Below are 126,873 nucleotides of genomic sequence, written 5' to 3' on the forward strand. Positions count from 1 at the left end.
CTGTAGCAAAGGAACCCAGCGAGGTAGGAAGGCCTCTCTCACCATGGAAACGAGCCAGAGAGCATGCGGAGGCTCTGAGCTTCACTTAATTTGCTGTGAGTACTTTTTCCAAGCTATTCAAAGGGGGTTTCACTCTGCCAGCCTACCCGGCTGTCTGTCCCTAGCTGAATGCCGGCAGGCTCAGACCAGGCGATGCTTCTCCATGGCGAGCAGGGCTACCCAGGGTGAACCAGCCAGCTGGATGGAGCTGAATGGCTTCTGGTGGAGAGCAGCAGGGAGGACAAGTTCACTGTAAATATTGCAGTCTGTTTATGAGGCTGGGAGGTAATCACACTGGAGAGGAGCTACTGTTATTTTTATATTTATTAGCAGCAGAGCCAAGCTGTTTCTGCCTTTCCCCCCTTCCTGTTTCAGCCCATTCTCAGGACACCCTTAGTCCCCTCAGGAGGTAGCCCTGGCCAGAGCTGGCACTTGCAGGCATACTCCTGCCACCGAGACAGCCGAGCCCATCTCTGCTCTGGAACTGAGCAGAGACTGGAGCCCCACTGCCCTCTCACATGGGCTGGGATGCAGGGGTCTCTCCAGCTCCCTGCAGGGCTATGGTGTAGCTGTGCTCCCATGGTTGAATCCTCACCTCCTTCTTGTATGAGCAGCCCAGGAATGAGGACATTGCCATGGCTTGGTAGCCTGGTGGGAGAGTGGTGGTGGCACTGCAAGGCCACGTCCAGGTGCTTCAGTGGTGCTTCAGCTTGCTGCCCTGGCTGTGTTGGGGTTTTTTGCTCCCTAAGTAAAACCTCCCACACCCAGTGAGGCTGTGAAGGGAGTAAGAGAAAAAAAAAACACCTTATTTCTGGCTATGATGGCAGGTCTTTTTTCCACAGCTCTTGCATTCTCCCCTGCAAGACCCAGGATAGAAAGATGGGGGCCGCATGAATGAGTCTAGAGTGTCTGGGACATAGGCAGGAGACTGCAAGAAGCTATGCAGATGGACCTCATCATGCACAAGATGTGTCTTCATCCTCGTCCTCGTGGTTGGGGGAAGGAGAGCACCCTGTGCTTTAGGGTGAGACAGGACCTCTAAAGTCACAGTGCAGAACCCCAGTGCACTGCTTGCCCCTCTTCACCTCAGTGTGCCCTCCTTAATATGGGGTCACGCTGTGGGGCAGCCCCCCACAAGACACAGCTGGCTGGGGGAGCAGTGGTCCCGGCCGAGGCGGCTGGTGGCCAGAGGAGGAGTGGGTCGGGACGCTGGCGGGGTAGCCCAGGTTTCCCCGGGGGACTCAGGGCTGCCATTTGCTGAGGCCGGGGGTGGAGGAGGGAGATGGACTCGACAGCTGTGCCAGGGCCGGGGAAACTTTCCACACCGAGTAGATACCGGACTAAATATAACCCGCCTTTGGGCTGGCACTTGGCCAGGACTCTCGGGGCGGCACTCTGCACCTACCTCCCAGGAGGATGCTGGCTGCCATCCGGCACCCGCCGAACAGCCCAGGCCGTCAGCGGGAGCCCGGAACTACTCTGCGACGGGACCGGAGCGCAGCGGCGGCAGTGGCCTGCGAGTGCCCTCCAGCGGCAGCGGGGACGCGGCAGGTCCCCCCCGGCCCTGTGCCGAGGGAGCGCTGGCCCTGTCACAGGACCCCGAGGGACGCAGGTCCCAGGCAAGCGCGGGAGGGGTTTGAGGGCGCGGAGTGCTTGGGGTAGGGGGCTCATGTTATAAGGGTTATACAAGATTGAGAGTATGGGCAGCCCCGTCCTCAGGTGTTTCTGTTTAATCGCCATCAGCAGCTCCGCGGACGAAGGGTTATAAAGCCGGGCTTAGTAGACATGTCTCCTTTTAGACCGCACGCTGCCCTGGGGCCTACGGCCGCCCCGGAACTCTCGGGCGCAATACGCGTTTCCCACGGGCCACACGGCCGCTCGTACCGAGGCGTGAGGGGGACCGGTGAGGCGGGCGGACCTGGGCGGGCGGCGGGCCGCCATGGCGTCGCCCCCGCTGGCGGCGGCGGCGGTCGGGAGCGGCGTTGAGGCGAGCTCGGGATCTGAGGAGACAGGGACGGCGCCGCCCGACCGCGACTTGGCTGCGCTTTTCGAGCAGGCGGCCGAGCGGCTGCCGGCGCTGCTGCCCACTGCCAGCAAGGAGCAGCTGCTCTACCTGTACGCCCGCTTCAAACAGGTGAGGCGGGAGCGGGGCGGCCCAACCCACCGCCTGAGCTCGGGCACCCCGCGGGTAGTGCCTGGCGGCGAGCGGGGCGTGGGGCCTGGGAGAAGGAGCAGGCCGGGGACCGGCCCGGTGCCGGGTACCCGAGGGCCTGGGGCTCTCCCGGGGCCACCGGCCAAGGGCCTGCGTGGCTGCTGAGCAAAATGTGGCGATGGCAAGTGGAAAAAAGTTGTGTTGGGGGTGTGGGAACCAGGAGTACGGGGAGTTTCCCGTCCAGCACCGAGTTTGGTGCCGCTGGGTTTGCCTGTGGTGAAGGCAGGTGAAGTCTGGTGGGACAGGGCTCCGCTAAATTCATCACGCTAGTTCTTCTTCAGCTCTTCCCCTTGCTTGGTGTGGTCAGTCCTAACGCTGCATTGCTTGCTGTGGAGACGTCGGCTTGGCTCCACTGGACTGCGTGGTAGACTGAAGTTGGGTGTTGGTGTGGAGGATTGGCCTTTATTTTTGGCTGTGATAGGTCACCGGTGGGTTGATGGCTTGCCTGAGTGTCCACTGAGTCTTTATGGAGTAGCTGTCTCGCCTGTGTTTGCTAGGCTCTCTTTGTGTGTTGGGTGATGAAGCGACTGACACAGGTTAGAGAATGATGATCATATGGTTTATAGTGCATGGCTCGCGCTGGTGCTCACCTCCCCTCTAGAGTCGTTGGGGATCTGCTGTAATGACCCAGGTCTGAGCATTAAATCTTTAGGGTTATGATGCGACCTCATGAAGGAAGTGCCTGTGCAGATCTGTCTGTGGAGAGCTTTAGAGTGGCCTGGGAAACTAAACTGCTTGGCTCTAGTTCTAGTGTTCCTTTTCCCAGTCAATCCCTACTAATTGAGCAAGCTGTAGGATGCCTCCTGTGGGAATACAGTGTAACCTTTTTCTGCTCCTGTGGGAGAAGTTAAGTAAAACAAACAAAAAAGCACCAAATAAGTTACAAAGGACGTTTGTAATCACTTAACCTGGAGGAATTGTTATTTGCGGAAGACTGAAGAGTAGAAGTAAAAATAAAACTCGTGTTGCAAGAGATGCTGCCTTGACTTAAAAACTGAATCCCACCTATTTGGATTAATAGTCAGTTTGATGTGTGTATTTTCCCTGTGATTCTTCTCCCATACGGAATACATTTGCCCTACTACTGCCACTTATAAGTGCTTTAATTTTTTAATGCAATATTTAGTTACCCTCCAAGCTGGTGGCTTCTAGGCTGCAGTTTGTGGACCATAAATTATATGAAAAGCAGACTGGTTGTGAGGTTTTCTTTTCAGATCTTTTTAGAGCTTGAACGTATCTTCAGGTTTCTCTTTCCCTTTTAAGAAAAAGGAGAGCAGAAAAAAAATATTGCAAGAACTTTTAAGAATAACAAGACCATGCCTAGGATGAGATCAAAAGAAAGTGTTTTTTCATTTCTGTAATTTTTGTCCACATTCTCAGAAGATTTGTTACAGATAACCTCTTATTTTTCACTCTGTTGCTAATGCTTAGTAACTGTCCTGGGTGGAAATGGGAAAGCATTGCTTGCACATCTGCTCTGTTATTCTCAACAGACTCTAGAGGGTTTCCTGGTGTTAGCAATGTGAGACCAATAATGTGTTTAATGTTTAAAATTACTTAAATTGGAGGCTATTTCACAACAGTTTTGATACAAGTCAGAAAAAAGCTGATTGCCTTCAGCTGAGAACAGTGCGCTTCTGTCCTGCTCTGTCTCTCTTGTCCCTGGTCAAGCAGGATGCAACAGCAAGTGCCTTTGTGCTCCCTGATTTCAGGCTGTGCTTGGCTGCTGGTTTTCCATGCCTTTGGCTGCCCAGTGCGATCCAAAAAGATGACATCCCTGTTACAGAGTACCTAGAAGAATAGTGCTGGCAGTGGAGATGGGAGAAGTTTGCTAGCACAGCTACTACAGGATTACACTCTGCTAACTTTGAGTTTTGCAGCATTTTGTGCTTTAAATCAAAATGAGGGTGTTAATGCAAGTTTCCTCTATTTAATTATAGCAGCTCATATCAGTATGCATAATGGGCTGCTAATATATTACTTGGGTGGACAGTAGTATTGCTAGTGCACAAAAGGTGCTGACTCAGATCTGTCCACTGTCCTTGATTTGGCACCCTTGTCTTTCCTCCATTTAGTGCTTTATGTCACTAAGGGCTTTGATTTAAGATACAGCACCATCATAAAAGAGGTGACAGTAACAGCTGAGCTCTCTGTTAAAATACTGTATGTTATTTATTTCAAACTGTTTGTGTATATAGGCATTTTCCTGGAATTTTATTACCTTTTATTGGAGGCCATTTCAGGATTTTATTACTTTTCTCTCTGATTTTGTTTATGTGTCAGAGACTTGAAAATAAGGGAATTGCTTAGTTGTCATCTCCAGTGAGGTTTTTAGAAGATGTTGCTGAGTTTACGACTCTGCCCCAAAACAGGAAGAGCAGACTAGTCGGTAGAGCTCTGGATGACGGCTGATTTTCTTTCTCTCCCCCTACTTTCTCTATGGCTTTGAGCAAATCACTTGTCTGTGCCTCGAGTCTGTAGTGGTGAAGTGAAGATAGCACTTGCTTGGTGTGTTGAGGACTCAAATAAACTAAGGTTCAGGAACTGTAGTCATTCAGACAGGGGAGGGAATCCAGAACTTGCAGGAAATTATCAGACTGACAAAACTGCCCTGCTGGGATGAGGATGTACTAGTGCCTATGTAAATGCTGAGAGGTGCGGGCAGGCTGGAAACTCAGTGCTGCTGACAAAGTGGGACTTACACTGTCTGAGCGTAGTGTCTCAAGAATGTAATCCCATTTTTGCATGATATCTGCCCTGAACATGGGAGTTTCTTCCTGCAGCTTCCTCTTGCTTGGAACAGTGATGGAGTTGACTCAGTTGTTATGTCTCTGGGACATAAAGCCCCTTGGTCATCAGGGCTGGGACCCCTTGCCTTCTGTGGTTGGTGTTTGCTTGTTCTTCCTTATGCCCCACTTTTAATCAGTTGAGTACAGGGCTTTCCCACAGGTTGGGGCAGGTTAAAGGGGCAGAGCTTTGGGCAGGAACAGTCAGGACTTCCTGTCTTGCCAAAGAAATTGAGCTTACTTGGGCTGTGTACGGTTAGAGAGCTTAGCCCTGCTGTTCATGGCTGCGAGTTCACCTTTTAAGATATATAATCAGGTAAGAATATTTGGCTGGTACTCTGTGCTGTATAAATGTATTAGTTGAAAAATTAGCAAAGAGCCATTTTCCCAGCACCACCAGGGGTGGGGGAGATCAGTTTTGGAGTAATATATAAGGATTTGTGTAAGGAGTCTCGAGGTTTCTCACAGTCTGGATCAGCAGCTGAAGTTGTATGGTATGCAGTGCTAATGCACCTCTGAGCATGTGTCTATCCAAGCACTCTTCTGAATGTTGTGACCTTCAGATGAAGGTTTTGTCTGAGGTTTCTAAATTTCCATTTTGGTCACAAATGGAGATGTCTGCAGACGTTTCCCATTTGGACCTGCCTGGGTCATCTTTGTACAATTCATGAGTATAATGTGACTCTGAATGCAGAAGCAATACTAGGAAAATATTTAATGTGTTCTGGCTGTCATCTTTTTTTAATGCATCTGATGAACTGTAAATGAGGAGAGTTAAGCATCAAGTAACCAGTCAGGCCCCTGGAGACCATCAGTAATTATTTGTGGACACTGAATGAGGAACTGTTGACTTGAAATACTAATATGGGCTCTTGTCTTTCTGCTGCTTATGCAGAAAAACAGATTATGTGGCCCTCCAGGGAAGTAACAGAAGGACAGAGTCCTTCACAGAATTTCACTACCAGTATTTGTCAGCATTGGCATATTTAGCTAAAACTTCCCTTTCTCAGCTGTTGGACTCAGGTCCCCTCTAATGCTAGATTACTGGTTGGTTTCTGATGCATTATGGAGTCTTGCAGCAAAAAGGAGGGAAGCCAAAACCTTTATTTTCTTCCTTCCAACAAAACCACTGCAAGCCTTTTTATTATATCTTAAAATAGCAAACAGGGCACAAGTGCATATTTTTCCCCGCTTGGTGGATGAAGTTTAACTACTGTTGCTTGATTTGTATTACTATCAATGTTACTAACAGTCTTCTCCGGTGCTAGAACAGCCTTTGAATGCCAAATCTAAAGAGAAGAAACTGCTGTCATATTTTGATGATGGCAGGTGAAAATTAGTATTAAACCAGATTTAATTTTTTTTATCCAAGTTGGCCAATTTTTTGCGGGTTGGATATTGAACTAAAAAACTGCCAAGCAGGCATTTTCCACACAGGTAATGAATTTGTATTTTATTTCTAGGCTTGTTTTGCTTTTTAAAACAAGTGGTCCAATCCTCCTCTGAGCATGGGAGAAAACATTTATGCTACATGAATTGTGACTGATTTATAGGACTTTACTGTTACTAGCTCTTTCTCCTATTTCTCCATGAAATGCGATATGTTGTATTAAAGGCCAGCTAAGCTGGTCTAATTGGAATGAATTGCTCACTGGGAGACAGTCAGATGTACAGAAAATTAATTTCAGTTACAGTCACTCATATCCTCTAACATCTTAAATGAAAACATAGTGTGACTAATAAATATCTCTCAGCATAGGCATGCTCTCTTTAAAGCCTGATTAATGATTCTACCCTCAGCATAAAATCCCCGCCTTGTTAAGGTGAAGAATTGTTAGTTGATTTAAGCACTTCACCTGCCTAAACACTTGAGCGTATTTCGTAAAACATTTGATGAATGCAGTTTATTTTTGCTTGGTTAACAAAATGTTCAACCAGCAGCCTTTGCCCATTTTCAGAACATTTCTGTGTTCCCCTCAGTGTCTGTTTGAATACTAGCCCATCTATCTCGGGCTTTCTTTGCACTGGGCTGTGCCCTGTGTTATGGGGACTGGCTATGGTTACTGCTTCCTAGGGGCTGTTGTACTTGGAGTTGTGGTTCTGCTCTGGCATCTACAGTCTGTCATCTGTCACCCCTGTGGGATATATAGCACTTTAATTTAAAGCCAAACAAACAAAAAATACCAAAAAAACCCAACCAAACACCCACAGCAAAACAAAATAATAAAAAAATCCCAAACAAACCATGTTTTGTGTAAATTGATTTCCTATCATAATGGTATTTTAATTTCAGTTAGATTCATTTTACACCTGTGCACAAGGGGTTTTATTTTTTGTGAGAAAGGGACTCTGATAACAACCAGATCTGGTGGGTCCTGACCCGTCTATTCCCTGGCTCTTCCAGGCAGGGACAGAGGCATGTTCGCTTTTACATTCTCCTGAGCAGACTTCAAAAAAATATCTGTTGCCCAAATCTCAGCCTGCTAATTGCTCTGTTATGGAGGCAATTGTCAGTGCTGGCCTCATTGCAGGAACATGGTTGTGCCTTTGGAGCCCTGGGCAGGTGTAGCTTCTGTCAGTCTCCTTTGTGGGCAAACTTACAGAGGAGATATGGCAGCTAGAGGAAGGGCTTTGTATTTGTTCTGTCAATACATTAGCCTATAGAAAATCGCCTGAATCTCACTGGTACTGAGTCCATTTTACATTGGATGTAAGATTATTCCAGTACCACTCCCACCCCCTCATACATCTGCCTGCCAGTTCTGGCTTGTCCCTTTGCTTCCTTGCTTTTATTTATTTCTCCCCCCCCCCATCTTAATTTCTGTCTTCTGACAGACTGATTCATCTCAGGCACTTGAGCCTTGACTTGTCTCTCATGAAGTGCTTCCTATGCAGCCAGGTGCCTCAGAGCAAATTCAGAAGCTGCTTGGCTTTCCTGTGCTCTGAGATTGTCTCCTTGCCTTCCAGAGGACATTGAAAATAATTAAGCAAAGACTGTTTACTTGAGCTTTGTGCAGAAGTGGATGAATTTCAGCCTTAATGAAGAATCATCTCTGTAGAAACTCTAATCAATAGAATTTTTCTTTATATTGGTGGAGGATGAAACATTTGGCTGGGTAATAAACATAACATTAAGTGAGAAATCACTTGCTGGTTATCCCTGTTGAGTAATGCATGCAAAATAAATGAACTTCGTAACAAAATTGCTTTCCTTGCATCACACAAAGAAAACACAGGAATGCAGAGGTGCTAATAACGGAGAGCTGAAACGAGGGTAAGATGGGGTTGAGTTGTGTCAGTTCTTTCCCTCAAAAACCTTTCCGCTGAATTTACCCTGGAACATCAGAACTCAGTCTTCCCTTATGCAAGTCTCCTTCCCTTTGCTTTGTTCTAATAGAAGGAACTTACTTTTTTTTTTTAGGTGAAATTTGGAACCTGTAACACTCCCAAGCCAAGCTTCTTTGATTTTGAGGGAAAGCAGAAATGGTAAGAGGAAATAATTGTAATTCCTAGCAATTTCTGGCTCTACTTTTTGTTGTGTCCTGTTTTGTCTGTTGACAGACTATGGACCTAGAGGATGTCAACTCAGAGCCTGTTTAATAGGGAAATGTTTGCTGCTGTGCCTGATGCAGATGTGAAATCCAGACTCCTGAGTTCACCTTGCTCATCCAGAATTAACCTGCTTACGACAAAAAATTTATGAAAATAGCTACAGCTTTACAAACAGCTTTACTTTGTGAACACAACCTATGCTCCAGCCTGGACCAGGGTCTCTTGAAAGTTCCTTTCACAATGGTGTGCTGTAACAGAAAGTGGCCATTCATGGCTTCAGAGAAAAGCTGGCCCTTTCAAACTGAATGAAAGATGGCTTTGCACACTCTGAAAGTATTTAGATGAGTCTGTTCACTGTGTTCCACTGGTATAAAAACACATTGTGTTGTCTCCAAGTGGCTTGCTGATGTTTTGCTCTCTGTCTTAGGGAGGCTTGGAAAGCCCTGGGAGATACCAGCCCTCATCAAGCTATGCAGGAGTATGTTGCTACGGTGAAAAAACTGGACCCCAGTTGGAATCCACAGGTAGGAAACACAAATACTGTTCTGAGAATAAACCAGTATTTGTCTTTGTAAAGCTGACAATGGTCCAGCTTCACAAAGATTTTAATTGCTGCATGGCAAGCTTCATTTTGAGCAGATTAAAGTCTAAATTAATTTTTTAAAACTCTTCTTTTGTTATGACCAAAACATGAAGGACCATATAATTCAGTCACAATTATCTTCATTACAGCAAGCGCATGCACAGGGTTGATTTTGCTATAGTGATCTAATTAATTTTGCTTTTACTGGTTCATGCTGTATTTAGCATGTAAAGGTACTTTTTGTCCTTTTCTCATCTTTCTCTTTTCAACTATTTAAATGTTGATCAATAGCAAGTAATCTCCATAAAAGTGACATGAACTGAATGATCAATTCTAAAAATGTTTCCTTGTTGTTTCAGTGCAGCAAATTACCAAATCTGATTATGATTAGGTACTTCAACATAACAAGTGTATTTGTAAGTCCTATATGGGTGTTATAGGGGGACTCTACTGTCATGTTAATTAATCTTTCATCTACCAGGTTTGTTACTTGATTGAATATTTAAAGATATCCCCCTGTTTATAGACGGAATTTTATACAATTGTTAAAGAGGATTGCTCTTTAGAGAAAGTATTACCTTTGATTGGAGATAGTGGAGGTATTTTACTAATAGCAAAATGCTGAAGGCATGGTAATTTCTTTTCATGGTAGGAAATTGATTCTTTTTTGGTCCTGTGCTTTGAAAGCAAAATCTTGTGTGAGCACAAGCCAATGAATCAAGAATTTGATTCTCAGTTGTCTTCTGATGCTTTTCCATAGACTTTAGAGTAATTGTTTTTTCTTCACTAGTTCTTGTTTCATGGTGTTAATGCTGGTTTTGCAGCAAAGAAATACTGTAACTTAGAGGCAACCCTTTTTTCTCCCCTTGGAGAAAATAGTTTTATATGCTGTACAGGGCAGTTAGCAAAGCTGGCTGTATGCTGTGTAAATTCTTGTCCAATCTAAAATTCTCATACAGAAATAATTTAAAAAGAATCCAAGAAAGTGTCTAGCAGTGTAAAGGGAAACACACAAGCATTCATTAAACAGTGGAAAAAAACCCCAAACAACCCACCACCAAGACACCAACACTTTCCGCAATGTTTATAGGAAGAGCTGCTGTTCATAGAAAGACTTCTCATGCATGGCAACAAGCTTAGCTTTAGGTACTCCCTTCACTTTCTTGCCTCAGAGAATACTGCCACAGGTGTGACCTTCAGGTTACAAAGTTGTCAGCTAAGAAAGGGAGATAACCTGTTAGGTTAAAAAAAAAAAAAAAAAGCCATATAACAAACAGAATGCTTTGCCATGCTGCTCCTCCCCTCTTCCCTGAAAGTGAGGTAATGAATCCATGTGAGCATGTTTCTTCCCATTGTTGTCCTTGCATAAGCTTGTCCCTAGGACTCGGCAGAAACTAGACCATGCTGGGTAGTGTTGTTGCACCAGTGTGTTCGCTCATTCCTGTGTTGCTCCATCCTCTCTTTTTGCATAGTTGGTGCAAGAAGTGTGGGCTTGCAGGAGAGCAATGCTGGAGCTTGAACCGAAGTTTCTGTGAAGATGGCAGGGCTGAGTTTGAGTGGTTTAAAGAAATATGATTTTTTTAATTTCTTTTTTCAGATGCTTTGTTACAGTGTTTCAATAGATGTGCTTCTTGCACATGTAGCTATCCATGCATTTCCTGGCTTTTTGAAGCCAGTTATTTTTTTTCCTCTGTGTGGTCTCAGTGCACAGAGCTATAACGCTGGGGGAAATCTGTAGAGTGTTACCTGATTTGCTGTCTCTGCACCGCTGCACAAGTGCCATGTTTCTTGTCCTCTTCTTTCTGTGCCTTGTCTGTGACTGAGCTAGAAACCTTTAAAGAGATCTCAGTGCCTGCCGTTGAAAGAATGTGTTCAGGTGCAGAAAGACCTAGCAGATAAAGTTACATTAGCAGAGAAATAATTTAGAAATTAGCATTAAAATGTGTATTTAAGTCACCTGTGTTTGCTACTGCATAGTCCTTTTAAATCCACTTTGATATGACCAAAATGTTATCAGAAGTCCTCTCTACTCCACCACACCCCACGCACCCCATCCACTTTCTGGAGCCACGAGAGGGAGCTCTGTTCTTTAAAATGATGGAGATGCATGTGTCAGGAGATGGAGATAAAATAGCTATTTTAGTATTCAAATTTCAAATTAGATTTATAGAAAAGATCTGTGGGTACATTATAAGGTGCTTCATCAATGTCATTGTTTCACCTTTACATACTCATCTGCTGGGTTCCTTTGAGTTTTCTTATGTTCAGTAGATCATGAATGAAATACTCCTAGTATTTGGTTAAAAACAATATGAAGTGTTTGGTACAAATTTGATAAGTTCAGCTTTCAGAGCATTATGAATCTTAAATAGTAATTACAGTATAAGAGTGTTGAATTCCTCATTGTACAGCTGCGTGAATTTTGCTATTGTAAAGTTTTCTCAATATTATCTACATATTTTCTCTTCAACAGTTCATCTCATCCCTTAAAGTTGTTAATGTGTTCTCTTAAATCCTCCTCATTCTCCTGTTTCATATATTTGAAAAAGGTTTGTAATGTCTTGATCCTTTAGTACTAAATATGCAAAAATTAAAACTTGGAAACACCTTGTGTTTTTCATAGATTCATTTCTTTCCCAGCAAGTATGCTGCTGTTCCACAGCTTTCAGGCTGTCAGTATTTTTCTTAATAAATAGAATGGAGCTAAATGCAGTATTTCTTATGCAGTCCAAATAGATCTACTTCCTCATTCCTTTTTCTTGATTCTTCATTGATTCATTCTTTCATATTGACCTTGCAGTTTCTGTAGTAGTACATTTTCAGCATGAGACTGTGACTGCTATAATTTAGTAATCTTTGCTTGTTTTGGATGAAAAAAAAACAAAGTAAAACCATTCTGATGCAGGAGGAGCACCCTGAATTTGTGTTCAGAGGCAATGGAGCACCAGTAGCAGTCAAAATCTGACCTACTGCTTCCTGCTCCTGTATGGAGTCTAGAGTACCTACACTTTCTTAAGAGACAACTGAATGTGTAGAGGCCAAAGGCACAGGTGTTTGATGCTCTGTGAAGCTGGTATACCTCGTTTGACAGTAGAGGCATGTATGTTGGCTTATCTCCATGGCTATTTCCAGTCTGTTTTAATTCTCTACCCTTGCTGCTAGCAGGTTCTCTGATAGTCATGCCTAATCTTTTCTTTCAGGGCTTTGTCTAAAACCTGGAAAGAAATTATCATACCACTTTTTTTTTTTTTTTTTTTAAATGTCGTTTGCTAGGAAATATTTAAAATAGCAGATAACCTAAGGGATATTGAGGTGAGGTCCATTGTCTTTACAATCATGAAACTACAGGAATCTTCTTGCTGTACTTATTTTGAACCCAGCAATCTAGAACTGATAATCACATTTGCCTTTGTGAATGCTTTGTACTTAGGTCTTCCTGTGTTGGCTTGGCCTTACTGGGTTTTATGTCATAGGTTGTTTTGTTCCTTTTCTGGAGTACAGGTGTTAGTAGGAGATCAGGACTATACTTTCCCAAGCTTGTCTCCAGTCTCCTCTTGATGCAGTCTTCCTTTGTCATTTTCTACCTTTTAGCACATTCTTTTGTTTCTTTTTCTTTCTTGTGAGTCATTCCTTTGAGTCTGAAGTTCCAGGCAATGGAAAGGTAATTGCTTGGACCAGCTCAGCTATATTTGCATATTTCAGAGACATCACCTGTCCTTCAAGTCTGTTCACTCTTCCTGCAGAACAGAGAATAATTTATGAAGCAATTCTTTTGCTTTCTTTATCCTTAAACAAAAATTTTTTATGCCATCAACACCTCCCACTGCTTTGAGTCCTTTGGACAGGTATCTGTGTCCTGGCTGCTTCATTTCTTGTATGTTCACCTGTTCTCTTTCTGCTTTACTGGCAGCAAATGACATGTTGCTTTCAGTGGCTTTTGCTGGTGTGTGTGTAAGTTTGGCAATGCTAACTACCTGCTCTCCCTACCAGCCACCTGCAGCTTACTGCCTATGTGTGCTTATTCTTCTGACCCTTTCTCTCACACTGTTCCTCTGTAGTACCACTGTTGTGGTGCTATGCTGCAGTCTCAGCAGTGGGTTCAGTGATCTAGGGAGGTTCACCTTCACAGGCTGGCTGTCTTGCATCTTTGTTCTCTAACTTTGTTCTCATGTACATGACTCTCTCTGTGGGCACTTCTAGTCCTTGCAGTTTTTGAGACAGTCTTGGTGGCTGTATTTCCATTTCCCCACAAAGCCTAAAATTCTAATCTGTGTCACGTATTCAATATCACAAATCCCCATTGGCTTTAAGCATTCAGTTTGGCCTGGGAGTTTGTATCTGCAGGGACTGACCACCCAGAGGCAGGACAGCACTTTTTTTGCTCAGCAGCATTGAACATGTCTCTAATTGGGTTCATGTTGCAAGCAGTGTGGCTGGAGGTGGGTACACGACACTGCACTGAGGGGGTTAGGAGCTGTTATTGATTGTTTCTCGTAACGAGGCGGTTATATGGCACAGCTTAAACAATAAAAATAAAGAATAAAAAAGCATCCAGATTTGCTCATCAGTTTTAGACTTCCATTTGCTGATTGCAGTTTTGGCATCTCTTGATTCTAAGTATTTCCTTTTCCTATTTCTTATATGCCACACTTACCAGTTCCAGCCTCAACAGCTTGTCATGCTACTAACTTCAATGCCACCCTTCCCCAGACACTTAGAGACCTTCTTTGTATTTGCTTTGACTGCTGAAACTTGCAGAAGGATGTAATGATTTTCTATTCCTATACTTAAAAAAAAAAAAAAGTTGCCATTTTAACTTGTTTGACTCAACTTCACCAGTAATGCACTTAGTAAGATTTCTGCTGTGTAATGAGAAAAGTTGCATGTTAGGAATCTGAAGAGCATAGACCAGTCTCTAAGGAAAAGCAGGAAGAGAGCTTGAGTTCAAAGAAAATAGACATTCATCAGACATCTTTTTAAGCTATTAAAGGTTTGACATTCCAGTGCTGATGTTTCCAGGGAAAAAGCTGCCAGGCTTTTTTTTTTTTTTTTTTTTTGTGGTATGATTTGGAGTGGTTTTTGTTTTATTTTGGTTTGGTTTGTGTGTTTGGAGTTTTTCTTCTTTTTTTTTTTTTTTTTTTTTTTTTGTTGTTGTTGGGTTTGGTTTTTTGTTTTGTTCCTTTGTACTCTGGACCAATATTCAATGGGAGTAAAATACCTCTATTGCTGTGTTGGTGTGGGAGCATAAAGTTGTGCTGTTTGCGGTAGTGGGAGAGGACACCTGGGGAAGAGACAGTCAGTCTCCTGAAAAAGAAAACAAATTTCAGAGTGAATAAAGTAGCAAATGCTCTATTGCTGCAGGCTCAGAGCAGTCTAGTAAGCTGGAAAACCTGCAAGAATAAAGCAAATTGATTTGTCCGGTGGTCAGTGGGTGTTTTTGCAGGAAGAACTGCAGGGGGCAATATTTGATAAGGTGGGTGTCTAGTTACCCTGTGCAAAGGACTGGGCTCCATTCCCCCTTCTTTCTGTTGAAACAGCCTTTTTCTATCACCTTTTAAATGTGACAAGCAAGTTGAAACTAAAACGTGGAAAAGGGAATTTTCAATTTGAGGATACAATGAAAACCAGGAGAAACACAGACTTGCAGAGGATCTGAGTTTGAATGTGTGCTTTTTGTAGATTGCACCAGGTGTTACTGAAATATTCTTAACAATTGATTTAAATTGATAAGCCTCTTGTATTGAAGTAGGATCTCAAAGCCAACTTAAAATTTCTGTAGTAACTCTAATACAAACTGTGTATCCAGTTAAAACAGGCATTCAGAAAGCCAAACCTAAATTTTTTTTAACTTTGGACTTATTGCTTAAACCTGGCCTGTTCATATCTGTAGCAAGAAGCTGTGCTCTACAGTTTACAGGTTTTATGTTTAGTCAACTTCTAAGAATTACATTAGGGAATGGTTAAATCATGCTCCAGTTTAAAGCTAAAATCTCCGAAATTTTTTTGGTTAGTACTGCAGGTCCATGTTATTTCTTCTAGAAGTTAAGAAATGCATTAGAAATAACGGTGGTCTGTAAACAAAATGAGTGCACTCATTTTGTTTTCCTGTTTTGTCTATCCATCAAACAGATGTCTCCCTTGACAATCTGTCCAAACAGCCACTGTTTGTGGTTGGGAAAGAGCAGCAGAGTGGTGTGGGCAGGATTACAAGGGGGATGGGAAGAGCAGGACAGTAAAGGACCCATTTAGGTCTCTGCCTGTCATGAGCAGCAGTGTATTCGCATACCTGCTGTGCAATTAGTTTGGGTAAATATCTCAATTTATGGCTTGCTATACTGGGAAGTCAAAAACTTTGAAAATAATGACTTTATTTCTTTTCTAGTATAAAAGCAATTTAATTGCGTCATGTAAAGTGGGGACTAATAGAATTACTGCTTTGCCCAGTAAAGCTTGCCTTCCTGTGCTGTGCTAATGCAGCATGCTGGGATGAGGAGCCTCCTGTGTTCTTGTGAGCAACACAGCAGTGCTGCCAGGGTCTTTGCTCTTCACTGCTCCCCTTTCTTTCTGGGTTTGTATAGATCCTTGTGTGTCACTTTGCCATAATGAATTTTGTGTTTGACTTTGTTTATTTTTACCTAAAGGTTAATAATTGTACTTAAAAGTTGTGACAAAATGCAGAAAACAAACTACACTATTTTATATATATATTTATATATATATATATAAAGTTCCTATTTCAAAGGATGACCACATTGGAAAAAAACAAATCACTGAGAATTCATCCTCTAATCAGGCTCCCCTTTAAAACAAACCAGACAGCAAGCCTGTTTTTTTGGTAGTGGTTTTTTGTTTCTTTAGTTTTTATCCTTTTAACAGAAAAGGAAGCACTAGAAATTAAGAAAAAAACCCAAAAACTTATCTATCTCAGGCTTCTAGCTCTGGGACATGTAAAACTGCAATGTCCTCTGGGTTTAGGCAAGCTGCAGAGTAGGGGTTTTGGTGAACCTCGTTTGGAATATGTCCTGATAGTTTGGAATATGTTCTAAGAGGGCTAGATCTTAACACACAGATGGATTCTTCTGCCCTGCTACCTTTTCCCAGTGTGAGGGACAGTCTCTAGCATACAAATAGAGTTAGTCGTAGGTGCAGCCTTCCTGTGGGAGGGAGTAATCTGTGCCATGCATGGCTAACAAAAGCTCACAGTTTGTGGGCACCTTATTTATACATGCAAGACTACAGGCAGAGTGACCCACCTTGTTTTAGCCAAGCTGTGAAAATGGTGGTTTATTGGCTGCACAAGTTAGGCCATGAATGTTTTGCTTTTGGAGCATGCTTTCAGAACCAATTTCTCTTACTAGCAAGCGGATGTTTTCTTGTTCCTGTTGTGTAAGACAGTAAAATATCACACTGCGAACATGAACTAAATTTCCCTGTACTTCTGCAATAAAGGCAGATGATGTTGCATCCTTTGCTTCCCTGTACCTTCTCATGAGGAAAGTGTGCTGATGCTTTAAGTACTTGATATAGATCGTACTCATAAACAAAACTGTCCATAGGTTATTTTCTGTCCCTTTCTTTGCACATGTAACTGCTTATCAATTTTATTCCATACAAGATAGCTCAACCTTGGCAAACCAAGTAGGAAGTAGTGTGTTGTCTACCTGCTTTGTTGTGTTGACTGTTAATTCTCTGAGCAGCAAATCAAATTCATTTTCCTACTTATACTTACTGGTTTTTAAAAGCATTACAGGCTCATGGGCAGTGCAAGTCCTTGCAGTACTCTGTGAGGGTAACGCTGACATCCCTTGGCTATTATTTAAGGGAGGAAGCAGATTAGTGAAACAGTACGTGTAACTTCTGTTTATAATGATGACAGTGTATATGGGAGCTGGTGGTTGTTTGCCAAGAACCCACGGCCTGAAGCTGGAGGTGTTAGAGAATGCTTTGTTCAAACAAGTGACTCACATGCCAGGCAATGTGGTGCTGTGTTGGTGGAGTTGTTATCTGTGGTGGTCTGGGATTTTGTCTGTGGACAGGCTTGATAATTTATAGGGCTTTTTCTCTTCTGCAGCTGCATTCGGTTGTAGAGCACAAAACAAAATGCCACATCCAGAGTGAGATTTCCAGTTTTTTGAAACCGTCTTTCTAGCAAGCTGTGCAGAAGTAAAAAAGTTAAAGTGAACAAGTGTCTCATAGTAGAAATACAAACAGCTGGAATATGTGTCAGCCTCCCACCCCTTGGGAGTTTGTTGGATTGGTCTCTTTGATTTTTACATCTCTGAAGAAATTTATGGTCTCAGCTCCTTTTATTTATGGCATTGCAATCCTCGTTCAAGTGATTGATTGAAATACAACAGTGCCAAGCTGTAAGCCTGTATTTTAGAAAGGTTGAAGCTTAGAAAGCAGGCCAGCAGTGCAAACAATTGTGTATTGCAAACTGGACTAGAATCCCGGACAGAGGTTGCCCATGTTCCTCTGTTTCTAAACTTTCTTAAAGTAAAAAATTATCATGATAAGGATTTATACCTCTTCTCTCTTGCTCCTTTTAACCTGCCTGGTCTTGGTAAAACATACTGTATGTTAAATACACAATCTTACTACCTCTCCGGGGATTAATTCTTTTGCTTGTACCAATGTTAGCCTCCATTTTTTCAGGTGGGAACCAGCAGTGCTGATGCACTATGTGTTAGTGTACTGTGAACAGCATAATACATTCTCTCACAGCTACTTGAATATAGTAGTTGTTTTCTAGAATTTCAAACAAAAAATTGAGGGACTTTTTGGTTTTGGCTATCAAAGTAGGGATTTTTGTTGAACATTTAAGCAAAGATGAAATATTCTTTCCTTTTGAATTTTTCAATTAATTAATTTTCATCATCCCACACTGATGCAGAAAAGTATCTTATACTGTCTGGAATGTATTCTGAAAAAAGAATAATTAGAGATATAGCTCTGTTTTGCTGATGCTGCTTGTGCTGCTGCAGCACAGTGAGTGATATGTGTGGCATCCCAGTGTCATGATTCCTTAAGATTAAGACACTGCATGCTAGCCAGATATACCAAAGGCAACTGGGGGAAAAAAAAAAAAAAAAAAAAAAAGTATCAAATTAATGGCATTCAATTATGACAGGAGGTAATAGAATGAGGCAAGATACTTTGCTGTGTAACTTCCTGTGCAGCAGGGACCCAGTTGCTTTTTTTTCTTTCCCACTTAACAGATAAGTAACAGAGTTTGCTGTATGGCTCTAGTGCACAGGTAGCAATTCCACAGGACCTGGCTATTCTGTGATCCTTCAGCTGTGGGATTGGAGGCATGTGGGACAGTTGAACTCTGGGATCTTAAAACTTTATTTGAGCAAGTGCTCTCCTAGCTGCAAAAGCGTATCAGCAAAGGACCATGAGATCCTTTAAGGTAGTTGCTGCTATGGCTGAGTTAACAGAAAATGGATAGGTGCTCATACTTCCAGGGACAGCCCAAGGTCTTGGCTTAACTTGAGGTGGCAATTTATTGCCACCTTGAATTTGTTAGGATGTCAGACCACAAGCTGAAGTGGCTGAGATGTAACCAGGTATTGCCCCTTGCCATTTTGGCCTTGAGGTGGCAGTTTCTGGCAAGGTAAGGAAGGGTTTTTAATGCCATGTGCAGTTTTCAGTTGTTGCAGATTTTAGCAGCAATGCTGCTTCTCCCCAGCAACAGAAATGTGGGTAACGGCAGTATTGAAAAGTTTGTTTTTATGAAGCAATTGTGTGAGGCTGGAAGCAGAAAAGGCCAGTGTTGTGGTGTCGTGGTTTAAGCCCTGTTGGCAAGTCAGCCACACAGTTTCTACTCCCCTCCCCACCCCCACCCCCACCCCCCAAGGGATGGGAAGGAGAATCGAAAGAATGTAACTCCCATGGGTTGAGATAAGAGCAGTCCAGTAACTAAGATATAACACAAACCACTACTGCTACCACCAATAATAATAATGATAAGGGAAATAACAAGAGAAGAGAATACGATACCACCTGCTGAAACAAGCCCGACCAAGCAGAGAGTGCCCTTCCGGGTAACTCCCAGTTACCTTCCAAGCATGACGTGCTGTGGTATGGAATGCCTCTTTAGCTAGTTTGGGTCAGGTGTCCTGTCCCTGCTTCCTCCTGGCTTCCCCTCCTCCCTGGCAGAGTATGAGACTCACAAAGTCCTTGGTCAGACCAACCATCAGTATTATCAGCTCTGTTCCCAGGCCGGAAGTCAAAAACACAGTGCTGCACCAGCTACTAAGAAGGAGAAAAATGACTGCTACTGCAAAACCCAGGACATGTGGCATGCGAAGTGACTCCACCAGCAATTAAAACTTTTGTGTTAGGTTAATTTCTGTACTGGAACTCCACTAGCTAAAACAAATTGGAAAATTGAGCTTTTGGTAGTGCTGAGCACCATTAAAAATTGGTCTGGGGAGGTTGCAGCATGGACTGGCAGAGAAGAGGTGTTGAACCAAAGCAGGATGCTGCCATGGGCTATCGGGAGGTAAGCAGGCAGTGAGACGCAGTTAGGAGTTTGGGGCAGAGGCAGAAAGTGGAGCAGGCTGAGTCAGCCTGATGTAACAGGAAGTTTAGAAGTGGAGGAAAACCAAATAGGAAGTTGCAAGGGGAGGTGAGGAGGACCAGGAGGGTAAGAGGACCTTTCTCTGATCAGTCTTAGCGTCCTGCTGGCAAGGTCACTTCCCAAGCAGTGGAGAGCCTGCCTGACATCCATTACCCCAATATTTTTTTGGGTTGCCCAGAAACCTAGAAAAGCGTGATCGAATGCACCCAAGTCCTGTCACCCTGCATGGCAAGCAAGGTCATCAGTGAGGGTAGGAGGAGCAGGGGGACAGTATTCTCTGCTTGTGATATGAGATGGGTATTCAGAATATGGGCTTTGAATTGCTCTGCAGCTCGTCCTGGAGCTCACAGTAGCCTCTCATCAAACTCTTGCTCCTGTTTTGTCCAGAAACCCACCAGGCTGTGCTAGCAGTTTGACTGCTTTAAATGGAGAAGGGTACAACCTCTTAAATTTTTCAAAGTAATGTAAACTGCTGCAGAACTTTCAGCCTGCTGTGTCAGAGGCTGTTAAAATTAGGAATTTATGTAGAAATTAAGGGTTTATCTTAGTGTGGAGTATATAATGGCTTGATTTTTAGGTGTGGAGTTGTAGACGTGTACTTGATAGTATTCAGACACAGGAAGGGGCCATGTACCCTGCTGCTTCACATGGCTATGTAAAGGCTGGTTTAAAAGAGAGAATGTGTTAATTAAAAGTGGCATATGCTTTTGGTTAGGAGAAATAGCTTTAAATTTTTTGTGTGTAAAACAAGCTATAACATAATTAGGCTGTTTCTGTAGTGAAAATACAGCTTTTCATGTTAGAAAAAGGTTAAGTGGTTATGTTTAGCTTGCTCTTTACACAAAGTATCAAGGAGGTATTGAGGGTAATTACTGGAGATTAAGATTTTGTTTGGATGTTGGTAAGGCATTGGTTAATGTCTTGTAAAGGCAATTTGTTTCTTAGAGTGGAAAATAAGTTGTATTCTTTAAAGTGTGTTGTCTAGTACTTAGACACTTGGGCACTATTGTACCCAATTACTCCTATTGAAAGAAAAGATGGCACTCCTTAAATGTCTCTATAGCATTCTACAGGTATTTTGAGCTGAAGTAAACACCACAAAACACGTTAAGGTTCTGACACACAGCAATGCACGGCACTAAAGGCTGTTCAGCAGACAGCTGTCTCCAGATCCTACTGCATCCTTCTGGCTGAGCCTGCAAAGGGTTACACTGTAACTTCAGAAACCTGTTCCTGCTGGGATGTTCTGTAACCTTCCCTTGCCTCTGTGGGGACAGGGACCCGTGAAGAACTGTTTATTCTGCTGTTTCTGAGTCTGCAGAACTCATGAATTCACTGGCTGCCTTCACAACCTAGATCTGTTGGAGGAAACAAATTTCAGTGGCACTGGTCAAGCAGCCTTTGAGCTTTTCCTTTTGTAAATGGGGAAATTTTGCCTTTGCTGATGCTGTGTTGGCCCAGTGTCAGTCCAGCAAGTAGATGACAATATGTCAACAGGCAGGCTGGGAGTAGGGGCAGACGTCCTTTCTTTATTTCCCAAAAATTAGTGTTGCCTTCAGCTTTCCGGTGTCAGAGCTGGAATGTTTCACCCCAAGCTATGTGGCTGTTTAGTGTTTTCAGTTTGGCTTGGAATACATTTCTTGCTCGTACAAATGTCTTTGTAAATCTATATGAATTAATATCTTGTGATTGACACAAAAATAAACAACACCCCCCCCCAAAGAAAAACCAAACAAAAAACCCAACAAACAAACAAAAACCCAAAAACAACAGCAATTGCAGTACAGGCTGTGTTTGTATCTACAGCTTGGTCCCCTCTGCCTGGGCATTTGTGGATTTTCATACGGAAATGTGACAGAAGTGTTCGATTGCTTCCAGGACTGACAATGCAATGCTCTGTGTTCTCCTCATAAAAACTCTCCATTTCTGTAAGCTGCCTTAAGCTGGAAGAGTGCAAGCAGGCTGCTTGCTTCATCCTTTGGTCTACAGACACTGGGAGTCTGCAAGCTACTGCAGAGTCCACTAAAAGGGCATAAGGAAACAAGAGTCTGCTGGTGGTCTTGTGTTTGCCAACTCTATATCTGTTTTAAATTAAAAACAAAACAAAACAAAAAAAAACAAAAAAAAAAAAAAAACCAACAAAACCCTCTACAAATCAAAAAACTGTTGGAAGCCATTCCATTAGATTCTTTGGATTGAGCACATTATTCCATTCCGTGCATATGTTGATGTATACAGTGAGTCATGAAATCATGGCTACTAGCAAGTATAGAACTTGCTCAAAATTATGTTAAGCATTTTACATTTATTTCCACTCCCCTGACTGTCTTTACTACTAATTTCCAAATGTGATTATGGTGCTGTTATTAATTAACTCGTTGTAGGTTATATGAGTAATCTACAAGCCTTTGTTCTAGATCACACCGCTGTTTAACTATGACGTAAATTATAGTATGTTTGGTTTTATTTTTTTAATGTAATCTCGAAAATGTTTTCCCTTAGATTGATTTTTTTTTTTTTTTTTTTTTAGAGGAAATTCTGTGATGAGATTTAAAAGAATCAGAAACTTTTTTATTATTATTGTTATTATGTAGCCGTTAATGGAGTAGTAACTAAACCGTCCCTGCAATATTTAAACCAAAAAAGCCACAACCCTGCATTATCCCTGGGAGCGTACTGCTGTTTTGGTAGGACATCGTGCTCAATGGTACAGACCCCCAGTCGTCTCTTGAAAAGGCTCCTGGTGCTGAGTCATGTACACGCTCTGGCTGAGCTGCTGCTGGGAGTCCAGGAGGATTGTTGAGAGAGGAATATTAAAATAGTCTGTTTATGATAGCCATTAATATGACTGGTGCAGGGGGTGCAGTGGCCTTTTGTGAAAGGTGGCTTTGCATCACAATGTAATGGGGAGGTTACCCTCAGCCAAGGTGTGTTTTCATCTTGTTTGGATGTAACTGGCCTCTGCTAGTCTGTAGAGAGTACCAATAAATGCTGAGCTCACCCATTTTAGTAGAGAAGGGAGAACTTTATGAATCCCACTCAAGTATTTAATATGGTGCCTAGTTTCATAGATGGCTTTAAAAAATCCCTTTGGTAGCATCACCTCTGAAGGGTTAATACTTACCTTCCCTCCTGCTGCAGGTAGTGTGAAGTTCAGCTGAGCTGTAAGATGCAGGTGGAAAATACCTTTGGAAGAGGACATTGTCCTCATTTCATGCTTCATTAGCTGCCCTGCTGGGGGACTCTCCTGCACTGCTGTGGGGTCAGGAGCCCCCCACAGTGCTAGGACATGTCCTCCCTGTCCAAGAGCTCTGGTCTTTGGACCACCTGCATTTGGGGTGGAGAGCATCCTCCTCCCCTTGGTTCTCCTGGCATTGGCCTTAACTAGCAAAGGAAAAGACAGCAGCAATTATGGCACACACAATTAACGAGCTTCTAATCTCCAGCCTTGTGTGTAATTGCTGCTGTCAAATACAATTAGTGTCTGCCCAAGTTCCCTTCCCAAGGGGATGGCCAGGCCACAGCACAGAGGAAGGGAGGGGAAGGGGGGAGGGCAAGGGTCTGAAATTTTAGGAGAGTTTGTTTTCTTGTTGCCTCCCTAATAATCCTCACTCCTCAAATTGTGTCCAGAAATGTTAATCCAGAGCATTAAGGGGACATGGTAGCCAGCAAAGCAGGCCTTGCAGTCATGTTGGGTTAACTCTGAGGTGTCTTCTGTAAAATTTCTCACCTGCAACTATACCAGCTTAATTATACTTCAATTAGCACACTTCAGGAATTTACCTGTACCTCCATGTGAGCCTGACAGGGTTACAGGACATTGCCTGTCCCATCATGGCAGTAGAGACTGGAGTTTTTATCATCTCCCAGTTGTAGTCTGGGGAGCTGGGACATGGGCCAGGGTTTCTCCTGCTGCTGCCAAGCATTCCTCGGAACATCCAGTGCTTGCAGCTCCTCCAGGCTTGGTGACTTGGGACCCTTGGTTGCACCCCAGAACCTTGAGGACATCCTGCAAGGCTATGGCAGACTTTGGTTGCTTCTCTGGTGGCTGCTGGAGGCTGCCACTTTGCTGTTGAGCAGGGCGTTACACTGTGCTGCTGATGTGTTATATGCATCTTTCTGCACACTGGCATGGGGCAAGGTAACGTGTGTCCCTGGAACAGTGATGGGTTCTACACAGGAAGATCAGAGTGTGCCACGCAGACACCTGCACCTGGATAAATGGGTGAGCTATAGGAAGGTGAATTACACAGAACAAATGCAGATTGGAATCTGCACTATGTATTTGCTGCAGCAGAAACACCTGAGAAGTTTTGATGGTAGTAATTTTGTTGGGAGTGTTTCTTGTCTCCTTCCCATAAAGCTAGATACAGCTGCTACAGTGGCTCAAGTTGCCTCACGCTCAGAGGGAGAGAAAAATAATTCAATAAGTAGTCTCTGAAAACAACCTGAGATAACTTCTTCCATGCACTGTAGTGCCTCAGGTGTGAGATCCTGATGTATAGCTCTCATTTAAGTTGCCTTACTTTTCTGTTTCCAAGATGCCTGATGATGAAGAACTTAAATCTTGACCATTTTAAGGCATTAGCCAGCATAACTTCAAAGATAAGTATTTTGATCACATGAGCCTTTTTACTGATGGCTTTCTCTTTTTCTTAAATATCTACTTATGTGAAGCTACTTTAAGGGTTTTGGATGTGGAGAAAAGCCAGAGTGAGATGTGAGGGAGTTGGGGGGAATGATAGATGTGCTGTGTAACTCAGCCATGTGCCTTGCCAAACTGCTATTGCTGCTGTGTGCTGGGTGTCTAGACACACAGAACTAGCCAAGCAGAGTTTTCATTTTGCTTTGGATAAAACTGGGATATCCTATGTTTAACCCATGCCTAGGATCTAGCTCTTTTGTTAACTCCAAGTGATGTGGGGTATTTTGGGTGGATTTTTTTTTTTTTTTTTAAGGTTTACTGAAACCTGTGTTGCTCCTGCTGTTTTGTGGGATCTTTGTAGAACTTCTGTGTACTTTTCTGTCAGATTCATAACATATATATGTCATGCATATAAAATATGCCCTCCACATAAAATAGCTTACCATTTTACCAATAGCATACCATTCGGTCCAGTTCAGTCCCAGCTAATCACAGATGGTAAGTTCACTTGCATCTCTGTAACGAGTTCTGGCACGTGAGTTTGAAGTGAGTCATCAGAAGGGCCTTTGCAAGTGCCATCTTGTTAAATCTGTTATAGCTTGTTTTGTGTAGATTGGAACAAAGCTTGTGCTTGGACATTAAAAATAATAAATCCCTGTCCTGTCTTCAGGAATACAGCAAGAGGCTGACCCACCAAACCAACCCTGACAGGAAGCTACCACTCTTCCTCTTAGGTGGTAACTTTCACCCTGCTCCCTAAAAGTGCAAGAGGAGAAATGGGTTGTGCTGTGACTATGGGAAACTTTTAAGACCAGAATAGAAGGTGAACTTGAAAGCCTCACAAAGAAAATGTTTGTCTAATTGTTTTTTGTTTCCAGAATGATTAGTATGATAAAGCTATCTTCTCTTTCTCCTTTATTTTTTCAATCATGATTAGGCTTTAATGTTGTTAGAGCTTATAAGTGAGTTTGAGCTACTGTCTTGTTGAAGAGTAGATGGACCTAAAATTTTCAGTGAGGCATTGGACAGGGTTTTTTAATGTGTCTGTCATTATATGTTAACCTCTGAACTGGGACACAACGTCTATTTTATGGCTGACAACAATTTAAAAGTATACATCTTGACATCGTGGATAAAGGAAGAAGGGGGGTGGAGGGGAAAAAAAGAATTAATGATGTTAGCAAATATTAGTCCCTGTATTTCCATTTTGTTCAGAAAGTGGTTGTCAGGCTTTGAGGCTGTTTGGAGCAACATTGTCAGTGACAGCCAGTCAAGATGCAATTGTACCTTGAATCAAGCTGCTCTTTTATTGACAAGTACAGTGCACTGAGGCAGGGATGAGGATACTCTGCTGTCTTTTCCAGGAGGAGTGTAGCTTTTCTCCTGGCATTCCTGGTGACATTTAAGGATAGTTCTGGGCTTAGTGGAGTTCCCTGCACCAGTCGGAGAGCACATTGGGAGTCGGGGGAGTTGAAAATGTCTCTTAATGAGTACATATGCTGCATACTGAAGCATGTATTTGCCCATGATTTATGCTAGCTTTGGTCAACCAGATCCACCTACCAAAGTTAACTGTCAAGACTAATAGTGACTTTGATATCAGCCTTAATTGTACACAAGCAACAAAGAATCAGTGGGCAAGAATTAGGGAAAACCCAGAGAAATTCCAGTGCCTCTTAAGGCCCAGAATTTTTATATGCCACTGTGTGTGCTTTGACACTTGAGTGCAATCCTCCAGAGTTTCTTCCAATGCTGTCACAAATTCCCCTTTATTCCCACAGTTCTTAACTGGCAACCCCCTCATGCTCATGCAGCCCACAGTAATTTTGCCTTTCCTACAGCATGCTCTCACATGGCCCTGACTATGGGTAATACTGCTGTCATCTCTGTTGGATTCAGGCTGCAAGTTATGGGAGCCTGGGATCATGTTATTTCTTGACTGTCATTAGTTACATGTGCATCTGCAGTGCTTTTGGACAGTGCTGCCAGCAGTGAAAGAAATTGAGCTGGCTTAATTGAGAGCCACATAGTTAATTATTAGTGCCTTTTTTTAACGAAGGAGAAAGAAAATTTGCAGTGTCAGTTTTTAATTTCATTGTGGTTTTTCAAGGTAATGTAACTTTAAACTTACTGGTGATTATCAGTGTATATGTAGCATTTGCTTTATCTTTCCAGCTTAAGCCCTTTTCTGCTGTTAGAAATATCAAGAGATTTAAGGAGGAAGGTGCATCTGCACATTACTGATCACTTCAGCCAGTATGAGCGATAAATAAAAACACTGGTTCCTGTTAGTACAATAGCTATGACGTGGTTTGGAAGGAGCAACTGCTGTCTCACCTCTTTCATTACCCAGTTTGGTATGTCGTGCTCAGATATTGCGTGCGAGTCCCTGGCAGGCTGGGTAGTACAGATATTGGAAGTGGGCAGATGAGCTCATGGTATAGGCAAGTTGTCAAGGGTGGCTGGAAAGAAACCAGTTTGTATCTGCGTCGAGGCAGAGTTAACATTTTTGGGAAGAATCATTCCTCATACCCTGAGCAGATTCCCCTTGGGAAGTTCAGTGGTGATGAATGGTGGAATCTTGATGCTGTCTTTCTTGGCTTTGCAGAATAGGGGCACACATTAAATCCTGAGAAGAGAGCTGAGACTTTTCCCGTACATTTTTCATAAACTTGTTCTATATATTGAGGACTGTGATGGAATAAGCTTAGTTCAACATTCATAAGTTGAATATTGAGTTACCTATTTCTGTGTGAAAGAGATAAAAACTACTTGGACAAAGTAACCTGTATATGGATTAAAAGCCACATAAAAGAGAAGTTTATGCCTGAGCATTTTTGGGAAAGCTTTTATCGCTAAGTTTTCCAATGACCATATGTGTCTACTTTTAATCAATATGATTAGTCTTTGGTAGAAATGCATTGGTTGTGCAAAGAAGGTGAACTTAATCCAAGAAAACTTTTTTACAATTTCTGCCTCTAGAAAGATGAAATGTATTTTCTCAAGTGTTGTTTCTGACTTGAGGGGGGAAAAAACAACAATCAAAAATTGTAGTGGGAAGAGATGAAAGAATATAGATTAAAAAATATTGGTTGAATGACCACTGTCCCTCAATACCAAAGAAGATAGACTAGTTGTGAATATAGCTTTGTTTAATAGAAATAACTCTTGCATGTACTAGCAGATGATCTGAAATTAATTTTCTTTACAAGTGGTGTGGCAGTAGCTGGCAGACAGTAAGGTTCTTTGCGCATGTCCTGGGTTCAGCAGTAGCAGTCAGTTTTTCTCCTTCTTAGTAGCTGTTGCAGCACTGTGTTTTTGACTTTCAGCCTGTGAACAGAGCTGATAACACCGATGCTTAGACTGACCAAGGACTTTGTGAGTCTCATGCTCTGCCAGGGAGGAGGAGAAGCTGGGAGGAAGCAGGGACAGGACACCTGACCCAAACTAGCCAAAGAGGTATTCCATACCATAGCACATCATGCCCAGGATGTAGAATGGAGAGTGCCCGGAAGGGCTGGATCACTACGGGGTGGGGGCGAGGTGCCAGTCGGTGAGCGGTTGTATTCTCTTCCTTGTTATTTCCTTTATCATTATTACTATTAGTGGTAGCAGTAGTGATTTGTGTTATACCTTAGTTATTAAACTGTTCTTATCTCAACCCGTGGGAGTTGCATTCTTTTGATTCTCCTCCCCGTCCCTCCAGAAGCGGAGGGAAGAAAGGTGGGGGGGAAGTGGACTTCGTGGTTCTGATTTATGGCCTGGGCTTAAACCACGACAGCGCATCTTGAAAAAATTATTCAGCATTGCACTGTAAACACTGAAGCCATTTCCCATCAGGGAAGAACTTTGTGTCACATTTAACTATGTAATTTGGAGAAAGCCTACTTGCCTAGGCTGGTATTCCTAAACTACTAGGAATAGTTTTGGAAGCCAATTTCCTTTCTGTTTTTTTCTTAAATTAAAAAAAAAGAAAAAAGAGAGAAAAAAAAAAAAAAGTCTGTGATACTTGTAAACCTAAATCTTATAACTTTGGGTTGGTACAGAAGGGAGAACTGAAAGGTGGAACTGGTTGGGCCAGACTGGGCAGAATGTAGAAGTAAATGTATTATGGGAAAACAGTAAATTGATTTAAAACAAAAGTGACCTAAGGAAAGAAGATGAATGTAAACATGGTTCACTTTTTAAAAAAGTTAACATCCTTCTAGGTAGAATTCTGATGAGGCAGCGATGCTTTCTGGTGTAAGCAGCAATGTATTGCAGCTACTGAGACTGCTAGAGGTTAGGGTGGCTTTCCTTTGGCTTCTGATCTTATTCACCCTGGGTGTACCAGTCTCTTATCACAGAAAGCCACAGAACTGTTCCGCTAACAATAGCATGTTGCAGTTAATGGGCTGGCTTTACAAGGAAATACTGCTGTGAACTGCAAACCAGTTTTGACTGCGTACCTGAAGACCAAGATACTAAGTGCTACAGAAGAGGTAGGGTTTCTGGTACTTTGTACCCTTTAATAGGGTCAGACTTTCAGACAGCAGGCCACTTCTTCCTTTGTGGAAGTCTGGCATCAATGTAAAGTCAGCCAATTGAAGATCCCAAGCCGCAGGATGTTTTTTTGAAAAGATAGGGCTGAGGCTCTGTATCGATCAATCATTATTCTAATTGTGCATTTCTATTATGGTAGGAATCATTCAGAATCCTAGAGTTCCTGGGAGTAAATCATTTGGAAATGCTGCCCATTATAAAATTTAATTTTAAATCTATGTTAAATAGATTTATAAAGGCAAGCTTTGCAATCTGGTAACATAACATTATGCTATCTCACAGAGGCTCAGCTTTTGGGTCCTAAGGGGCCACAGCTGGGAGTGCTGCAGAGGCAAAGCTTTGGCTCGTTGTGAGCAGGACAGCAAGGCTGCCAAACCTACCTTTCGGGTGACCCTTCTGGGCCACCTTCAGAGGAACATTGATCTGATTTGCTGAGACATCCATCCACCTGTTCTTGATGGAGTAAGGTTGTGAGGTACTGTCTGCCATAAAGATGAGCCTTCCAGAGGGCTTGTCCTGTCTTTGGGGCAGGAGAAGGGGTGGGAGATGGGGGATGGCACAGGCTGGAGTGGGGTGGGAGGCAGCATGCTGGACCAATCTTTCTTTTTCTTTCAGATGACAGAGAAGAGGGGAAAGGAAAGCAAAACTGCATTTGGAGGCCCAGTTGTCAGCTCATTATATCAAGAAGAAACAATCAGGTGATTATCTGCACTGGATAATACAGTTAAAACCAGTATTTTTCTGTTTTTCTAATTTAATTTTGTTAAGCCCTTTTTTTTTTTTTTTTTTTTTTAATATTGCACAAGTGTGGTGGCAACTACAACAGGATAATAAATGACAGGAAAGAACTTTTCAGGTCCATAACCATTTAAATCAATAAGTGCTTGTATCATTGCCAGGTAGTAACCTTTCCCTAGCACAAGATGTGGAGGAAGGGCAAGGTTTCCCATTTTTCAGTTATATGGCTAAAAAAGGTAATATTGGATGTTTTTAATAGAAAGCTATTTAGACACTATCTTTTTCAAATAGTTATTTCTTTACCAATACATTCATTAAAGATTGTTCAGTGAAGATTTTAATGTTGGACAATGTTTGCCTTCAGGGAGAGTTTGTACCTTATATCAAATTAATTTTTTCTAGCTTCTGCAGCTAGCATAGCAGAAATGCATTTACTGAACTGGAATGGCTGCTATTTAAAAACTGTCAAAGTGCAAGTAGTAAATGACGTTAGCTACTGAATAAGGACAGCTGGTTGTTTTGTTTGGTTGGTTTTTTTGCTGTTCCAGACTACTAATCATGGGTATAATATTAACTCCAATACCTAAATGATTGCCTGGAAAGGATCTTTCAGAATAGTGGTTTTAGTTAAAATGAGCAGTCAAGGAACAGTAAATTTTTGAGCAGTGTTTGCTGTCGTGTTGCAGTCACCCATTTATGTGTATGTAATACCATTTGTTTTATTGAATGTCTCGCATCATTTTAGTACCAGGAAATTAAAAGATAAACACTGATTCCTCTACACACAGCTTCCCAAGCTTGCTAGATCTTTCCCAAAGTGTTAAATCTCTAACACAGCAGTTCTTTGACTTGTTGTCACAAACTAATGAAAAATAAATCTTGAGAAGGTGGCTCCAAACCCTTTGCGAGGAGCTCAGGTAGAAATTGATATGGCTGTTGCGTGTAAGCCAATAGAGTGGCAGTTTTGTGCTCAGCAGTAGCATGGGCACTTAACCTTTGTTACAGTCCACTTTCTAGTGAGGTGAAGCAGTTGGCCTGAGTAGCCTTCTCTGCCTTGCATGGAGAACCAACACATTTTTTAACTTGCCCCTGGACCTTGACCCAGAGGTACTCAGATATGACGCTGGTTTATCGCACTGTGTGGGGAATAGCACTTCTGCTAGCCACAAGCTCCTTTTTCTTCCCTGCTCTGTCAATGTATGTCTCAGCCAACATCCTTGTTGACAGTTTGTGACTTTGTGGTTTAAATCCTGTTTGAGCTCTTCTTTTAGGAGTAGAGCATATCAGTGCTGCCCAGTTTTGGGTGTGAAGTATGATATATGCTTAGTCTTACAGTAGTTTGAGTCTTGGCTATCCCAAGTACTGCCTGTGCCCCTTCTTGGGTGTGAAATACAGCACAATATACTGCAAAGCAGAGTTTGCTCTGATAGGCTTGACTAGTCTAAATTTTGTCAAATTTTTGGTTTTATTTCCATGAGAACATGACTTCTGCAGGTCTTGAAAATAAGTACAGCTTCAAATATTATTTTTTTTTTTTTCAAGCATCCCATGAGAATGTACGTGCTGTATGTTCAGTATAGCATAGTTGCAGCCTTTACAAAATGAGGCTGTAGGCAGATGTAGTCTCTGACACAGATAGAATAGGGTGATTCTGCTAAAAGTGAGTTAAATGAAGTCTCCTGACTGCTGTCAGAATGGAAGCTCATGTGGTCTGTTAGCACAGAGTTCATATAGCACATAGTTCATAGGGTACAGTGCCTTCAGTTGCAAGATAGGAAGTGAGTAAGTGTTGTCATCATTTCACCCACGTGCAGGTTGTACAGATTCAATTTTCTCAGAGTTGCCAATGTACTATGGCTTTTGTCTACTGTTCATTCTCTTACTGGAACAGGAAATATATGTGTGCAACCACATCTTTAATGGTGATAAGTATAATAGTAAAAGCGTAGTCCTAACAGCAAAATTGCCCTGGTACCAAACCTGCAAGCAGATGAGCCAGAGGAAGGTGACTTCAGACATTGTTTGGCATCCAAGGTTATCCTAGAGCAGGAGGTGATTTGGTTTGATAGTAATACTGCTCACCTGAGAAGGGTGACTTTAACTGAGGCTGTCAGTGATTACTTATAAGAGCACAAAGTTAGCATTCAGTAGTACTTCAGTGCATTTGGAAATAGAATGCAGTCTTTGAAAAATGCATTATTTTTTCTAGAGGAAGAAAATGAAAATAGTTAAGAGGAAAGAAAACTTAATAGCCTAAATACATATACTTAAATACATTAATAGTTACAGGTAAGTCCTTGCTGTAAGTTCAGTTTATATTGTGTATGCTACCTTAAAACCTAAGATCTGAGAACTTAGATGGAGGCTATTTTATTGACTCAGTTGTCTGTTGGGCCTACTGAAGCTTTACAACAAGCTTACAAAAACTGAGATACAAGTCAAAGCACACAGGGCTGTTGATAGGATAAATATTTTTTAATTACAGGATCATAATAAGGAAGCCCAGAATAAGAAAAAAACCCCAACCCTGTGTTTTATATATTAAAAATGAAAACTGAAGTCCTCATCAGCCCCCGGGTACTGACAGACTGCTGAAAGCAGTTTCTCAGGCATTATTCTGCCAAATACAGCCTGCTGTATGCCCTTTAAGATTCTGCTGATGCAAAGGCAGGAAAAGGCTGTCTAATTTACAGGGATCCTCAGAACCTCACCTTGCACTGGGAGATAGACAAGATTGCAAGTGTGGGGTTTTGAAGGTTCACTTATTTTATTCTTGCCAGAAGCTTCTGAACAGTTTGTCAAACAATTAACATGCTCTAATCTTCTGCTATGTAACAGAGAGATGAGAGATTTTGTTTTAAATAGTGTAAATCACTAGTTTACCCTCAGCAGTAAATAACCAAGCAAAGCAGCAATGCCATTGCTTTCAAACTGAGTGTCTAAAATTATGTGTAAGTAATGCTTACATTCCTTTTGTGAAATGAAATGCTTTGGGTTTAGAATGCAAATCTGTACATGTTGGACAAAGTGGAGTTAACCATACCCTACTCTGAAGTCAGGTGGATCAGAAGTAGGAGGAGCTGGGATTGTGCCAGGGCTGATTTTGCCTTATCACTAATCTCAAATGTTTCTGGTTTGAGAACAAGATATAAAAATGGTCAGTCTGGCTCACTGAAGTACAGCACTGTGATTCCAAATAAATTCAAGAGCATCCATAGAAACAGGTTATACTGATCTAATTAAATCAATTTAGAAAGAGAACTGGTTAAATCAGTGCAATCTGGGTATTCGGAGATCAATCTTCACATCCAGAGGTCTCTTGAGCTAATGAGGCATAGCAGTTATTTACTTTGGGGTGCTGGTCCCTGGTCATCAATTAGGGGTCATTAATAAACCCTGGCAATAAAGAGCTCAAGTACCCCCAGTGACTAATAGGGAGCAGTTGCAGAATATTAGCATAGTGCTCTGCCTCTGTGTTTCTCTGCAAATCACTTCTCTTACTTCGGGCATTACACAAAAATAATGCATGATGGGACTTGGAGGTTCCCCTGGAAGGGAGAATATAAAAATTATCTGCATTTTCAGGCTGGGTATAGTGGCAGGGTTTTTACTGCTGCATAAAGCTTTGTCTCTTTTCTGGTGTTATACCAGAACAAAAGCAGTAGTAGTTGAGCTGTTTCATGATCACATAGCTATAATTAGTTTCACAAACCTGAGAAATGAGCAGTGAGATGAGGTTGACTGTGTCACCAATATAAATCTAATCTAACACACAAACTGAGGGAGATGCCAAAAATACCATGACATTGGAAATTCAACTTTATTTTGCAGCATTTTTTTTTAAGTGGGGGCAAGGGCAAGGCAGTTTGTGTTTCCAGTGCAGGAAAGCATTGACTTGGCAGATGGAGAATGCAACAAATGTTGCAAAATGTCTGTCCCTTTCCGCTAGAGGAGCCCTCCTGCACCCTGCCATGAGCTGCTCCCAAGTGGCTTCAGCATGCTAGCTTGGGGATTACATCCACTGCTTGGCATGGAGGTCTCCCTAAGCTATGTTTTACGCTTTTGCCATCCCGAAAGATGCTGTAGAAACCCTTGCCTGGTAGAGACTTCCATGCTTTCCTGTAACATTTAAGAATGACCCCAGTTGCAAGTGGGGCTCTGTTTAGGCTCATGGTGCAGAGCAGGCACCCCTCATTTGGGAGCCTGTCTGATGCCGTGTAATCTATCAGAATTGTATTAATCCCACTAACGCAGCCACCATCTGGCCCTGCTGCTGGGCCGGCTCGTGCGAGCCCCTGTGATGGATGGCCTTGGGAATTGATTAGTTGTTGTGCGAGACAAATGAACTGTTTTGGCAGAAAATACCAGAGGTCGCTGTGTGTGGTCAGGCACAAAGGCTGCTGAATTTTAAAGAGCTGCTTCCAGCATCCATTGCAGGGATGCCACTTTGGAGTTGCGATAGCTTTTGAGGCAAGCCCAGCACTCTGGAGCATGTTTTGGGTTTTGTGCTCTCCCTCTAACTCTGCTTTCAGGAACACCGGCACTGGAAATGAGCACAAAGCTGCAGTGGTGCAGGAGCCAGAATCCTTGCTGTGTTGGGAATTACAGGCTCATGCTGGTATTATCTGCGTGTTTGGGTGGCCACGCTGCAGATGTCTGTTGTTCACATAGATGCTGGGCTGGCAATCCCTGTGGAAGAGCTTTCCTGGTTATGCAGCCTGCAGTGTACTCAGCCATGGCACATCTCAAACAAAATGCCTGCAGGTCCAGGCGGCTGGGGTTTGGGTTTTTTCAGGTCAGTGTCATTTAGAAATGAATGCTCTTCTGGTGATGTTAAGTGGGCAAGTCTCTGACTTCAAGATGATTGCCAAGTTTATTGCTTCCCCCCCTTTTTATTGTCCCTGGAGTGGTGACCCTTGGGGCTTTGCTTTGTTGTGCAAAGGGGCAGCTTGGCTGCTCAGGCCTGCCTTCCCTTTGGGAGAGTGCATCCTTCAGTGGTGGCTCCTTTTTAGGGTTTTCACTGCAGCCTCCTTTCCAGTGCTGCCACTAATCTAACAAAGTACATGTGGCGGTGCAGCGACGAGTGGGGAATTGGATGACACGTCTCGCTATGTCCCAGCCACTCTCAGAGGACAGCACGCGAGTGTGCCAGCAAGTGGGCAACACTTCCCCCGAGACAGCCTGCCGGATCAAAATAAACTTGAGTTATGGATTTATTCAGCTTGTAATACCTCAGCTGGCATAAATAATTGAGAAAGCAAAGGTTTGTCTGTGGTGCATACCTCAGGGACCCACTCCTGTCTTCCTCCCTCCCACCACCCTTTCTTATGAAAATGATCCCAGTTGCACTGATAGATAATAACAACACCAAGCAATTAAAAGCTATGGGTGGCTGGAGAGAGGAGAAAAGGTTCAGTTAATGAGCTTTTCCTCTTCCTGTGCCCAGGAGAGCCTCAGAAGTGACGAGGCGATTAAAGCGAAGAGATAATTATAGATTATGTGAAAATGGGTCCCTTGGGGGCCAAGGGCCTTGACAAAAACAGTAAGTGTTGCAAGTGTCTCTCTGCTCCCTGCACGCTGTGTTCCGCTCCACCGCGCTCCCACTTGCTCAGCAGCGCCTTGCCAAGCAGATGGGAGAAGCCACCTGTTAGCAGCACCCGGGGCCACTCCACAGCGGGTCCACTGGGATGTGGCTTGGACCAGCCCCAGGAAAAGGGGAGAGGATGCCCAAAGTAGCACCCGATCACAGCCCTCTGTGCTGGAGGTAACCTGCAAGGGGGGAGAAAGGGCATGGGGCAAACCTGGAGGATGCTGTCTGCGTGAGGGTAAAGTACCTGAACTTCAGTTCTCTTCTGTGCTGTTTTTCCTGGTAGTCTTGGTGGCTGTTTAGAAAGCAAGGAGGTTTACAGCGCTCGAGGTAAGGAAGTGAAGCCTGATTATCCAGCAACAGATCTTTTCTGTGAGATGTTTAAAAACTGTTGGCTCACCAAGTGTTTTTTTAGGCTTAAGCTTTGCAAGCTTGGAAGAAGATGGCTTTGTTTAAATTCTTCCACATACTTTTATTCAGGGACGAAGAAAGTTGCCCTTGTGTTACCTGCAGGCAACAGATATGCTTCAGCTCAATGTTAAATCAGAGCTAGCATTTCTTACTGGGGATGACGGAGAGCAGAAGAAAATAGCTGGGGGGTTGAACATGTGTCAGCAGGGAGGAGAGAAACCCTTCTGACCATCTTCAGGAAATAGATGTAAACATATTCCCTGCCTTTACTGACAGTCAGGTGGTCTTGACACCTTTTAAGGTCAACAAAAAGAGCCAATGCTTGTATATCACACAATCTGACATGGAAACAAAATTGCATCTGAGTCTTACTTTTTAGCTACAAGTTGTAAATAATTGTGCACATCTCCATTAGGTTGGCTTTCATGGTATTTCCCATCTGAAGATAACTTGAATGCCGTATTTTTGCATAAATTGATATTTTCCTGACAATACTAATAGAAATGCTATGGGTTCTTCCCCTACCTACCCCAGCCCCCCAACATTATTTGAGCAATATCTTAGAGCGTCACTTCTGATTTCTGATGTGCCTCTATCTAGTTTTAGGCTGTTTCTACCAGTTTCTGGGCCTTGATGCTGACGATAGCTGGAGTGCAGCTTCACATGACTGGTTTTTTTGCAGGTAAAATGTCTGTGGTCTGACTGCATGGACTTCTCAAACCTGTTCAGGAAAGGGCTTGTTTCTCTTTGTTAATATTTGCAGAAAAGCTGGAGATAATATATGCTATTTTTGTTCTAAAAGGGGCATCAGGTACAGAGGTATGGTTTAAAGCTTAAGAAATAAATGTGCAGTAAACAGATTAAATTTCCCAAAACCTTATTTTCAGGTGGGGAAATTGCTGTTCTGGATTAATTCCTTTCTGGAGACTTCTGAAAGAAAAGTGGTTTTTTGGAAGGGGGATATGTAGAGCATTTGAAGAGATGGTTATTTCAGGAAAGCTAAATGATATCCAGATAGCTGTGTCAAGTCATTTCCCCCTTACAGGCAATTATATCCTTGGGAATGGACTGTAGAAGTCTTATCTAGAGGCTTTGGTAGGAAGATCACCTAGGTTTGGTACAACAGTGTTAATGTGTCCTCTCTCCACTGGTGCAGATCCTGCAGCACACTCTTCATGGAGCACAATCAGTTGCTTTATCACTGCCATGTACCTTCTGGTACCTCTTGTGCTGCTGTGTGAGGTCTGGCAGGGCTGAGCCACCCAGGTGCTGTAGCATGTGGAAATGCCAGTGCCCAGGCTGACTGGGTGGCATCACTGCTAAGGTTGCTAGGCTCACAGCCTGAGCTCATGGTTGTGATGCAGAAAATTATCTGGGAGTAATTGAGGATGATTTTCGACTTCTCTAGCAAGAAGAGACTGGGCTTCACTTTGTTACAGAAGAAAGAATGATCTGTAATGAAGTGTGAGTGTGGCTGTGCAATGGGGAGAAAACTGCTGGAACCAAATTACTGTACAGTGTCATCTGAAAAGTAGCTTCACGCAAAAGGCTGCTTTCAGCAGCCCAAGGGTGTATTTGAGGGGTTTGACTAACAAGGTAGGACTGGAGGAACTTCCCAGCACATCAAATCAGCCCTTGCTAGTAGGGGCAGGCATGTCTCATGACCTCCATCATGAATCTGTCAAGCTCCATCTTGAGCAATATAAGCTTTTTGCCTTTTCTAATCCCACCATGACATTCTTTTTTCCCCTGAATTCAAAGTAATTGCATCTAAAGCATGCAGTGATCTGTTTCCCAGGAGCTTGTGTGTAGTGAGTGGACAAGACCTCCAACAAATGAGTTCATGGGAGACTGGTTAAGAAACTGGAAGACTTCTGTAATATCCCTAGACCTAAACATGAAATCTTGTGGGGCACCTAGCTCTTCCTTTTTTTTCAACTGCCATGAAACACTATCTCCAATCACTCTTACAAAGCTCTTTTGTGATGTTTTGAGAATCTGTGAAATATCTTAACTTCATTAGAGGTTCTGTTTGGTTTGTTTGGACAGAAGTTTTATCATGTCTGAAGCCAGGGTATTGCTTTTACCTCTAGAAGAAGCTATAGAGGTAACTCAAGCACCTGTGACATCACACAACTTGATCTTCCTACCTGCAAGCAGGCCTAAGCAAGTGTGCACTGGCATCCTAGCACAGACATATGCTGGTCACTCTGCATATGCCAGCCTGCTGCTCTGAGCAGAGATCATGGTCAAGCTTTCTCTTAACACTGTCAATTACAAAAAGGAGTGTAATTGGGTTGCTTGTAATTGTGTTACTTGCTGGTAAATAAAATAAAACCCAAGCCTTGTGGTCAGATTCCAAGACAAATACCAAAAATTTAACAATTCTCTTGACTATTACTTACCAAAGAGTACCTGGTAATAGCAGGCACCTGTTTTAAAGCCACCAAAAGAAAGTACTTACCCACTGTTCACCCCTTCACATACAGAAAGCCAAGTTGTAGAGCTTGTCCTTTAGAGAAATCAAGAGTTTGAATGAGTTAAAAAGCAGAATAAAGTGGAAAAAGGACCTCGGAAAGGCTTATCTGGATACAGCCTCTAGCTACAAAAATCCTTAGGTCACTGAGTTTCTCAATCTGGGAGGATCCAACGCTGAGGACAGATTGTTTTGAATGTGTCCTGTTCCTTCTGCCTTTTTTCTCCAAGCTACCATTAGTGGCCACTGTCTGAGATGGATGGCATTGGAAGGGGTCTTTGGTCTGACCCAGAGTGGTTGTTACAAATTTGTATAACAGTTGTCTTCTGTGGGATTGCAGTGATTTACTAGGGTTTGAATGTGGGTTTTGCTGGCTAACTTTATAGACTTCTTGTGCCAGTTCACAGGAGTAAGTTGACTTTTGTCATAGCATAATGCTGTTAAAAACAAACTTTGTTTTCTAGGAAGTGGAATCCTGTCTTAACTTGGGGAAAAAAACCCCATATTATTCTGCATGTGCACTAGTAGGTGTCTGTTTCAGTCCAGTGATTGTATTGAAATGTCATAGAGCATATGATATACGTGTGACATCTGTGTTGTGCAGTAACACAGTGCTTCTTTTGCTTTTGTTTCCTGACTAGGGAAGAGGACAAGAACATTTTTGATTACTGCAGAGAAAACAACATTGACTATGTAACCAAAGCCATTCAATCAAAAAAAGTGGATGTGAATGCTACAGATGAGGAGGTATGGAGAGAAAAAGATAATGACCGTCAATCTTTTAACTGTTTTGTGTGTTAATTCAGTGCCACTCCTTTACAAAATTCTCTGATTCATGTTGTCCAGCTGCTGTAATATCTTGTTAGAACAAATACTTGGTCATTGAGACAGGGTTAATCTGTTTGAAAATAGCTTTCAATTGTGTTTCTAGTAGTGTGGATGTACTAACTGATGCTGTAGCATATCAGAATCTTACTTTCTGTATTATTTTCAGCAATACCAGCAGCCACTTGCAGGATAACATCTGCTGAATATCTCCCTTTTCTCAGCTTGTATATTAAATGTGGTCAAATAGAAGTAGGATGTGAGGCAAATAACTTTTTTGACTGGTGAACTATTCACAGTTGAAGTAGGATTTCTGCCATGCCATCAGCATTTCATTGTTTCCAAGATGGAGGACAAATGAGGGATGCCGGCTTTCCAACTTCACAAAAACAGTGACATTGTCCAGACTTTCTCTGCTTATCAAGCTCAAAACACTGTTTCCCCATAAGGGGGGTAATGCAGGCATTGTCAGAAACCTCAAGAAAATAAGAGTTTAAAATTGTGAATTAGCTTGATCTCTTTCTTGGTGAATGTAGACACCTGGTGTGGACAGTTTATATCCTTCAGAAAATGTAGTGGTACCAGGTTTATCGTCTTGGTTTTGATGCTTGCATACTGCCACCTAGCCCTGCTTGTGATCCATGCTGCTTTTGCCTGCTGCTTTCCAACACATTGTGTTCTGGTGAACAGATGAAGTGCTTACGCATTCATAGACTGAGACGCCACAAATTCAGTTGGGTTCTGCAGTAGCCCTAAGCAGATTTCTGCCCTCTGAGCCATGACAGCCCCGGCTGGGGCTCTGAATGCTGATGGCAGGGCCTTTTATTATTAATCAGGAATTCATGTGAATTAATTTTCAGAGGAGAGGAGAGATGGTGTTTATGATCAGGGTTGGAATTTTGCATCATAAATTCAATGAACTGAAACTGTCATGTGCCACACAGTCGCTGTAAGCGCCATTACTGAACTTCATCCCTCCTTCTGCCGATCACAGGTTGTGGAAGTAAATGTCCAGGGCAGTTCCACAGAACATGACTGAAGCCCTTTCATTAATAAAAGCTCATTTTTGGAGATCACACACTTACAATAACTGTATAATAACATTATGTTAGCACTACTTCATTTCCACTGGCAAGATGCTCGTTTGTGTGTTCAGAAGCTCGTACCTTTCTTTGTATTCAAGCAACAAATGTGCTTGTTCTCAGCTGACATATTTACCCAAAAAAGAAGAGTTGAAAATGGAATGTTTTTGTGTTCTAACAACATAAATGTTTAGAGTCAGATCTGAAGTCAGCCAAGTGATGTCGTCTTTGGGAATTATCCACAAGTCTCTGATACGAGAGAAGACCTACTTCTGAACTAATGGGTATTGACCACTGCAGAGTATGCAATTGCTGCAGCACAGATAAGAGCTGAAAAACCTACCTACCTGTGAATGCCTCATGGGAAGGTTCCTACTGCTGCAAAATTCCCCTGTAGATGAAATTCTCACAGCCTCAGTGATTTTTGGCTTACCCCAGCAAATGCTTGAACAGGGAAGTAAGAAATTTCTTTTTTTTTTTTTTTTTTTTTTTTTTTTAATCCGAACACAGTTTCCATAATCTGAAGGGTAGCTTATTTTCCAGCATCGTGCAGGTTGATTGAAGTTTTAGAACCCGTTTTAGACTAGACATAACCCAGATTGAGCCGTTGGTAGAATGAAGTGTATGCAAGCATAATCTTGTCATTTTTATTAAGTATTTTAGTGTTACTGTATAAATGCATCCTGCTATATCCAAAGATGCCTCTCCTAGCCCTCTGACCATAACTCACGCTGTCAACCCTTTGATTTAAATGCATATAAATTTAAAATGGCAGCAGGGATAGATACATGCAAGAGTTAATTTGTCACGAAACAAAATCTACTGAAGCACCAAACAGTCTGGTGCTAAACTCCAGCGACACTAGGCTCAGCCTTTGCTTGTACAATAAAGACTTGACTGAGGTTGTAAGGTGTTTAGATTTTTATTTCTATGTGATGCATTAGTACCTTACCTAATTGTATCCCCTCATTTGTGCAAACAAGTTAGTGAAAGGAGAAGAGGAATCAAGAATAAAAATGTAAAATGGAGACAAACCAACTTACTTGAAGAAAAAGGATTTCAGAAAGGGCAACAGAAACCTCTGGGGTTTAGATAGATGGCAACTTTAAAGCATAAGTGGTGTTCTCCTCACAAGAAATAAAAGATCTTCATGTGCAGCATTCAAGCCAGCATACCTGCTAATAGTTTGGATATAATAATCTTCAATTTAGAATTAAACAAAGAATCTAATGACCGTAATCATGCACAAGCTTCCATTTACTTTATCTAAATTGCCCAGAGTTCAACAAAATAGCTTTAATTCACTTAGAAGTAGCACAGACTCAAACAACCTGTTTCTCTTGCGTACGTCAGCAGGACTAATGAAATAAGAAACGGACTGTGGCTGTGAAGTCGCCACAGGCACATCCTGGTAGTATGGATTGCTTGCTGCCTTTTTGAGAACGATATTTCTTCAAGTTATAACAAACCAGAAACTGCTCAAAGGCATAGATGAGTTGCTTTTGCTATTTGTGCCAAGGGCTGTGGAAGTTATAGATAGAGAATTTATTTTTAATTGTTGGAGAAATCTGAGTAAGCAAACATGTTACCTATGTACAATATTTAAGCTACTGTCAAAACTTTAATGAAAGGCATCTGAAATGGTGCTTGCTTAGTCCCCAGTCCTTGTGCTTCTGTGATAGCAAATGCCAAATTGGTGCCAGCTTGCCAAGGAAAGGACAAGGGAGAAAAAAATGGATTTGAAGAAGGATCACGTACTTCTGGATTTACAGGCTTTAGAAAGACTTCCCCAAATATTTCAAAGGTGTGAAAGCAATTGACTTCCAAATCAAATCTGAAGTTTACATCTATAATTGCAACAACAGCCCTTCTGTTCACTGTTTTTCCTATTAGGGTGGGATGCAGCCATTCTATATATATTTCTTCTTAATTACGAGTAATAAAACACTTGCCACAAGTTAGAATGGCTCTCATTGCCATACAGCCATTACAGCTGCAAACATCGTGCCTAGAAGTATAGCTTAATATTGTAGTGGATCATTCAGTTTAGCTTTGTTCTCCTCTTTCTCTGAGCTGCCTAATTGATGTGAAAATCATTCCCATCCGTTTCTCTGCTGAGACTCAGTATATCGGAGACAAATCCCTGTCCTCTGCTTTGTTTGTGAACACCCTGTGACTTGGAGCTGAGCAAAATTGATGTGCTGTTGGCTTGAGAAACTGCTGCAGAAGCTGGCCAAGCTGGCAGCAGTTATCCAAGCAAAGCATAGAAGATTTAAGAGGCAGGGTTAGTGCTGTGGGGCTTTTCTTATGGGTTTTTTATTAAACAATTCAAAGACAGGGGGAAATGCATCCTCTCAAGTAACTTCTGCAACAATTGTTGTGTTTGAACAGAGGGAGTACCTTGATGTTGCCTGCATTTAGTCTAGACCTCACTACTGCAGTGATTTTCTATATGAAATTATTCATACTGCTTTGAATCTCACTGCTTAATGAAATGGTCATATGGGAAGTGTTTTGGGAAAGCGCAGTCTGTGGCTTTTAAGATTTCTGCCATGTTATTTAAAAACACAAGCACAAGTTATATGCTGATATAAAGCAGCAGCTGTGCAGACTAAAAAATTTTTCAACGTTCATAGGCAATATCCATGCTATGCAAAGAGTTGTATTGCGTATTCAGTTTAAGTTTATCTTACTGCTAAGGGTAGGATGTGGAAGGAACACATGGGAAACAAGTGGGCTTTGTAGCTGTATAGTTGCTTTAAGTACATTGGCTAGAACTCCGAGCATTTTGATTTGCCTGATACTATGCACGCAGTAGTGAATATTATATACAAGTCTCTTAGTAATGCTTTTGTTATGCAATAAGTAGGTTGAGATTCTTCTGCATGTATTTTTACTTACGCATCAGATGGTGTGCTCTTGTACAGGTCTCCAAAGTCCCTTACACCCTGTGTTTAGAGTATAGCATGTCGCAAGGATGCAGACATTTCTTGGGTGGAACATGTCATCTTTTTAATAGTGCACAATTACAATGCAGAGCCATTTAAGTCACTAATTGAAAAATATTGTATCCATTTAGAATTGCAGAGAAAATATATAGGTAAGCAGTGTGTAATTACCCAAAGTGGAATTGGCCCAAGACTTGAAATCCATACTCCTGCAAATAGCACAAGGAAATTTTTAATGACTATAGGTAATCAGACTTCAGTTTCTTGTCTTGTTCAAAAGGCAACATTTGCAGCAGGACCAGCCTTCAGTGTCATGTGAAGGAACCAGTCACACAGTGCTGCAGTATCCTTGAGCTGGCAGCATTGGCAACACTGTCTCTCACAACCTGTTGGTTTACGTTTATTGGCCCCAGCCAATTTCAGCACCAATAAAATGAGATTCTACTTATCCAGAGACAAATGCAAGCCAACCTATTATAGCCACTAATCTGTAACATGAATTTTGCTATAAAGGATAGAAATGTCTATATTGTGAACTGCACTGTAATTACATGTGTAATTACAGTATTATTCCTCTAGATATACATAGCAAAATAGAAATAATCTGTTGAAGTATTTATTGCTATTGTGCCTATTGCAGATAGTGCTTCTTTCTTTTGAAATAAACCTCTGTGGCACAAGAATGTTGGTATTTGTCATACTGAAATCCTAAGCAGTTACCAGTCAGAGATGAGTGAAGGATGCTTAACATGAATTAAAGATCTTTCCATGTTTACCAAATTGTTTTAAATTTTATTCTTTCCTCCTTTTAGACTTTGATAGTGGTGTTGAGTACAAGAACATTAATCATTAAATGGCCTATGGATGTAATCAGTACTTCCATAGGAAGTCATTGTCAGAATATTCATTCTAACTCAATGTTAATTAATGTAACATTAAAATTATGTGTTACAAAAATTAATTACTTGCTGGGTCAAAAAGCATGCATTTGCTGACTTAAAAACATGTTCTACCTCTGCTGCCCTGCCCAAGAATATCCAGCAGAAGCTGCGTGAGGTTTGGTTGCAGGTGTCTTCTGCCACTCCTGCTGTTTTGGCACCATGGTCGGAAAATTGTCTCATAGTTCTCATTAGTAGATAAATTAGTTCCTTATTTCATTCCCCACTGCTCTGTCATGAGATTTATAACTGGGTGTGGGCTAATTTAACTGATTTCATCTGTGAAGGTCTGTAACTGTTTTCTGTTGCATAATGGAAAACACAGGTCAATCTGACAGTGTCAGAGCTGGGGGATGATATCCTGGTTATCTACAGGGTGATTCCAAGGAATTCCCTGTAAGTGTGCCACACTTGCTGTTCTAGCTCAGAGAGGCACTCATGAACCCAACCACAAAAGCTTGGCTTCACTTCACTACTTCCTTAGCCCATTCTGAGGCCATCTGGGCTTTCAGTTGTGTGTGTCTGCCCTCAGGCAGGTGCTAAGCCTCATTCCTGTGTCCTTTATAGGCGGGAAAATCTGAACTTCCATTGCATGTCCTCCTCTGGTGACAGAGACATGTAGTGAGGCTTCAGTTGTGCAGAGGCTTGTAGAAAGGGGATGGGAAGAAAACTGCAGAGGTTTGGTGTGGGGTTGGAGGCATAGAGGCAGCAGCCCATGTTGCAGAGCTGGGAACAATACAGTCATGGGTGATGCCTGCTCAAATGCCCAGTTTTAATCTTCTGTTGCGGCAGAGGCAGGGTTGTGGGTTGAATGTTTTGGACCTGCCAGAGAAATGAGCTTCTGGGCACTTGGCCTTCAGGTGACTTAGGCAGCATTGAAAATGCTATCTTTACAGTGTCAGTCATTGCTCCCAGAAAAGTCAGAAGTGTCAAAATCCCAAGTCTGTGTAGGAAAACAAGCCATTTTGTCATGGCTCCTGCTTTTCATGCCTTGCTTACTTTTTCCCCTCTGTTTTTTGTTTGTTTATTTGTTTGTTGGGGGGGGGTATGCTGGCTTGTGGGTTTGATGCTAAATTAATAAAAATTAAGCTGTGTGTCACTTTTAACACTTCTATAATTATTCTGTAAGTCCAAATGAGGAGCAATAATATGTTACATACTAATACTAGTGTAGCTTTTTTTAAAAAAGTCTGGTAATTTTGTTGTTGGTACTCAGTACTTAATAGCAAGACTGTGATTCTCTGTGCTTCTTTTGGCTGGCTTTGTTACTTTTCTCTTGGATGTTGTAGGGTCGGGCACTGCTTCACTGGGCATGTGACAGGGGACACAAGGAGCTGGTTTCAGTACTGTTACAACATGCTGCTGACGTTAACAGCCAGGTAAGAAAGGACTAAGAAGTTTAATTTGATCAATGTGTTATGTAGCCACTTGACCAAATGTTTCGCATGAAATGAAATTCTCCTAATACTCCATAGCAAGTTCTCTCAGGGTACTTATCACAAAGAAGAACATCAAAAAAGGTAACCTCAGAAAAATAACAGAATTCGGTTGCACAACGTACGTAGTAATAAGGGCCCTTTTTCCATTCCTGATGAAACTTCTCCTTGGAGTAAAATTGTTTGAACACCTTGGCTGTGGCTTCCAATGTGACTCGTGGTACTGATGGCAAGAGGGATTTCCTGTGCACGAGGCGTTTGATAGGTTCCTACAGAAAGTGCATTTTCCAGTGTGTTTTTTGTAACATTACACTCTCAGCAAAACTTAGTAAACTAATGGAAAGAGAATACCGCTTTGCCTAGCAGAAAAGCGTGCAATAAGTGCCTGGTTTTGGCAGAGCATGCCACGGGAGGAAGTGATGCTTCATGTCACAACGTGGTAGGCATATGACAGCTACAGTAGGATCTCAGTGCTGATTGAGGGCAAAGTCAAACAGCTTATACCATTTCCATGCTCACATACCCACCTCACGCCCTTGGGGATCACTGTTTCTAGCACAATTTGACTTAACGTGAAGCAGCTTTTCAGCCACTACACTTTGCAGTCCATGTGTCTGAGTTTAACTACAAGCAGTTTTATGGTACCTTAATAGACCAGGCTGTGAACTGCCTTGTGCTTTGCAAGTGGTTCATTCCAGCCAGCCAGCTTGAGCCTGCCTATGCTCATGAGTCAATGCTCCTAGTTTTGTCAGCTTGTTGTAGTTAAGGGTTGACCTGTGTAAATGAGATTGTGTTTGGAAATAATTGTCCAACATATTTCTGTTGAATTATGATTGACTGCTCTTTACCAGCATGGCACTTATTGGCTTTGCTCTCCTGCCCAGTTTGGACATAGATACACCTCTGCTGACAAATTTGCTAGCTCTTACCAGTGAGATCTTACACAGCCTTGCTATAAATGCTCCAGGAATCTGTAAGAGGTGAACCTTATGCACAGTTGCAATCTGAAGACTTGTCAGCAGACCTGTAGGGTTCACAGGCTAGAAATAGCTGTGCTGGTATTTAGCACGTATGGAATTGTTGTAAAAAAAAAGAAGTCTTTCTTGCCTTGTATTAGGAAGCATGGCTTCATAGTAGCTAGGGATAGCCATATCTTCATGCTTAGATGTTGGGTGATTTCAGTTCTAATGGATTTTATGAGAGTTTTCCCTTACATTTAAGAGGGGCAGTGGAGCCAGTACAAATGGTGAGCTTTACATGCCTCACTGTCGAGACCAGTTTGTCGCCTTTCACTTGGAGCAAGTGAGCGATGTGTCAGATACATGTGGGAATAGCTTTGCACTGAAATCTGGGTGGAGTCAGGTCAGACACCTGCCAATCCCCTTTCCCCTGCCAGCCTGGGGAATAGTTCTGTTTGGGATGCTGTACCACTGCAGCAGTTTGAAAAGTCACCCCTCTTTGACTCTTGTCTCATTTCTTTGGAGGTGAAGTCTGACTAGTAGCAGAAAAGGCTGAAGGGAAAGTCATTTTGGTTTTCCCTGAGTATTAATTTTCTGTTAAATTCTTATCTTTTTTTTCTTTTTGATCTATTGCACATTTTCTAACCAGATGATTTTTGGCCAGTAACAAAAGGTTAATAATAGCCATAAAAAGAAAATCAATCTTTGATTTTAATTTTTTTTCTCCCACCAAGGTAATAAAGGAGAATTTTTAGAAAGGTCTCTGTTTGCATGTAGGTATGTTCCCAGAGAAAGCGGACGCATTTTTATTCTCATATATAAATTGCAATAACATTTCAAGACTTTGTGACCTAATGTTTATTTCTCTTTTTTATTTTGACCTTTACCCTGTAAGAACTCATCCAAAGCAAGAGCAGAAGGAATTTTAAGAGCAACCAGAAGAAAAAGGGAGAGGGAAAAAGCCTGGCTTCTTAACAGGTCATAAACACCACAGTGCCTGTTATTATACAGTACCAGTGGGTTAAGTGTAAGAGAATCTCTGGTGACTTGAATCAGTGGCACTATTACTTCAGAGCAATGTGCTCTCGGTAGAGGTTCCCTTCTGTCGTGGTTTAAGCCCAAGCTGTAAATCAGAACCACGCAGTCTACTGCCCCCCCCCCACCTTTCTTCCCTCCGCTTCTGGAGGGACGGGGAGGAGAATCAAAAGAATGCAGCTCCCACGGGTTGAGATAAAGACAGTCCAGCAACTAAGGTATAACACAAATCACCACTGCTGCCACCAACAATAACAACGACAAGAGAAATAACAAGGGAAGAGAATACGATACCGCCCGCCGGAAAAGACAGCCCGACCGAAAAGGGGACGTGCCCTTCCCGGGTAGCTCCCAGTTACATCCCCTGGCATGACGTGCTGTGGTATGGAACACCTCCTTGGCTAGTTTGGGTCAGGTGTCCTGTCCCCGCTTCCTCCCGGCCCCTCCTCCTCCCTGGCAGAGCATGAGACTCACAAAGTCCTTGGTCAGCCTAAACATCAGTGTTATCAGCTCTTCCCAGGCCAAAAGTCAAAAACACAGTGCTGCAACAGCTACTAAGAAGGAGAAAAAAAACTGACTGCCACTGCTGAACCCAGGACACCTTCACAGGCTGCATGCAGCATCTCTGCCAGAGCCCAGGGCATACAAGCAGCCTCTGCAATTTCTACCCACTGCTGAGCTCTTCAGGTGTTTTTCTGTCTTGTTCAATTTTGCAGCAGTACCTACATGCAGGCAGTGTGAAAGATAAAGAATGAATTTGGGATTATGCTGGTTATGAGCAGGTAGTGAGGGAGAAAAATGCTATAAACCAGTTTATTTTTTTTAAATTGCCTGTGGTTTTAGTATGCTACTTAAAAGTTAGTCAAACAGCACGACAGATTTATGTTCTCTTCCATTACCTTTTTAATAAATGCTTTTCCATCTTGACTCTCTTGGAATGTGCTAAAGGATTTAGCTGCCCTAAGCAGACTGTGATGGTGGTGCTCTGCTAGGCCACCTGGAGCAAAGCATACCAGTTCATTGTGCCTGTAGATGTGCCTTATTCACTTTTTGCTGCTTTATTTATCTTTGTACTGTCCGTTGTCAAAGTACTAGCAACCTCCGGATCAAGAGGCTCTGCAAGAGTCAACTTACTGCTCTTTGTTGGTAAACGGACAGCTTGGGAGCAGGAGGAGATGTTGCTTGGCTCTCCTCGTTCATATAGCATGCTCGAAACTCCTTTAATTCTGGGAATAACCATGCACTGCAATGTGGACTGCAGTGGTCCAGCAGCTGTGCTTTTTATTTTAAACAGTGGTGCTGCAGTTTCAAAAGAGTAGTTCACTAATGTCACTGAAAAGCTACAGCCATTGAGTTCTCTGGTTGTTCATAATTAACTCTAATAGCACATTTGAAAAGAGGTGGTAAGCGATTGCCATGGGCAAGGGGATACAGAAAAGCAACAGGCTGCTCTACTTTGCTGAAAAGTGGAAAAAAGGAGCATTTGTGTAATTGAATTACCTAAATCTTCAGAGCCAGAGGCCATTTCAAAGTGGGTGGTGATACGGTATTTTGGAGCTCTGCTGGAAGTACCCAGAGCTTGGGGCTCAGTCTGAAAACAGCCTCCTTCCACTGGAATGGTTTGCCTAAAATGTAGGCTTCTAATTGAAAAGGAAGGGGAATATATTCATACCAGTTATGAAGCAGCTCAGCAACATGATTGTAATATCTATTTCTAGCTTTAAAATATATGAAGACGTGGATAAGCTTTACTTACAAAGGATGAGCAACAAAGGAAAACCTTTTTCCCCTACAGGGAGAGATATTCCTTGCAGTGTTTTCTCTGGCCTTGGAAAGGAGGTTTTCTGGGGAGGCACTGGATGCAAGTTGTGCAGGACTGCCATCCCAGCTTTGCGCTCCCCTGCAGCTGTGCCATGGCATCCTCAGTGTTCCCGTGCCAGGAACAGCAAGCTGGCCTGGTTGGAGAATTTATTTGTCTTCATTTGTATCTGGTGGTGAAGTGCCAGTGTGGAGGAGACAGCAGAACTCTGCTCTGCTCCTGGATGTTCAACAAGCTTTCAAGGGGGTTCCTTTAGTGTATTTAAGGGAAGTTTAGGCACAGTGTACTGATTACACACTGTTAGGTGGAAGATTGATCTTGGGGCAGGGTCTGTCTGGTCACCTTCTCCTGCAAGAGCTAGGCAAGTAAGGCAGCTTGAAAAGGAAGATTTTGTCCTCTGGTGCAAAAGTCCCATGTGATTGCTTGTCCTGTGCAGGGAGTATTGCAGGTATACAAATTATTAGTGCTGTTTTAAGAAAGATGAAGGGCATCACAGTATGGTGATTATTCAGTGAGAGACAGAAGGACAAATAAACATCAAAACAGAAGACCATAAACTCTCCTCCTGGACTTGCTATGGCTGCACCTTGTTCCATTTGTGGGTACTCTGTTCCAAAATAATAATCTGTGTGTTCATGATGTGCCCTTGGGAATGCATGCACATGCAGAACTATCCTGGAGTGATTGCCACAAATCAGTTCACTTTGAAAAAGATTTTCAAGCCTGTCTGGCCATTTGAACAAGTCTTCAAATAAATACTGTTATTTTTAAGTGGAACAGTATCTCTTGACACAGGATAGATAATTGAGACCTCTGTACATACCTATGGAGTAGAACAGCTGAGTTAAAACTGTATCTAGATACTAGTTTTTGATTTTTAAACTACATCATTGTACAGTTCTGTTAATCATCTTATCAGTGCTATGCTAGTAATCTGTGTAGCTAAAATTGTGCTATAATTATGACAAGGATGAAAAAAGCTATAACTCATCTTCAGTTTTTATTTGGTGACCTTTCACTTTCCTAGTAAAGGTGCAGATCACTGTACTGAGATTTTCAACCGCTCGTCAACAAGTTCTCAAGGGTCACCCATGGACCCTCAGAGGTTTGACAAGGCAACTTGAGAAGGAAAGCTGAAACCCATCAGATTAGAAAATCTGTTGCTAGTATATGCAGATTTTGGTTTATTTTAATTAATTTATTTTATTTTTATTTTATTAATATTCACCAGTAATTTCGGTGAAAAGCACCTAGTGTCTGTGCTGTCTGCAGAGAAGACCTGGTTGCTTTTGGTGCTCATGTATCTGTATCTTGTACCAATTCATGCAAGGCTGCACAGCTGAGAGAAGTCACCCTTTCTGGTGTGTGATTTTGAGTTAGCTGGATTTTTTCTTTTTTTTCCTAAAAGACATCTATAGTAGCAGGAAGAATGTGGTTGCCTCCCCAGCTTGTCTTTTTTGCCAGTCCCCTGCAGCACATCGCTTGCAGACAGCCACTTTCCTCTTGTCTATTTGCATGCTAACACACTTGTGAGTCAGAGGGCTTCTGGAGATGGGGACATGGAGTAGCCGTTCCCTTAGAAATACTTTCACTCACATCCTCATAGGGGAAAAAAAAAAAAAAGAAAAAAAATCTTTTCAAATGAAGACAATACAAACATAATAAATGGCAGGGAAGGTTCATCTTCCTCATGACTCAATCCTTCTCAAACAACATTATTATTGACTGGCCTATTGGTTGCCAAAAAGGAAAATCAATTGTACTGGAAGTAGTTGCTGGGCCACAGATCATGGTCCTAACCCAACAAAGACAGGTTGATTTTTATCAACTATCCAAAGACTAATTTCCACCATTAGCTAAAAATGAAGTCAAAATTATGGATATGTTGAAGATTGCCAAGATTGGTGATCTGTTGGTTTTGTTTTATTTGTATGTTTTTTCTATTTTCCTGCGTGACTCTAAAAGGATTGTGTCTATATAGAATAAAAAGCAAGGAAAAAAAAAAAACAAGGAAAAGTCAGGGCTGCTTGCCTGCCTTTTTCAGTATTGCTCATTTTGATTTCACAGCAAGAATACAAACTGCCTCAGTCTTTGCATGGGCCTTGTGTTGGAGTCATTGCATAGACATTTAAAAATTAAGCTGGTCTCGGCAAACACACATCCCTTCCCTGCCTCTTGCACCAAATATAGGTCATGCCCTCATTTTTCTGTATCTATAGGGAGATATTGTAGCAGTGTGGGCATCTTGACTGTTCTGACCAAGGACCAAAGTTCCAAGGCTGTATCCACACAGCTTTCCCCCTCCCCACTGAATATGTTGTGTGTGTCCATGCAGCCTACCACCTCTGCTTCAAGCTGATCAGCAAAAACACACTTGTAGGTAGGATGCCAGCTGTCAAAGTACTCTGCTATTATGACCATTCTCTGAACCTGGCTGAGATTAAAAAGGAAAATGCCTGAGCCTTGTGCCCTTGCAGCTAATGTCCCTGGTATAAATTTTCCCCTAAATATGCTAAAAGCTTGGCTCATAAAGACAGAAGGGATCCTGTCCTGGATCTGATGATTGCTGCAGAGGGCTTGGCGTGGTTATGCTCACAGTAAGCAAAGGATGTTGCAGGTACTGCTGAATTGACCATTGCTGCAGTAAGAATGTAGAGCATCAAATAGATGGAAACACTGTTTAAACAAAGATGAAATGCAAAGCAATGAGAGCAGAATTATTAACCATGATAGTTTTCTTCTTTCCTTATACCCACTCCCTCCAGTCCCTGTCTCAGTACTTCTGTAGTCAGCTTTGCCAGGCAGATCTCAAAAGACTGCAGTCTCATACCCCTTCAGTCTTGACATTGTTGCCAATGGGTGTGAAAGCCATTAGCCAAAAGAAAGGAGAGATCTGCTTAGTGACAGAGGGTAGCTTTCTACATTAAAGCATTGACATGGTGCCAGTCACACAGTTATTAGAAGTGGCACAGCTCCATGTCTTTCCTGTGGGTCTCTCTGTGGAATGTAGATTGGCAGCAGGTTGAATGTTAAATGGTCACCACTCAGCAGATGCTGATTTTACCTACTAGGAGAAAAATCCCTTTCAGCAGAAACATTTGCAAAATATTTGTAGCTCTGAATACACGCTCAGAGATGCAGAGATTTATCCCCAGTTTACTCTCTAGCTTCTGAAGACACCTCAAGCCTCATCAACAGAAACTGTAGGTTGTATAGACGATACTTGCTTCTGCTTGTGCAGGCTAGGGTTTTTTTGCATTGTTTTTTCCCATCTTCCAGCTTGATACGTACAGTCTTTGTTTCTTCTACTCCCTGTAGACATATGAATCATTGCTTTATTGCTGGTGCAGCAAAGCAGTTGACACCCTTGCTCAGGCAGTATGTGTGCAGCATTGCCTGCAAAGCAGGCTCACCAGCTGAGAAAGCAACCGCAGGCTTCTGTGATGTTCCAGGAGTGATTTCAGGGTCTGTGCACAGTCCTTTCAACCACTACATGCAAAAACTGTTTGAAAAGAAAAATCCGAGGGCTGGTCCTGAAAAAACAGGCAGTGGTCTTTGCTGCTGTACCCTCAAGATCTAAAGCTTCTTTCAGGGTAATCAAAATACAGGATTTAAAGCTGGGGACTGAGGACAGCAGCACATGCTAGTGGATTGCTGTGAGAGTGCATGGCTTGTGGGCATCACCTTGTATTGAGGGCTGTGTTGTGCAGAGGGATGCACTTTCCGTGGACCCTGCTGGTGCAGGGGGAATGCAGCTTGGCAGTAGACATATAGTCTTAGCTCAGCATCAGGGAGCCTTGTGCTCTTTCCATGCCTGACCAGCACAGCTATTTTGTGGTGTAATGGCTGCAATCTCTGCCAATACTCAAAGTACGCAGAGGCCAGCAGCAGTGAGCTTTGAGGTCAGTGCAGATGGCACCATGGTGCTGCATATGTTCTGCTGCAGAGAAGAACCAGGTGTTTTACTCCCTACTGTGTTTATATGTCTTTGCAGAGGCAGGAAAGAGCCTTAGCTTGAGTGCCTCCCTGTGAGGACATGGGATGGCCCCATGTCACTTTGTCTCTTTGAAATAAGCATGTGCTAAAACACCTGTAATTCGTGAAGTCATTGTTGAAAATGCTTTAGCCCCTCATTAAGGTGTTTGGTTAACTTTGCAAGCAGGATACCACCAGCAGTCGAGCTGGTTTTTCAGGTGAATGAATCACCATTGGAATGATCTCTAATCACCATAGGAATGGTCTCTAGCCTTGCTTCATTTCCTATAGCCTTTGTGTCACCTCTCCCTGTCAGAGGAACTGCCAATCAGCCACTCGTTGCTCAGGAGACCTGGTTCCTAGATTCCTAGAACATCTTTTATTAATTTTTTTTTTTTCCATTCAGTCTCTTGAAAAACCTTTCCTTGTTTTGAAGGAGTTAAATTCTGCCACTCACATTCTCCTTGAGGACTTTTCAATCTGAGCAACTCTGGGTTTACTTTCCAAATGGAATTTTGTATTCATCTGTTGTCAGCAGTTGTCTCTTCCAGTTTGCTCTAAAAAACAAAACTAAAAAACCCACACACAACAAAACCCAACAAAAAAAAAAAACAGTTCTGAGTGCATCATTGGGGCATCTTGCATTTGCAGGCTTTGGTTCAAAGTACTTTTGGTAGTTTTCCTAAATAAGATTGTTCTAACGCTTTAGATGTCAGGGAAATAATTCTTTATGCTTATTTTGTTTGGATTTTAGATAAGATTTTTTATGATCATAGCTGTTTCTTGATTCCATGAATTTTAAGTGGCAAAACACCACCTGAAATGGCAAAGCTAATTTAGAAGGTTCCTGTTTCTCAACTTGTACATCTTAATTCTGCATCCATGAGAATACCTGTCAGTGCAGAAGTCTTTCTAGCTCAGTGTCATGTCTCCAGTGGCAGAGAAGAGTGAATGCTTAGGGGACAGAGTAGGGTAAGCATACAGTGAGAATTTCATATATTTTCCCAGAGTCTGTGGCTTGGAGGCTTCCTGAACCACTGGTATTATCTTTGTGCTCTGAATTTTTCTTTGATAAATTTCTTTCATCTCTCTTCGGATTTCCAACCTTTTATGCCAGCGGGAGTTCTGTAGTTTAACTCTGCATTTGCTTTGCACTTGCCACGATCATTTCATGTGAGAGCCCATCATTCTTGTGTAATGAAAAACAGTAATTGTTCCCCCAGTTACCTTCTCAGTCCTGCTTTTGACTTTATTGGCCTCCTTGATTCCTCTTGATCACTTCTTTGTCAGACTGAGGAGTTTAATCTATTTAATCCTACCCTATTTGGAAGCTTACCCATTTGGTAACTTTGTTCCTTGTCATTCTTTGAATAATTTCTTCTGTATTTCCTTTGGATGAAGGGAGTAGCACTTCTCTTAGTGCCCAAGCTGTAAATGCAATATGAAGTTTAATTAGGCAATGTAAGGATGTTTTCTTATTTTCTCTTTTTTTTTTCCCTACCCAAATGCTTCCTTGTTGTTTCCTTTTATTAACTACCATTGAGTACTGAACTGGTGTTATAATAAAGCTGTGTATAATAACTCATGATCTGTTCCTGCAGAGGTAATAGCTAGTTCAGATAGTTCAGAGCCCATTGCTGTGCATTTAGACTAAAGATTGTTTTTTCACATGTGCGTTATTTGGCATTTATGAGCACAGAATTTCATCTGCATTTTTTTCACCCTGTCACTCTGAGATCCTTTTGTAGCCCCTTAGAGTCAGCTTTTGGCGTAACAGGCTTGGATGCTTCACTCTCAGGCCTGCTTCCCCTGTTCATGTCTGTGGGTTGAACAACCCAGGCTCTTGCCAGATCCCTCAGACACTCCAGTGATCACCAGCAATTGTGCAAGCTGGTTGTTTATTCCTATTCAATCTTTACTTTTGTAATCAGTTATCAAGGATGCAAAGACTTTTCCTGTTTCTCTGTGACAGTATCATTTAATAGCCTTTGGTGAGAGAATTTATCAAAAGGCTTTTAGAAATCCATGTGAACAGGCATCCGTGCTGGTTTGAAGGATAGCAGGAGTCTTGGTGGTCCATTCTCCCTCTGTCTCTCACAGAGAGACTGCTCAATTGCTCTCTTTTGCAACAAAACAAGTAAATCCTGTCCTGGAGTGACCTTCTGGTTTATCTAACAGACCTGTCCCAGCTTAGATATCCCATGTTGTAATGGGTCTTCTGTCATCTTAGAACAAGGCTCATCTTGGTTGGAATAAATCACCCTGTCCTGTGAAGGTTTTCTCGCAAAATAATGGCATGAACTTACAAGGAGGTGGAAAGTGCACTGAAGTTGTCTGCCACATTTGTTCTCAGCTTAGGAGCTGACTGTCTGCAAGCTGGGCATCAGTGTTGGAAGAATTGGTAAACTTCCATCACCTAAACCTGATTCTGCTGTTCCAGCCAATTAAACATTAAAATGAGCATGACAAATAAGTGTTCATTTATGGGTCAATAACTCTGTAGTATGTCTATGACATGGCTGGCTGAGACAATCCATTTCAGTACAGGCCTGGCCAACCCGACATCTTCAAGTATGTAATTGCTTTCATAGGGAAAGAGAAGTAATAAGGATAATGTAGCTATCAGGCCCCGACTCACTAGTTCGGAAACTTCCCCTTGCCAATCAAATGTCTTTGGTATTCAACCCATTTTTGGCTTGTTCCAAAGGCATTGTTGTGATGTCAGAAAGCACCCTGATGGCTATATGCATTTTCTCCAGTGTTAGATATTACCTTCTTGAAGACGCTTGGTGTTGTCCACCAGCCAATTAGCTATCTGTATAAAGAGCCCTCAGTGCACGTTTTATGGCAGTAGACAGGGTTGCCTTGTCCCTTTCTTTTCCTTTCCCTTCCCCCTCCCCTATTATATATATATTTCCTCAGCACTATTAGATTATTAAATGCTTAATGACTATTCCATTCCTGCTAACTATACTTTTGATGAGCTGCAGTAATAAAACTTTGTAACAGCAAAGTGTGTGTCTGGTTCCTTTATAGGAAGGGCACATTTGGGGAGCTGAAGTAATGGGGGATAAAACTCAATTAATGAATAGAAATAAAAAGAAGTAAATGAGGTAATCAAACTCAGAGAAATTAGTATTGGCAGGTTCTGAATGATGCTCTTGGATGAACAATCTTTCAAAATCCTTCCTTGTATGCTGCTGCTGTCTCTTTATTTATTATTAAAATAACACGATCCATGAGGCGCTCAGGGTGACTCCCAGCCTAGCTAATTCTAATTAATCCAGTCAGGAAGAGCAGCAGGGTAAGTGGAGCAGTCTATCGGATTGAAATTCATAACTTAATTGAGGTCAAAGTCCCGGGTTGGGAGAACAAAAGTCTTTCGCTGGGACCAGGCAGATCAATAGCAATAAATATCTGGCTTGGATGCAAGTAGCTTATAGTGACGGATTATCTGACATTGGCCAGAGGTCTTGGTCTTGTTCAGGGCAAAGTCCGATGGCATGTACAGTGTAGGGTGACTTCTGTCAGTGTTCCTCCAAAGCTCTGAAGAACCTGTAAAGGGCTCATGGGAGCCACAGAAGAATACCCATAAAGAAGTCCATGTGAGTCATGATGAAATTTGAATTTGGTTTCTCACAGTATGGGTGTCTCACCAGTATCACAAGGGCATGTGTCACATTAGTGGTGATGGAGGCTGGAAGAAGTTGCTCAGGCTTACAGGAACTTGGAGCTAAATCATAGCTTGTCCAGAGAAAGACCTTTAGAACAGGGGGAAACTGAGTAGTAGATTGATGGGCTTTATGCCAAGTCTGTATTTATAGCATGTTTACATAAGAGGAGGGAGAAAGGTTGGAAGAGGGAAGTGTAAATAATCATTACAGTAGATTTGTAGTGTGAGAGAAGCCAGCAGAGGCAGATGTGGTCTTGCCTGTTCTTTGGAAAAGCAGTCGGTGTCTCTGCTCTGACCTCCAAAATGTTCTGGTTTTGGGGGGGTTGTATGTGCTAGCGATGGCTGGTTTCCCAAGCCCTTACCTGACCATGGAATGACTTTTGGTGTTGACTACAACACTGATCCCCTAACTCCAAAGATGGGGAAGAAGCTAGAGGTCCTAGCATGAGATTTGTGGCATTAAAGTGTATGCACAGCATCTGCTAGAAGTAGGTACTGAAATATTTGTCGATGCTAGCAACTGATGAAGCTTCTCTGAACTTTCAAATAAGTCAGTACTTCAACTGCAGTTCAATATTAAAATGCAGTCTTCACCCAGTCTGTTATTAATGCAATGTTTATGCAGATCTGACTGTTCTGCTGGTATCATCTTTGCAGAGGACAAATACTGCTGTAGTCAGCATTTGATACATGCCTGATGGATGTTGTTCTGCCAATGTACTTCAACACAGCTTGGGAGAGAGATGGAAACCGTAGCTTGGACGCAGCCAGTGACTTAGTTTGATGCACCTGCTCTTCTCATTAACACTGCATAAGTCTAAAGCTTCTGTTAATGTCCGTCTTGTCAAAAATGTTCAGATCTCTTTGGCTCCCCTGTTCAAGTTTAGAGGTCTAGGTCAAACACCTTGTCAGGTCAGCTTTCAGGTTTTAATCTAATAAGCAGCTGTTGATATTTGCCTGTGTATAAATAGTTGCTGTACTCTCACACCCTTTTGAAACTGTCTTTGAAAAACACCTCTTGTTTTCCACTGGAGGACATTTGCTTCACATGGACAGAATGTAGTTAACAAGGCAGCAGTTCTGCTATTACTACATACTACTTTACTTTCCTCATTCATGTCCCATTCCCAGCACAACCTCAACCTCCTTCCCTTAAGTTGATGGATTCATTCTGCAGGCTTCTGTTGCATTGTTTGTGCACTCCTGCTTCATTCCTGCCCAGCTGGGACAGGAGCAAAATGAAGTCGCTGAGGCTGTTAAACACAGTTGCAAACAAAACTGCATTGACAACTGTTGTTTTCCATTATCAGAGGGAGAGGACAATTAAGTAATTTATTTAGCATGCATATAAAAACTTAACAGAAAAATCCAGATGTGCCACAGTGCTGAACAACTCATCACTTAACAGTAATATGTTGTGAGCAACATGTCTCAAATGTACGGAACTTTGAGATGGATATTTCCCTTTAGCTTGACCATCTTAAGAACCTGAACGTACACAAGTCCATGGGACCTGGTGCAATCCGTCTGCGGGTCCTGAAGGAGCTGGTAAATAAAATTGCTAAGCCACTGTCCATCATATTTGAAAAATCATGGCAGTCAGGTGAAGTTCCTGATGACTGGAAAAAGGGAAATATAACCCCCATTTTTAAGAAGGGAAAAATGGATGACTCAGGGAATTACAGACCAGTCTCACCTCTGTGCCTGGCAAAATCTTGGAGCAGATTCTCCTGGAAGGCATGCTAAGGCACATGAAAAACAAGGAGGTGGTTGGTGACAGCCAGCATGGCTTCACTAAGGGGAAATCCTGCCTGACCAATTTGGTGGCCTTCTATGATGGGGCTGTGGAACTGATGGACAGGGGTAGAGCAGTTGATGTCATCTACCTGGACTTGTGCAAAGTCTTCGACACAGTCCCACACAACATCCTTGTCTCTAAATTGGAGAGACATCAATTTGATGGGTGGACCACTCAGTGGATAAAGAACTGGCTGGGTGGCCACCCGCAAAGAGTTGTGGTCAATGACTCAATGTCCGGCTGGAAACCACTAACGAGTGGTGTCCCTCAGGGATCGGTGTTGGGACCGGTCTTGTTCAACATCTTTGTTGGTGACATGGACAGTGGGATTGAGTGCGCCCTCAGCAAGTTTGCCGATGACACCAAGCTGTGTGGTTCGGCTGATACGCCGGAGGGAAGGGATGCCATCCAGAGGGACCTCGACACACTTGTGAGGTGGGCTGATGCCAACCTTATGAAGTTTAACCATGCCAAGTGCAAGATCCTACACCTGGGTCGGAGCAATCCCAGGCACAGCTATAGGTTGGGCAGAGAAGAGATTCAGAACAGCCCTGTGGAGAAGGACTTCGGGGTGTTGGTCAATGAGAAACTGAACATGAGCTGGCTGCAGTTTGTGCTCGCAGCCCAGAAAGCCAACCGTATCCTGGGCTGCATCAAGAGGAGAGTGACCAGCAGGTCAAAGGAGGTGATCCTGCCCCTCTACTCTGCTCTCCTGAGACCTCACTTGGAGTATTGTGTGCAGTTCTGGTGTCCTCAACATAAAAAGGACATGGAACTGTTGGAACAAGTCCAGAGAAGGGCCATGAGGATGATCAGGGGACTGGAACACCTCCCGTATGAAGACAGGCTGAGAAAGTTGGGGCTGTTCAGCCTGGAGTGTAGGCTGCGTGGAGACCTCATAGCAGCCTTCCAGTATCTGAAGGGGGCCTACAAGGATGCTGGGGAGGGACTCTTCATCAGGGACTGTAGTGATAGGACAAGGGGTAACGGGTTAAAACTTAAACAGGGGAAGTTTAGATTGGATATAAGGCGGAAGTTCTTTATTGTAGGGGTGGTGAGGCACTGGAATGGGTTGCCCAGGGAAGCTGTGAATGCTCCATCCCTGGTGGTGTTCAAGTCCAGGTTGGGCAGAGGCTTGGGTGGCATGGTTTAGTGTGAGGTGTCCCTGCCCATGGCACGTGGGTTGGAACTAGATGATCTTGAGGTCTTTTCCAATGATTCTATGATTCTATTGTGGCTCTGGTAAGGCTTAAGAGAAAAAACTTAAAATATGATTACTACCACATTTTTCCTCTTCATAGAGACACAGCTGTGATGATGCAGACCTGCTGTTTGAAATTTTCAAAACTTGCAATTGATACACTTTCAAGTGCTTTTGCTAAACTTCAGTCTCCAGGTAGGCTGGTTTTACTTATTAGTGAGAGAAGCTGCTTGTTGTTTTTCACCTGAGAGGAATAGCAGGATCTGCCTGTTCAGAGCTGGGTTATCCACAGTTCTGTATGTTATTTAAAAACATAGTGGTAGATGTCCAGGTCTGTAGAATCCCTGTTGATTTGATGAGGAAATTTCCTTTTTTGGCTATTTTCAGACTCGAGTTCAGGTTTCTAATTCTCCATTTTTGCTTCAGAATCCCAGTGTGACCTTGGACAAGTCACTTGATTTCTTTCTGTCTTGGTTTCTCCTTTGGGAAATGGTGGGGCAAATAATTGTTTTTTATCTTATGGATGTAACAAGATTATAAAAATATGGTAGTTTTAAGATCCTTACAAAACTGATCTAATAAAATTAAACAGATCATGCAGTCCAGATAAAATGAGATGAAACAAGCATGAAACTATTAGTGAAAGAAATGTTTCTTTATCTTCTACAAATAAAAATGCAAAGTGATTAAGTGGGTCTTTTCTAGCTATTAGCAATAACAGCTCTAGCCAGTTGACTTATGTCACCCTTGAAAATTAATTTGCAGGGTACAGTCTTGAATTTAGTATGCATACAATAAATGCCCCTAAAAATGTTGTCACCTTCTCTGATGCATGATGTTGGTGCCGTGATAGTACGGCAATTACTCGCCCTACAGATAAAAACTGGCTGCTCTAAATGAGATGCTCTTTCACACAATGGTTTGCAAATTTCTTTTAATTGATTTTGGTTTTTCCCCTGTGATATTTCCTTCCTCTAGTGTACGTCCAGCAGTGGTTTTGTGAGGCAGAGGAAAGGAATGGGAATGGCCTAAAGGTTATTCTTACCCAGAACTGTTTTGGAGGCATATGGATGCATATGCCCCTGTCAGCTGTTGGGGAAGGGTGGCACAGAGATGGAGCCAAGTGGCTGGAGATGGCTGTACCTGCAGGCAACTTCTCTGCTTCACACTGGGGAAAATCCCATGCATCCCTGCTGCTTACAGCGAGGCTGAGCACAGAGATGAGCGTTGTCTGTGTGTGAGATGTTGAAAGAGAGGAGGAAAGCACCAGCTCTATCTATAGGCGTTTTCTTTCCCTGGCTTGGTGATCAGATGAGAAATGTCTCCCTTTCAGTGTGGCCTTAAAAGCAAGATAGTGATTAATGAACAATACAGTAAAGAGGGAGTTCTGACTGTTTGACTTTCTCCAACACAGAAGGAAGACAAGCAAAGTATTTCAGAAAGCAATAGGCTGGAATATGCTGCAGAGAAACCCTGACATATGCTTCGACTCAGCAGAGGCCTGGTTACCTGTGTGCCGGAAATTCCAATTTACTGTTTTCTTTCTTTTTTTTTTTTTTAACCTCAAGTTTTAATCACGCTCAGACTGTGCAAATGGAATCTGAGTCAGAAGCCAGGTCTGCAAAAGACACCTGGTTACCTTCTCTGTAATGGCCTATTCCTGCTGCTATTGTTAGGATATTTTCAAGTGGTGCTCACAGATTACATGGTAATTTGGCTTCTGAAGTGGTATGAAATCGAGCATTGCACTTTAAATTCCAGTGGTCAAACTCAGAAGAGATTTGTAAAGTTATGGCTCAGCAATTGCAAATTACCAATTTTTCATAGCATAATAACCAAGTGCTTGTTTTCTGAACGATGGGAAGTGATCATAGACACCCTTACTTCCAGTCCTAATTGCATAGTAAAAGAGGTTAATTTAAACCTTGAAGACAGTTTCAGTCTGGATGTTGCACAGGAGCAGAAAAACTCAAAGCTATGGGGACTTTAAATCATTAATTTTACTTCTCAGATGGAAAAGTTAAGCTCAGATGTGGTCGGTTTGCACTCATCAGCTGGTAAGAAACAACATGCTAAAGCCATGGGAGCCCAGTCACTTGGGATAAACCACAGTGTAAAGACAGGTTATAAATGTGCAGTGTCTAAAATTAAAGACGATATAAACTATTCATTTAGACCTGTTTTAAGTCATTGGTGTTTTCTTTTTTGCCTGTCAGCTCAAGTGTTCCTCTTGCGCACATGCAAGTTATAATATGAAACAGCTCTCTGAATTTACGTGAGAATAACTACAAAATCATAAAGAAAGTGTTATGTTTTGTTTTGCCTGGGGAAAGGAAAGCCCAGCGTAAGTAGAAAAGAAAATCTTTTCAAGCTTTTAAAACATTTACTAAACTGTAAATTTTCACTGCTGTGCCCAGTTCTCTCCCTAGATGCCTGTGGCTAGTGACTGACTGCAGTGCATTTCCATACACCAAGCAAGGCACAGGTAAACTAGCACATAGATAATGGCAGGTTTAATTTTGCCCTCAGCTCTTCTACCGTATTTTGTCTCTTGTTGCTAGTAGAAATGTCAGTAATCAAGCAAAGAGATCATCTTGGCATCAGTTGCAGTATTAACAGGTAGCACAAATGGAAAGGTTGAGTGAATGGAAGTAAGAGAACAAAACAGAGATCAGCAGAAAAATGGTATTCTTGGCTCTTCACTTCCCCAAGCAATGCCAGACAGTGGTGACACAGAGAGTCATGGCAGAAGTAGTGTGAGGATTTAAGGGATGGTAATGTGTCATTACTTGTAGGGATTGGCGCACGGAAGATCACGTGATGTGACGGGAAGTTGCCAGGAGGGACAGGAACCAGCTGACTCTGGGGAGGCGCTTAGGCAACATATATAAGGAATTGTAACTGCGCAATAAATTGTTGTTGACCCGCATTCCGTGAATGCTCTATGTCTTGACCCTAGTTCGGAGGGAACTAGTGCTTCCGTCCCTCACCACACGAGTAGCGAGAAACTACAATTACTGAAGACTTCTGATGAAGGATAAACACTTGAATTCCCTGCTTAAGTCAATGGGACTTTATTGCCGTGTATCTTAGGGCTGAATGTGTCCCTTTCTGTGATAATTGAAAAAAACAAAACCTGCAAGTGCTATATTTTATCAAGTCCTTTGGGAGATAAATTCAGTGATGGGGAAGAAATGGGAGACTTTCCATAGAGAAAAAGAGAAAATTGCTTCATTTGCATTGGAATGTATCACAGCTGTACCCAGTGCAGGAAGTGTTTCCTTCTGGGATTGGGTGGTTTAAAAACATAGTCATCCAGCTGCAAAATTGTTTCTGATTTAAGCAGACGGTAGCACTGTATTTCTGAATGGATGATGCTTTCAACCTTGTGTCCAGCTACTGAAAACATCTGGTGCAGTGCTGGGCTCCAGGATGTCATCTTATACTTAAGCGCAAGAGTTTGCTGTTTCTAAACCAAGAATATCTGAGCAACATTCTCTAACAGGAGAATTGTCCATCTAGATTTGCCAGCCACAACCCATGTTGTTTGATGTAACTGCTTGTTGGCTCCCATGGTAGTGTTTCCTGCATCATCATATAGCATATAAACAGCTTGGGGCTTTTCAATCATCATTTGGTCTTTGAGACACTTAGTTTGTATAGCTGGTGCTACACATCAGTGAGTCAGCTGTGGGTCCCATGAATCTGGAATTGTAGCTAGTCACAGATGGCCTAAGAGATCAGAAAATACGTGTAAGATTATGTTGGGAGTGTCTGGTGTGCATTTAGCAACACTCCAAGTACAAGCAGATTAGTGATTCCTTTATTGTGTTTCCTTTCAATGTGTTAGGAAAGGTTGCTGTGGCTCTGGAGAAGTAACAAGGTAGATAGAAAGGAGGGGTTTGCCATGTTTTGTTGGCTAAATAAATTCTTTTGAAATTGTAAATTCTAGTTATTGTTGCTGCCACCAACTTTATGTCCTACATTAACCCTGAGGAGTTATATTTGAGATGAAATGAGATGCGATGCGGTATCAGGACATACCCCCATTGCTGCAGTGTCTTGGCAAGGCATGGTTTTTCTCATTGTCTTCCATTCCGGCAAGATCCTTTTTGCTTCTTCTCTTTCTAAAATACACAGCCAGTTTTCACCTCCGTTTCTCTTGTGTGTCCCTCACAGCTACTGAGCAGCTAAGCTACAGGTCTACAAAACGTTAGGTGGCTAACGCCTAATTGGGCCTTCTGCTGTCAATGTCTGTTGGAATGAGGTGCCTAGGTATCCCCAGGAATTAATCCTTTTGTTTTCCTTTTCCTAACATTCTAATTATCTGATATCCACAGCTTCAGCATCTGATATTTTTGCACTCAGTTACTGGGCATTGCTCCATTCTACTGTAGCAAATCTCACATAATTATAAGCACCAAGGTGCATTGACATCCCTTGTGCACTCTCTTTGAGAAGAAAGAAATGCAATAGATGTCTGATCTTTAGCATTAAGGGGTTTGTTTCACTGAAAAAATAAATCCTTAGCAATGTTTTAGTGTAAGATTCAGCATGTTTCAAAGAGGCATCAGTTAAACCTGCCTGATCTGTGATAGCCAACAAGTGGATCTTTCAGATGTCTGAGTGTTCCCTGGAGGTTCACATCATTAATATCTGCCTTATGACAAGGTGGCTGTGCTGATGCCAGGAGTTTTTTTCCCAGCCGGCATGATTAATTTTTCTTTCCTTTCTTAATATCTCTGAGCCAGATGCTTCTAAATGTCCTCATAGGGGTGTACTGCTGTTCTTAACTGCTCCTCCTACCCCCCCCCCCCCAACTAATTTGTATAATGGTTTCAGAGATGCATTTTGTAAAGTCACAAAAAGCAAAACTTTGAAAGCCTCCTAAGGGTGATGGACTTGACATGTGCAAATCTGTCCTCCTGATGTTCCTGGTGGGTTTGAAAGCCTAGTGCCAGGTAGTCCGTCAATAACATTTCCCATTTCAGAGTATGCTTATTTGCCTAGCACTTTACAAATTATATCCATGCAGAACTGCTGAAATGCAAGTATTTGTTCTGGAGAGAATGACAGTGGGGTGTTGAACTGACGTTTTGAAGAAAGCAAAGGGAAGTTTGGGCTGAGGAATACCAGACAGACTTGTATTATTTATGGAAAGTGCTGTGGATCTTTAAGCACTTGTATAGTTTAAAGGCTTCAAAACATTGTGATACTGAAAACAGTCTTTATTCTGCAAATAGGAATTAATTCTCCTTCAGAGCTCTTACTCCAAAATACAACTTTGGAATTTTGGAGTTTTACCAGCTCGGAGAGCACAAGACCTTAGCAAACTCTACAGAAAATGGCTTGTTTCCAAGGTGTTCGTACTTTTGCCACATCTATCCACCAGTTTCCTCCAGAGACCAGATTTGCGGGTCTTATGGTTTTTATCCTCAGTTGTTTTCAGTCATTAGTGCAATTCACCTGTATCACAGGGGAGTTTTCCTGGAGGAAGCAAAATCCAGAAACAGAACAGTTAGTAATAAATAGATGAGGATTTATGTGCTTATTTTTGTGTATGTTAACACTGTATCTGAGAGGTAGATCACTGGATTTGATGATAAAAATCTTGAATTAAGAAACACTAGAAAACAGTGTTTCTTAATTTCTTAACAGGGCAGGCTAAAATCTCCTTACATCTATTATGTTCTATTGTGGTTTTTTTGCAATGTAACAGTGTGGAAAGGTATGATCTAAAGCAAAGGACTTGATGGTGAAAACAGAGATGTAATTAGGGGAATCAAGTCTATACTTTTAGTCTTTCTTTTTTTTTTTGTCAGAAGGTGAGGGTAAGAGGAACATCCTCAGAGTAAAGATACTCTGAAGAGTATCCTAAGAGAAGAGCAGCAGGACTTCTACAGCATTCTTTTCTATAATAGATAGCTGATCATTTAGCTGTGTATCAGGCAGCCTCAGACAGCAGGCAGCCCTTTAGCCCACAGCAGCATGGGAATTAAGTTAAAATTAACCTGAGTTTGGAAAACAACTAGTACCACTTTATTTGTCCATTTAATTGAATTATATGATGCTATGTAAGTATGCTGACCCACAGACGTAAATTGCTCCACCCTACCCATTTCCCTCCTTAATTCTTTCATGCTAATGGAGCTGATGGGCATGTTGACTGCACAGAGAGAGAAAGGAAAAAAGCTGGAAATAAAAGGGACTGTTCCAGCCCCATGCAAACCTTCCCCTTCAGTGAAACGCTTCTGTGTTACAGCTGCACTAACTGCACTGTGATCTTTGTTGCCATTAAGCTGATTATATCTGCTGAAGGATTCATCCAACTAATCCCACAATGCTGCAACTGGTTGCTTTATTTTTAAGCACTTTTTTTTTTTTTTTTTTCCCTAAGAAATGAAAATCAGTTTGGGTTCACTGGACACTCAAAATGGGTCAGGCTGTTACAGGAACTCACTTTTTTACATTTGGTTGGTTAATACAAGAAAATACAACACATTAATGGGTTCCATCTGTTAAAGGATGCACTCAGTTTGGGTGAGGTCTGTGCACACATTAGGGCTCGGCAGCATCTGGCATAACTTTGGGTGGATGTGCTGTGAAGGTGCTGTGCTTTCACTATACCTTTGGCACTGCATCATGGAGGGTTTTGCCTGTGTGGGCATGCTATATAGGCAGCAGCTTTGTATCTAACAGTGACTCTAACAAGAGAGATTCTGACAGGTTGGATTGATTTAATTGATTTAATAATCAATTTAAATCTAGTTCTTGGTTATTTTTCTAAGGAAAGGTTGATTTTCATCGGTTAGTAGCCATTAAAAATATGTTCATTTGCAACTAAGTATAGCCTTTATAGTAAATTTAGTTCTTTTTGCTAATCAGATAGGCACTGTCTTTCAATGTTTACTTAATTATGTAGTTTAGTCTAGTTTATTCGCATTCTTAATCTTTACATTCAAATCAGGCTGGAAAACAGCAAATGAAAAATTCTTCTCTGTTAGGTCTTTAGTTCTCAGTTAGATTATATCTCTTGTGCCTGAGTATATTGAATGGAAATTAGAATTTAATTAAAAAAAAAAGAAAAAAAATCCTTACAAGGAATTTTTCAAACACTTCTGAAAAAGAAAATCTCATCATAAATAGGATGGGTTTGGTTTTGGAAGGGGAAAAAATAAACAGCATTTTCTTTGTTTTTATGAATAACACACTATTTAAAGGAGATGCCTGGCACATTCAGGTGGTCAACTTTCCTGCTCAAATTCTGTCGACAAAAAATCAAGGATTTTAGGAGCAAAATGAAAGAGCAACTAGAGAAAGATGAGGACCAAACATAGGCTTTAATTCTGTCTTTAAGCATTCAGTTCTTATTCATAAAGTTTTATCCTCTTTTCGCATGTTGTATGTTGTCTACCCTGAGACTCTGGGCTTTGACTATGGCTGCCTCAGCAGCACATTTCCCATGTTCCAGGCAAACCAAGAGTGGAAAGAACATACCGTGTGTTCAGTGACATACAGAAACGTGCGTAATCATTGTCATGGTTTTCCTGCAGGGTTCTGCAGTATGCTTTGAATTTCATATCTTCTAAAAGCTATTCCTTCAGACCTTGTGTGTAGCTGTCACTCAGATACTTTCCTGCAGTGCTCCCATGCTACAGACATGGCTATCATGTACAAAAGCATATGGTCATTCTTTCAATTCCTCAGGATTTTAAAGCTAGTAGATCTGTTGTCTCATACTTAATTTTTATCCATTAGTAGACCAAAGCTGGCCTAATGCCTCAGAAGAATGGTTACAGGAGTTTAGAGTGACTTACCTGCCGAGTAGTTTGCCTTCCTAACAACAGTAGGCCTCAGATGTGTGCTTCTTGAAAATGTGCATCATTTTTCATTTAACTATAACGATGTATGGAATTGTATTCTACTAAGCTATTGCTTAAGTTGCCCTAACTTCAGATATTAGGGAAATATTTTTTATTTTAACAGGAATAAAGCCCTACATTGAATTTCGTCCCTCCTAGGTTGTGACTGCAACTAACGTTACTTTGGTTTCATAGAAGCTTCTAAAACAGAGTTATTTCACAATTCCATACAACTTTTCATATAAGCTTTAAGGTCCCATTAAAACTGGTGTAAAAATTATATTAATTCCGTTTGGATTTTTGTCTTCGGCACTTAATTGTTTAATTGACCAAGACTTGTAAAGCTGCCAGCAAGCAGTCCTCAGTAAAAGTGGAAGAAAACTGAAGATAACCATCAGAAGACATGTGCCAGCATGCTAAGCCAGTTGTGGGTCTCCTTTGCAGCTGGGAGAGTCTCAGGGCACAGCTTGTGGTGTTCAACTTTTGGTTCCTCGTTATTTTTTCTTTTCATATTACTAAATGAAGGCAGAATATAGGCTTAGGTAAAGACAGATCTTACAAGAAAAGGGAAGACTTAGTGTGGAAAAGGACAGCGTGTCCTAATAGTCACAGTATAGTGCTGGGAGCTCAGCATCCTGAAACTAATCCTGGCTGTGGACTATGTTCCTTGTTTGACCTTGAGTAAGTCAGACAGTGGGTTTTTTTGCATGTCTCGGTTTCTGTGACTAACATGGGAATATGATGTGCATATATCCCCGGGTCTTGCCTATATTAATAAATCAATATTTGTAAAGTAAGCCTTGATAAATGCTAACTGTATTAATACATGTACTTGAACCTTGTGCAGAACTTTGGGAATGTGCCTGCATTTCTACTGTGCGAGTGGCTAGGATATGTCAGGGCCCTGCACTGGGGTGGGCAGCAGCAAGAGACCAGTTTGGGTCATTTTCTTCATCCCAAGGGACTGCTTGTAGCACATATCTGCAAGAAGGTCTTGAATACAACTTTTCCACTTAACATGCTCCCCCATCACCCACTGTCAGCAATGAGATTAAATTCTGCGCGACTGCAGAGGACGTTGCATGATTAAAATCCTCTTTTAGAAATTAATATGTACCATTCGCTCTATAGTACTATGCCTCTTCTTGGAGAAGGGTATTGTCTCCTGAGCTCTCAAGGTGTGAAAAGCCACCAAGTGAGGCTATCTATCTTTGAATTTTATGCTGTTGCACAGTTGCTCTGATGACAGCTACAACTGCATAAAAGCGTGGGGACTTTGGGACTTCTTCCTTCACAGGGTCACAGAGACAGGGGTTAGGTTTGGCAGAACAAGCAATACGATAGCAAAAGGAGTGTTTTAAGCTAGAAGTCCTGCTTACAGCAGAAAGAGTTTCCTGAAGGGGAAGGATGGTCAAAGTCCATATTCACCTATTTTCCTTAGGAAGCATCTCCCATAACTGAGTATTCTGGGGAAAAAAAAAAAAAAAAAAAAAAAAAACAAAACAAAAAACAACAAACCAAAAACAACCAACCAAACACCAACACTTTGACCACAAATATTCACAGAACTATTCCTTACCTTGCTGCCTGTATCAGCCCAGAGAAATACAGTAATCAGTGCATTTGCATTTCCAAATTCAGTCTTCATTAGGCATCAGACATTGATGCAGCCCACAGAAGCGCTTTATTTGCATAAACTTTGTATGCTCTTGGTAGATTTAGGCACATAGGGCTGCTGTGTTCAGTACAAACTTGAACCTCTTGAGTTGTCATCTCCATTCTGCTTTAAGTGCTGAATGGCTTTGTGATTTGACCAGGAGGTGCAGTAGGGTAAGTTAGCCTGAATAGATGGACAGCTTTCTGGAGGAGCTTTTCTAAAAGCAGTCAATATTTGAATATCCATATTTAATACAGCTAGCAGCCTTCACATTATTTTGAGGAGGGCTACAACAGAAATGGCTGAGAGGTTTCCCTTTCCATTCACACATCGTTGGTAGCTGCATCACAAAGCAGTTAACATTAGCAAGTCCCGCAGGTGTTCCCTGTTAATAGACACATAGATGTGATTTCTACTAGTTTAAATCTGCAGTGAACCTGGTGCTCTCAATCTCTGTTTAAAGCTCCAGGCCTCATTGGTAACTACAAATATATTCGCTGGTGTGATTTATTCGTCAGTTGAGAAAGTGCTGATGCTAGCCCATCCCTAGAGCTGGTGTCTATGGGTGAGTTCTCATGCACCTTCAGGAACAATCCTGTCGACAGGGACAGTCTGTGTGACATCTCTTTAAAAGCTTTCTTATCCCTGCCCTAGTCAAGCTGGGGTAGAAAGTGAGAATAGCAACTGTATCTTTTTTGTGGCAATTAGTATTTTGTTTAGAGCTGTCCTAGTGAAAACTGAAGAGATGTTTCCAGGTTTGATCAGGACTCCTTCAGCAGCAAGAAATCTTTTAGATCACTGTTAGAGATGGAAATGAGTGAGGAGGATGTTGATCTATTCACCATTATCATTCTTTTACAATAGACGAAGAAAACTTTGGAACTGTTTGTTTATTGAAAAAGGGGAGAATTAATCTTCTTTAAAGACAGAAGTCTTAGTTTTTATCTGTTGATTTTTTTTAGCATATATTTAGGAGCTCATAAAAATACGTATTTCAGAGAGAAGAAATCTCATTTAGCAGAATGATTTTTCATTTGAGAGCGTGTAAATTTGTGGTTTTATTTGCTGTTAATGTTTGCCTGGCATTTGAGTTTAAAATGCTTTTTTAGGGCATTCCTCCTACACTGCCTTCAGTGAGTGATAGACAGCACTTTCACTCCTATTGCCAAGGCTTTCAAAGATCTCCTGTGAGATTAGGTTTTGCCAGGTTAGATTTTCATGGCTTTTCCTAATCTTAAGAAAAATAAAAGGCAGGAACTTCTGAACATTGTGAACAAGTCTTTAAAAATGCTTAAAGGTTGCAAATGTTTTTTTCCCCCTCCATCACTAAAAGTGAGCTTTTAAAATATTGATCTTTTTCTGGACTGTGTTTTCTCTGCCAGCTTCCCGTTGTGTTTGGTTCTTCTTTTCCTGAAGTTGTACAGCATACCCTAAACGGCTTCAGGTTTATTCAGATCATAGAGTTATAGGAAAGCTTGGGCTGGAAGGTACCACTTTAGTACCACTAAAGCTCATCTAGTTCCAACCCCACAGGCAGGGACACACCTTTACTAGACCAGGTTGCTCAAAGCCCTGTCCAATCTGGCCTTGAACACTGCCAGGGATGGGGAGAGCCACAGCTTCTCTGAACAGCCTGTGTCAGCACCTCACCCCCTACAGGTGGGGAAACTTGAGGTGCAGAATGGTTGGGGTTTGGCCACTGTTTATGGCTGAGCTCATTTTCTCCGTGCTGTGCTTTCCCTTGTCTCTGTAAGGAAGAAGGGCTGGAGCTAGGACTCTGAACAGTGGATACTTTTGCCACAGGGACTGGATTATGTGGCAGACTGGATTTATGCCTGCTGCTTCATGTTTTGAATGTGTGTTTCTGCTAAAGCCTTTTGCTGGCTGCTGGGAGGCTCCTGGCTTCCAAGAGCTCAGTCCCATTTTTCCTTCAGAAAACAGAGGATTGGGGGAATTTATAAGAATGCTAAATCAAAGCAGATACTTGATTTCCAAAACTGAATCTGGCTTTCTACAGCTGTTAGCAGAAGGGTTGATTTGAGTCAAAATTAATGCAAACACTTGTGTAGACCATTTAGCATTTAGGTTATGGACCTGTGGACCTGTTAAGACAACAGGATAATCCCCTTAGATTACCCATGTAATTCCTAGTGAATATTTATTTTAAAGTGACTTCAATGCCCTTAGTCATTAGCAAAGGTTAGTAATGCATCTCACAGCTGCCAGACTCAATAGGACAGTATTTGTCAGGGGGATGATTTCTCCTTTTGTTTCCTTTTTTTGTTTAACATTTCTCCAACTCTTGCTGGTTTAATCCCAGGAGCTCACCTCTAATCACAAGGAAGCATCCAAGCTGCCTTTGCCGTGTTCACTTCCACTTGAGCGGGGCTAAGGAGGGTGCCTAATCCTGGGCTTTTCTCCTGCTGTCTGCCAACGGAGCTGGGTACACAGCCTGCGTGGGCTGCTGGGGGGAGGATGGAGTGCACTGTGGGTTCAAGGACACGCTCCCGCTTTAATGTGCGCAGACATGCTCCTGCTCACTCTCTGATTGGCAAGGTTAACTCGAAGAGGCTGCAGCTTTTTAAACTGATTTGATTAGACCCACTACTTCATCCCATTCCCTCCCCCACCACTTGGCCCACCACCTCCTGATCCTTTTAACACAGCCCTTGGTCCAATAACCAGCCATTCTGATTTTTTTTTTCTTTTACCCCCTTTTTCCAATTTTCATACTGAATTTTGACATTTTGTAAAATAGATTATATACTCCTGTAGGGAAGATCAGGAGACAGTATCTTAGTCTCAGGGCTGTGTTTTATTGTAACTAGTTGAGAGGCTGAGATCTGCCTCCTCTTCCTAGCTCTCCCTGGCTCTGCACCTTTCCCAGTTCTTAGTGTGTGTGTGTGTGAGTTCAGGGACAAGAGGTTGAGGGCTGATGTACTCCAGCTTGGATGCTCATTGCCTTCCAATTCCTTCTGTCCCTGCAAAACCAGGACTGGAAAGAATTATACAGTCAGCCTAAAATGACTTAGCATCCAAGGTCCTCTTCTGCTGTGGTATGACAATGTGTTCACTATTTGCAAAAAGAAACAGGGGCGGCAGCATGGATAGTGAATTCCCTTATCCTATCAAAGCAAAATAATGGTTTATTTTAGTAACAAACATTGCTAGTTGTGATTACTTGGAAGAACAGATTACCCGTAGCTTCCAGTTTAGAGTCTGGCTGACAAGCAAGGTGGGCCAGGGGAAGCTTTTTTGTCACTAATACCCTCAGCCACTGGGACGACAAGGGTTGAGTGGGCACTAGCCCAGCCCTTAAAGGGTGTGTGACTGTGTTGCTGTCTTTAGCTAGCGTGCTTTAGCGCTTTGTGTGCTGCCAGTTTTGCATGGGCTCTATGCAAATGCTGGGCTCCCCCTCTGGTATGCAACTTATGTTTGTCATATTAAATACTCCAAGGGAATTTGGAGCCTTTTGTACATAGGTGCCTCTTGCCAAGCCTCTCTAGTCCTCCTATAAATAAGTAAATAAAGCCTATAAATTACAGGCTGTCATGAAAACAGAGTTCCAAGTCACAGAATAAAATTACTGGAGAGTGACCAGCACAGCTGAATTTTTTAAAATCCCAGACCTATCCAGGGGAAGCTGCATCTCTTGTCTTTATCACTTGCCTCTATTTGTTTCAACAAAAATGATCTAAAGTGGTGTGGGCTAGTTGAGCAGCTCAGTGCTGGCAGGGACTGAACCTAGCAAACGGGACCGACCCTACAGGGTCACCCTGGTGAAACAGCACAGAATATAGAAAATCCCTTACAAGCTGTGTATTAAACCTTGACATACTGTATTACTTAAGAGGTCTCTGGGAAAATTAAAACCCTTTTGACTGGGTTTTGCAATTCAGGGAAAATTTTAGTGACATTTAAAAGGTTTCTCTTGTGTTCCTCTAATGGGATAAATAAAAAAAAGACTTGTTTTAGGCCAGCAAATGGGGGGACAATCCAATTTCCCTGATTCCATCAAGACACTCTTAAAGCATTAGCTTGTGCAGGTTGGTTGTTTTTTTTTTTAAAAAAAGGCAACAGACTGACCCCTCTGCTTGATGGCTTTGAAAAGTGTCCTGATGTGGAGATATTTATCCTACACAACATGCTTCATTGAGGCACTGCAGCAGCACTTCTAAATATACTCCTTTGTTATTAAACTATGTAGGAAGACAGCACGCACAGCAGGAAACACAAAGTTTATTATTTACTGCAGCAATCCACACTCAGGCTGTGCTCAGAGACTAACGTGTGATGATGTGCTCTTCAATTTTGGTACGTGGAAGAGAAAAAGGATGGCATTTAACTAGTAACATTTTTGATGAAAGACCAAAACCTAAGCATGCCCTTAACTTTATATTTTAGGCATAATTTTGGTTCAAAATAAATAAAGATTCCCCTGTGGAACATTATATTTTTTAGTTTGTTTCCATCAGTCACAAAGATTAATGTATCAACACTTACTTTGGAAGGGGCTCTGGGGATTGATAATGGGAAATACGAAGCCTTTCACCTCGAGGTCACTGGTTCAGCTCTGCCCTATGTCGGTCACCGCCACCAGTACCTGCCATCTGCTCCTCCCCAGACATCCGCCCAGTGCAAAAAGGCTGGTCCAGTTCTGAGTGCTGAGGACAGATGTCTGCGTCCCAGCAGACTCCCTGGGCTGCTTTAGTAGGAAATGGGATGGACCCGCTCAGCTCAGCCCCAGATGTGACAGCAGCCCCAGCCTTCAGCTCGGCTTTAACACCACCAGGGAACTTGACCTTCTGCTGCACTTGCATGACCCATGAATAGTGAACCAGTTATTCCTGCCCTGTGTAGAATAACTCATTCAAAAAGCAGGACACCCCTGAACATAAATCTATCTGTTATAAAGTTGGCCACGGTTTTTCCTGCTTGCCTCCAGCTCCTGCTGAATTTCATTAGGAACACCTCTACTACAGAGCACAAGAAGAGAGCAAGTGCTGCCTCTAGACTTTGAAAGAGCACTTCAGAGAGAAGATCAATTTTGCATCTCACTAAATAAATAATGACAGATCAAACTGCAAGTACTTAGTTCAGCTTTATTTTAATAGCACAGTGGCTCCATCGAGAAGTCCCAGTTACTGATGTAGTTTGATGTCTTGAAGTAGTTTCCTCCAGACATTTTTCCATATTTTTTTTTTTTTTAGCATTGGCATGTTATTAGTAGCTGTTTGGAAACCTGACTGACTGACTGTGAATAAGCAGTACCAATAAACCTTTTCCTTCTCTGTTTATTTCTTCTGTCTTCCATTAGGAAACAGTCCCAACGATCATAAACTGCAAGGCGAGTTTTCAGAGTCTGATGTGTAGTTGTACTTGGTGGTGGTTGATCAAATGAAAGAGTAGCTTCATTCCTTATAAAATAAAAACGGTAAATCAGCTACTAATACAGTTCACAGAGGCTGCTAAAAGGCTGCTGGATGTCACAAAACCAGCAACCCTTTGAGGTGATGGGACGAGAGCTTCTTAAGTCAACACATGCAGTTAGCTTCTCCCTGGCAGTGGTCCACTATGGGGCAGGATCCAGGCTCTGATGCCTTCCCCCTCTGGCAGACGTCGATAAGTGTGCAAACGTCCTCTCTAATTCCAGATTAGCCACAAAGAGGAGTCCTTGTCCTTAAGAAACAGTCACAGTCATGCCTGGGAAGAAAAGTCTGTCTGGAGGCTGCAGGGCACAGCACTATCCTGAGATGCTTTGAGATATCTGAGCAAAGTCCTAGGTATTGGGTTTCTCTAAAAGAAAAAAATAAAGTGTCTTTCAAGATGAGGGCCATGGACCACTATAACTCAGCTCCCCTGCTAGCCCAGGCTTCCCCAAGTTTGGCTTAATAAAATCCAGATCTCATTTAATGAGTTCAGAGGGTGGTTCAGACCATCTCAACATGGAAAGTTTTGATTTTGCACACGAAGCCAAGGAAGGTTTATGAGATCAAAACAGAGTTTCCAGAGTCTTCATCCTCACTTGAGTTAAAAGAGAAAAATATCCCTAGGCTGTTAGCAGCACCTCTGCTCCTGTTGTGCCACATTGAAACCATGCCTGCAGTTGTCACAGTACTGCAACTTCCTTGCTAGTGCTCCAGCCACTACTGCAGGGTTCTTGGGCATTTCGGTTGACATTGCCTTTGCCCAGAGCAGTGGAAATCAAACTCGTGGGTTTCAGCCGTGGGTGGGACACACTGCTTTGGCCCACACAGGGGTGGTTTCCCTGCTTTCTTTTGGATATCTTTATCTCTAGTGGTCACTCAGTTGTTGGCTTTAGAATGACAGTTCATACAAAGAGGGTGTCCTGAAAAGCAGAGTGGCAGCTCCAATTCCATTACAGCTGAAGATTAAAAGTGCAACAACTCTTTGGCCACCCAGGCCTGTGAGTTCAAGCCAGTGTAGGAAAAGAGATTATTTCTAAAGTCCTGAATCCCTTTAAATAAATATAAGCTAACATTTGCCTTGAAGTCAGAAAGGACTCGGGTGAACTGAGCAGTGGCAGCAGTACTTTTGACTCCCACTGTCTCACATCCAACCTGCTAAATTTAGCATCCTGATCAAGCTTTCTCTGTCTTTGATCAGGTGGAGCAAGTGGCATGCTGACTTGCTGGTTGGTGCTGGATCTGATCCTGCTCACAGCATTTGCAGCCCCTCAGTAGTGACCAGAGGAGCCATATGCAGGGGAGCAGCATGTCTGATAGGCCACCACAGCAGTGCTCCCACTTAATCTCTCTGCTCCCATCCACACGTGCTGTCCTGATATCCGACAGCCGGTCCCATGCAGGCATGGTGCCAGCAGTGACTTTACAGGCTTTGTGGCAGAGATTATTTAAAGGAGATTAACCCTTATAAACCCCTTAGATTTTAATTATTTCTGTATGTATTTATAAAACCTGCAGTCTGCTAGTTCCAGGGCACAACTGCCTCAGTCCCCATCCTTAACCTGGATTCATGAATATACAATGCAGCCATATTACAGGACAGGGGCTGGACTGGACAGGGGTTATTTGACTTATTCATTTATTGCCATTCTGGAGCATTTCACATCTGGAATGAAAATGAAACATTATGGTTTCAAATTGTAAAAGGAGCTAATAATTCAAATGACTTTAAAATACTAGCACTAACACTACATTAATTGAATTGTTTGAGTCAATGCAGCATCTCTCACTAATTGTTTTTGTTAAGGCAGCTCTGACATGCACACTGTTGTCTCCCCACTGATAGTGTTTTGAACATGGAGCACCATGCCTCTCTTTGAAGACAGGGCTCTTTGAAGAGGTGATGTATTGGCAGCCAGGAGAGGGAAGGCCTGTTTCTTTCTTTCAGTTTTCTAGCAAGTTTTTTGTATCGATATTAATGTTGTGAAAATGTGAAGTCTGGAAAACTGTCATGGCTAGCAGTTGCTGTTAAAAGAGGGCGGAGGGAAGGGTTTACACCTCTATCTTTTCGTGCTTGCTCTCCTATTTGTCATGTTAGTTAGTGCTGGGCTAATTAGTTTTTTAGAGTTAAGGAATAATGGAGGCCACCTCTCAGTATGGATTACAGTCCTCACCTGAGTGCTGTAACTCTGTGTGTATTCTAGGATTGCTGCTGAAAAAAGTACTATTTGCCTGTTTAGTAAATGGAAGTATAAAAGGTAGCTGTTAGAAGGAAACAAAAACCTCAACGAATCTGAGAGAAAAATAGGTCATTTTGAATACATTCCTTAAAATCAGATTATTTGTATTTATTCTTGTCTCCTGAGCAAGGAAATAAATGCAGACAGTGTCAAGGAGTCCATAAATAAATTTTGTTCTTGGAGAATCTCTTTAATATGCACACAATCCTGCTTCTGTAGTAGTGAACGTTTGACCAGTAGCAATTAATTTCTTATCACAGTCTTTCTATGAGGTAAGAAAACATTAGTGTCTCCATTAGGAGGTGGAGAATGGGTGATCTCTGAGAGCAAATGGTGTGCCCAGCTTTTCTCCCCTGCCCTGCAGCTTGCCAAGAGCTGCTGGAGGGAGAGGGCATATCAGCAGTGCCTCTCCTGCAACGCGGCTGGATGCTTCTCTCTAGGAAGATCTGTCCTATGAAACAAATTATAGACTTGGGAAACCTTCAATATCTGTATATTTCAGAATAAATATTGTTAAGCCAATGAATTGTCAGCTGCTTACTGTGAAGCCTGCAGTATTTCCTTTAAAGGAAAATAGTAAAATAGGGAAGAAAAAGAAAAATTAAGGTCCCTGGTATAAATCTCTTCTGTCTAGAAAGGATGAAAAGATTATTTCTTACAAAGCCAACCTTATGGAAAATAGCATATGATCCCATGGCCTGTAGGTGATTAGGCAAAGCGTCCCAAAGGTTAATATATCTTTTCTCATTCAAAAGGGTAGGATCTTGAGCTGAAAGTGCTGGACCAGTGCGTTCAGCCCTGTGCCTGGGGAGGGGGAATGTGGAAACAAAGGGTTAAATTTCGGGGCTGTAGAAGCAGATTGTGTTTTCCTTCTATGATGTGGGCTGACAAGACATCAGTATTCTATTCATCTGTTGGGAATTAGGCTGTTAATCCAATCAATGACTCTTGAGCTAGCTGCAGCCTGCCTCCCCACTGGGGAACAATCGGATCAGACGGAGATTGTTTAAGAGCACAGCGGTCCCTGTGTCAGGTGGAATTTCCAAGCGTTCCCTAGTGAATTGGGATGGGAAAGCTATCTCAGCCCATTTATCCTGCCCCTTAAATAGCCAGGTATCTGCCTCAGCCACTCTAAAGTAATAAAGCAGAACAAGAGCTACTAACTTTTACTCAGAATGGGGCTAGGGAAGCACCCTGAAAAGAGAGATTTTAGTGTCTTGCCCTTAGGAATATTGTCCTATTTGCAGCCTGGGATTGTGTTTGAATGGTTTAGCTGGAGGCTGGCTCAGCTGCAGTGCTTTAACACTTGTTACAGCCTCTCGGCACTGGCTCTTTCCAAACATACTTTTGATCCCTGGGCTGAAGAAACCTGCAGCTTCCTGGCAGCTTTTATATTGCATCAACACACTTGTTTGATGACCAGAAAAATACTTGGTGCTGGAAGTAACAGGCAGTAACAAATATTTCTTGGAGCAACCTATGAATATGTATGTTCAAATGACACAGCTGTGCACAGAATGCCAGCTGTAAATTGGGGTGACAACGCTCCACAAGAATACAGCCCTGACAGTTTCGCTGTTGCTGCATGAGCCACTGAGTAAATTCAGAAATCAGTTTGTTCTGCAATTAAAGACAGCCATGTCTGCCCTGGAATATTGAGAGTCTGTATCTGTGCCAGCAGCACTACATGCTGATGATAGTAGATGTAATAAATCCCATTGAAATTGCACTTGGAAATTTAGGTACACCACCAGTTAGAAACCAGGGCGATGAGGGATTAGCGTAACCCTGGCACACTGAACTCCTCAGGCCAGTGGCGTTTGGGTACATCAGCAGATGCAGGCTTTGTGAGGGAATGAGTGGCTCCTGGGCATCATATTCTCTCTGAGCTTTCTTAGTTCTGGTTTTAACAGCAGCTTTGCAAGTGGAAGGCTCCTCCAAATTACTGCACCTAAATGAACTGAGTATATGCTCAGGCAGCAAATATGAAAAGGGAGGTCCCCAGACAGAAAGATCCCCAGCTCAGAGGCTTGACTTTAAAGGGCTTCAGCATCACTCTTCCTTTGATCATAATTTTGAATCAAACAAAAGTTAATGCAATTTTCTTTGCCTTTCAGTAGCAGATTGTGCTGTAAGGGTTCATGCCATTAGAAATGTAATAATTGCTTCTCTGTGCAGATCTAATTTATCTGTGAGGCACTTAGAAGATAGGCCAAATGATAGCCTGGCAGTAGGCTCTGGAGAAGGGCCCAAGAGGTGATGATAAAGATCTGTCTAGCACCTTCCATCCTTGTGGATATCTGCCTGGCAAAGTGCAGGAAAAGGTCCGAATAGGAAGAAGAGGACACAGGAGAGAGCTCCTCAAGAGGGACAGCTCAGTAACAGAGGGGTCCCTGCCAAGCCTACCCACACGGAAGGGAGGTGAAAGAGTTAGTTGAGGAACCAAACTTAAAGGATACTCAAGCCCTGTACCTGTAAGCCTAGGCTATCTGCAATCCCCAAATAACAGCTCTTCATGGCCAACGCATGGATTTTGGTTTTGCTTCTGCTGGAGGTTGCTCTGTATCCTTTGTCTCACAGTGTTGTCCTTGAAGAGTGCCTTTGAGGCAGTACCAAGAGTGCACAGGGTAATGTCTCACAGCAGCCTACACTTAACATTAACAACCATAACTTTACAAGCACTTCACAAACATCAACTAATTAATTATCTTTGTATGGGCCACACCATCTAAAATAGCAGGCAAAGGTGAACAATCACAAGTATATTTTGCTTTAGCATCATAAAAAGCTAAAAAGTGAAGAGAAAACATAAAGATTTGCTCTATTTTTCAAGGGTCAGAACTATTTGGGACTCTGGATTCTTCTGACACAAAGCTGTTAGATGGCTTTGTTTCTCAGATGCATTGTTGACATTGTTCAAGGCTCAGGAGGCAACTAAAAGCAAATGTCTGTGTGCATGTGGGTGCATCCCATGTCTAAGGTAGGGTTTCTAAAAGAACAGGATCACATTTCAGACTAACCATTGTTTTTGTATGCCAGCATTTGCAGACACAGCGGTCCACTCATCTATCTGCTTCGATTGAACAAGCATTCATTTTACATATATTAATGTATGTGTCCAAACCCAAGCTGCTGTGTGCAAAAGCAGCATGTCAATGAAAATAAAGGCTGCACTAGGGGAATCTACTGAAGCGTCTGGTGGAGTTCAGACTGATTATATTAGCCCGCATTGCCTGGTTTTATGTGTTGGTGGGTATTAGCATGTAAATTCTGGTATGTAGTCTCACTCTCAGTCATCTTGGGGATAAAATTTCAGAGAGAGAAAAAGAAGATTATGAGTTTAAAGTAAATTGTGGGGAAGTTGAAGTCTAAAGTAGAAAAAAATGAGAAATAAACCCCTTTTTAAAAGTGGAGGGAAGTATTTTCTTGCTATTTTTCATCTTCCTGGCTTGAGTGAGTGTGTGTCATGAGGCTATAGAGATTTATATTTACAGCTCCTAAGCACTAGTGCTTGTTCAGAGGCTGTATTATTCTAGCCTTTTTTATTCACTCACCTTATAAAGATGTAGTGTAAATGTTTATCTTCCCTCCGGCCCATCCATGCTGCCCAGGATCCAGCACTGTTAAACACTCTTATCACTTCATTGGTCTTATCTCCTGTGATCCCTGCCAACGTTTGGAGTCTGTCAATGGGAGCAAGCATGCACCTTAAAAGGTGCCAAAAATGAACAGAAAGAAGAGGTGACACAGGGAAAGATACCTTAAAATAAAGAATGCATGTGCTATCCCTCAAAAGGGCAAGTTTAGGGTATATATTTTCTGCTGTGCTTTTCACACTCACAGTGTCTGTGCTTGGAAATGTGATTGAAGGCACAGAGATGAGGTCTCAGTGTGGACCAGCGCTCAAGGAGCTGGTGTGGAGGGCTGTCTAGCCCCAGTTTCATTGCCGATACAGGGTCTAGCTGGACCAAACTCACCCAGGTTACAGTCATGGTTTTGTTTTTCCTCTTTCTCTACTAAATAAAACACGTGAGATGGAGGAAGAGACAATGTCTCCCTTATGGGCGCCCTCCCACTCACAGTGATTTTTGCATGCAGCTTGGAGAGCAAATGATGCAGGTCTGGAAGATCAGTGTTTATGTATATATTCTGGTTTAAAAACTGTCGCATGAAACCAGCACAGTCAAACACTGGTATGTCAAGGTCTGCTTGCCATGATGGGCAGTGGCAGTCGTGTTTTATAGCATGTGCAGCATCTCAGCTCAGCTTAGCTATTTCCATGTCTCTGCTCCTCGGTCCAGAAACCTTGTGTAGGTTAAGCAGGGTACAGAAATTCCCAAGGAATGAACATGGGATGGCAAGACCAATATAATCCTATCACTTGTAAGATAAAATTGATGTGCAGTAGCCATGGTACCACTTAACGGATAAGACAGTTGGTCCATCTGCGCTTGGTCCATCTTCTCTCATTTCTCTTGCTTGAATTTCTCAGGAGCAGAACAAAATCCTGTTAACCAATAAGTTACCCATTGGTAGTTGGATTTTCATTGAGTGACATCTGTCGCAGACCACGGATGGAGATACCAGTAATTTTGTAGCATCTTTGTTTTGATGGGCTTGGTAGATGTGGACATTTGGGTTTAGTTTTGAAGTATGACAAAACACTCTCATCTCCCTTGAAGGCCATGCAGCTTGGCTGTCATCCTACCATGGCCAGATGAGCCAGGAGGCTGTGAAAGGCACGGCATTAGGAGGCAAGGGGAAGGCTTGAAACTGATCTGTTGTTAGTTGGTAACTTATGTGTGTGGGACTGAGCACTCCTGCATTTGAGTGTGTAATGGTCTTTCCTTCCTTTCTGGTTGTCTTTTGGTCTGCCTGTACAGGTTCTGCCATTTCCATGAACTCCTTATTTTTATAGGCAGGATATTGCTAAAAGGGCTCTGGGAGAGGTACCTGCCATTGCCTGCAAGCCAAAAGCAAAGCTTTACAGAAACATGTATTACTATTTTGGACCTAGCCTTTCCAGACTTCTGTGTTGAAGTTCACTGAATCAGAGCACTGATTTCCTCCTTTTTAACATGTCACATTGACATTATTCCAACTAACGCATTATGATGACAGGACTTTTTTCTTAGGCATCCTGCAGGGAGCAGAGCTCAGCGTTGGCTCCAGAGCTACCTATCTTTTCCCCTGCACTCCCCAACTCCCCTACTTAACACCTTTGTGCTTCTGTCATGCTATGGAAGCTCATAATGGGAAAAAAGATTTTTTAACGTCTTACCACAGAAATGATAACACATCGTGATTACCTAACTTTCCACAGGCACAGTTTGGAAATAACTGGTTGCAGTGTTCAGGTTTTAACATTACAGATTTATCAAATTATTGGTTTCAGTGTGTATCAATAAACTTTGGGACTTGTACTTGCAGCTGTGTGTGATTTGCGTTGCTGTAATCTGAAAGCTGAATTTGAAAGAGAAGAAGTGAACAACCATGACATGCACCCCTCTCCAACTCAGTGCTTAGTATAAAATAAACCAACAAAAATCCTGAGGGGTTCAATAAAGAAAAATTAGCTGCCCTGTCCTGGCTTTGAATGGGATAGAGCTAATTTTCTTCCTAGTAGCTGGTACAGTGTTGCGTTTTGACTTTAGTCTGGGAATAATATTGGTAACACAGCAGTTATTGCACAGTTATTGCTAAGTAGTGTTTACTCTAAATCAAGGACTTTTTAGTTTCTTGTGTTCTGCTAGTGACTGAGTGCACAAACCCAGGACAGCTGACCAAAACTAGCCAAAAGGATATTCCATACCACAGCATGTTGTGCTCAAGACAGAAACTGGAGGAAGTTGGCCATGAGACACTGATCACTGCTTGGGGATGGGATGGGCATCAATCAGTGGGTAGTGGGCAACTCGGTTTTGCATCACTTGTGTTTTCTGAGCTTTTATTTCTTCTTTTTCTTTTTTTGTTTTATTTTCGTTGTTCCCTATTATTATTATCATCATTCTTGTTATTATTTCTAGTATTACTATATTTGACTTTATTTAAGTTATTAAACTGCTCTTATTTCAACCCATGGGTTTTACCTTCTTCTCATTCTCATCCTCATCCCAACTGGCAGGAGGGTGAGCGAGCAGCTGCATGGAACTTAGTTGTTGGCTGGTGTTAAACCAAGACATGCTCCAACTTGCAAGCCAGATGAGCGAAATGGTCCATCTGATCACCACTCCACTTGATCACCAGTGGCTCCAATGCATTTCTCCTGGCTGCGAAGGATGTGCTCTGGGTGCTCCTCTGCTGGCTGCTGCCACTGATCCCTGGCTGGGCGGTGACATTTGCCACGCCCTGGGCAGGGTGCAGTGGGGTGAGGATGGGCTGTGGCAGGTTGTTCTTGTCCACTTGCCCTTTGGGGCATCACAACAGAGGCATGTCCTGGGAGAAGGACACACCACACCTTGCCTAGGGTGCTCCAGAAACTGCTGCTTTCTGTTCACAACAGGAAATATCCCTTTCACCAAGGCCAGCTAGAATTCATCTTAAGACCATTTCTTCATGTCTTGTTTCATTGCAAAACAAATATTTCCAGTGCCTGGTAGGCAGTATTCATCTCACGTAATTTCCACAACGGGAGCTGTAATCCTCACTTTCACAGCCCATCTTTGACTAGTTTCCAGGTGTGACCGTTTCACACTGAAGGCTCAGTACTGCCAAACCTGGAGCCAAGCTGAGCATGTCAGGCTCTGATTAGCCATGGTGCTCTAAAAAGCCAAATCAAAGAGGGATTGAGATCAGCAGCCTCTTGAGGGCATTTCAAGGCCTCTAGTGAGTGACCACACTAGAGCTTTTTCAATTTACCTGGATTAAAATTTGTCACAGAGAAAATACAAGCAAATAACACAGCATCTGAGAAGTATAACAAATAGCATTTGGCCAACTGTTAGGCTCAAAAGGGGAAAAAACAAGCCACATAAAGGGTAAACAATGTTTGCATAACATTGGATTAACAGTTCATTTTAAAAACCACTTGGGGAAGAAAGAGACACATTTTGTATGCTGGGACTTGCACTCCCTTCTTAGCCCAGTAAATGCCAGAAAGTACATGTAAGAAAAATAAAAGGTCTCATTAGCCCCCAGCCTCCTGCTGAAGCAGCAGTGCTTTACACAGGCCTTTGGAAGAGGAACAAATAGCTGTACTATTCCTGGAGCAGTCCTATGTATTTTATAAGGAGTTTTGCAGCAAGGGAAGAAGGATTTCTGCCTCACGTCTCCAATCCCATTCTTGTAAGCTACAATTTTGAAGGTGGCGATGCAGAGAGGAGCTAGCTTCCCATCCGCCATCCCACACACAATGCACATATCTGAAAGCCTGTTTTTCCAATAACTCATTCATAGCACTCACGCCTACTCTTCCCCAGCCCTGCTCCATGTTTTGCTGAAGTCAGTGCCAGCCCTGTCACTCTTCTGAGCAGGCATGTGCTCAAGGATCGCTCAGGTCCTCTGGCTCAGGTCTATTACCTTATTAATGTGGAATAATCAATGAATGCTGTCCCTGATTCCTTCAGTTCCTTAGTTTGCAGTATCTTTGAATGATACCCATTTGCATTACACTATCCACAGTTTGGGCAGAAACAGAGTCCTGAAAATGAGGCACCTCCAAATGCTGGTGTGAGTTCCACAAATGGGGCATAGCAGCGTATGAAAGGAAAAATCCAACCCCCCATCTTTTGCTCAGAAAATATGTGAAATGGATATTTAGGCAGCAAATGCCTGCTTTATCTGGCTTTTGTCTTTTGTCCCTGTTGCTCCTGTGATTGTCCTGTTGGTGTGATGTCCCAGAGCAAAGCGTGGGATCTCCCACAGGTCATTCCTAGTTCCTCAACTGAGCAGAGTTGATATCAAACAGAATAACAGGCTGGGAAGCCTTCAAAGGTTCAAAATAAGTCTTCAAACAGCTAATAGTGGGGTTTCTACCTGCTTTCCTTTTCTTTTCCCTTCTGCCTGCTCGAGAATCCACAGCAGATTGTAGAATTTGCACCTTAATCTTAAAGATGATGGTAATTAAAAACCTAAGTCTCCATAAACAGATGCAAATAAATTAAGGAGGCAAAGAACTGAATTAAAGGCTAATCCTGGTGGGGTAGTGAAAGCAAAGGGGCCAGTAATTCTTCCCTTCTGTTATTTCACCTGTTCTTGTGGCAGGACAAGGCTGCAGCATAGTGAGGTGCCTGGATGTGCCTTGTGGATGGATGAGCATCAACCACTCACCAGCAAAGCCCTGGCCATGCTTGCAGAGTTTGGGATGAGGACACGCTTCCCAAACCATTGCAGCTAATGCAGTGGGATATGTGTTAGCTTGAAGAGGGAGCTGTGTGCCAACATCTTCAAATCATGCAGCTTGCTTTGCCTTTGCTTCGCTGCAGGTGTTTCACAAGCATGAGTTTGGCAACTGGCTCTCACTCCCAAGCACTGCGCATAGCCCTTTCCTCACCCTCATCCTGCAGGGATGCCAGCAGCCCAACAGAAATTACTTGGGCTTTGGGTCCACCTTTGGTCATACCTCAGTACTGAAGATCAGGGACCTAAGATTTATTCAGGTGGAAGAAAAGTGCTGGGTTTTTCCCCTATGTGCTCCCTTGTGCTGAAGAGTGCAGCAAACTCAGCTGTACCAACATCCCTGTGCTTTTCCCTGGTCTTTAGTAAAGTGTGGAGGCCAAGGATGGGCTTGCACAGAAGTATCTTGCACTAAAGCTTCAGGATTAGTGAAGGTCCCAAAGTAAGGCCATAGGATTGGAAATTCTTCATTTTTATGGGCTGGAAGTGATAACGCTATGAACTGAATTATACTCATGTCATTACGTGATCCACGCACTCTTATGGGTGGATGGATATTGATTATGAATCAATACTGATTGGTGGTGGATGATGATTCAAAGGCTAACTGCCAGGCACCTGCATGTCCTGGGCTGTTTATCTAGTCAATTAAAATATTGCTGTGATTCAGCTTATTTATTTTAAACTGGGATTTACTTGTATCCTCATGATATTTCCTATACTCATGATATTTCCTATACCTCTAAAATCAAGTCTCTTTCTTTTTCAGGATGGGGAAGGCCAGACTGCACTCCATTACGGTAAGCTGCCTTTCTGCTTGGTTATTCCCTTTTAACAGAATGGATTTGCAGCTGGGGTAAATGGTCTATGTACAGAAAGCAAATTTCAGCAGAAATATGAGCAAGGAAACTGGATTTGATTAACCAGCGGCTACCTCCACTAGCAAATCCCAGCACAGTATGAATAGGAGCCCTGGGAGAAGCAGTGAAGAAGGCTGCTGTCCTCCCTTCATTCTCCTCTGTGAATATCACCTTAAAGCCTTCCTTTTCCGCCAATTAATGTTGCACTTCCTGCAGAGTTTTTCCTCTGCACCTATGTGTCTCTGGGACACAGTTGTACTATCTCCAGAACCAAGAATGGCTCTGGTTAGGGAATGTCCCTTAGACATCAGGGGCTTTAGAGGAGGGTCTGTACCAGCTTCAACTGGTTATGCAGGTGAAGGGAAGGGGACAAGGCCTTTACCTCCACATGTCCTGGAGACAAACCTGTTTGATCACAGCTAGGAGAGTAGCAGCTTCTCTACTACCAAAATCAGCAGAGCAAAGTGACAGTTTGTGTCCCTCCTACAATTAAATGCTAATTAGGTACGCAATTTTATAGCAACCTTTAATTGAAAAATTGTTCTATGTCCACATGAGAAAAGTAGAGACTAAAGTGACGCATGTGGTGCTGATGTGTGGGGAATAGGAAAAAAGTATTGATTAACTCTCTCTCATAATTTTTTCCAAAATTAAGACGAACCCAGTTATTGTTTTATACTCTTTCTCAATGCTTGTCACTGTGTAATTAAGAGCACACTTGTCATTCTGAAGTGTTTATGTCTTTCTCTCTTTCTGATCTATCCACAAGGACTTTAGCAGGATGGCAAAATTGCTTTGCAGAACATCAGTCCAAGCCACAGACAGCATTTGGATCTGGATGTAAACCACCAGATTCCAGAGCGTCTGAACCAGGATTGTAATAATGTATTATTTCTCCTCATATGAGCTTTCCTGTAGGATACTCTATTTTTCAAAATCTTACCATTCTGACTGGAGTAGCAAATCTGCTGCTTAATGCAGCAGTGTCCACAGAATGACAGCACTTAATGCCGCATTGCCGCTTTCTCTACCCAGATCATTCCACATTTTGAGCTTTTTCTGTTCTGGGAAGACACTGTCCCGAGCTCCGGCACTGGCATCTGCCTATTGAGGGTAGGATTATCATTGATTGTACAAAAACACAGCATATATGTAAGTTATCCAAGAATGCCATTTCAAGCAAGTCCACTATACAAAAGTGAAGGGTGAATGCATCACCTCAGTGTAAACTACGTGCAGGTGGATCCTTCTGGCTGGTGACTGAAGTGAGTTGTTTTAACACAAGCAAACAAACATAACTAATTCAATTAACATTAAATCATAAATGGTTTCTGTGATCCACCCTGCCAGCTCAGATGTTTCAATAATGACAGCTTACCAGGGCTTTCTTCCGGAATGTTTTAAGTGTTAAATTTTTTTTCTGCTGGAGCATTATCCTACATCCCCTCCCTCTCCATCATCTTTGGATAAGCCTATCTGGAGCACTGGCACACAGGTCTGATGTGCCCACAGGTGCCCTGCTGTCGCTGGCTGACCATCGCTGCACCCAGGCTGTCCTCATTTCCTTACTTAGCTGATCCGGTCATAAATCACTCTGATCTTGAACACAGCTTGTTAAATGAGTGAATGGTTTTGATACAAGTGGCTATTGGCCTGGAACTGGAACTCACTGAACATCTCCTGATACCTCTCGGTTATCACTTTGTAACCAAGCCATTAATTGCAGTGGAGAGGCATGAGAGCTCATATGAAAACTGTCTCTGGTGGTGCTGAGCCAAGCAGTGTCTTTACAAGGCCTTCTCTTTTGTAACAAGCTGTTCAAGGAAGGGTTAAATCCCATGAGCAAGGCAGCCACTGCTTTTAGGGTTTCTCCATCCCTTTTTATGACCTGGCATGGCTAGACAGCTGTCCTTGTGGTGACAGCTCTCCTGATTACAGCTGGTGTCAAACTGCATCCTGCTGCAGGTTATAAATCCTGTCTTTCCGATCGGCAACAACCCGGGTTTAATCGGAGGTTAAGTGGAGGCCAGCCAGCAGCGTGGTCTGAAGGCACTGGCTCACCAGTGGTAGCTGCCATCGGACCCCTCTTCTCCAGACTGAAGGCAGCAGTCAGTGCCATGTATGATGAGTATGAATACGGTCTCTCCACTAAATGGCCTGTTAGTCTTCTGCTCCTCTCCATCCATCCATCCACCCGCTCACCCGCGGGGAATACTAAAATCATTGCCACTGCCTCTCCCAGAGGAAATCAAGGCTTCTCTGAGCACTGGTGGCCACGTGGCCATGGAGTGGGCAGGCTCCGTATCCTCATGGGCGCCCCAACTCCCCTGCAAAGCACCATCTGTTCGGCTCTGTCTTTGCTGTGGCAGGGCAGTGGGAGGGGATGCTGGAAGGAAAATAAATAACAAAAAAAGAAAGAAAAGAAATTCATCATCCGAACCCTGAGGATTAATGGAGTCGGAAGGCAAACTGCGCTGAATGGAAATTCATCTTCACCCGTGCCAGTGTCAGGGCTGCCGCTCCGGCCTTTGACAAATCAAGGGTCCCAGGGTGCGATAAATCCAGCAGCTGTGCTCATCCCTGGGGACATCCCCGGCCCGCTCAAGGTCATGGGCTGTGCCTGCCAGCAGCACCAGACTAGGAAGCCACCTTTCTCCATGTGGGCACCACCTCCCCGTCCCCAAGAGCTGCCAGCACAGCTTCCATGGCACCCCTGGATGTCTGCTCTCTGCAAGGGTGCTTTGCCATCCCCAGGACGTGCCCTCCCAGCCCTTCAGCTCAGCCTCACCCACATCCCCACCTGCTTCCTTACCAATCCCTTCCTCCTTTTTTCACCTTTTTATCTCTTTCTGTATAAGCTCCAATCACATGTCAAATTTATTTTAATTAAACATTGGTGCTTGTCCCTTTGGGTCAGTAGAAAACTGCAGAGTAATGCAGAAGACACTCTAATTACGATGTTTAACAGCAAAAAAGAGTTAGTTATTTTGTAAAAGCACCTGAAATATAGTTAAAACTAATCACTACTAATGTGAGAAGAAGCTGATGACTTCACAGTCTCATAAGGCAGATGGGGGCTGAGGCCGTTTTTTGGCTTCACTAGGATTTGTGTTGTGTGGGTTTAAGGAAACATCCAGGGTCTTCTGGTGACATCAGCTAAGCCCTGCCCTTCAATGTTAAGAGCTTTTCTGTTTTTCCTGGCTCTGTTTTGTTTGGGTTTTTTAACATCCTTAGGCAGGATTGGAGGGGGAGCTGAAAGCTGCCAGGCTGTTACATCCTCAGGACAGAGAAGAGCTCAGGTCAAACTTGGTTCTATCTATCTTGGCAGAGTAAATCGGGGTTGAAATAATAGTTGCTAGAGGTGTGAGTTAGAAATAACGGTGCGTAGAAGTGTGCTGTAACTGGCTGTCCGTGGGCATGGGCACATTGCCCTGGAGCTGGTGCTCAGGGAAGGGCCAGCTGGCAGATAAAAAACACCCGAATATTCTGCAAGGAGAAATGATAGTTGAAAGCCAGGAGCAAGGTAGTACTGATGATGTCCTGCCTGGGACATGCTGCCTGGGAACAGCGTGGAGCCCTGCGAGGTTCAGGAGGCAGGTGAGGGGCTTATAAATATGTTATAAATGATAAATGCATTATAAATTCTGAATACAAAAGCAGGCAGGGAATGCTTTCCCACGTGGCACTTTGGGGCTTTCTGTGGTGCTGCATTAGTGCTCTGGGGCCCTTTCTGGGTCCGTTTCCAGTCTTGGATGTGAAGAAACATGAACGAAATTGCATTAGGTACCATGCGCATCATCCTGGGTGATGCTCCACAAACCACAATCTCCAGTGGCTCCATGGCTGGGCTGCAGGCTTTGGACTCCCACAGGATTTGTGGCTTTTCATCTCTCTGTCTTTTCTCTTTCCTTTGCACTATTAAATCCAAAGGCAAATAATACATTGAGTACAGAACACTGCCCTGAAAAATTATCTGCTCTGCCTGGCCAGGTGCTGAGACAGCATTTCCTGCTCTGGTACATGCATGGGAAATCACCAGCTACAGCGCTGCTCCAGAGATGCCCGTCACCACTGCCTCAGGTCAGGATCCCCAGACTAACCCTTTGCTTTCTTCCTCCAGCTGCTGCCTGCGAATTTCTGGACATTGTGGAGCTGTTGCTGAAGTCGGGCGCCAACCCCACACTCCGGGACCAGGAGGGCTGCCTGCCAGAGGAGGTAACAGACTGTAAAGCCATCACTTCAGCTCTGCAGCAGCACACCACTGGCAAGGCCTAACCCCGCAGCCATGCGTGGCAGGGAGGACAGAGATGCTCTGCAATAATGCCCCTTCTCTTCCCCTGCTGCCTTCCAAAAGGCCTTGGGGGTTTGAAGGGGAGCTTTTAGAGCACAGGGTCTAGATGGGCTCTCCAGCACCAGGGCTGGCTGCCCAAGAGTGCATCCTGGGCAGGATGGGATCAGGGTTTTGCATGCTCTGACATTTATCAGTATTGGGGGGGGAGGGAGCAAGGGAGGGGAAAGAGAGTCTGGAGAAGGCCTCAAGTATTGTTTTAATGTATTAAATACAATTACTGCATTAGATGTCTCACCAGAGCAGCCTGTGCTGATTGGTCAGCTCCTCCGTGGGGAGGGGATGGCTGCTGGGCCAGGTGAGATGCTCATCTCTGCCCTTTGGGTTGAGTTTTGGGGGTTTTTTTTCAGTTGTTTGGGTTTGCTTTCCTGGGTCCAAGCAAAATGTTATAAATAAAAGAAAAGCACAGTGTGGGGACAGAGTGTCATGGTTTTGTTTTTTTTTGCAATGGGAGTCACTTAGTTCCTTGCAAGCAGTAAGGATGGGAGGCAGCACAGCACTGTCATAGCCCTTGGAAAGCTCTATTCAAGCTTGCGTCCTGGGGACAGGACTACAAACAACAGGGGGTTCATACAGCTGTTTGTGCATCCCTCTAGTTCTTACCTAACATATATAAGACAAATAACTGCTGTATGGCTAACCAACCTTTCCAGGACAACAGGACCCTTACCACTTAGAACTGCTTTGCTGCATTAAACAGTGTTAAAACCACATCTCCATCAGCAGCTCCAGGTCCTCCTGTTGCATGCTGGTCCCTGGAATGTCTCAGCTGGCTAAATGCTAAGAAGTGGGAAAGATGTGCCTTGCAGGGATGCCTCAGGTGCTGGAGTGAGGTGGGACGGTGGTGGGGCTTACTGCTTGCTTATCGAGATCCCCACTGGGCTGTGCCAGTGGATCCGCCATTGTACAGGGAAGCTGCCAGGAATGGGTTTGTGCTTTGAGCTAAAACTCCTGTCTGGGAGGGCGACTGCTGCACAGGGTGGATGTACACAGCAAGAGGAGACTGTGACTTCCCTCCAGGCCATTGCCACACTGCTTGCTTCTCTGTGGAGGAGATCTACAGCTTGGGGGAAGGCATAGGAAACCTTGTGATGGGCTACTTGCCATTGAGTCCTTCCAGCCTCAGGAAAATAAATGGGAATGTTCCTGCCACAAAGGACTGGCTGGACAGGAGGCATTTGTGTGTTCCAGTCCCTCATGGCAGCTGACTGCTGCCAGCATTTGCTAATACTGTCTAAGTTGGCTGCACTGGGTTGAATACCACCAGCAGCCACAGCACCACTACTGCATAGCTCACACATCAAGCTCAGTGGTAGGCAAGTTAATGGACTGTATGGGCATTTAGATTTACCATGTCAAATTATTTCCCATTACCTTCATACTGGAGGGGTCTGATAGGCTGGGGAGCTGTGGTGGTGGTCTCTGTGCTTTTGCATAAAAAGTAAAAATAGCCCTTCAGGGCTTTTTGTGAAGTGGATGGGAAACAAGCTCTAAGCCTGCTTCTTCTGACTATCCCAAAGAAACTGCCTTCCTAGCTGGACAGTGGATGGCAAAACTAAAATACGCCTTGTGCATCTGTTTGAAGCCACCACAAATGCACCGGTGCTTTTGCTGCCCAGTTGTGACAAGGGGCTGGTGAAATGAGCTGACAGTGGCCAGGCAGGGAGCTACATACAGAGGAAACAGAGATATGTCTCAGTGGCATGAAGCAAGCTGCTGTTGATAAACATCAATGTCTATACAAAATGTCAGGTTTCAACATCTATGGTCCCTGTGGGACAGTGCTTATTTGATGGAAGCGACGCGGGAGCCCCCTGACTCCTGAGCAAGGGCCCGCAGTGGCTTCTGCTCACCTTCACCCTGCCAAGGGCACCTGCAGGCTGGCAGTACTTGGTCTCACCTCAGACATGGCTTATGCAGTCAAAATGTGATGGGTGCTGCCAGCAATGATGGTCACTTTTGCACCCAAATGTGGATGAAGCAAAGATGCCAGCCCCAGTGCTGGGGTGTTCTGCATGGAGCCACTCCACTCATTTTGGGATGGAGACATGGTGGCATCAAGGTTAGGGACAAGTGAGGCCACCCTTGTGCAGTGCTATAATGCACATCCACTGCCAGGCTTGATGGACGTGTTGGGTAATAAAAGATCTCTCTTAAAGCAGGGATGAAAAGCGGTAGCTGTGATCCCTGTGCTTTCAGGGAGCACATTTGGGGGCTGAGTGCTCAGCCTTGGAGATGTTTATAGCACTTTAGGTCTGTTTGTGAGGCTGGAGCATTTCCAAAAAACTAAAAAAAAAAAAAGGAGGGTGGGGGTGGGAGAGAAAGACATATATTATTGTTTATAATCTGCTTTATTCAGCCAAACCTTTCCCCAGCAGCCCTGCGGATTGCTGTTTAAATCCCTTGGTGCCTTTAACTACCGATACAGAAAGTGGTTAATGTGCATTTGCTCTAAGCTTGGCATCAACTCCAGGAAATCACTTTAATTGAGAAGCATTAAATGTTAAAATGATTAAAATATAGAAAGCCAACACACCGGTGCCCGTGGTGGGGCTGGGCTCCCTGGCATGGCTCTTCCACCTCACCTGTGCCCACCAAGTGCTGTGGTGGAACAGCCAGGCAGTGGCAGCGGCATCACCATCACTGCATGGTGGCAGGAAAGCTGCTGGCATCTTGGGGAGCCATGTGGCAGGGATGAAGATACCCACCCTAAACCCACCCCCCACACCTGTGCCTGCAAAAAGCCAGTGCATAATAATCCTGCCCCATGCCATGGGGATGCTGGCTCCTCCATCCATACAATACCCAGGGGATCCCGATCCCAAACAGCTGATGGTGCTGGAGCAGGCAATGATGGTGGTGGCTGCTGCCCTCCCTCCCTAAGGAACAAAATCCCAAAGACAGCAGTGGCTAAAGAGCATCCCGAGTTTATTTGACATTGCTTTCCCTCAAGACAGAGGGGGTGACTGTACACATCTCATGCCAATGCACCGGAGGCAGGATACAAAAGCAATGCCCTGGGCCCGAATTCGGGGGGGAGGGGGGGTGGGGTGTCCTTTCTCCCCAGAGACATGGCAATAAATAAGGTTCTATTCTTTGATTTTTTTTAATTACTGTTTTTGTTGCGTTTTCTTTTTTTCATTTTCCCCCCAGGAAACAAGACTCTCACCTTGTGGAACTGTACAAAATTTACACAGTGAGGGAAGGGGGTATTTGGCCTTGTCAAAGGGGGATGGAGAGCAGCAGACATAGCTTCCCCCTGCTCCCCTCCCCACCAGCTGCCTGCAGTACCCGGGGAGGCCGGAAGCTTGGCACAAAGCAGCACCCAAGGCTGGGAGGGGAGGCACATGGGTGCAGCTCCTGCAGCACCAGCACACCCAGCTGTGGGGCACGGAGGGACAGGGACATACCAGTGATGTGCTTTCCTGTGTGGCTTTTTTTTTTTTTTTTTTTTTTTTTTCCCCATTTTTATTCTTTTTTTCTCCTTTCCTTTTGGAGCTCTTCCTCCCTCACCCCCCCCTCCAGCCTCTGCCAGCAGCCACTCAACTGGATCCACCACCACCCCTCCTGGAAGGGCAGCCTGGGATCATCAGCATCACCCCAGAGCTGAGAGGAGATGGCAGGGGGGGACCCCGCAGCCAGGGCACCCCCGTGGAGCTGGGGCAGAGCCAGGCACCCCGGGCAATGAGCGTGGAGCTGGATTTTGTCACCAGGTTGAATGCCTTCAGCCTGGCCAGGATGGGTGCAGGAGATGGGCAGTGGCCATTGCACGCCCGGGAGGTGGGTTTTGAGAAAGGGAATAGTGCTGGGTGGACCCGGCCAGGAGTAGACATCATGAGGCTCGTGGGGTCCCAGCTGCCTGCACCCACCCTCGGTCCTGTCAGCCTCACAGCACCAGAAGAGGTTGTTGGCCTATGCCAGGGGGTTGTCACAGCACAATCCCCTCCATTCCCCACCATGGGGGTGCTTCTGCAGCTGATGAAATGCCCTTTTTCCCTTTTTTGAGGGGGGGAATTGCAATACCCTGAGAGCAAACATTCCCCATCTCTCCCTGCCACCCTTCTCCAGCACCTGCGGCAGCTGCTCTCCATGTGCCAGCCCCGAGCACCCCGGCCGGCCCCGGCACAGCGCTGCTTGGCCATGGGCATCTCCAGGAATAGGCTTTTTCTGTTTTAATTCGTCCCTGCCACATGACCGAGGTAAACCCCGCAGGGATGCACTGTAAGTGCTCCTGCGTGCCAGGGATAAATCACAGCCGTGCACGGCAGCGTCACCCCCAAGCAGCAGGGCAATGGCCCTGCCTGGACAGGTCCCCGGCCTCGCTAAAATAAACCCTTCTACAATATAGACTTTTCTTTCTGCTGAGGTTCCGGGCAGCGCCAAGTCGCGTTTCAACTCCATATCGAAAAATAACTCTTGAAAATAGCAGCGGTGCTCAAAAGACGGGGTGCGGGGCGGGCGCAGGCGCCGGGACGGACTCTGCCATCCGTGATTGTCCTTCCCTCCCGCCGGCCCGCACCATCACCAGCACCCCGCTGTGCCCAGCCCTGCGCAGGGTCCTCGCCATGCATCCCGTGCGCCGACACCTCTCTTGTGCTTACACCCAAAGGCATCTATGCCCCCTACACACACCCCAAGCACAGCCACCCAGGGCCATCGCGGATGCTGATCCCTCTCCTTCCAGCCCTCCGGGGCAGATTCCCATGGGAAATCCTGGAAAGGTCAACTGCCGGCAGGCACCCTTAGTGCTATGCTTGCGGGCTGGGGGGGGGGAGCGAGGGGGGCCGGAGCGGGGGGGGCGAGCGGCGCTTAGAAAGGGGGGTGATCCATGTCGTCCAGCCAGGAGGCCGGGCTGGTGGGAAAGTCTGGGTACCCGACGCTGCTCCCCGTGGAGATGTCGGAGGTGGGCCCCCCCCCGGCCATGGCCCGCAGCGTCTGACTCACCCCCTGCGCCCCGTGGGCCACCAGCCCCAGGCTGCCGTCCATGGCGTAGTCCAGCCCGTTGAGCAAGGGCGGGTGGGACGGCAGGGAGGAGATGGAGGACGGCGACTGGGGGAGGCCGTAGGGACTGCCGTCCCGCAAGTCCTGGTACGACTGTCCCGTCCCCTCCATGGGGAAGCTGCCGTTCAGCAACTGTCCTCCTGCCACGTCCCCCGCGGTGCCATAAACCCGGTTGGTGTGGCCGATCTCGGAGAGGATCTGATCTTCTGCCGGGGAGAGGAGGGAGAGCAGAGGGGAAGCGTCAGGGAAGGGGGGAGCCCCGCGGCCCCCCTGCCCTGTGCCGGCTCCCCGCTCACCACGGAAGCTGAGCTCGCTGTCGCTGACGCCGCAGTCCTCGGCTGAGCTCTCCTTCTCCAGCTTGCCACCCGCGCGGCTCCGCTTGACGCTCTTGTAGAGCTGTCCCCAGCGATGCCGCCCCGCGTCCTTCTTCAGCCGCTTCTCCTTGGCCCGACGGTTCTGGAACCACACCTGGGGCAGGAAGTGGGGACATTGATGGCATCACGGCACCCTGGCCCCCCTGCATGCCAGCACCCCTGCAGCCCAGCACACCAGCACCCATGCAACCCAGTCGGGCAACACGCCAGCAGCCTGGTACTCCTACGTCCAAGCATGCCAGCATTGCTGTACCTCTGCACCCCCAGCACCCCTGCAACTCCACATGCCAGCACACATGCAATTCAGTCCCCCTGTAACCCATCGTGCTAACACATACGCAACCCAGCTCCCACACACCCATGCAAACCAGCACCCTGTAACCAGCACCAGCGTCCGGGCACCCCTGCATCCTGGCACATCAGTACCCCTGCAACCCAGCACCCCTGCAAGCCAGCTCCCAAGCACCCATGCCACCCAATACCTCTGCCACTCCTGCATCCCCTGAAGCCTGGTACCCCTGCAACCTAGCACCTCAGTGGGATTCCTGCATCCACCTTCACTAGGGGCAGGGTGGAGAGGAGCTTCCCCTTGGCCTCACCTGCACCACCCTCATGTCAAGCCCTGTCTCAGACGAAAGCTGCTCCCGCACATGCCGGGCGGGCTTGGGGGAGTTTTTGTAGGCGTTCTTCAGTGTCTCCAGCTGCTTGGCCGTGATGGTGGTCCGGGGCCGCTTAGCACCTGCCTCAGAGTCATCTGCAAGTGAAGAAGACGGTACCAGCCCCAACCGCAGCAGCATGAGCAGCCCTGAACGGCCGGCAGACACCACTGGGGAAAAGCTCCCCAGAACCATCTGCCTAGAGCGCAGAGGTACAACGCCAGGGACACGAGCCATGGCCACCACTCAGTGTGATGTCCCATTTCTTAACCCCTTCAGGGTCCCTACCGTTCTGCTTGGCAGTCTCATAGTCCTCCTTGCAGACCAGCCGCCCGTCCTCCATCAGGTAGAACTCATCGCCGGTGGCCAGCTGCCGGGTGCAGATGATGCAGGCGAAGCAATGGAGGTGGTAGACGAAGTCCTGGGCTTTGCGGACCACCTGGGTGGGGGGTATGCCCTGCTGGCAGGCCGTGCATTTGGTCCCGAAACGCCTGCGAGGAGAATCAGAGACCCCTGAGCCCCTCGGCCAGGTGGGCTTTGCTGGAGATGGGGTGGAGCCCAGGAGACAGGGCAGAGTTTAAACCAGCAAACAACCTTATTATGCATGACACTTCACACGGCAGGGGTTTATCTTCTTCAGCGTGAAAGACCGGCCTAATGGATCTGAGGAAGGTTTGATCTTAATGGTTCTTTTAACTAATGCTTATAGGCTGCCTGATTTTCCCCTGCAAGGACAGTACATATTTCATCCGCATTAATACCAAATAAATTAATTACACCTCCTCACTAGCATGGTGAATCCCAGATTAATGGAGAATGATGGGGCTCTTATACCATAATGACAGCCCGATGGGTGCAGGGGGTGTGCTGTCTTGGGGCAGGCACGGGGCCAAGCAAGCCCGCCAGCACAGCTGCAGGGAGCATGCAGGAAGCGTGCAAAGACCAAGTGGGTGATCAGGTATTGAACAGGCTGCCCAGGGAAGTGATGGAATCCCCATCCCTGGAAGTGTTCAGAAACCGTCTAGATGAGGCTCTTAGTGATATGGTTTAGTGATGGTCTTGGCAGTGTTGGGGTAAAGGTTGGACTTGATGATCAGAAAGGTCTTCACCAACCTAGCTGATTCTATGATGAACATGTGACAAGTGTGAAAACAGCACGCAAGGAGCATGCAGGAATGGGACAAGAGGCATGGAAAGAAGCGTGTAAGAATGGTGTAAGTAGAATGGAAGGAGCATAAAAGGAGCATGCAAGGAGTGTGTGTTCCACCCAGGAGCCCTGTGGATCACAGGCACTCTGCTGCAGAGTCTCTGGGGTGTCCATTGCTTGGAGTGCACCCACAAGCTGTGGTGGGGTGCAGCTGCCCTGTGCAGACATGGAGGCTAACACTCAGATAACACCTGGATAACACCCGGTATAAACTGAATTAATGGAGGAATGGCAACACGTTGCAGGAGGTGGTGGCAGTGCAGGAAGAAGTAAAAAACAAGTGGACGTTCCACGGGTGTTTTCAGCAACAGATACTGTGGGCTTCAGGATTGACATGGGACAGATGCTCACCTCCCACCAGCACCACAAGGGCTCTGCTGGGTCTCCCCTGCTCCCTCCAGCACCCCATAACATCCCATCAGCAGGGCACTGGGACTCCACAGAGCCATCCTAGCATTGCAGCGGCAACCCAGGCAGCAAAGCTGCCAGAATAATCTGTCCCCTACACCTTAAACAGAGCCATCTGCCTCGAACAAGGCAGGTCAGGAAAACTCAAGCCCCTTGGCCCCCAGCCCCAAGGCTGCAGGGACAGGTAGTGGCACTGGGGGTGCATAGGGGGTACAGCCACCCCAAACACCTCCCACTGACCCCAGAGTGCTGAACATCTGCCGATAACACAAGCCTGTGGCTGCCTCTGCCCTCACACCATCCGGGGAGCCAGGGCATGACCACCAACGCTGGGTCCCCTAGCTACAAAGGGGTCACCAGCAGTGGGCGATGGGTATTGGGCATGAGTGGTGCTGGTGCAATTTCAGCAGCTGCCCTAAATGGTGCTGGAAGCAGAAAGGAAGGAGGAAAACATGTTTTGTCTCATTTTCTGGGCTGGTATCCTAAAGGGAGAGTCCTTGGACATTTGCTGGGGAAATCTCAGCTCTCCAGGAGTCAGCTTGGAGAGAGGTATGGAAGGAGGAAGGGAGCGAATGGAGGATGTAGGGATAGACAGAGAGAGGGATAGGACAAACAGACAGACAACGTTTTTCTGTGCCCAAGGCTGAGCCAGTGCAGGCTCTGCAGCCCCTATCTTCCCTTCACCCATCCACCACAAGCAATTTTACCTCCCCACACGCACCCCCTCCCCCAGCATCCCGGGGTGTTTCTGCACCACCTGAGGACAGGCAGACCCAGGACAGGGCTGCCCACAGCTGAGGAGCAAGGGCTGCAATTGGGGAGAGGAAGAAAAAGATAAAAATCAAAGAATCTGGTCTTTTCAGGAGCGCTCCTGCATTGCAAACCTGCCCGTGAAGCTGGCCTTAGAGCCTCACGTCCTCCGCAGGTTACCTATCCTGAAATCAATGAGCAGTTGAAAGAAAGGTGAGGCGAGTGCTCTAGCGAGCGCCGAGATGCTATTGATTGGCACCAAATAATCCAGGCAGGACCTCATCTAAGAAAGTCGCTGATCTTTCAACTCTAATTAACATTGATTACCAGCACCTTTTGGGCGACTATTTAAATGACTTGGAGATTAATAGGCTGGAAAATATCAGAAGTGAAGTGTTATTACTCAGGCTGTAGCAGCCGCTTTGATTGTTGCACACTCCGCAGCTGGGAAGGAGAAACTCGAGCAGCATCTTTGGCCCTGCAGCCTGGCGGGGGGGGCACAGGAGGCCCGAGAGCCTGGGGATGGGCAGGCAGAGAGAGTCCAGGCCAGACGTGTACTGGCCAGGATCTGGCCCTCCTCCCTGCAGGAGGGGTGAAGCAGCACCCGTCCAGCACCCCTCTGCTTCACAGCCGTGCACCGCCGGCAGAGCTGTGCCCAGCCCTAGTGCAACGCTCCCGCCATCCCTTGGGAAAACTCCCACATTTCGTCAGCAGCCTGGGGCTAAAGCTTCCCCTCTGAAAAGTCCATTTTTAACGGGAAACAGGTTGTCATATCCTGCTGGAGCAGGGAAACGTTGAGGCTGGGGCATGGCACAGTTCAGAGGCAGCTGACAACAAAACCAAATGAAGTTTTCACACCACTAGGAGGAAAAAAAAAAAATAAATATATATATATATATATATATATATATATATAAAAGAAGCTGAAGGGAGCGAACCGGCATCAGCAAACCCGGGCGGCAAGCGGGGCTCGGGCAGGAGCAGGCGGAGCTGCCGCTGCCTTGCACGGGTTTCTCCTGCCCTCTAGCTCTGAGCAGAGCCAGGGCCACTGCCAAACCGCAGTTTGCCATCCCATGCTGAAACCAGCACGGGGAGGGACAGGAGCATCGCGGAGATTTGGAGCTCGCAGAAGGTTAATTGCGCAAACAGCATCCAGCCTGCGGCAGCATTTCCCTTATTTCCACAGCAAACAAACAAGAGTTAGATAAAGATTTTGGAGAAATTACGCTTAAAAATAGGTTGTTCGTTTGTCTCTTCGCGGGGGGGGGGGGGGGTGTGGGGAGGGGGAGACGCTGCTTTTGAGGGGCTGTGCCCCCGAATGGTGCTCACTTGAAGAAGTCTTCCTTGCAATAGACGCTGCCGGCCCGGGAGAAGCATCGTTCGGCCAGCTGCATCTGGCAGTCGGCACACTTGAGGCAGGAGCTGTGCCAGTGCCGGTCCAGGACCTTGAGGATAAATTTGTCCAGGATGTGCTGGTTGCAGCCGGCGCACTGGGGGATCTCTGGGCCGGAAGGAGAGAGAAGCACAGAAGAGCAGTGTGAAACACGACAGCCGCCTCATCCCGGCCGTGCTCCCACCCAGCTGATAGGACTGGCAAAGCCCGGTGCTGGCACTTCGCAGGTGATAAGCTGCCACTCCTGGCCTTGCTACCCTCCCGGCACATCTTCCTTTGCAAAGCTTCACCAAAACCCTACAGGATAGCTAAGTCCACAGGCCTACCGGCTCCTCCAGGCACAATACACACTGATGATTTCTCCTGCTGAATCAGGCCATGTCATGCTTTCTGCCACCCATTTCCCTGCCTGCCTCTCGCTCCCTCTGGGATGACATCCTGCAACTCCAATCAGGGGCATGGCTTGTTGTTACCTGCAGCCTTTCCATCCCTGAAGGGCCAGGCTGCTGAGAAGACCCAGGGGGTCACCCACAGCATCCAGGCTGTGACCGAGGGGTGCAGGACACCAACTGCCTCTACCCCACCCACAGAGGCATTTTCAACATGGGCAAATGTCTTTTCCCATCTGCTCCCGCTGCATCCCAAGCACCACGAGCCCCTGTGACCCACCAGCAGCTGCCAAGGGCCCCTCCTGCTGCAGTGCCAGGGCACCAGGTGACTTTGCATTGCCCATGGCCCACCGCTCCTTTGAATGGACAGGAGCAGCAGATTTCTGTCCACTTCCTCCAATCCAGCTGGGGTGTTACAGACCCCTGTCACTGGAAATGGCTGGGAAAGATGGGCTGAAGCAAAGCCACTCTGGAGCACAGCAGTAGTAACAAGGGGTAGTGTGTCCAGCCCCACCAAGCCCTCCCTCCTACACCTGCCAACAGCCCTCATGCTGTGGGGGGATGCTTTGGGGGCTTTTCTTAAGGGAAGATGTACCTCTGACCATCCTTTACAATAGCTGTCTATAGATGGACAGCTTCTGTACATCTGGAAAGCTAGATATTTATGTCCCTGCCTGCCCACAGTTCGAATGAACAGGAGATGCTGTAGAAGTCTGCAGGAGAGTGCCCGGTAAAAGCCAGACACACAATGCGGACACACAAGCATGAAAGCAGATTGACTGGGGGGGTGAGAGGGGAGGCCGAAGAAAGCACTGCCATGCCCGTAGCTGGAGCATGCGGCTAGGAGAGATGTTTACGCACAAGGACTGCTGCCTCTTCCTCCTGCAGGAGAGGGCTGACAGTAAATACGAGGGGGTGTGCATGTGTGTTTCTCTACGCTGCTCCCAGTGCGGGTCTCAGCGGGGGCTCTGCTGTCCCCAGCCGAAGTGGCCGAGCCGGGTGGTAGAGCCTTCACTGACCCGCGGTAAAACGCTTCCCCGCGCCTAGCGGCGCGGCACAACCGGGTTGCCCCGGATCAGGGACCAAAGGACCGGGGAGGCTGGAAACCTGCTCCCACCCGCTCCGGGAGCAGCCCTGCCGGGAAGGGGGCCCGCCGGGGTCTCGGCCACGGGGGGAGAGGGGATCCCTGCATCTGGGCTGGCTGCTACCGGGAGCGGGGAAAGGAAAAACGAAGAGGGAAAGGAAAAGAGAGGAGAGAAGGAAAGAAGGAAAAAGGGAAGGAGGGTGTGTAGGAAAAAATGGAGAAACGAAGGAAAAAGGGGGAAACGAAGGAAAAAAGAAGGAAAAGAAAGAAAAAGGGGGAAGAAAATGAAAAGGAAAAAGAAGGAAAAAGAAGAGAAAAGTGAAAACAGGGGAAAAGGAAAAAGAAGGAAAAGGAAAAAGAAAAAGAAAATTAAGGGAAAAGGGAGAAAAGAAGGGGGAAAAGAGGAAAGAAAGAGGGGGAAGGAGAAAAAGGGGGGAAAAGGAGGAAAAAAGGAGGGAAAGGAGGAAAAAAGGGGGGAGAAGAAGAAACAAAAGAGAGAGGAGGGAAAAAGAGCCAAAAAAAAAAAAAAAAAAAAAAAGAGCGAGGAAAAGAGGAAAGAAGGAAAGAAAGGGGGGGGGGGGGAAGAAGGAAAGAAAGGAGGGGAAAGAGGAAAAGAGCACGGGAGAAGATCGAATTGTTACAGCCTTAAAGATTATTCAAATATTCTTCGGGGTACTGACACGTATCTCAGGTGAACGCAGCTTATTTTTCCATTCTCCAGGTTAGGCAGTTACCATCCGAGTACCCTTCAGACCATATTTATTGCTGGCATTTAAGCATTAACAAGAGTAGAATAAATCAAACAACAACAACAAAATACCCAATCAACCAACCAAAAAATTATCTACAGCTTCCATAGGTCCCTCTTCTTTTTGCTCTGAAAACACCTGGATGCTTTGCTCCCCTCTCCCAGCAGCACCACGGTTGCAGGTCGGCACTGGCCACATTTTCCACATTTCGTTCATTAAACCTATTTTAGAACAACGTGAAAGCCGCTGGCACAGACGATGGCACCAGCAGAGCATCAGCCCCGAGCGGAGATACCTTCGGTGTTATTGCAAAGTAAATCCTTGTCATTTGTTTCACAAACATGCATGAACGTTCGTGAAACCTGTTTTATATAAAAATGGTTATTTATATAAACACGTGTATGCACATACATATATATACACGTACTCACATGCATATATACTTCTATATACATACTAACAAGCTAACCGATACAGCTTTCTCCTTCTTAAAGACAGCAACACAGCTTCATTTCAACAAGCAAGCAACCACAACAGATAATACAATATCTTAAAAGATTTAGGTGGTTTTTTTTTTAAACGAGACCTCCTTTCTTACTTCTGATCTGCCTGTAGATGTACGGCACTGACCGAACGCACACAGGTTTGTGTGTGCACACTCAAATATGCAGGACTCGCATCCACTTGGCTGCTTTCCCCCTTGTATAATAATGATAATAATAATAATAATAATAACAGCAATGAGCTGCCGGGGTACCAGGAGATGTCTTGTTCAACCCGCCAGTTTGCCCGATGCATGTACAGAGAAAACATCCCAAGCATAATCCCTGCCTTTCGCTTTGTGCTTTGCAGGGGCGACGGCTGCGCCGGGGCCGGCTCCGCGTTGCCTCCCTGCCTACGGAAAGCCTCGCGTTTATTTCACTTGTTTCAACTGAATTATTGGCCAGAACAGGACTGATGTTAACGGCGTCGCTGTCTCTGCCCGCAAGCAGCGCGGTGTTGGCTCTGTGTGCAGGGGAGTTTGGTAGGTGCTCGAGGGGGGGCCCAGCCCACGACCCCCTCTTCTCCCCCCCAGGAATCCCCCGCACGGGTGCAGCAGCCTCAATGCAAGCCTCTCCCCGGGTGGCGGGCGTTAGGCTGGGGTCCCCCATCCCGTGCCCGAGAGGGGACCTCACAGCTGAGCGCATCCCTGCCTCCCGCCGGAGGCAGCGCGGACAGGATTTGGCTGTATCCCATTAAAACCCGTAGCCAAATCTGCAGTGTTGTCGTGTATCACCCCCTTTTCCTTCTCCGCCCCCACCCCCTAAACATGCCGGGGAACCGAGGGGCGGCCCGGCAAGCCGAGCTGCGGTCCGGCCCCCGCCGGCCGCTGTTACCGTGATTTATTGGCACCAGGTCCATCCTTCCATCCCTATCTCTCCCCGACGGATAAATAAAGAAATAACGATGGAAACGAAAGAAACTCGGGGGTGGCCTCAGGAATCCCTCAGACAGCAGAAACCCCCAAACCCGAGAGCGGGGGCAGCGGTCGGGAGGACGCGCTCCCCCAGCCTGGCCACGGGCACCGCCTGGCAAACAGCCTCTCTCCGGGGTCTGGGGTTTGTTTGGTTTTAAGAGGAAAGGATCGTCAACCACGAAGACGAAGGTACTGCAGAACCAGTGTCTCGGCAATGCGGATGGGAAGCCGGAACACAAAGGCAGTCCGGTCCTCCCAGTACCGGAGCCGGCACCAAACACCCGCCCCGAGGGAAACACCAAGTCGGGGACTACTTAAAAATACCCATTTCTGCGGGGAGGAAACCCCATTCCTTCACATGCAAAAACCTCTCCTATTCATTTATCTGCAGCGTGCAAGCGACTTTCCCAGCGGCGATTAATCACCCCCACTAAAGACCCTTGGCCAGAGGCTGACGGCGCCCGGCACTATTCCCACAGGCTTTGGCAGAAGTTTTTACTTCTGTGAGATCTGCAAAACAATATTCATGAATAATACTCGGAATTATATTTTTTAACAATCCCGTCTGCAAAGCTGAGCTGTAGCTAGGTTTGTCGGGGGAAGGCTCGGCTCCCCAAAATCTCGCTGAAGGACCCAGTCCCTACTAAAACAAGGAGGTTGTGCAATGCTTAATCAGAAGGAAAGCTACCATCGAATAGTCATTAGAAATGAAAATATCACGCATCGTCATGGCACACACGAGGAAATATCGAGGTACTGCTGGGAGGGTGACCCCGGCGCAGGCAGCAGGCAGAATTCCCCTCTAGAAGGCATTCCCTGCCCAGGGGCAATTCCCCTTCGCCCTGGGGAGAGGGTAGATGTATGACCGCCGCAGGATCAGGCCCCACAGCAAGGCCCGGCCGCCGCTTCCGGGGGACTGCGGGGAGGTGGGAACTTTGACAGCAGCCACCTTCATATATTCTGTTCCTGTCACTAATGTTTGTGAGTCAATAAATATTCATCGTATCTCGCTGGATTATTTCCTAATAATTCCCGATACGCTTCAAGTGGTACCGAAATGGCAGTCACGGGCAGAGAGCTTGGCGGAACCCAGAAAGGCCAAACCACGAAGCTTTGCTATGGCGATGGCAGCTCTGGGGTAATTGAGGCACCTCATTTCTCCTTAAATCCCTGGGATTCGGGACCATCGAAGTGGCCCCACGGCTGGGAATCAGGGGCGACATTCGCGCTATTCAGACGCAGAGGACCGTCAGGATCCGGCCGTGGGACAGCCCCCACCTGTCTCCTCACCGACTCTGTCTCGGCTCTCCCGACAGGGATTTTTCTTCCTCTTTCCTTCGGTGAAACACTCTTAAACGTGCCCTCCTGCACCACTGTCAAATGGACAGAAACGGGAGATAACGGGGACAACCTCCCCAAGCAGGATGGAGACTGGCCACTGCTCGTCAAACTGGGCAGCAGCGGGCAGACACCAGCTTCACTCCCCACAGAAACACCTGAGGAAAACGAATTACAGCCGCTCGGGGGGGCCGGATGCTGGTGCGGGGCGCGGAACGGCAGGGAATGACCTAGGGGCAGCGACGAGTGGGGGGGGAGGGGGCAAGGCCTAGCCTGGAGCAGGTAGGCGCAGGGGTGCTCACCCCCCTACTCTGGTGTGCCCCCCAAAATGCTACCAGCCCCCAGGCACTGCTGCCCCCCCGGCCGATTTCTCCCGGGACTTGGGCCCATCTCATCACCCCGCCGGGGGTCCGTCCCCTCAACTTTCCGGGAAGAGTGGAGGGGTGCAGAGCATCGCCCGGCTGCCCCCGACGGGCTCCTCCCTTCTCCGGGCCCTCAGGGACGCCCCGCTTTTTGGGAACCGTTTGTAAACGAAGAGAAAATAATAATACAACCGGCGCTGTTGGCAGTCCGGCCGCGCAGCGCTGGGGCTGGGCCGGAGCCCACAGGGGCACAGCCGCCCCGCACCGGTCCCCGACTCCATAGAGGTGTGCGAGCACAGGAGCTCACCCCGCGTAGGGCTCGGCCCTACAGACGCGAGGAGGCTGACGGCCCCCACCGGCTGCCGGCAGGTGCGTTCCGCCGAGACCTGCTGGAATCCATGCACCCGCGTACGGGACTGCGGACACCCCCAGCACTCGCGAGCATGTGCTTTCGCAGGAACATGCTACCTGTAGCTGCAGAGCATGTATGTGCACTTATAGATCTATAGGTGATTTGAGGAATAGGCGCAGAGACGGAGGCATCGCTCCACGGGCCGCGCAAAGCCGAGCCGGGATCGCCGTCCCGATAACACGCCCGCACGCCCGTGGGTCCCTTCCCACAGCTGCCGGTAGCCCGTGAGGCGCTGCCTGTCGCGATAAACGATATAAGCGGGGAGTCGTGCGCTGTGGGCCGGGAGTGAGGGGGACCTGGGTACCACACGCACGCACTTGCACGCGCACAGCCGGAGCCGCGGCGGCTCCGACTTCTCCGTCGGGGCCAGACCCCCATCACTCCGCAAGGCTCCCGCCGCCCGCCCGCCCGCCCCGGGGCACTGCTGACCCTTCCGTACGCTCCTGATTTTCACGTCCATTAACGCTGCTACACACGGGAAAAAAAATAAAAGGAAGAACAAAAAACACGCCTGGGCGGGAGCCGGAGGCACCTGCCCAGCCCTCAGGGCGCTGCAGCCATAGCCCCTGCCCGCCCTGCCCCGCCGGCTCGGGGCCGCCTTTGCGGCAGGGAGTGAAGGAGGGAGAAGAGAAAAGCGTCCTTACGTTGCACCGGCACACCGAGGATCTCGGGAAGCCCCTTGACAGCCCCTTCGGCAGCGAGAGCGGAGCTTTGCATCATTTTATTGGCCCGGGGGCGGCGGAGGGGAAAGAAGAGGGGAGGGAGAGATGCGGCCCGGGCCGGCAGAACCCCGCGGCAGGAGGCAGCGCCGTGTCCCGCGGGCGGTACCGGTGCCGGCCCGGGCGCGGTGCCGCAGCTGTGCCCACCAGCGCCGCCCGCCTCCCATTCATTCACCCTGCGGGGAGCGCGCCTGACGTCACTGCCCGCAGGGGGGCTGGGGCGGGGCGGACCGCCCGGGGCCAATCGACGCCAGCCTCGCGCGGAGGGGGCGTGGCCCTAGTGTGGAATGGGCGGGGCTTGCTGGCCGAGGGCGGGGTCTGCGGGGAAGGGGCGTGGCCCTAGGGACGTCCTGCGGCTCCGCAGCGCACCGGGTCCCGGCCCGGCCTCGAGCGGCTGGAGCTGTTCCGACATAGTGCTGTCGAGCCCCGGGATGCTGCTCTCCGGTACCAGGGAGCGCTGTCCGACCCTGCCATTGGTGGGAGAGAGTGAAGACTCAAAGGCCCCAGCCTCTGCTGTTGGAGCTCTGGGACCTTCTTCCACTCCATGTGATCGAGTAGTGAGTCCTCCTGTCCCTCCTGCCACTGAGAATGGGGGCTCAGCCAGCCGGCTCCCTTTCCTGGCTCTAGCAGAAACCAGCATGTCCCCAACCCCTTGCTGCCACACCGACATGAATTATTTCCCAGTGGTTGTTAATCCCCATGGGCAGCCCCAGTACCAGGCACAACTGCAGGAAACTCTGTTCAAACAGGGTGCTGTAGCACACCCATGCCCCAAGGCCCGTTCCAACAGCAGCTCCCCCAGGGAAGCATCTGGGCATGGAAAGAGCCAACCCAACTCTGCAGTGCTGCAGCACACCTGGCCCAGCAGTCCACTGGTTGCTGTGGCACAAGGGTGGTGACACCAAAGTCACAGAGCTTTGTGTGACTACAACTTCCAGAAGGAAGTTCCATGGGCTTTGCCAAGGGAAAATACTGGGGCAACCCAGCCTGTGACACCAGAGTGAAGCCAGTGTGTTGAGAGACAGCAGTACCTGGCAGTACCCAGTGGCAAAGGACTGAGTGAAAAAGCGCACCAAAATGCAGCTGAAGTTAGCCAGGGTGCCTTGAGCATCACCCTTCCTGGTAGCCACCACATCACCCAGCTTGGGGACAACAGTGCCAAATGGCCCTGCTGTGCTGTGCCATCCACTCTGCCTGGGTAAGGGGCACTTAGAGCACTGAGCCTGCCCAAGTAGGGTGACACCTCTGAGGCAGCACATATGGCAGCACTGGGAGGGAACGGCAGGATACTCACTCAGACACCCTCAGCTCACATATTCCCTTTCTGTGCCTTCATACCCACACTGAAACGCAAACCAGGAAGAGGCTTTTCCCACCTGAAAAAACCTGAACTGTCCCCTCAGGAAATGTACACGTGGGACACACCAGCAATTGGGAAAAAAAAAAAGTTGATTAAAAATAAAAGTGATAAAACCTAAGAAATGTATTAAGCCCGATGGTTGCTTAGGAAAAAAACCTGTAATTTGCCAATAAGCTGCTGGGTTTTAACCCCAAAGTTTTATTTTACCAGCAAACCCCCAGCCCACCTCTGGGCAGAGATCAATGCACATTCACTGCAGGAATGAGCCCCCTCCAGTCCACCAAGCGCTAGAATCGGCTTCCCACCACTGGAGGAGATGAATCCCATCCCTTCCCCTCCCCTTCTCCACTAAATCAACCACCAGCTCTTAAGTGCATTAAGCACAACGCGGCCCCCACTGCCGCGGCCACCTGCGCTCCACAACCCCTTGGGGCAGGGGCCACTGTCCCGTCCCCCCGCTCGGTCCCTAGCCAGCCGGCAGCGGGGAGCGGGGCTCCCAGCACGCAGGAAAGCGAGTCCCTAAGGCACATTTACAGAAGTTTAGCCGGATGTGCGGACAAACAGACAGACGGACACTGCCCCGTGGCCTCCCTGCCCCACCACTTTGCATTTCCAACCTATTTCCTTAATTATTCCACCACTGTTGGGAGTCGTCTCCATCCCCCGCTCTCCAGCACGCTCTGGTTTATCTCTCAGCTGGGATAACAGCTCCCCCCATCTCTTCTCCTCGGGGAATTCAATTTTCATTCATTTTTCTGCTTTGCCAGATTGATACAGGCCCCTCTGCCCTGCTCACTGACGGCAGTGACAAGCAGGCAAAGGGAGCGCTGAGCCTTTACCTCGGGAAGCACCGCGCTGACAGCGCACTGCCACCACGAGTGTCCGAGCCTCCACAAAATAAACACCCATCAGCATCTTCCTCCCCGCTCACCCTTGGCTTGTCATATCTTCCCAGTAGAGCCTTCATCCCCTGTAGCATTGCCCTCCATCCTTCTTGCCTTCCCTCTGTTCCTCATTTTGGTGGTTATTTTTTTGTGTTGTATTTTTTTTCATCATTGTTGGTTTGGTTTTTTTTTATCTCTGGGTTTTTTTTGTTGCTTTGTGGTTTTTTGGTCTCTTTTAGGTTAACTTTCTCCATCACAACCCATTATCCTGACATGTGGGGAGGGGGGCATGGGCCACTTGCCCAGCAAACACCCTTCGTGCCACCCAAGATGCTGCCCTAGGACTCGGTGGTTGCATGATGCTGGTGTGAAATCCCCTTCTAGGCTTTCTCCTCCTCCCGGAGCTAAAACAGAGCTAAGGGGCAGTAGTGACCAGCCTGCAGAAGGGTGAATGCCATGATTTTCATCAGGTTATATTTCTGGGGCAGTTTTGGGGGTCTCTGGCACCGTACAGATATCCTGGTCTTTCCTTGGTATTGCCTGCACCCCCTCTGCAGCCAGATGAAGACACAAGCAATGTGATGCAAACCCCACAGAGAAGCAGGGATAGTGCTCCTGGCACCTTCCTCACCAATAATAGTAATAAAAAAGCAGGTAAACCCCAGAGCCTTTGCTGAGACCCAGGCCCAGCCTCCCTTGGTGTGCCCCAGCCCAGGCATGCATGAACTGGGGCTGGTTTGGGCAGCATGTCACCGAGGGGGACATCAGCGCATTGTTCCCAGGTGCAACAGCAGGGTTTCAAGGCAAAATTAGGGGGAATGTAAGGAAGACCCCTGCCTGGCCCATGCCTGGTGGGTGTGAGCCCAGCCATGTCCCTCATCAGCAAAGCCTGAGTGGGGTTGGTGATGCCAGGAGCTCAGCTGACAGCAAGGCATTGTGCCACCATGCAGCGAGATTGCTGGGTCTCATCCCAGCTCCCAGAGTCCCCTCGCATAACAAAACCAGCTCCCCCAGCCTGAGGTGGGGACATCCTCATGGGGCCAAACTTGCCACAGTCACCCTCTGAGCACTGCACCTCAAGCCCCCATGTGCACAGCCCCTACTGCTCCCCACTTCTTAATTACCCCAATAACTGCCCATGACCCCATCCCACAGACACCTCTATTGCCAGCGGTCACCTGGAGCAAGGACAAGCACACTGAGACCCAGGTACTCACCAGCGGCCGAAGGAAGCCTCCCCCCTTGCAGGCACTGCCAAGTGGGGCGTTGCTAATGGTAATTGAAAATTAATTGATGTTGAACGAAGCCCTGGTGGTTTTATGGCTGAAGCATTGGCAGAGGGGGGATGCCGACAGAGAAAGGCTCTCATCCGTCCTGAGAAGGGAAAGAGAAGAGGGGCAAGGCGGGAGGGAGTGAGAGCAAAGGGATGGGAAGGTGGTTGGTGTGTGGGGGGCCGGCCGCCAGCCTCGAGGAAAATTAAATTGCACTTGAGGGTAAATTGCATTAGGGAATAGCAGCCGCCTCACACAGCCCGAGGCCATTTGGGTAATTAGCCTCGGGGACTCCCAAGGCTCCTACTGGGAAGGAGTAACCCCCATCGGGGAGGGCATTTCGGGGGGCTTGGAGTGTCCCCCACCCTAGACAGCCCATCCCACCCATGAGTGCAGCCATGGCAAGGTTTGATGCTCCCTCTGTGCCAGGGCTTGTGTGTGGGCCTGTCCCAAAGACCCCATCCTGGGGGATATGGTGAGGGGGATCCTCCCCAGGCAGCACCGAGCCCTGCAGCAGCCTCCTGCCTGCACTGCTGCCTGCTCTGGCCCATCTGTGCCCTGCACGGGGTTTCCCCAGGTGCTGGGGGCACACCCTGGTGCTACAGCCCAGGAGAGCCAGGGCCAGCAGGATTTGGACTGCACCAAACAGGATTACAGAAAGTCTATTTACTGGACTTTTTCCTGTGTGCATGGCAGCATTAGGCTGCGGGCCTGCCGGGGATGCTAATCTGGGCAGCCCTGCCTGCAGCTTCCTCCTCCCCAGCCCCTGCACCCACCTGCCCAGACCTAACCCTCTGCACCCTCCTGCTGCATCCCCCCAATGCACCCACCTACTGCATCCATCTCCCTAACACATCCTCCAGCCTGTCCGCAGCTTCAGCAGCCCACTGAGAGATTTGGGGCTGGGGCAGCAGCAGGCAGCCCCTCATCACAAACCCTCAATCCCACACAGCAGAGCAGCTGGTGGGGAGGGTATGCATGGGAGGTTATTCATGTAGGGGATAAACCCCCCTGGGAAATCAAGAAGAAGGCAGCAGGGCTGCAGCAATGAGACCCTCCTCATCCATCACACGGCAGTGGGCAGGACCAGCACCCGGCTGGGGGGACACAGGCCCCCTCCACACTGGGCTGACGCCATTGAGGACCTGGCTAAAGGATGTGACCAAGGCCGAGTGGGCCAGCAGTGGCAGGGCAGGGGTGCCAGCCCCATGTCCCATGGAGGTGTGACCATGCACAGACACCAAAGAAGAAGAAAAGCCAGAGCAAGACAATTTATTGCAAGAGCAGGTAAGGTAGCAAGGGCCAGAGAAGACAGAGATCGCAGTGTCTGGTCAGCAGCAGAGCTGGCTGCCCTCCTTCCCCATCCTGCCAACCCTCGCCTTCCACCTGGGCAAAGTGAAGATATCAAGAAAAAGGCTCCAAATTGGATTGACACCCCCCCTCCCTCTTAATGAAGTTTATTATCGGCGAGGCTTTAATCCTTTTAAATCCCCCATGTGGGGGGAAGGGCTGGGATTAAGGGAGGGCAGCATAATCCCAATGAATTTGTTACAGGAGGATTTAGGCAGTGCTGAGAGAGCAGATGGCTCCGGCCCTGGCTCTGGAAAACAACCATTTTCCTTAATGATTTCTAACAAGGATAAAAGGGCAGAAAGAATCGGGGACAGGCGCAGTGCACCTGCACCCGTGGAAGACCTGCTCCCCTGGAAGGCCTGCTCCCCAGTGGGATGCTCACAAGTGTCTCCCTGCTCTGTACCATGGGCATGGCTAGCACTGAACTGCAGCTCCATGGCTCACGTCAAATAATTTCCTGCAGCTTCCTGCCCTCCCCAGGCTCCCTCCCTATCACCCCACCTGAGGACAAAGCATGAGCCACCCCAACCATGGGGACATGCTGGCTGTATGGGGGGCCACAGGTGCCTTCAGAAGTAAAAAGCAGGAGAAAATGTAAATAACAACAGCTAAAAACATTTAAAGGATTAAACCAGGACAGTGCTCTTCCTGGAGTGACAGGGAAGACCACAGCAGGGACAGCCAGCAGTGAGGGATGGCAGGGAGGGGAGGTGCTGCCCCATGTGCCCACACAGCAGGGACCAGCAGGGACTGGCTGACACAGCAGGGCCAGCGTTGCCAAAAATTATTTATTCCACTAAAACAAGCATTGAGTGAGCAACAACACAGCGAGAGGGCGAGGAATGGTGGGGAGCCCCCGTTCATGTCTCAAAGGGGGACACACACACATAATGCTGCTGAAACCCCATAATGGAGTCTGCCACCCCCCGCCCAGCAGTGCCCTACTTTTTGAGGGGCTATACCCCCACCCTCCTGGCCCCAATAGTGGTTTGACCCCAAAGGGCTGCTCCCCAGCATGGGACTGGCTTTCCCCATTTGAAACCAGTCCAGGCAGCTCCAAGGGCAGCTGGTGCCGAGGCATGAACCAGTGTCCATGCTCCCACACACCCGAAATGTGGCACTGCAACCTGAGGGGGGATGCTCTGACACCTCCTTCCCCCTCAAAAAGAGCTCTCCACCCTCCACCCCCACCCTGGGTGAGTCGACTACTGCAAGTGGGCAGCTCCTGGGCAGAATGCACCAAATGTCCCCAATTTGGGACAAAATGCTGTCCCAGGGGTGCCTTGGATCAGCAGCTCACCCACCCCACCCTGGGGGAGCCCCTGGCCCTCTGTAACTGCTCTCAGGCCACGGGGAAGCTAGGGCGGCCTTTCCGGGCACGGGTGCGGAGACGGAAGAAAGTGTACATGCCCAGGAGGCACATGGAGGAGAGGAAGTAGAGGGCCATGCACAAGCTGATGTCCAGGCGGGAGAAGCCCAAGCCAAGCACCCGCAGCCAGGGGCTCCTCCTCATGCCCTCCCCAGCTTCCTCCTCCTGGACCTGGATGCCAGGAGCCCACCGACGCTCCCGGCCCCCCCTGGCATCCCGGGGCAGGGCAATGGTGTCACGCTTGCTAAGCCGCCGGTGCCGGCTGGCTGCCGCTCGCAGCGCCTGGCTCTTGAAGTGCTGCTCACTGAAGGAGTCCAGGTCCACGATGTCTTCGCCCACCTCCCGCAGCTTGGGGTTCAGCCGCACAATGCTGGGGCGTCTTGGTTCAGCGGAACCTGGTCGCCCCGGAGCTCTCATGTCACCCTCCCTCTCCTTTTCCTCCTCTTCCTCTTTCTCCCTCACCTCTCGCGGGCCATCAGTGCCCAGCCTGCCACCAGTCCCCTCTCCAGCCATGAGGATGGGGTCAGCCTCAGCATAGTCCATGTAGATGTTGGCTGGGGAGAAGTGCGCCTTGAGGAAGGTGAACACAGCCGGCTCATCCCAGGTGTGCAAGCCCTGCTCCTCCTTGTGGCACTGGGGACACATGTCCGGCGGAGGCCACTGCAGCTTGGGGAACTTGGGGTCCTCCGTGTCACCTCCTGCAAGGACCGGAGCCAGTGCGGGGGTTAGAGGAGACATGTGACAGTCCTCCCCCTGTAGTGGTATAAGCACCCCAGAGCATCCAGCAGCTGGGGACAGTGATGGAGACAGGACATTTGGAGGAGCCGCCAAAGGAGGAGGGGTTCTCCAAGGGTACCTGGCAGCTTTGGGAAGCTCCCTGCAGGGAGCATCTAAGACCCAACTGCATCTCTGGGCTGGTCTGATGCTGTGACCAGCTGCTGTCACCTATGGTGGGGGACGCTGACAAGATGTCCCCATTGCTGCACCCTAATGCAGCCATTTCCCAGCTCCATCCAGGAGGAGATGCTCCTTCAGCTCACCTCCCTCTTCCCTTTGGAAGCTGCACTGGCTCCCCTCCCTGTGGCCCCCCTTACCTGCCAGGCGAGCGTTGACCTCGTTGTGGTGGGACCAGAGCCAGAGGACAGCCTCTTTCCGGCTCGCCACCTGGTCCATGGACTTAGCCGCCATGGCCTCAAAGTGCTGGGCACACTCTTGGCAGCCGAAGAAGTACCGGACATAGCAACGCATGATGCTCAGCACCTCCAGTGGCAGCTCTGTAGGGAGGCAGAGGATAGCGGAGGACAGGAAGGCGAGTCCTGACCCTGCAGTGTCATCACCATGGTCCCATAGCTAAGGTGGCAACCTCACACCCTGACTCTGTGGCTCTTGTCCTGCCTGCAAATCTGCCTTGGGGCAAGACGAAGAATGGGGGGAAACAAGCCTTTGCCCGCATGCAACATCCCTGTCTGTGCCATAGTCCACCCAGACGCCTCCTCCCCGAACCCCCCCCGGACCTGATACCTTTATCAGGGCCGCTCTGGGCAGCCTGGACAGTCAGCAGGTGGAAGATGGTCCAGAGCCCGCAGGGGTAGCCACGGAACTGGCGTTCGCTGCCCTCGCAGCCCACCCAGGTCACATTGGTGGGGAGCACGGCAGGGTGGGAGGCCTGGTGGGCAAACAGACATTGTGTGAGGGAGCTGGCAGGTAATGAGGGCTGGGGAAGGGGTGAGGGCTGGGACAGGAACCAGGGTCCCCATGGGCATCTTACATCTCTGTTATTCTTCATGGCCTCCTTCAAGACGTTGCGGGGCAGTTCAGGCTCTGTCCAGTTCTTCAGCCATACATCCAGGGACTGCAGGTAGGTCTGCACACAAGGGCGCCCCGGGAAGTACTGCAGAGTAGGGAGAGGGGTGTGGAAACCCAGGCTTTGTCCCGAGAGCAGCAAGGCAACCCACCAGCACCCCCAGCTCACTGCAACAGGCACTGGGCAGCACCAGCATTCCCTCTGGCAGCATGTGCTGGAGGGCAGTGCTATCCCAGCAAGACTTTGGTGCCAAGGGGCTGCGGGTTGCAGCATATCCTGTCATGGTGGCAAGGCTGTACTCTCCTGTGTGCATGTTCAGGCTCCAAACCTCAGCTCGTTTGAGGGAGGCAAAAGCCACTCCGACCATAAACCATCACAAAGCCGATTAGCAGCAGTACTTTAAAATCACAGGCGCTCTGGGGAGAGGGGGCAGACCGCCAGTATGTACTACCGCTGGACAGAGAGACAGAGGAACCAACCCATGCGGAGGATGAGAACAGCAGCACACAGGAAAAGTGATAGGGAAGCAAAATGATGGAGCGTTTTGCTAAGTCTGAGCTGTTCTCTCCAGGTCTGTGGAGAATCACGCTGAAAGTCCCAAATTCACAGGGGAATTAATCTGCAACCTGATTTCTGCTGCAAAATGCAGTCCCCCCTGTTCCTTCGACTGGAGGCTTTGCCACACAATTCCATGCTTTCCAGGCACCACTTCCTTCCACGTTAGGATTTTTCCTCCCTCCTTGCCTGAAATATTTCTTGGGAACGAAACAGTCAAGTCTGGGACCTGCAGGCTGAGCTTCCCAGCCTGAGCCCTCCCCGGCTGGCAGCAACGGCTGCAATCCTGGGGATGCTGCTCCGTCCTGTGGAGGAGCATGGAAACGGCAGCACCATCCCAGCATTCTCTGGAAGTAGCAGCACTCACTACCCAGTGCCCCGGTGCCTCCTGCCCACAGTGGGGATGCCACAGTCTCCTTGCCAGAGGCCACGGCTCATCCTTGGCAAGTGAGGGGAAGGTTTGCAGAAAGAATTAAAAGCTGATCAAATAAACCTCCTGCTGCTCCTCACCATGCTGGCAAGCTTGTGCCCTTGGCCAGGAAACTGGTGTGATGGGAGATTTATTTCTCTAGCCCTGTGGTTCTCATTCAAGGGAGAAACAGCAAGGGTGATAAGATGGGCACAAGTAGAGTAAGAGTCACATGAATTGCTGAGCTGAGGACCTAAGACTCACTGTACTAGTGTCTCACATTTGGAGCTCTTTGCTGGGGAGAGCAGGCAGGGGTGGGAGCAGGGGCTGTCTCACACATCAGTAAGGGCTATGCAAGGTCTAAACTGACTGTGAAATCCTGTGTGACAAAGGAGAGAGCAACGGCGGCAGGCATGGCTGGGTGAAGGTACACCAAGGAACCTGGGCTGTGACAGGGATGAGGACAGGGATCCTGCAACACCAATGGTGGAAACCTCAGCCAAACAGCGCTTCATCGCACCAGGGAATTAAAGTGCTCCACTTTTGCTGGCTCAAAGCTCCTTCAATTCACACACTTGAATTTCATCAACAAAAGAAAAAACAAGACCTTACATGAGGCTCTGCCAGAGCTTGACTTGGAGCAGGAATTCCTTTCCTGGACTACCAAAGGAGTCTGCAGTGATGAGCTCCCCAAACCAAGCATCCAAGTCAGACAATAAGAATTACAAACCCCTCTGACTATCTCTGACACCCCAGCGGTCTCTTCTGAAAAAGACCTGCTGCCTCAACATCTCCTGCAAGTGCCAATCCTGCTCTGCCCTTCAATACTAGCGCTTCACATCTCATCAGAAACTCTCTGGCACCTGTCTGTTGTGACTCAGGGCTGAGTCTGGAGATCCACAGGGATAGGGACAGCCCCACAGTGGCACTGGGACACAGGGCTCACATAGGAGATCACCATGCTTTGCTACCTGTGAACACTGGAATGTGGTGGCCTGCACCCTGCATTTGCATTTCACCCTATGAATAGCTACATGGAGGCATTGGTGGTTCCTCTCCCAGCACCAAAAGCTCCTCACCTTTACCAGCGTGGCTACGTAGCACTTGAAGGTGGCCAGCTGGGCTCCTGACAGTGCGGCGGCACGGGTGGCTTCCACCCGCAGTGAGTAGTGCAGCGTGGACTCCAAGTCGGCCATGTACACCTTGGAGCTGGGGAGGGCAACACAACACGATGCTCCACCAGCCCACTAATCTGTACCCCAGTAACCCAGCCACAATTTCTTCTCTCTTTCCCCAGGTGAAAGGCATAGTCCCACCTCCACCCTATTGACCACCCATGGCCATGACACCTCCTCCTTGCACGAGCCTTGGCCTCCCATTGCCCCAGAATGATGAAGGGAGAGGTCTGACCCGTCAGCATGCTTTGGCTGGGATACATTGGTCTCGTTGGAAACTGTGATGGTTGTGTTCAGCTTGTAGGAGCCACGAGTGATGCCTGAGAGTGTGCGCAGGTAGTAGGTGTAGAAGGAGCGTGCCTCCATGTGCCTGCAAGGAAGGAGAAGCTGTGAGCAAGACCCTCTTCCCTCCCAAACAGCCCCCAGTCCCAACAAGGAAGCAAAGGAGACCCAAGGCTTAGCCAGACTGGCAACTCTGACCTAGGGAATTAGCGTGGGGTGGTCTGTACTCTCCATGTGTTCTGGCAGTGGGTATCCTGACACGCAGCCCAGGGCAGAGCCGAGAGAGCCCTTGGCAGCTGTGCCGAGCCACCCCCAGGCAGATGCAGCCATTTGCCCTTCTGCCAGGGCCAGACAGGGCTGGCAGCCCCACTCAGTGCTCACTGGCAGCCTCCTGCTCCCCACCAGCCTGCCTGACCCAGCCACTGTTTCCTTCTTAATGAACTTTCCCACAAAGGAGACCCCCACCAGGGTCCAGAAACCCACCCCCTGTGTCCTGCACTCACACGGGCAGGCGGGAGAAGGAGCCATTGCGGAGGAGCAAGTAGGCAGAGGGGAAGGTGGTGACGCCAAACTTCTCCACAAGCTCCTCCTCGCTGCTCAATACCCTCCTCACGGCCACATTCTCGTACTGCAGCATGTCCAGTGCCACCTGCAAGAGGCAATCCCCAGGTCAGAATGGGTGGACAGCAGCATCCCCCACCTCACCAGGGACGCAGCAGGGCTATTTAGAAGCCTGTATAAGACACTGCACCAGCAAGGCATCATGCAAGGCATCATGCAAGGCAACTGGGGAGGCTGCCGCATGAGGACTTCCCTATCAAAGGCACCCTGGCTTCAAGAGAAATGGGGGATAAATGCAGCTATACCCACCTCTCTGCCTACGAAGGAGTTGCTCTTCTCAAATATAAGTGCCAAGTACTGGTCTTTGTTCCTCTGGAAGAAGGTGTGAACTTCCTCCACGCTGCAAGAGAGAAGAGGATGGCAGCAGGTCCTTGGCATCAGCCAGATGCTCTGCCCTCCCATCTGAAAGGAGCTAGGCTTTGGTAGGGGATGCTGGTGGAGGTTCAGCCCCACCAAGCATGCAATTCTTTCCCACTAAAGTTCCAGCCCAATTTTCTGCTCTGGTTCACAGACTTTGAGAAAATCCACTGGGGTCAGCCAAACAAAGCACAGGCATGGCAGGAGAGAGCTGCACACTCATCCAAGGAAATAAAACAACAATGAACTTGGAAGCAGGACTGTTGGGTTTTTTTTGGCTAGCAGACAGAGGCACCAGAGACTTGAAGCACGTGCCCACCTTGACCATCACGTTGGGAAAGCCAAATGCTCCCCCTGGGAGAGTAGAACAACTGCCTGCATCCAGTAAAGACTGCAGATCCAAACAAATTTGTACCGAACCAAGAAAACTCTTTCTTGGGACAGGAAAAAGCTGCTGATGGCAGCAGTTAGCATTGCCATGTCCCTGGCCCAGGCACTGCTTGCTGTAATTAAGGCACATCTCATCTGGGCCACATAAATGGCTCTAGCCTGGCTAGGTCATCTACATTTCCCTGGGATGTGGGTGATGCAGCGGCTGCTCTGTGCTCATTTTTGCCTCAGGATTTTCCCCCAAACCTGCACTCCATAGGACAGAGGCTGACACAGCCATTCCCCATCACCCCACCCCCACCTTGCTGGCTCCAGTGGAGGACAGGCAGGCGGCCAGGCGTCTTGGCTCTGCTCAAGGTTGGTGATGATGGCATGGCGCAGGTCCGTGACGGTGGCACTGGGATCTGCAGGAGGACAGGATGCCAAGGTGTCAATGGTGGGGAAGCCTGACCCATGGGCTGGGCTGAGCTCAGGGAGCTGCTCTCAGCTGCCCCCTGAGCTCCCTGAGGTCCTAATGCATGGGGGGTGTGGACAGCAGAGCCATTTGCACCCAGGGAAAAAATGAAACAAAACAAACCCCCAAAACTTGGTTCTAAACACTCACTGGTAATCCTTATCCCGTCCTCTGCCTTCTTGCTAAAAGCTCTGAAGAACTGAATGAGAAAAAAAACACAAGGGGAAACTGGAGTGAGAGTGTGGAGTGGGACAAGGAGGCAGTGCTGCCCAGCAGGCAGGAGCTCCCCCCACACCATCTCTGCCTCAGCTTCCCTACAACATTACAGCACACCAACCAACATAAGCCACCACAGAGGTAGCACCTAGGCTGTGTCCCTGTCTTGCAGGGCATCCCCGAAGGGGAGGGATGCAGGCATGGGCTGGGAGCCATGTCCAGCCAAAGGCTGAGTGCTGGGAGGCAGCAAGACAGGTGTCTCCAGGGGTCCCAGGGAGGAAGCCTGGTTCTGCAATCCAGTAGCTCCCTGCTCTGGAGCTCTCACAAACCAGGAGAAGGGTTTTTTTTCCCATACTTCTGATCTGCCATAGTGGCTCCAGTGCTTGTGGTACAGCCAGAGCAGTGAAACCAGGTTGCATCAGATTGGTGTTTGCTTTGCAGGCTGGGCTAGGAGCGCTGGCTGTTTGCAAAAGGTGTTTGGTGGGGACAGGGAATGGAAAGCAAGTGACCTACTGGCACTGCCACATCAGCACACCTCCCTGCTCTGGGAGATGTTTTGGTCAATGTCCCACAGGCAGTGGGTGCTCAGGCAGCAGGTGCTTGCTGAGACCACAGGGCAGGGCTAGGCCACAAGCCAACCCACCTGGCAAACCACCAAACCTGACCCCACCTTGGGGTTAGCCTGTAAACTGGGACTGAGGGCATACCTGATGAAACCCATATTTCCTCTGTTCCATACCAAGATGATCCTGGATTTTGCTGCCTGCACCTGGAGCGCTTCAGCTTTATTGCTTATGTTGGAGCAAGGCTCTGTTTGCAGTGTGAAACACTGTGAAATGGCACCTTGACACAGCTAAGAGGTCAGGCATGGGCCCAGGAAGAGGGATGGCACCTCGCCAGCCACTGCAAGAGGCTCCCAGGAGAGATCTGTGCAGCCTCCTGCAGCATCCTTGCACCCTTCTTCAAAACTTGTGTCTGCGACTGCTCTCTGCCCTCCAGCAGCCTTTCCCAGGTGGTTCCAATTGAAGTTTCAGACACTACCCTATCCTAAGAAAGATACGGCCTCTAGATTTCATCACAAAGCAGCATTTTGGTTTTCCCCTCCTTCTTGATATATCACCCAGCAGTTGCACTGCCTGCAGTCTGGCCACAGCTCTGTTTTGGGGAAGTGTGAAGCAGCTCCAGACTGTAAAGCCCCAAATGGAATGTATTGGTGCAATAATGCTGTCAATCCGATTGAGCAAGAGAGAGACAGAGCAAAAGTCAAAGCACAGTGAAACCAGGCAAGTGCCTGGTGCACATAGCCCTCACCTTCAGCGTGGGAAAGCCAGTTATCCCAAAATCAGCACACACTTGCTGGTTGGCTTCATCGGCACAGTCGATGGCTGCCAGCATCACTGCAGGCCTCCACTCTGCAGGGACAAAGGGTGAGGTCAGCGCAGATCAGCCTCTCTAGGTCCCCAAAACTGCCCTGCTCCCCACAGCTGCTGCAGAGACAGCAGGGATCTTCTGCTGTGTCAGCGACATGGTTCCTCTGTGCCCCAAAGTCATTGCTTGTCCCTCACAGGAAACTGATGGTTTCCAAGCCCCAAATATCCAACGCCACGTCCGAGCTAAAGCCTGGCGCCCTACTTTTCAGGCAGAGGAGTGCAGGGAAAGCTGTGCAAGGCGGGATCAGCCTTGCATGCATGCCCTGCCCTCACCGGCATCCGAGTCAAGGCAGCTCTGCCCGCGGCTGCCTGCCCATCTGGTTCTGCCTGCCCAGCCTCTGCCCCAAAGGGAAGACGCCACTGAGAGAAGAAGGGGAGGGATGGCTAACCACTGCTGGGGGAGAGCAGGGAACACGGGCTTCAGCTCATCTCACCCCAAGGGTACGGTTGATAACCACAAGGGAACTACCCAAGAACAGTTGCCAAGTATCTGCTCCCCCTCTATGACTCTCCACCACCTGCCTGGGGAGGACTAACAGATCACTGGAGTAAAACAGAGAGGAAGAAAAGAAGGCATAGAGGCATTTCAAGCAGCAAGCTCTAAAAGCCAGCAGCAAAATGGAGATAAAAGCTCTGAAATGGCTTCTTTTTAGTGTAAAAGATACAAGCTAGAGAATGCCCAGCCTGTCCTTCGAGCAGGATGGGGAGGGGCATTGCACCAGCACACGGATGGAGCCCATGTCACCCGAGGCAGGAGCTTGCTGAAGGTGAAGACCCTATGAGACTGTCCTTTGTCACAGCTGACAGAGCAGGCAAGCTGCTTCCTACTACAACACAGTAGGAGCATCAGCAGCACAGGAAAGCCAGTGCCAAGCTCTGCTGCAGGTCACCAGGCATACTCCTGGACTCATCTGCACATGGTACCTGTAGGTCACCCTGGCCTCCTCCCTGGCCAGCCCACACCTGCGAAAATCCACCTATGGGAACAGCAGTAAGGATGGCAAGTGGCACAGGGATGGCTTCCCTGACCTGCCTTCACAAGCACCCCATTTGCAAGAGCCCTGGGGGGACCCCATTTCAGAGAGAGGCCAGAAGAGCCAGCATTCCCCCAGGGGGCCTGGGCACACACCGCATTCCTCACATCCTGCCCCACTGAGAAGTGCTGATGGCATCCCCAGGGAGGGATGGCATCCCCTCGGAGGGACTGGACACCTGCCCTGGCAGAAGCCCTGACTCACCAGGCAGCAACTGCGCTGTATCAATTAGTGCAATAGCAGAGACCAGCCATGCGTGTCCCAGGATGCTGGGGGAGGCAGGACAAGTCCCGCTGGGGCCAGGGGCCCAGCACTGGGATGTGTGGGCTCCCAAGTCGTGCTGGGCATAAGCCAGGCCAGGTATTAAGGTCAAAGCTGGGAACTAACCAGCTGGGATCAACGCCCAGCCCCAGTGCCCTGCCAGCCTCTCCCTGCAGGCACTAGGGAGGAGCATGGCTGAGGGAGGGTCTGAGCAGTCAGCAGGACCCTCATGCCTAGGGCAGGCTCAGCCTAAGCTTCTCCCAGCTAAAGCAGGCTCCAGGGATGCTGCTAAGCCAGGACTAGCCATTGCAAGGGAGGCCTGGGCATCATGGGGGACTCTGGGCCTTCCCACTGGACTGACACTTCAAGGAGGCTGTGGAAGGGATGCAGTGGGATTTAGGGGTGCTGACAAAAGGGAAGGCAGAGGAGAGAGGGGGTACTGACAGGGAGAATGCAGAAGGGATGAAGGAGTGCTGACAGGACCGAGCATGCAAAGCCAGGGATACAGGGAGGAGTGAAGAGTACTGACGGAGAGCAGCATGATGGACAACGACACAGGAGGGATTTAAGAGTGCTGACGGGGGTGGGGGCAGAGGGACCCGGGGGATTTACAGATGCTGACAGAAGAACAGACAGGGATGCAGGGAGTACTTAAGAATGCTGATGAGGACACGAGGACAGAGACATGGGGAATTAAGTGGGGTGCTGATAAGAGAAGTCAGAGACAGGGATAAGGTGGCGGGAAACAAGGTCAAGGACACAGCGAGGGTTCGGGGGTGCTGATGGGACAGGCAGGCAGGGATGGGGGGAAGCAGGTCAGCCGCGGCGGGGACTCACCACGAAGGTCGTGGGCCAGGGCCTTCCATGTGGGCGCGAAGTGGACGCAGTGCCCGCACCAGGAGGCGAAGAACTCGACCGCCCAGGCGCTGGGGGAGCCGAGCAGCCGCCCCTCCGCCTCCGCCCCCAGCAGCTCCAGAGGGTCAGTAGCCGAGTACAGCTCGCGGGGCTGCGCCGCGGGCACCGACAGCGCCAGCACCAGAACGGCCGCCGGCCACCACCGGCCCCCCCCACCGCCCCGCACCCGCCGCCGCCACATCGCCCGCCAGGCCGCGCGCCTCCGCCCACCGCCTTTAGGGCCGCCGCGCGCCCCGCCCGCCCCGCCCGCTGGGGTGGGGCAGGGGCGGGGCCGGAGAGGCCCGCGGCGCCCCCTGTTGGGAACGCAGCGCTCCTCCGCTCCCAGCAGCAAGCGGGGAGCCCCGCACACCCCCCGCGCCGGGCAGCGCTACCCCCCTGCGGGGGGATGGGGAGCACCACATTCTGGTACAGCGAGGAAAGGCGGAGGCGGCTGATTCAGGCCCCAAACCCGCCGTGCCGCCATCAGAGTCCTCCCTGAGGGGAGCCACCAGCCCCAGGGCAGCGCCCTGATCCCGCACCCTGACATCAGCCAGCGTCACCGGGCAGCGCCTGCAGGGACACCCCAGAGGATGGGGACCCCGGAGACCCGGCTGCCCTCACCCCAAACCCTGCGAGGGATGAGCAACAAGGATACCCAACGAGGCCCCAAAGTCCAGCTCCTCCATCCCTCAAAAAACAGCCCTTCATGGCTGGTAGTCCCGTGCTCGGCCACTGCCTCCCAGCCCTGTCTGTGCCATGGCTCACGCACACACCCACGTCACTGTTTCCCTTATGTAAGGTGTCCGTTGCCCAGTGCCTCAGGGCAGAGCTGGGCACTGAGAGGTGGACACGGCCCTGACCTTCGTCCCTCCACTCCCTCCTCACCCCCTGAGGTCACGGGGTCCCGGCCCCACAGATGCCCATCGCTGCCGAGGTCTGGTTGCTGGCTCCGTCCCCAGAAAGGCCATTAGCCATGCTGGGCCCCACCTAACTACTTTAGGCGGACTTGCCATGCTAGAAAAACAAGCCTGCCAGAGCCAAGCCTTGCCGTGGCAGCGGGGGGGCAGGGGCCTCCACACGGGGCACAGCTGTGGGGAGCTGCAGGACTCCTCAAGATGGCCCGGCTGTGAGGTCAGAGCTTGTTGGACACAAGCCTTACGGGATTGCTGCCACACGTCTTCTGCAGGTCCATGCTGATGGAAATGGGGCAGAAGATGGTTTGCTCCAGCCCTGCCAACTGTAATTAGATGCTTAAGGGATTATCACACCTTTCTGTCCAAACGCAAGAGGAGAGGCACAGCCCGGCTCATGCCGGGCTGCTCTGAAAGATGGTCCCTCACTATTGCCAGAGACCTTGCCACAACTTGTCCTTATCCAGCTGGCAATTAAAAGACAAAAAATACCTGTGCTCAGGGATGTCATCACCGTTATTTTACCCTGAGCTGAAGTCCTTATTCTAAGGGCTCATCAACTTGATTAGGTTATCACGGTGGAGGTGCTCAGCCGTCCTCCCCATCCAGCTCACTCCTCTCCCAGGGAGCCTAAATTCCTTAATTCCTTTTGTTGATGCAAAAGCAGCATCTAACCCGAGGGCAGAAGGGCAAGAGCACAGACCTGAGGGCTCCAGCTCTTTTTGAGGTGAGCAATACCATTGCTCATCCACCAAAGCCCTGGGGTGGGGATGCTCCTGCTTCCTGCTGTCCAGAGAACAGCTGGGGCTGCAGGTACTGCTGACAACCCTGCTACCGGGCTCCCAGGGAACAGCCTTCTTCGGCAGCAGGGTGTGGGCTTTCCAGGCAGGGACTTGCCCAAAAAGCCTTTCTTCCTTCTAATTCAGTTGCAAAGCAAGAAATGAGGCTTTCCTTCTGCCTCAAACTGAGAGAGCAGAATGCCTTGAGACAGGGGATGGGCATGTAAAACCCAAAGATAAAGATTTTAAAACAACCCGGTTTAAGGTGGATTTGAGAAGAACTAAGATTAATTAAAAAGAAAATAAATAAAATAAAATAAAATAAAATAAAATAAAATAAAAGCAGCAGCAGAAGCCTGGGGAGGTTTTAAACGCCCTCCCAGTGCTGCCTGCTTTTTTGTCCTCTCATGCTTTGCACCTCCTCACTGCTGGCAGAGCCTGTGGGCAGCAACGCACAAGGAATGGGTGCTGCATGACCCTAGATGCCCAGCTCATGAGCCAGCCCGAAAACCCAGATGTAGGCTCTCGTGGCCCCTTGAAAACAAAGTGGGTTCTAAACTGCACTGCACTGCAAAGCCTTCAGCACTCACCTCGGCATCCTTAACTTTGGCAAGAGACATGGTTCCCCCCTATGTAGCAAGGCCATGGGCTAAGGCCCACTGTGGAGGTTCCTGTGCTGCACACATCCCTATGCGGCAGCCAAGTGGTGGCTTAGTTCATTAAACTCATCAGCTCTCAAGTCTCCTTTCCCAGGCTAATACCCAGTAGGAATCTCCTTGAAGTCAATGAGGTGTGGGCAACACCGGCTGAGAGACTCAAAGGCTGCTAAGATCTCACCAAAATTATTTACATCCTGCAGAACTTGTTTCGTGCACCCAAAATGGATCATTTTCACAGATGCAAAGAGCTACTCTGCCTCTATGCTGAGTTAGAGAGGAGACGAGGGAAGAGCCGATGGGTTTTTGTGTATTCAGTCCTTCAAGTGCTGGAAATGACTTCAGAAAATGGAGAAAGGCTTTTACTGTCCCTTTTAAAAAGCATGAATCTTGCTACAACACACCAATAGCTCAACATGGCCAGGTAAGCCAACCCAGAATCTTCTCAGCTCCCTTTAGTTGTGAAGGTTCAGGGATAGGGAGATCCCAAAATGGACTTTCTTCCTTGAGAATTAAAGAACACGTTCCTACCTAATTGCGTGATTCCAGGAACTGACTCCAAGAAAAACACACAACCAATGCAAGACTCATGATACAATCATGGCAACTCCGTCACCTGGCCCTGGCATTTTGGAGGCCATTTAGAGAAGTTTGCATCTGACTTTCCTGTGAGCACCTCGGAAATACCATTTGCAAAGGACGCATGGCAGTTTTCCTCTCCGGCCTTCACAAGATGGGGCTGATGAATTCAGTGAAGCTCTCTTCAATCTGGAGCACAGCACCACAGTGACGCCATGCTGGTTAAACATAGCAGCTTTAGTTTGCTTCTGTCTTAAGCAGTCAAGAGTTTTCTGGTTCAGCATAATAACATTTTATGTGGACATACGAATTACTTGGGAGGGAGTGTGGTCCTCTAAACAGAACAAAAAGCTTCATTTCTCCAATTAGCATTGCCAAACAGCCTCAGAGAGCAACTGAAAATTGTGCCACTGCCACCTCCCAGCCAGCCAAAGTCAGCTGGGACACTCCATCCCAGGTGGCACTTTTCCACTGGTGGCACCAGTCACACCTCCACTGAGACATGACTTCAGACAAGACCTTTTGTAATGCCTGTGCAATAAAGCTGTCAGCTTCCATGGCTTTGAAAAGACAGGGAATAGCGCAGACTGGATGTGAACCCTGACTGCTTCCCATAACTGCATTGGCTGTGCTGTGCTCACACCTGTGAAGACCAGGAAAGCCCCCAGTGGTACTTGGAATTGCCGACTACGTGAAACAGGCTGGGTTGGATACAGCAGATTTCTACCTTTCAAGCTCAACCAGCCTATAATAACAACAGGTGTAAAAGAAAATTCAGCTACATTCTCAGGATGTGATGAATATGTTCACATAGTTCGTGTCTGCAGAGAGACTTCAGCAGTACCAGCCCCTTTCTGCTACTCACCCTCTGCTGATTCATCCCTGCTCAAAAGGATGGCAGCAACATTGCGCTTGCTTTTTACACAGGCACCTGGGGAGGGACCGGGAGGAACTGGTGC

At 46.4% G+C, this 126,873-nt stretch overlaps 3 protein-coding genes across 5 annotated transcripts; 1 reads left to right on the forward strand and 2 right to left on the reverse strand.

Annotated features, from left to right (window-relative positions):
• The first annotated feature begins 1,951 nt into the window (after positions 1 to 1,951).
• On the forward strand, positions 1,952 to 90,636 carry ACBD6 (acyl-CoA binding domain containing 6). 3 transcript variants are annotated; one of them, XM_080624281.1, is made up of 8 exons: positions 1,952 to 2,173; positions 8,459 to 8,523; positions 9,017 to 9,113; positions 29,560 to 29,642; positions 38,798 to 38,903; positions 45,239 to 45,328; positions 86,134 to 86,164; positions 90,345 to 90,636. In XM_080624281.1, the coding sequence occupies exons 1-8, from the start codon at positions 1,979 to 1,981 to the stop codon at positions 90,497 to 90,499; spliced, it is 822 nt and encodes a 273-aa protein (XP_080480407.1). In that variant the 5' UTR covers positions 1,952 to 1,978; the 3' UTR covers positions 90,500 to 90,636. The 3 variants fall into 3 exon arrangements, with proteins under 3 accessions (XP_080480407.1, XP_080480405.1, XP_080480406.1); XM_080624279.1 differs by lacking the exon at positions 45,239 to 45,328 and having other exon boundaries at positions 1,976 to 2,173; XM_080624280.1 differs by lacking the exons at positions 86,134 to 86,164; positions 90,345 to 90,636 and adding an exon at positions 47,240 to 47,347 and having other exon boundaries at positions 1,976 to 2,173.
• Positions 90,637 to 95,381: 4,745 nt separating this feature from the next.
• On the reverse strand, positions 95,382 to 107,041 carry LHX4 (LIM homeobox 4; the record flags this gene model as incomplete). The annotated part of the gene is made up of 6 exons (XM_080623376.1): positions 106,796 to 107,041; positions 100,298 to 100,469; positions 96,892 to 97,094; positions 96,547 to 96,701; positions 95,870 to 96,041; positions 95,382 to 95,779 (listed from the first exon to the last, which is right to left on the reverse strand). Exons 1-6 carry the CDS (start codon positions 106,869 to 106,871, stop codon positions 95,382 to 95,384), a joined length of 1,176 nt encoding a protein of 391 aa, XP_080479502.1. The 5' UTR covers positions 106,872 to 107,041.
• A 6,039-nt stretch (positions 107,042 to 113,080) lies between these two features.
• Positions 113,081 to 123,191, reverse strand: QSOX1 (quiescin sulfhydryl oxidase 1; the record flags this gene model as incomplete). Its single annotated transcript, XM_080623675.1, has 12 exons — positions 113,081 to 113,805; positions 114,202 to 114,381; positions 114,629 to 114,773; positions 114,876 to 114,998; positions 116,955 to 117,084; positions 117,286 to 117,420; positions 117,836 to 117,981; positions 118,203 to 118,293; positions 119,002 to 119,104; positions 119,305 to 119,353; positions 120,682 to 120,782; positions 122,933 to 123,191. 12 exons carry the CDS (start codon positions 123,189 to 123,191, stop codon positions 113,081 to 113,083), a joined length of 2,187 nt encoding a protein of 728 aa, XP_080479801.1.
• Between the last annotated feature and the right edge of the window lie 3,682 nt (positions 123,192 to 126,873).

The sequence above is a fragment of the Psittacula echo genome, assembly GCF_963264785.1.
Source record: "Psittacula echo genome assembly, chromosome: 7".
NCBI lineage: Eukaryota > Metazoa > Chordata > Aves > Psittaciformes > Psittacidae > Psittacula > Psittacula echo.

Coding starts and splice junctions, on each gene's coding strand:
- ACBD6 (XM_080624281.1), top strand. CDS start 1,979: ATGGCGTCGCCCCCGCTGGCGGCGGCGGCGGTCGGGAGCGGCGTTGAG. Junction 2,174..8,458: donor TGTACGCCCGCTTCAAACAG/GTGAGGCGGGAG, acceptor TTTTTTTTTTAG/GTGAAATTTGGAACCTGTAA. Junction 8,524..9,016: donor TTTGAGGGAAAGCAGAAATG/GTAAGAGGAAAT, acceptor TCTCTGTCTTAG/GGAGGCTTGGAAAGCCCTGG.